The 144,179-nt window shown below is 40.2% G+C and overlaps 2 protein-coding genes and 2 pseudogenes across 2 annotated transcripts; all 4 read left to right on the top strand.

Moving 5' to 3' along the window:
- The first annotated feature begins 70,308 nt into the window (after positions 1 to 70,308).
- Positions 70,309 to 82,355, top strand: PSMA1 (proteasome 20S subunit alpha 1). Its single transcript, XM_066253847.1, has 10 exons — positions 70,309 to 70,411; positions 71,932 to 71,976; positions 72,208 to 72,309; positions 72,429 to 72,532; positions 75,086 to 75,174; positions 75,773 to 75,843; positions 75,961 to 76,090; positions 77,211 to 77,290; positions 80,890 to 81,000; positions 81,986 to 82,355. The coding sequence occupies exons 1-10, from the start codon at positions 70,409 to 70,411 to the stop codon at positions 82,040 to 82,042; spliced, it is 792 nt and encodes a 263-aa protein (XP_066109944.1). The 5' UTR covers positions 70,309 to 70,408; the 3' UTR covers positions 82,043 to 82,355.
- A 5,907-nt stretch (positions 82,356 to 88,262) lies between these two features.
- On the top strand, positions 88,263 to 142,386 carry COPB1 (COPI coat complex subunit beta 1). The gene is made up of 22 exons (XM_066251013.1): positions 88,263 to 88,397; positions 89,163 to 89,311; positions 94,624 to 94,853; positions 95,604 to 95,773; positions 97,304 to 97,418; positions 98,951 to 99,043; positions 101,504 to 101,641; positions 104,991 to 105,110; positions 107,009 to 107,116; positions 107,200 to 107,346; positions 108,609 to 108,754; positions 111,209 to 111,305; positions 113,521 to 113,681; positions 119,445 to 119,565; positions 122,946 to 123,173; positions 123,975 to 124,154; positions 127,644 to 127,788; positions 136,023 to 136,142; positions 139,488 to 139,633; positions 140,243 to 140,332; positions 141,427 to 141,582; positions 142,041 to 142,386. The coding sequence occupies exons 2-22, from the start codon at positions 89,221 to 89,223 to the stop codon at positions 142,098 to 142,100; spliced, it is 2,862 nt and encodes a 953-aa protein (XP_066107110.1). The 5' UTR covers positions 88,263 to 88,397; positions 89,163 to 89,220; the 3' UTR covers positions 142,101 to 142,386.
- On the top strand, positions 113,941 to 115,481 carry LOC136325301 (NEDD4-binding protein 1-like; annotated as a pseudogene).
- Positions 116,873 to 117,704, top strand: LOC136325160 (NEDD4-binding protein 1-like; annotated as a pseudogene).
- Positions 142,387 to 144,179: the final 1,793 nt, after the last annotated feature.

Genomic DNA, 144,179 nt, shown 5'->3' with positions numbered 1-144,179 from the left:
ACTACGAGATTTAGGAAGTGCTGCATGAGGGAAAGAGGCTGAAGAAAGTGAGTACCCAGGGGGGCTAAACATCAGAAGGGTTGTATAGAAAGTTTCATTTGCGGAGTTCAAATCTTTTTTCTTTTATTTGGGGTGACATGGATAGTTTTTATTTTGAAAATGGCTTGATTGATATATAAAAAAAATTACAACCAAAAGAATGTCAGAGTAGAGAAAATTGTATTACTTTACACATCAGTACTAGTGTTCCTAGTAGGGGAGAATTAACTGCCTGAGAAGAAAGATTTTGATAACTGCTAAAATCCAAAAGTGTGAGAGTGGAAATCCCTTCTGCATGAAAAGGAAGATGGATTTGCAGTATCCAGCCATAGGGAATGGATGAAGTTAGGGTAGAGAAAGGAGAAGGGAGAGGAATTACGCAAGATGATAGTGGACTGAGCACCATACAGTGAAATAGTAACCCCCTTAAAAAAGTCTAATAAAGCCCAGCAAATTACAAATGCTTATTGAGCAGGTTATTTATCTTCTCCGTGCCTCAGTTTCCTCATCTGTAAAGACAGCAGTAATGCTACCTACCACTTTGTAATACCCACAGATTTTTTTGGTGGGAGTAACTTGTGAAAGGGCTGAGTTTTCCAGCTCTTGGGAAAACTTAGGTTGGTCAGGGGTAAATTAGGACATACACCTCTGAAGATTCCCCCAAAGCTGGGGAACGCTTTGTGTAGAATCAGATAGTTGAGGCAATCTCACTGAGTTCTTACTAGTCTGGAGGCCTCAGCTTTCATCTGGGTTACAGCAGAAAAGGAAACAAAACAGAAAATGACCCATGGGTCCTGCTACCAGAACTCCCTGACCCTTAGGCTGGCTGCATGAACTTCTACCCACTCGTGGGCCTCTCTGCTAGTCTATCTGGTCTCCGGGGCAGGTCTGCCTGACGTCCTGTCTTGTCATCTCCTGAGTGACCTGGTAAGCTCTTATCACTCCCCCAGGGGTGTCACAAGAAAGTATGTAGATGATAAGAGAGAGCAGTCTGCATGTGCGTGATTAAGAATCTGATTTGTCCTTGAGGGAGGTCACATTATGCCAGGCAGGACCATAGGCAAAAATAGGGCCCAGGAAGTAGGAACAGCTTTGGGAAACCGGGGTGCAGAGTTCCCCAGAGCAGTTGGGATATAATTGAGACAGAGGGGAAAGAGCAAATGCGTTCCAGGAGCATATGTCAGCAATTGAGCCTTCAAAGCCAACTCTGCTTTAAGTCCAAGGAACAAGGAATACTCAAAAATGAAAGAAGCGGCACAGTGTCAGAAGCAGGTAAATGCAGGAACAGGGCAGAAGACAAGGTCAAGGCAGGATTTCAACTCGCTGTGCTAGGTTACTTGGGGCTCCCTCTCCTCAATGGGAGTTAGAGGGTGGGGAAAATAACATATACTCTGTACATTGAAACATACCGTTTTTTGTGTATGCAGTAAAATACACATAACATAAAATTTGCTATTTTAGGTCCTGGCGGGTTGGCTCAGCGGTAGAGTGTCGGCCTGGCGTGCGGGGGACCCGGGTTCGATTCCCGGCCAGGGCACATAGGAGAAGCGCCCATTTGCTTCTCCACCCCCCCCCTCCTTCCTCTCTGTCTCTCTCTTCCCCTCCCGCAGCCAAGGCTCCATTGGAGCAGAGATGGCCCGGGCGCTGGGGATGGCTCCTTGGCCTCTGCCCCAGGCGCTAGAGTGGCTCTGGTCGCGGCAGAGTGACGCCCCGGAGGGGCAGAGCATCGCCCCCTGGTGGGCGTGCTGGGTGGATCCCGGTCGGGCGCATGTGGGAGTCTGTCTGTCTCTCCCCGTTTCCAGCTTCAGAAAAATAAATTTAAAAAAAACAAAGAAAAAAAAAAACAGCCTCTCCATAAGGTAAACTGCTTAGAAACTGCTAACACTAATAAACAGTCATTTAAAAAAAAAATTGCTATTTTAAACTGTACAGCTCAGTGGCATTAAGTACATCCACACTGTAGTACAACATCACCACCATCCACCTCCAGATCATTTTATCATCCCAACTGAAGCTCTGGGACCTTTAAACAACTCCTTATTTCTCCCTCCCACCAGCCCCTGGTAACCACTGTTCTACTTTCTGTTTCTATGAATTTGACTATTCTAGGTCCCTCATAGAAGTGGAAGCATACAATACTTGTCCTTTTATGTCTGGGTCATGAATCATCGCTTTTTAATATCCCCTCAAGTTTCCTAAGGAACATGTCAGAGTTTCCCCATCTCATGTCTCTACTAAGGTTTTTTGTGTTTTTTTTTTTTAAGTTTTCTTCTGTAATGAAATGACTTTGGAAACAATGTATATTTCCATGACACCAATACTACAGGGTTTGGACTCACAGTAAAGTACACAGAATTACATCCGTAATCAATGTGAATGTCAACATTTTAAGCAGTAATTTCGGTTACGTGGCAAACAAAATCAAGAAAGAAACCCTCAAACAAAAGAGACCCATAGCTTCAGACAAGGCAGATGAGATCCCAGGAGAGCTTATGAGAACAGCTGCTGCTTCGGCAAAGGGTTTCTGGCTGAGACCCACAATTCTGGGCCCCATTAAGTACTGTAGAGCCCTCACCAGTTCTAGCCTCAGGACAAGATAACACTGTTGCAGATTGGTCTGCACACAGCTCTGGACCCAGCTCAGATCAGAGAGGGGTGCGGGTGAACACCTTACACCCTTGGGGCAGTGCAGCTGGAGGACTTGGGTGGCAGGTGACAAGGGCTCCTCTCCCACTTTCTCTCTTCCGGGGAGGTGGCTGCAGTGGCGGCGGCAGCCATAGGGACAGAGGTGGAAGGAGTGGGGCCGCTACTAGGTCTTTAAATAAACCAGCCACCTGCCCTTTACCCACCACTGGTTCTGATTCTCCCCTTGAGAATCGACAGGAAGAGGAGTCACTTTCTCCCTTTCCGTTACTCCCGCTGGCGTGGCCAGTTTACCTCCTCCGTTCCCCAACCTTGATCACCACAACCAACGAACGTAGCTCTGTTTATTCATACCACAGCCCTCTCTAGACCCCAAATGGAATGAAATTACCCCTCGGAACAGTGAAAGCTTTTTTAAAAATGTTAGATAATCTGGCATCTAAACAAATACATTTAGATTCAAATGGATGACTGTGAAGCCCTTCTAATTAACAGTCTGGGGCTGGACTCACCCTGACACCACCTAGAGTGGATGGAGATGCCCTTCCACTGCCCACCACCACCCCACTCACTCTGCTCTTCCAGCACCAGGCCTCTGTCCTCCTCCTAGGATTAGGGCCTACTTCATCATCCCCTCTCTGTTTGTGGGGTTCCAATCATTAGTTCCTATGGATCTTTTTACCATTTCTCTTAGCAGGCCTAAGAGTCTTTATGCACATCAGACCTAGCAGCTGCTGTGATGTCCCAGAACTCTGAAGGTGATATGCAGTTGAGTCTCACCATGACTCTTGTAACCCATGAGTTTTATTTTTGAAAGAGATAAGGGAGGGGCAAGTTGGAGACTGTACTCACATGATCAGACATGATTGGGGGGCTCTGCTGAAAGGCTGTTGCCAACACAGAAGGTCAGAAGCGATCAGTTTCCTGGTCTGAAGATGAACAGTAAGAAAGAGGAAAGCACGTGGGGTTTGGCAAAAATCAGAGTTTAGATCCTGACTCCTTCATCTACTAAGTGGGTAACCTTGGCAAATGATCTACTCTAGTTAAGACACAGTTTTCTCGCCTGACCTGTGGTGGCGCAGTGGATAAAACGTCGACCTGGAAATGCTGAGGTCGCCGGTTCAAAACCCTGGGCTTGCCTGGTCAAGGCACATATGGGAGTTGATGCTTCCAGCTCCTCCCCCCTTCTCTCTCTCTCTGTCTCTCTCTCTCCCTCTCTCTGTCCTCTCTAAAAATGAAAAAAAAAAAAAAAAAGACACAGTTTTCTCATTTGCAAAACTGGAATAATATAGTGATATGTACGGTATATCAATTTGCATTAGTATTGACTATCAGAAACAGAAACACGATGTACGTGGTTTAAACAACATAGTTTATTTTTCTCTCATATCAAAGCCCTGAGGTAGAAAATCCAGAGCTGCTCCACAATGTCCTTAGGGACTCAGGCTCAGGTCACTGTTCTTCATTTCTCCCGTGTAGCCCTCACCTTCATGGTCCAAGAATGGGACGAGGGTGGCAAACATCACATCTGGGTTCCAAGAAGCAAGATGGAGGAAGAAATTAAGAGGCACAGGGCATGAACCATGTGTCTTTTGAGGAAAATTGCCACGAGCTGTCATACAACACTTCTGCTTGTATCACCTTGTCAAGAACTTGGTCACATAAGCATACTTAGCTGCAAGAGAGCATGGGGAATTCCAGACAGCCTTGAACACAGCTAAAAATTGGGAATCCTATTACCATGGAAGAAGAGGAAGGTGAATTTGAGGGGAAATTTTAAAACCCTGCTACATAGGCGCAGTGGATAGAGCGTGGGACTGGGATGCAGATGACCCAGGTTCGAGACCCCAAGGTCACCAGCTTGAGCGTGGACTCACCTGGTTTGAGCAAAATCCCACCAGCTTGAACCCAAGGTGGCTGGCTCCAGCAAGATGGGTCACTCGGTCTGCTGAAGGCCTGCAGTCAAGGCACATATGAAAAAGCAATCAATGAACAACTAAGGTGTTGCAACGCACAATGAAAAACTAATGATTGATGCTTCTCATCTCTCTCCGTTCCTGCCTGTCTGTCCCTGTCTATCCCTCTCTCTGACTCACTCTCTGTCTCTGTAAAAAATAAATAAATAAATAAATAAAACCCTGCTACATAAATTACTTATTGTAAAAGTTAAAATATGGTCCATCAATAAATGTTGGCTATTTTTAATATTCTTCTTTGAGGGATTCCTAAGAAGTAACTCAGGAAAGCAGGGATGAGAGTGTCTCCCAATGAAGAGATCTGTCTTTCATTTTACTCTCTCTTACTGCTAAGATAGTGACTCAACCAGAGTTTGTAACTTCTGGGGTATTGGCTCAAAATTTTCAAAGTTATCTCCTTTACAAATTTATTTCTTTTTATTTTTTATTGATTGATTGATTTTAGAAAGAGAGAAACATTAATTTGTTGTTCCATTTATCTATGTATTCATTGGTTGTTTCCTTTAAGTGCCCTGACCGGTGATCAAATCCACAACCTTGGCAGATCAGGACGATGCTCCAACTAACTAAGCTACAGCCTGGGTCTTTCCTTTATAAATTTAAATAAGTGATACTTTAATGGGACTCTGCTTGATTTGTGAGTATCATATTTACTCACTATGAACCAATCAGTGTCATGTCAAGATAGACTCTCAGAAGGGAGTCTTCAAGGTAGTTTTCTCATAAGCTCTGTGTATGTTGTCACACACCCCACTCACTATCACTGTGAAGCTTTCCTTTTCTGTAGCAACTTCTACTGTCTAGCACCATGCCCAGCATAAATCTGACCTCTGCCATCAACTTACATTCTGTTGCAATGCAGACTAGTGTCTGAAGAACCTTGCTTCTTTATCTTAATAATGCCTGCATCGCCTGACCAGGTGGTGGTATAGTGGATGGAGCATTGGACTGGGATGTGGAAGACCCAAGTTTGAAACCCCAAGGTCACAAGCTTGAGCACGGGCTCATCTGGTTTGAGCAAGGCTCACCAGCTTGAACCCAAGGTCTCTGGCTTGAGCAAAGGGTCACTTGATCTGCTGTAGCCCCCCTCCCACCCCGGTCAAGGCACATATGAGAAAGTAATCAATGAACAACTGAGGAGCTGCAGGGAAGAATTGATGCTTCTCATCTCTCTCCCTTTCTGCTTGTTTATCCTTATCTGTCCTTCTCTCTGTCTCTCTCTGTCTCTGTCAAAAAAAAAAATGCCTGCATCACTCACAAGACAAGAAGATCTCTTTCATTCTAGAGAGCTCCGTCCCTCCCAAAGCCTCTGGTGCACATTCAGTGAAAACTAAGGCACTGGAAAAATTGATAAATTAATTGGGAACAACTAGACAGACTTCCCAGAACCACAGGGCCGTGGCAGTCAGATTCTAGTCTAACAGTGTATGGTCAGTATCTGCAGCCACCATCACAGCCGTCTGGCCCATGCAGATTCACATTTGATTCGGACAAATGGTAATGAAACAACAGAGCCAAGAACTGGTGGGCCATTACATTTAATCATAGCTCACACCCGGCAGGCAAGAAATACACACAGTGGGAAAATACTTCCTTTTCCATTCAGGGCTCCCAAAGCCACTGACTTATCCGAGTTTCCTAAAATTAAAGGTTTCTACCTCACCAGCCTTATTTACCTCTGTTCTCCAACTCCTTCTCTGCACAAACTGGCTTCTTTTTCAGTACTCCACCATCTTGGCTGCTTCTCCTCTCCTCCACATGGCCTTTCTCTGCTCTCCTCCAGCATGGGCTCCTCTGCTCCATTTTATAGGGTAAAAATCAAAACCTTTAATCCAATATACAAACAAGGAAGTCTCTGATACAAAATCACTTATCTGAGGCATAAATGGAATTCCTCATGAGAGTGCACCACCCCACATCATGTAACAGTCAAGGGTGTGGGGAAAAGCTTATTTTTGAAAACATCTTAGTATTAAAAGGGCAGGAAAGACTTAGTCTTAAAACTAAGCCTTAGGCTATAACAACCCTGCTTGCCTACAGCCTGTCCCCCACATCCAATGCAAACTATAAGCAAGCAAATATATATATGATATATTTATATATATCATATTTACAAACTTATTTGACCAACAAATGGCCTTCAAAAGACTTGTTTAACAGAACAACACCCCATCTTTTTTTTATTGAAATATTACATTGCATCCCAATATGTTAAAACTCATAAGAGCAGAGCTGATGTGACGAGATGGCTTGCCTCTTACTAAGCACCTTCACTGTGGGTGAGGAGCCACTGGGTACTTGCATGGAAGTCTAGGGCTCACGCTGTTGTAATGTGCCAAATAACTGTAGAACTTAGTATTGGCAATGCCATTTTAAAGAGAAAAAGAATGCAGAAGCTTTCTGGCTTGCAAGGACGACTGGGTCATTTAGTTTTAACTGTAGAATAAAGGTTATCTGAAGAACTTCCTTTCCCTTTCAACCAGAGTTAAAATTTACATACCCTACACTGATTTTAACTCTTCCTCCCTTCTGGGGATCCTGAGAGTAACATATACCTCTAGACAAAGGAATGGGAGGTAGACACTAGAAAATTTGTGAATATGTAAAACATCACTATTGTGTTGCCTTATAGGTTTTCTTTTTTGGTTTTTTTTTGTTTGTTTGTTTGTTTTTGTATTTTTCCGAAGCTGGAAACGGGGAGGCAGTCAGACAGACTCCTGCATGCGCCCGACAAGGATCGACCCGGCACGCCCACCAGGGGGCGATGCTCTGCCCATCTTGGGGCGTTGCTCTGCAGCAATCAAAGCCATTCTAGTGCCTGAGGCAGAGGCCACAGAGCCATCCTCAGCGAACGGGCAAACTTTGCTCCAGTAGAGCCTTGGCTGCAGGAGGGAAAGAGAGAGACAGAGAGGAAGGAGAGGGGAAGGGTGGAGAAGCAGATGGGCGCTTCGCCTGTGTGCCCTGGCCAGGAATCGAACCTGGGACTCCTGCACGCCAGGCCGACGCTCTACCACTGAGCCAACTGGCCAGGGCCTGCCTTATAGGTTTTAATACGTAGGAATGTTTTTATAAATCCTATAGACAAATGTTATAAGCTTGTTAATGATTGATTATTGTTCCCCTTTCCTTTTCTTCTCCCCACTTGTATGTGATCAAGTCTATATAACTAGCTGCTAGGCTATTTCACGGCAGGCACGATTTGGGTCAGCTAAACCCCATATCAGTCATATGCAGCCGGCTCAATAAACCTCCTCCTAAAAATTCTTCTGGTGTTGAGATTTACAAGTTCTTTATAAATTTTGGTTATTAACCCCTTATCAGATGTACTGTCAAATATGTTCTCCCATTGTGTAGTTTGTCTTTTTATTCTGTTCTAATGGTCTTTGGCTGTGCAAAAGCTTTTTAGTTTGATATAGTCCCATTTGTTTATCCTGTCTTTTATTTCACTTGCCCGTGGAGATAAATCAGCAAGTATATCGCTGAGAGAGATGTTGGAGAGCTTACTACCTATGTTTTCTTCTAAGATGCTTATGGTTTCACGGCTTACATTTAAGTCTTTTATCCATTTTGAGTTTATTTTTGTGAATGGTGTAAGTTGGTGGTCTAGTTTCATTTTTTTGCAGGTAGCTGTCCAATTTTCCCAACACCATTTATTAAAGAGGCTGTCTATGGCAGCATTGTTCACAGTAGCGAAGATCTGGAAACAGCCCAAGTGTCCGTCAGAGGATGAGTGGATTAAAAAGCTTTGGTACATATATACTATGGAATACTACTCAGCCATAAGAAATGATGACATCGGATCATTTACAATAACATGGATGGACCTTGATAACATTATATGGAGTGAAATAAGTAAATCAGAAAGAACTAAGAACTACATGAACCCATACATAGATGGGACATAAAAATGAGACTCAGAGACATGGACAAGAGTGTGATAACAGAGGGTAGGGTGGAAGGGTGGGGAGGGGGCCAGGAAGGAGAGAGAGGGGGTGGGGGAAAGGGAGGGGCACAAAGAAAACCAGATAGAAGGTGACAGAGGACAATTAGACTTTGGGTGAGGGGTATGCAACATAATCAAATATCAAAATAACCTGGAGATATTTTCTCGGAACATATGTACCCTGATTTATCAATGTCACTGCATTAAAATTAATAAAAATAAGAAAAAGAAAACAATTCTTCTGTATCCTGCTTTGGTGTTTCTACGTAAACCAGACAGAACGCTACTTTACAACAATGCCACTAATCTCAGTTTGAACATCTTTATTAGGTTCCACTTTCTTGTTTTAAGAGCTAGCCAGATGAAGAAGAAAGAAAAAAGTTTTGAAATCACACAGACGTCAATTGTTGAGATCTTACTAGCTACTTGACCCTTGGGCCTCAATTTCTCAATTTCCTCATTTGTAAAATGGAGATGATAAAAGCTGCTTTCCTGCGTTGTAATGAGAATTAAAATGAATTTACAAATACAAAGTTGAAAGCACAGAGCAGCTTCTCAATAAATGTTAGCTTTCTTCTTTTTTTGCCTTTCCTTAAAGTAAATGATGACATCTAATGCACCTTTAACAGATGTTTAACATCTTTTTCCCACCACACTGACCACTGTATGTGTAGATATGTGTGCCTTTATGCATGTGTCTAAGTAGGTATGAGTGTGCCTTTATGCATCTAAAAAAATACAGGTCACCTCTGGGTAGTTTTACAAACTTGCAGCTAATGGTTTTGTGTAAACTGTCCTTAGGCATTAATCGAATTAATGCAAGTACTACCAGATAAGGCTGTGATATAGAATGGATAGGCTTCTTATCTTTAAAAATACTCTTTAAAGAAAAGTTGCGCCTGACCAGGTGGTGGCCCAGTGGATAGAGCGTCGGACTGGGACTCGGAAGTTTGAAACCTGAGGTCGCCAGCTTGAGAACAGGCTCATCTGGTTTGAGCAAGGCTCACTAGCTTGGGCCCAAGGTCACTGGCTTTAGCAAGGGGTCTCTCTGTCTGCTGTAGCCCCCTAGTCAAGGCACATATAAGAAAGCAATCAATGAACAACTAAGGTGCTGCAACAAAAAATTGATGCTTCTCATCTCTCTCCCCTCCTGTCTGTCTGTCCCAATCTGTTCCTCTCTCTGTCTCTCTCTGTCCCTGTCACACACACACAAAAAAAGTTGCATCTATTGGCCTGGCTACCACAATAAAAAATCTGAATATTGTTGGAGAAATAAAGGATAGTTTCTCCTCCCCACCAGTTGGGCAGAGCAGCCAGAGCATGCTCATGGTCATTGTAAGACACTGTGAGTCACTTCATATAAAGGTCAAGTGAGGGGAGGGAACCATTCAGGCCAGGCACCAGCTCCTCAGGCATGGGATTCATGAACATCACAAACAGGATGGCTCAGGCTCGGTATCTGAATGGATTTACTAGTTTTGGTCCTAATAGTAGAATCAGAGAGAAGGGCACAATTGATCATGGCTGTTGAAGGCAGAACAGTGCCCCTGAAGATATCCACATCTTAATCCCTTGAACCTATGAATATATTATAATACATAGCAAAGGGTAATTATGGAATTATGGCAAGTGTTGCAAATGGAAATAAAGTTGCTGATCAGCTGATCTTAAAGATGATCCTGAATTATTCACAGGTGCATCCAATGTAATCACAAGGATCCTTAAATATGGAAAGGTCAGAAGGAAATGTGATGATGGAAGCAGAGGTTGAAGTAACCCAATGTGAGAACTCTACCTGCCATTGCTGGCTTAGAGGTGGAAGGGGGCTATGAGCTGAGACATGCAGGTGGCCTGTGGAGGCTAGAAAAGGGAAAGAAACAGACTGTCACCTCCAGAGCCCCTAGAAAGGAATACAGCTCTGCTGACACCTTGATTTTAGCCCAGTGAGACCCTTTTTGGTTTTCTGACCTCCAGGACTCTAAGATAATAAATGTGTGTTGTTTAAGGCACTAAGGTTGTGATAATTTGTTATGGCAGCATTAGAAAACAAAGACAAAGGGAGATGGGCAAACCCTGGGTCATTACATGGACAGCGGTGGTGGTGGGGAGTGTGCATCAGTGAGCCCAGTTGTGGGAAACAAAATATCACAGAGGCTGGAGAGGTAAAGCCAGAAGTGTCAAGGCTTTCAGTAGCCCAAGAGTCATCTTTCTGGCATATTGGTTCATTTCTTTGTGAAGTTGGAGACGGCTGCTCCTGCAAGCCTGCAGAGGTAGGGCAGCAGGAAATATGGGCAAACTTTCCCAAAGTAAGTCTCTCATGTTTTTCCTGCTCAGTCATCCTACGATCTTGGGAACAAATGGTCTCCAAAGCCCCCACAGTAGCCTCTGCTGGGGAATCCCAAAGGCTTCCTGACACTTGTGCCATAGTAAGCATACTTCACAAGAACTTTACAGGTTTTATTTCTTTTAACCATCATGACCTATCAGGTACATACTACTATTATCTGCATCTTATTGATAAAAGAACTAAACTCTAGAGTGCTTCAGAAGCCTGCCCCAAATCAGAGCTAGTGTTGGGCAGATGTTAAAGATGGCGCTGCCCACATGGAGGCTCATCACCCAGGTGATGTTAATGTGTGTTGGGGGCAGGCTGTGGGCAGGCAGGATCCTTGTAGCCTGGGGCTTGGTTTTGGGACTAAGCCTTTCCCACCCTTTTTGATGTGGGGTGGTACAATCTCATCATGTCTCAGATAAGTGACTTTATATTGGAGACTTCCCTATTTTGTATATTGGATTGGAGGTTTTGATTTCTGCACTATAAAATGGGAGCAGAACGGGAGCTTGCTCTCTTGGTTCCTGAGATTATCATTAGAGGAGAGAGCAGAGAGGAGAGCAGAGAAAGGCCACATGGAGGAGGCCAGGAAAAGCAGCCAAGATGGTGGAGTGTTGAGTGAGAAGCCAGTTTGTACAGAGTTTGTGCAGGGAGAAGGAAGGAAATGGGGAACAGAGGTGAATGAGACTGATGAGCTAGAAACCTTTGATTCTAGGAAACTTGGATAAGTCAGTGGCTTTGTGAGCACTGAATGTGAGTGGGTTTTGGAGCCCAGTGTGTGTTTTTACTTGCCCACTGGGTGCAAGCTAGGATTAAAGATGATGGCCCACCAGTTTTTGGCTCCGTTGTTTCTTTACCGACTGTCCAAATCCAATGCGAACCTGCATGGGCCAGGCTGCTGTGACGGTGGCCACGGCAACTGCCTTTACAGCTAACAAAGGGTAAACCCAGTTCAATAGTACTTCAAAGCCCATGCCCTTAGGTACTTGATCACTGAGTCCCAGTGCCTGAGGTACTACGTTCCTTCCCCAGAACTAGCTGCATATTGAGACGCTCGGCTTCCTGTAGTTCTCCCAACATCAGAGCAGAGATCATGAGTGAAAATCATTTGCAGTAATATAATAACCAACATGGGCCTGACCAGGCGGTGGCACAGTGGATAGAGCGTCGGACTGGGATGCGGAAGGACCCAGGTTCGAGACCCCGGGGTTGCCAGCTTGAGCGCGGGCTCATCTGGCTTGAGCAAAAAGCTCACTAGCATGGACCCAAGGTCACTGGCTCGAGTGGGGGGTTACTCAGTCTGCTGAAGGCCCGCGGTCATGTTATATATGAGAAAGCAATCAATGAACAACTAAGGTGTCGCAACGAGAAACTGATGATTGATGCTTCTCATCTCTCTCCGTTCCTGTCTGTCTGTCCCTATCTATCCTTCTATCTTACTCTCCCTCTGTCCCTGTAAAAAAATTCAAAATAAAAAAATATAATATGTTATAATAACCAACATGGTTCAGAAATCTAACAACATTCTTTCAATCCTAATGCCCATGCTATATTATATTAGCCCACTAAGTGAAATTTCCTCCTTTGGCTCCTCTCCAAATATATCCATCTCTTCCTGGTCTAACTTCCCATCCCCTCTTTCCTATTTCCTCTCAAACCCCATTTGCCATGACTGATCGAGAAGAAAAGAAGGGGGGAAGAGATAGGGCAGAGGAAGAGGAATTGGGCTGGGCAGAAGGAGGAGTAAGAGTCCCAAAGCCTACATGAGAATGGGCAGCAATGGTGCCCAGCAGGTCTGGGAGATAAAGGCTGGGGTTCAGAGCCAGACCAGCTCCCAGCTCAAGCAGCATTATCTTCTGCCGACTCTTCCCTGTACGCTTTCATCCCACTCCTGCTTGGGATCCCGCCCATCTTACCAGAGGTAAAGAGGTAAGCCGTGGTGGGAGAGAACATAAATGGAAACGAAGGAAAGAGGCAGAAAGATTCAGTAGAACACTGCTCCAATTCAGTGTCATTTTCTCCCTGAGGAAGGTAGGTGTCAACAAACATCACTGAGCACCAACTCTATGCCCAAAACAGTGTTCTAGGTGCAGGCATTTCAGAGATAAACAAGGAAGCTGTTTCCATCAAAATGAACCTTTCAGGAGCAAAAGTCTTATTTAAAGGAATCTAGGAAGACTTTGCAAAACAGAGTCAGCCAGACACTCAGAGCTACCTATGGGTCTAGGCTTTGAAACAGACTGATAGGTTTGCTTAAACCATGAAGTTCCTTAAACCTAGGAACACAGATCCTTCAAGCCTATGCTTAATCTTATAGGGACAGAGGTCATCACACAAGGAAGATAAAAGTCTCATTTAGACGCCATCTCTGATGGACTGATAGTGATTGTGTGCGGTCCTGTGTTGAGAAGGATTGTGAAACCTCATCTGGTCACAAGCAGGAAAGGGGGCTGTGATAGATTAGCAATATCTGTCACATATATTTAAGGGATGAGTGATGGCAAATGTGCTACACATTCCTATCCCAGCTCTAATGTAGATTATCTTACATCTTTCCCAGTGGTTTCACACCTGTTCGTTTTCCAGCAAGGCAACCAGTCCTAGGGAAGGCAGCATTCTGCAGTAGAAAGTGTCCTGGCAGCTGAACAGAGGAACTTGTTTTCTGTTCTGAAACGTGGTATGGTGGGATGGAATGAGCACACTTTGTCCAAAATCGGAGACGTGGCTTCAGAGCTGGGCACTCCACTCTTCCACAGATTGTCTGATCCTACACGTGTTACAGTTGATTCTTGCATTTCATGATAGTTATGCTTGATAAAGTTTCTGTGAATAAGCAAATACCTATTGTTTCAGGGGAAATATATGGTTAGGTTCCTGCAAACCTCTGGTTATAATATTTTTGTCAACTAATCAATACATAACTTCATTGTATGTGTGTTTCTGTTTAAAGACACCTTATTAATATATGTCGCATGTGAAAGTCTATCTCCTCTCCTCTTACTTAAAAGTAACACAAATATGTATGTTGTTGATTCATTAACATTGACCTCACAGCCAACAGCACTATAGCTTATGCCTGAATGATGCTCATCTAACATGCATATTTTCTCTACAAGGTACATCAGCCTTCTTGTGAGTAGAAATAATAGCACTTTGACATTATGATTGCAGGTCTTAAACAATGAAGTCACCAACAAAATGCACAAGAACATGATATTAGATAGACTTCAAAGGGGAAACTTTTTCACAGTATAAGAGGTGAAATAAGAAGACAAAGTGTTGCCTTGTTTATCTCAGCTAGGAACATGCTTGTTGGACAACTCAATTTTCCCACCATTCTGCATGTGTCTGTGAATGACCAGGCAAGAGCCAGTATTGATTAAAGGTAATAACTATATAAATTTTAGTAAGTAGGCAAATTTGCAAATACAGAATTCATGAATAATGAGGAGGAACTGTACTTACCGTCTATCCGTGAACCTCAGTTATGGTACCTCCTGGACCCTATCAATTAAATGAGAAAAGGAATGTATAATGCTTCACCCGATTCGTTGGGTACTTTATCTGCCATGCTCAATCCTGATAGAAAAGCAAATACCAAGATATTTCCAAATTTCCAGCCAAATGTACTAGCTTGATCCCTAGAGCATAAATGAAAAAAACTGCTCACACTAACTCAAGGAGAAAAGGAGGTATTTTGAACCAATTCCAAAGGCAATCTCCTGGGGCACTACAGCCCAGGGGTCAGCACCGCCAGGCCACACTGGAATGGGAGGGAAACAGGAAGGTGAGAAGCTGTTCCCTCTCTTGCATGGCTGCATCATCTGCCATCCCTGCGTCTCTCTAAGCGACTGCTACACTTTCCTGCTTCTCTCGGCAGACAGATTGCCTCTGCTTTCTCTGGCTTGCTCACACTCTCGTCATTTTGACTCATACATGATTCTGGCTACGACGGTGCTGGTTGCAGCCTGACTCCTCATGGCTGCTGCACACCTGTGGTCTGTGCCTGTCTAGCACCTTTCTCCCACTTCTGGTGACAGAGGAGCCGCCTGCACGTCTGGCTCCAGGGTTGACCTGTGACCCAGGCCTGGCCATCGACTCTCTCTCTCTCTCCCTCTCCTGAGAATGTAATGCTTTCTTACTCATCCTCTATCGCTACTGTCATTACTCTGTATATCTTTTGGCTGCCTCATGGCTTTTGTTTGCTCTAGAGCTCTTGTATATCCATGGTTTCTGCTTACTTGTGAAGTCTGAATGCTGCTTTCTCTCCATGTCTTGCCGCTACTCCCACTGATTATTCTTTCCCTTGTCTCTTCAGTTCTGATTCCTGAAAGAAAAAAAAGTCATTGGCACAGTTCATTGCCATTTAATTTGAGCAAAACTTTCATGCCAGGATACCCTACAGGCTAATGTCCAGCCTATTAATCAGTTGCTCCTAGGTCAGTGCCTGACATTGTCCAACAAGCTGTGGGCAGGGTTGTAGGAAATAAAAGGTATGCATATGGTATTAAATGTGCTCACCTATGTTTAATGATTTAGCTCAAGCTGGTTATCTAGACATTTATCTTTTACTAATACCCCAAGTGTAATCTATGAAGAAATCCTATTCGCTCTCCTCTCAAAATATATTTAGAATGTAATCACTTCTCACTATTCCCACTGCTACCACTGTGCTCCAAACCACTGCCTCTGAGTTGCTATAGGGCCAGTAGCCATGGCCACCATCACAGTCGCCTGGCCCATACAGGTTCGCATTAGATTCGGACAGACGGTAATGAAACAATAGAGCCAAGAACTGGTGGGCCATTACCTTTAATCCTAGCTTGCACCCAGTGGGCAAATAATACACACAGTGGGAAAACACTTCCCTTTCCATTCAGGGCTCCCAAAGCCACTGATTTATGTGAGTTTCCTAGAATCAAAGGTTTCTAGCTCACTAGCCTTATTCACCTCTGTTCCCCATCTCCTTCTCTCTGCACAAACTGCACAAACTGGCTTCTCCTTCAGCATTCTGCCACCTTGGCTGCTTCTCCTCTACTTTACGTGGCCTTTCTCTGCTCTCCTACAGCATGGGCTCTTCCTAGAACATAATCACTCTTCCCCGGAACAACGTGATCTCTCTTCCTTTTAAAACCTTTTGGCACGAAAGCCCTCCCCAAACACATATTGACATCATCACGCCCATCCCAAGCAAGAAGGGCAATTAATATTATCACCTGGGTGACAGGCTTCCAAGTGGGCAGCACCATCTTTAACAAAGTGAGCATAATATATTTTATCTGCCCAACAGTGGCATTACTGCAGCAGGCTGCTAAGAGGTCACCTGCTGCTAGGCTTAGTCTATTCGTAGCATAGCAGCTAGAGCGATTCTTTTAACACCTGAATTAGGTTATGTTGTCCCTTTGTTTCACATGCTGCAATGGCTCCCATGTCACTCAAAGCAAGAGCCAAAGAACTTGCCTCCATTATTCTCTGTCCTATTGTTACCATTTTCATCCTTGCTCACTCCATTCCAACCACACAAACTCCTTGCTTTTCCTTAGATATTCTAGGCATGCTCACCACAGGACCTTTGCTCTAGCTGCCCCATCTGACTGAAGCCCACTTCTAATAGATTCTAGCTTGACTAACTCCTTTAGATTTTTACTCAAATCTCACCTCCCAGACCTGCCTGACCAAACTATTCATACTGCAACTGTAGTATTAAATGCAATATAGTAATATGGGAAGGTGCCAGAGAACTGTAAAACTTAGTAATGGCAACGCATTTTTTTATTTTTATTTATTTATTTATTTATTTGTATTTTTCTGAAGCTAGAAACGGGGAGAGACAGTCAGACAGACTCCCGCATGCGCCCAACTGGGATCCACCCAGCACGCCCACCAGGGGGCGACACTCTGCCCACCAGGGGGCGATGCTCTGCCCCTCCAGGGCGTCGCTCTGCCACAACCAGAGCCACTCTAGCACCTGGGGCAGAGGCCAAGGAGCCATCCCCAGCGCCCGGCCCATCTTTGCTCCAATGGAGCCTTGCTGCAGGAGGGGAAGAGAGAGACAGAGAGGAAGGAGAGGGGGAGGAGTGGAGAAGCAGATGGGCGCTTCTCCTGTGTGCCCTGGCCAGGAATCGAACCTGGGACTTCTGCACGCCAGGCTGACGTTCTACCACTGAGCCAACCGACCAGGGCCCGGCAAAGCCATTTAAAAGAAGAAAAGTCAGGCTTTCTGTCCTGTCCTTTCTTTGGAAAATGGAGGAAAAAGGATATAGAAAGCTCCTGACTTACAAGGACGACTAGGGTCATTTGGTTTTATTTCTTTGGGGTTTTTTAAAATAAATTTTTTAATACTTTATTCAATTTTTTTTTCAGGGGGAGTAAGAGGGAGGGGGGGGAGGAGCAGGAAGCATCAACTCCCATATGTGCCTTGACCAGGCAAGCCCAGGATTTCAAACCAGCGACCTCAGTGTTCCAGGTCAACGCTTCATCTACACCAGGGGTCCCCAAATTACGGCCCGCGGGCCACATGCGGCCCCCTGAGGCCATTTATCCGGCCCCTGCCGCACTTCTGGAAGGGGCACCTCTTTCATTGGTGGTCAGTGAGAGGAGCATAGTTCCCATTGAAATACTGGTCAGTTTGTTGATTTAAATTTACTTGTTCTTTATTTTAAATATTGTATTTGTTCCCGTTTTGTTTTTTTTACTTTAAAATAAGATATGTGCAGTGTGCATAGGGATTTGTTCATAGTTTTTTTTATAGTCCGGCCCTCCAATGGTCTGAGGGACAGTGAACTGGCCCCCTGTGTAAAAAGTTTGGGGACCCCTGATCTACACTGCGCCACCACAGGTCAGACTAGGGTCATTTGTTTTTAAGTTCTCTAAAAGGATTAAGGTTATCTGAAGAACTCCCTTTCCCTTTCAATAAGAGGCAAAATTTACATACCACCCTACACTGATTTTGGCTCTCCCTCCCTTCCTGGAATCCTGAGATTAATGTGTACCTCTAGGCAAAGGAGGAGAGAAAGATACTAAAAGGTTTATGAATATCTTTGAAAGTTTTAACATTTTTAGTAAATCCCCTAGACAAATGTTATAATCTTGTTAAATGATTGTGTCATAATGTCATGGTCCCCCCAACCTATATGTAGTCAAAGGGTATATAACCAGCCTCTGAAATATACTCGGGGCTGCATGATTTGAGTCTGAAGAATCCCCCCTGTATGCCACCGGCTTAATCAATAAAACTCAAAATTCATTTTTGGACTTGGTGTCTTTACGTAAACCCGCTTTTCAGAATCTGAGGTACGGTACTTTACAACAGTAAATACTGTAGTTCCCCAGATAACTCCACACCCTCCTTTCTCCATAAAATCTTAAAATATTTTAATTTTAATTGTTTATTTTTATTGATTTTAGAGAGAGAGAGAATCATCAATTTGTTGTTCCAGTTATTTATGCATTCGTTGGTTGATTCTTGTATTTGACCTGGCGAGGGATCGAACCCACAACCTTGGTGTTTCCAGATGATGCTTGTTGGACAGATAAAATATATTATGCTCACTTTGTTAAAAATGACGCTGCCCATGTGGAAGCCCATTGCCAAGGTGATGGTATCGGTTGCCCTTTTTGCTTGGGATGGGCATGATTATATTAATGTGTGTTGGGGCGGGCTGTGGGCAGGCAGATCCTTGTAGCCTGGGGCTTGGTTTTGAGACTAAGCTTTTCCCACCCTTTTTGATGTGGGGTGGTGCACTCTCATGAGGAATCCCATTATGCCTCAGATAAGTGACTTTGTATCAGAGACTTCCTTGTTTGTATATTGGATTAAAGGTTTTGGTTTTTACACTATAAAGTGGGGCAGACCAGGAGCTTGCTCTCTCTTGGTTCCTGAGATTAGCATTAAAGAGGAAAGCAGAGAAAGGCCATGTGGAGGAGAGGAGAGGTAGCCAGGATGGCAGAGTGCTGAAGGAGAAGCCAGTTTGTGCAGAGAGAAGGAGATGGGAAATAGAGGTAAATAAGGCTGGTGAGGTAGATACCTTTGATTCTAGGAAACTCAAATAAGTCAGTAGCTTTGTGAGCACTGAATGAGTGGGTTTTGGAGCCCAGTGTGTGTTTTTACTTGCCCGCTGAGTGCAAGCTAGGATTAAAGGTGATGGCTCACCAGTTTTTGGCTCCATTATTTCATTACCGTTTGTCCAAATCTAATGCAAACCTGCATTGGCCAGGCAGCTCTGATGGTGGCTGTGGTTACTGGCTTTACAATGCTCTAACCAACTGAGATAACCATCCAGGGCTTGAGAGAAATTTTTCCATTAAACTTTTCATTTTCACATACTTGTTGTAAGGCCAGTAGCCATGGCCACCATCACATCCGCCTGGCCCATGCAGGTTCACATTTGATTTGGACAGATGGTAATAAAACAACGAAGCTGAGAACTGGTGAGCCATTATCTTTATCCTATCTTGCGGCCTTGGTGGAGGCCACAGAGCCATCCTCAGCGCCTGGGCCAACTTTGCTCCAATGGAGCCTTGGCTGTGGAAGGGGAAAAGAGAGATAGAAAGAAAGGAGAGGGGGAAGGGTGGAGAAGCAGATGGGTGCTTATCCTGTGTGCCCTGGGTGGGAATTCAACCCAGGACTTCCACACGCTGGCCAATGCTCTACCACTCAGCCAACCGGCCAGGGCTTCCTGTGCTGCCCTTTTATAACCTATCCACCTTCCTCCCATTCTCACCTTCCATCCAATCTGTTCCTCTGACACTCATCAATTTGTTCTCCATTTCCATAATTTTGTCATTTCAAGAATGTTCTATGAATTGGATCATACAATATATACTTTCTTGGCTTTTTTCACTTATCATAGACTCTGGAGATTGCTCCAGATTGCACAAGTACCAATAATATTGTTCTTTTTCCTTTTTAATTGTTGAAAGGGCCTTGGAATGGATATACCTGATTTGTTTAACCATTCACCTACTGAATACATCTGAGTTGTTTTCAGCTTTTGGCTGTTACAAATAAAGCTGCTACAAACATTCATTTACAGATTTTTATGTGAAAATAAGTCTTCATTACTCTGAGATAAACGCCCATGAGTGCAATTGCTGGGCTGTATGGTGGTTACATGTTTAGATTTTTAGGAAACTACTAGAGTGGCTGTACCAGTTTACAGTCCCGCCCACAGTGCGTGAGTGATCTGCTTTCTCTGCATCTTCCCCAGCATTTGGTGTTATTTTTTGTTTTAGGCATTCTGAGAGGCATGTAGTGAATTTCCTTAATAGTTACAGTGCTAGTCAAATGATTTATTTCATATTGGGTGAATTGTGTTAGTGTTTTTCCAGGAATTGGTTCATTTCATTTAAGTTGTCAGATTTCTATGTGTTGAGTATGCCTTTCAAATTCATTGATTTCTGCTCCTATCTTTGTTATTTCCTTCCTTTTGTTTTGGGTTGATTTTGCTTTTTTTCTAGCTTCTTGACTGGGAGCTTAGATGATTAATTTGAGATGTTTTCCTTTTTGTATATGTGCACTTAGTGCTATAAATTTCTCAAAAATAGATGTTTTATATTGCATAGAAAAGCCTTAATGGACCTGCCATATTTATAGCTCCCTACCAAGGAATGCAGTTCACTCAGCAAATAATTATGGAGTGCTTGGGTCAGGCATTGTTCTAAATCCACTGTATACATCAAGGAACAGAAGAAACAAAGACCTATATTTCTGTGGAACTTACATTCTAGCAGAGAAGACAGGAAGTCACTAAGAGCATAATGTATAAAGTATGTTAGAAAGTGATTAATGCAGGAACAAAAAGTAGTACAGGGTAAGAGGGAATGGACATCTGGGGACATCTGGTGTGGAGTCCCCTGATCAACACATAGCTGCTTCACTTTAGTTGTTCATTGCTTGTCATATGTGCCTTGACCGGGCAAGCCCAGGGCTCTGAACCAGTAACCTCAGTATTCCAGGTTGATGCTTTATCCATTGCCCCACCAGAGGCCAGGCTTATGGGATATATTTAATTATAGCTATTTGTGGGGAAGAAGAGAGAAATACTTTATTAAATTTAATTATTGATTGTAAAACTGCATCTCAATTTCAGAAATGTTAGAATGTGGAGAGGTACATCTTAGAAATTACAAAGTGTATTCATGTGCCTGTTTATTTGTATAATTATACAGATCAGACATAGGACCCATTTGAAAGAAAAGGCACTAAAATAACAGTAGTCATCTCCAAATGGTTGGATTTTTTTAAATTTTAGCTTATGTGCATTCTCTCTTTTTTCTATAGTGAACATATATTACTTGTGTAATTTTCAAAGCACACCATATTTTTAAGACATTATTTAACCTAGCCCTTAATCTAGTGCTTGAAAACCTGCAACCCATCTGCAAATAATTAGTCACTTCAGTATTTCATATCATAGAAACAATATCTTGTAAAGCAGCCTACGCAACTCTGACTATTAGAAGTAAGAGTCGCTGAAAGCAAAGGTCTGTACTCCCCATGCCTTCATGGGTTTAAGCACATGGATTTGGTCTCAGCACAGCTCAATTAACTTGGCTTATTCGTAAAGGAAAATGGTAAAGGTACACCACCCGCATGGCTCACACAGGTCAGGATTACTCAAACACTGCACACAAGAGACACAAATATGTGAAAGCAAACAGGCAACACAAATCCATCTCTGCTAAGCACCTCTTCCCACCCTAGACAACGCCTTGTTTCCTCAAGTGGTCAGCAGGAAACATAAACAATTTTAAAAGTTATTGCAATAGGCCCTGGCTGGCTAGCTCAGCGGTAGCGCATTGGCCCTACATGTGGAAGTCCTGGGTTCGATTCTCAGCTAGGGCACACAGGAGAAGCACCCATCTGCTTCTCCACCCTTCACCCTCTCTTTTCTCTCTATCTCTCTCTTCCCTTCCCACAGCCAAGGATCCACTGGAGCAGAGTTAGCCTGGGTGCTGAGGATGTCTCCATGGCCTCTGCCTCAGGCACTAGAATGGCTCCGGTTGCAGTGGAGCAATGCTCCATATGGACTGAGTATCGCCCCCTGGTGGGTGTGCTGGGTGGATCTCGGTTGGGCACAAGCAGGAGTCTGTCTCTGCCTCCCCACTTCTCACTTCAGAAAAATACAAAAAAAAATGTTGTTGTAATGAACACCCAGGAGCAAAGTGCAAAAAGCAATCAAATCACAACCAAGATCCCAAACCCCCATTAAATATTTTTAAATCAACCTAACAAGAACTATAAAGAAATATCCAAAACCTTAATAATACAGTAAGAGGGAATTATACCACATGGAGAATCATTCCTGCTCATAACTAGAAACACTAAACAAATGATATGGTAACACTTCCTGTTCACAGATTCAATGCAATACTAACTAACAGGGCATTAAGCATTTTATAAATACAAAACACAAAATAATTGTGCAATGCACTGAAAAGAAGCATACAAAAATGATATTTGCCCTGGCTGGGTAGCTCAGTTAGTTAGAGCATAGTCCTGATACTCCAGGGTTGCAGGTTCGATCCTGACTTAAGGCAGATACAGTAATCAACCAATGAACGCACAGATAAGTGAAGCAACAAACTGATGTTTCTCTCTTTCTAGGATCAGTAAATGGAGGGGAAAAAATGATGGTGTTATAGGAGGAAAAAAGATAATGTTGCAAAATTTACCTTTCCTGGATTTAAACATACTGTGCTATCACATACAGCAGCAATGATCAAAACTCTTGGGCAGTTCACCTCCTGATTGAAAGGGTTGTTCTGAGTCAGCATAGTGAAGGAAAATGCAGGGAATGAGACCTGGGCTAAAGACTAACCAGAGGCAATGAATGTTTTGGGAGGGCTTTTTTATTTGCAAGAGAGAGACCTCCTTCACATTAGCTCAAGAAAGAGGGGGGTTATTTTAAGACTATAACAAGCAATTTCACCTCATCTAAGGGTAGAAATAAGGATTAGCTGGACCTCAGTGCACTAAAACTGTGAACCAGTGCAACTCTCTCCTTAACTTGAACACTTCCTAGCGCCTCCCCTCCACCCCCGTGGTCTGAGTACTAGTTGGGTGACACGTCATCCCACTTCCCATTCAGTCCCAGAAGCGGTGGCGGCTCTGCAGGATGTTGGTACCACCTCTTCACTTTTGTTCTCCCCATCTTAGAGGCCGTAACTGGTTTTCCTAGCTTCTCCTTTTATGCTTTTCCAGCTTTCCAACGGTAACAAATTCCCTGAATTAAATCCTGTCTGTATAACACGGTGGTTTCTCTTTTCCTGATTGGACACCAATCGCACTTGCCAGCTCCAATGTTGACCTGTCATTGTTTGTTTGTTTTGTTTTGTCTGAGCCAGAGTGCAATAATCACCAGTTGTTTCTCTTATGGGCAGATATCTACCTCTGGTTCCAAAAACCATCCCCAGGGCATGGCTATTTTGAGCAGATGGTCTGTCTGCCCAATCATTCTGGCACAGCTGAGAATAGGACAAAAGCTGATAGATTGGGTGGGTAGATGGTATGGGGTTGAGGAGGATTGACAATTGAGGAAGGACTACAAAGAGATTTGAGCAGAGGTACCCAAACACGCAAAGAGCAAAGTCTGCTAACAGAAATTCAGAAAGAAATCAATGACTGGTTGTCAGTGTGGTAACCAATAAAGTCCAAAGCCAAAGGCAGGTACAACTACAGTCACAGGAAGTAGATTTCAGGACTGAAACAAACTGGAACAGGGGAAGTGGACAGTTCAGAAATGTCAGGAGAAACTATGCAGAGACGTGTTTACACGGAGTGCTGGGTAGTGTTAATTATAGTCACATAAAAAGGGACTTGGGAACAACTGCAGTGTATCCAGATTTGCTGCTAATGTGGCATATTCCCCAAACTGCCCTTTCTATTTCTTTTCTTAATAATTGTCTCCTATTACATGATTAATATTTTTGTTTTTTTCACTTTATTTGAAGTTTCTCCCTTTGTAAGAGATGAAGTGGTATGTGTTAATTGTAATGTAACATATATTATAATTTATAGTTAAGTGACAAGAAAAAATATGAAGTTCATCTATAATCTAGCCATCCAAGGTTAACCTTCCAGACCTTTTTTTATATCACCAAATTCACATGAATATATTGATGGTCACATGGATATAGTATTTTATTTTATTTTTAAAGATTTTATTTATTGATTTTAGAGAGAGGAAGGTGGGGGGAGGAGCAGGTAGCATCAACTTGTAGTAGTTGCTTCTCATAGTAGTTCCTTCTTGTATGTGCCTTGATCAGGCAAGCCTGGGTTTCAAACCGGTGCCCACAGCATTCTAGTTTGACACTTTATTCACTGTGCCACCATTGGTCAGGCTGATATATTATTTTAAAGCCAAAATTACTTTACCTCTTAACGGTGAAATAAGAGGTAAGAGTCTTTAAATACTACATTTCTTTAAAAAGTAGACTAATTAGCTCTGGCTGGTTGGCTCAGTGGATAGAGTGTCAGCCTGGCATGTGGATGTCCCAGTCTCAATCCCTGGTCAGGGCACACATGAGAAGCAACTATCTACTTCTCTTCTCCTCCCTCTTCCCCTTCTCTCTCGCTTCCCCTCTTGCAGCCAGTGGCTCAACTAGTTTAAGCACTGGCCCAGGTGTTAAGGATAGCTTGGTTGGTCCGAGTGTCAGCTTCTGACGGGGGTTGCCAGGTTGATCCCAGTCCAGGTACACGTGGGAGTCTGTCTCACTATCTCTCCTCCTCTCATTTAAAACAAAACAAAACAAAACAAAGCTAATCTCATTAAATAAATCAGAAATTTCAGAAATAAATTCTAATCAACACAATAAGTTAATACATAAAAATATAGTGAAATGAACAAAAATAAATTTCTGTTGAACAATATAGAAGAAACTGGTTATCATTTAAAACAGTGGTAGTCAACCTGGTCCCTACTGCCCACTAGTGGGCATTCTAGCTTTCATGGTGGGCGGTAGCAGAGCAACCAAAGTATAAATAAAAAGATAGATTTAACTATAGTAAGTTGTTTTATAAAGATTTATTCTGCCAAACTTAGCGTAAATCTGACATAAAGTTCTTGGTAAGTAATTATTATTATATGCTTTAACTTGCTGTAACTCTGCTTTATAAATTTTGCAAAGTAAAGTTACTTCCCTACTTTATAAATCACCATTACTGTGGAACCAGTGGGCGGTTAGAAAATTTTACTAATAACAGAGATACAAAAGAGTGCGGTAGGTATAAAAAGGTTGACTACCCCTGATTTAAAAGAATGTAAATATATTACCATATTTTATACCATATGCCAGAATAGATCCAAAGGATAATAAAGGTCAGACTCCTTTGCCTCAAGGAAAGGCATCTCTGAAGGGTCTTCTCAGTCCGGAGCTCCCCATAAGAGACTTTGTTGCAACTGCATCACTTGAATCCTTTCTCTGTTCAACCTGCCCCTAGAGACTGACACTGAGCCCCTAGTACTGCACCATTCTTCCAGGAGACCAACCAGCCACTTGATGGCAAGTTATACTGGAAGGGACAAGGATTTTTTTTTTTACTAGAATAAATATGTATTTTGGGTATGGGGTTTGCTTTTCCTACCTTCCAGGCCTCCACCAGCACCACTATCTGAGGGCATGTAGAGTGTTTGAGCCACCACATGGTGTCCCATATAATATTTTTATTGAACCTAGGAATCAATTTCATAACAGAGTAGGTGCAACAGTGGCACATGACCATGGGATCCACTCTTCCTATTTCACACCACACTGCATGGAAGCCACCAGCTTGACAAGTGGTGAAATGGCCTTTTTTTGGGTTTTTTTTTTGTATTTTTTCGAAGTTAGAAGCGGGGAGGCAGTCAGACAGACTCCCACATGCGCCCAACTGGGATCCACCCAGCATGCCCACCAGGGGATGATGCTCTGCCTATCTGGGGTGTTGCTCTGTTGCAACCAGAGCCATTCTAGTTCCTGAGGCAAAGGTCATAGAGCTGTCCTCAGCACCCGGGCCAACTTTGCTCCAGTGGAGCCTTGGCTGCGGGAGGGGAAGAGAGAGACAGAGAGGAAGGAGAAGGGGAAGGGTGGAAAAGCAGATGGGCACTTCTCCTGTGTGCCCTGACCGGGAATCGAACCTGGGACTTCCACACACCAGGATGACACTCTACCGCTGAGCCAACCGGCCAGGGCTGTGAAATGGCCTTTTGAAGGTACAGCTGAGCTTGTCCCACTTTGGAGGTGATACTGTGCAATAACATCTTTCAAGATGCAGCATACACTGTAAATTAACAATTATTATATGAACCCATCTTCTCAAAAAGTATAAAATACATGGTTCTGGAATCCAAAGGAAGCAAGAAAGTAGGAATGACCCTGGGCCTTGCTTACCATCACTCACCTTGACCCACTTGTGGTATTTATGCTTCTTGTCCCAACTCTGGACTCTGTGGGTTTAGAAGAGCTGGTGATTGACTGGGTCGTTCCTTGCCCAGTTTGTTAGTAAATGGAGCTGCTACAGCCTGAGACAACCATGGTGGACAGAGGCCCACCAGGTGAGCCACCTAGACAGCAGAGTCATGGGTGAAGAAACAAATATGGGTTGTAGAGCAGGGAGACAATGAGCATCAATTACAACCTTCAGACCAGGAGCAGTACTGGGGTCTGTAGTTTGCCCCACTGTTTCCCTAGAAAAAAAGAGACCAACCAGGATCTGAGAGGAGCTATTCCTAGAACTTCTTATATAAAGTACTGGATCCAGTGAAAAGAGTAGGTTATAATGGATGCCATGGTGTGTCTCTCAGATCCTCCATTTTGGATTGAGGCAATCATTCCCTCAGCTGCTAGGGATACTGGCAGCACATGGCACTCAGATGAGTCTCTCTTCTGATATCGTCCTCAGTTGAAGAGAGTCACCTTGCCCAAGCTGATAGGCAGCCTACATCTAATGACTAGTCCTTGCCCAGGTATAAAGGCCCAGCCTTCATTGCTCTCATCCCTCTTTTCCCACAGGATTGGCTGAGAGACCTTTGCTGTGACCACATTGCATTCAATTCCTCCTTCTATCTAATCCTACTTCCTTCGCTCCTCTTCTGTTATCAAATCCCTGGGCACTTCCAGTAAACTTCCTGTATGCAAATATCCATCTCAGCATCGGTTTCTGGGGGACTCTGTATGGAACAGTTACATTAGGGTGTTTTTTGTTTGTTTTTTGGTTGGTTGGTTAGTTGGTTAGTTTTACATAAGGCTTTGTGTGACTATCATGTAGATCAGGGGTCAGGAACCTGTGGCTCTTTTGATGCCTGCATCTGGCTCGCAGACAAATCTTTAATAAAAATAAAAATAATATTAAAAATATAAAATATTCTCATGTATTATAATCCATTCATTTCCTACCGCTCATGTTCATGGTTGCGGGTGGCTGGAGCCAATCACAGCTGTCCTCTGGGACAACACCAAATTTTTATTGGATAATGTGTAACGTACATGGGTTGTTGTATGGCCTCATGGAATTACATTTTAAAATATGTGGCGTTCATGGCTCTCTCAGCCAGAAAGCTTCCCGACCTCTGATGTAGATACTAAGAATCCCTGAGTCATCTATGTCTGGGAAGCTCATTTACCTCACCAGCAACATTGATACTATCTCTTCTCCTTTTGTAGACTGTTTTTCTGGGATGCCCTTGCATGCTGCTGAACCAGAAGCAGCCAGGAAGCCTTTCAGTTCTGCATCTATATAATAGCCATTTCCTTTCTTCTTCAGCTCTCTAGCTGTCATGCCCTAGATATCTACCCCATCTTTCCAGAAAGCCACTGGTCCCACTAGCTGTCACTTGCCTTCCTCCACCCCCAGTCAAATAAGTTCCAGATGCCAAGAGAGTTATGGGAATCTCTCCAGTGTCTCCAGGAGGAGGGGAACTTAAATTTCCCTGGCTAGCAGTCACCATCTTTTTTCTCTATTTCTTTCCTTTGCCCCCATTGCTTATCTTTTTTTTTTTTTTTTTTTTTGTATTTTTCTGAAGTTGGAAACGGGGAGGCAGTCAGACAGACTCCCGCATGCACCCGACCGGGATCCACCTGGCATGCCCACCAGGGGGCGATGCTCTGCCCATCTAGAGCGTTGCTCTGTTGCAACCAGAGCCAGTCTAGCGCCTGAGGCAGAGGCCACAGAGCCATCCTCAGCGCCCGGGCCAACTTTGCTCCAATGGAGCCTTGGTTGCGGGAGGGGAAGAGAGAGACAGAGAGGAAGAAGAGGGGGAGGGGTGGAGAAGCAGATGGGCACTTCTCCTGTGTGCCCTGGCCAGGAATTGAACCCGGGACTCCTGCACGCCAGGCTGGCACTCTACCACTGAGCCAACCGGCCCGGGGCCCCTTATCTTTCATGATCAGTGTTAAGTCACTTCCTGACTCCACTGTGTCTTTTTTAAAAATTGATTTTAGAGAAAGAGAGACAGAGAAAGAAAGATATCAATTTGTTGTTCCATCCATCCATGCTTCCATTTGGTTGATTCTTGTATGTGCCCTGACTGGGAATCAAATCCACAATCTTGGCATATCAGGGTAATGCTCTAACCAAGTGTTTTTTAACCACTGGTCTAACCAACACTGCTCAAATCAATTGGGCTACCTGGCCAGGGCTTCTACTGTATCTTTAAGTTCCTCTGCCCACTAGGATTTCAACACCTTTTTATAGTAAATCTCTGTGTTACACTTTCAATTTTATTGTTGTTGTTGTTGTGTTATAATACTTTAAATTGCTGGATGACAAAGCTATAAATGGGAACTACACTCCATTCTTTCCTATCTTTCATAAATACCAACTCTGAGTCTTCTCTTAAGTGAAACTAAGCTATATCTACCATTATTTAAGGTTATTAAATGTGATATTAGGCACATAACCATTCCTTTTTGAAACCTCTCTAGGGGCCAAAGTTGGCGGCAGACTGCTGCTCTGGCTGAGCCTTGCAGCACATCCGACAGCAGCAACAACCCAGAGCTCATGCCCTTGGATGGAGAGTATATTAACAGCATTCCGTTTGTGTAGGAAGGCCTCCAAGTTTTGTTAAGGTCGACTATATTTATTGTAGTTAAGTGAAATATCCTGAACCAGTAGATTTCTATTGACCAGCCGGTTGTTAAAAGCCAACTGGACAGAGTGGCTGGAAACCACAACCCAGCCCATTCTCCAGGGGCTCCTTTAAGAGAGTGGGCCTCCCTGGAGATGTTTTCTCTGAACATATGTACTCTGATTTATTAATGTCACCCAATTAAAATTAATAATAATAAAAAAGAGCGGGCCCTCTTGTGCACTTACTTCTAAATCAAGACCCACATAAAATCGGACCTTCTCCATCCTCATATTGTTGTTCACCTTAGTCCTGAAGCCTGGAAACACTTCTCAAAATCTTTCTACAAGCTCCAGGCTTCTGACCTTGTACAGTAATTCTTTCTCCCGTATATAGCCTTGCTTCTTCTTTAGGGCATAGCTTGGGGTCAGCAGAGGGAACTACTACTCCTCTTCAGCACACTTCTCAAAGTATAGTCATTTCACATAGAGAAATATGTATAGAAAGAGGACAAAGATTGAGACTTTAATATGATTACTCTTCCGGTTGTGGAAGCCTTTCTTGTTTTTCTCTCATCTTTTAGATAAGACCATAGGCACCATTTCTCTGACTTCGACATCAAACTTTTGTTTTGATCCTGAGTCAGGATTCAGGCTGGGACACATCAATGAAAGCTGAAAGCAGGAAGATAAATTATACCCTAGAACCTTGGAAAACTCTGAAATTAGTGGCACCAGATGCCTTTGAAAATGGGAGGATGGGTGGAAAGAAAAGTTTGTTTGAAAGTCCTTTTAATGACTAGTTAAGTCCCAAGATCTTCTTCCCAAAATAGTACAGTCAAGTGACTACCCTTCCACCACCCTAGAAGGGGCCAGGAAGTTTATTCTCTTGAGAAACTGGGTCAAAGGATCTGGGTGTGATGCACTAGGCACAGCTGAAGACAGGGGGATTATATGGAAGTCTCTAGAAGGAATGATGATCTCCCCTCACTCCCAGCCTCAAGCCCCTTCTTTCTGAAAAGCTCCCAGAAGCCAGGTTTATAAACTCCCATGCAAAAGAATTTATCTGAATGATCAGCTTAAGAGAAAAGATCTTCAAATAATGACGTTTGGCGGTCCCTCCCCCCAAAAGACATGTGGCACTGCTGTGAGGCACCAACAGTCAATAATAACTGCCCATTCACAGGGAGCAGTTAAGTGCCTCGCTCTTAAATACAGACAGACAGATAGTTATGAAAAGTCATTAATGTGAACAGCAAACACAAAGATTTTGGAGGGAGATGAATATGTAGAAAACAGAAAAAAACCTTCTAAAACTAAAATGAATGTCTTAAAAGAGATAAGAGATTGCGTCCACACAACAAGAAATGGATGCCATTGAAAAGCAAAGCAAAACAAAAACTAAGGACAGGAGGAAGGGACAAGCAGAGAACCAGAAAAAAACTTTAGAACATAAAAATATAATAGCAGAAATCTAAAAAGGCAATAGAAGAGTTCGAAGACAAAGTTTAAATTTCCCTCAGGGAAAAGGAAAAAATAAGAAAAAAATTAGATCAGTTCAAGTGATCCAGCAACTGAATCAAGAGTTCTAAAAAGAGTGAGCAGAATAAATCAAGGGGAGGGAATTACTAAAATAAGAATGTGCATTATAATTTCTCAAAACTGAAGAAAATGAGTTTTCAGATTGAAGGGGTTATTGTGTCGAGGCTCGTTCTGCACATTGGATCAAAAAAGGACCCTATTCTAAGATGTATTATCATGACATTTCAGAATGTTAGGAAGAAAAGAGGATCTCAAAACCTTCCAGGAAGGAGAGAACACACTAACAAACCTGGAGCCCCATGGGGGGTACTAGTGTCAAACTTCTTAGGGGCAACATGGGAAGCAATGCTGTTAAAATTCTGAGGGAAACTTATTTCTAACCTACATTTCTAGACCCTATCATCCAAGTGCTACTAAAATAAAGACATGTTTACACACATTGGGTCTCAAAAATATTTACCTTTCAAGAACTTTTTCTCAAGAAGCTATTGCAGGATAACCTCCATCAAACCAAATGAGTAAACCAAGAAAAAAATATAAGGTTTAGGAAACAGAAGCTCCAACAAAAGAAAGATGCAAAAGGAAGTCTCAAAATAATGAAAAAAGGAAGTGTCAGGATGATTGCTGGACCACTGGCCTAGCAAGCAACAAGTCCAGACTGGCTCTCGACACTAAAAGGCTCCCGGATGACATCCAGAGAGACATCTGTGAAAAAACAAACAAAACTGATAGAGAGATTTATAATTCTGTCAGAGGACTTGGCTGAAATTAGTGATTGCTGTATGGAAACTGAAGTTTAAAAAAGACAATTATTAACCTAATGGAAAACAAAATGGTTATGTAAGATACAAAGTGAACAGTAAGCAGCTCACCTGGGAATAATATTTCCATAGGTACAACAATGTAAACACCGAAAACAAGTTTAACCAAAATTGCAGTATCATTAAAATGGGAGGATGATTAGTGGTGAAGGGTGTGTAGAGGGTGGTATAAAAAAAATTGAAATTTTATCCCCAGGAAAGGAAATCAAGAAGTAATACCTAAACAGAAAAGTCAAGGGGAAAAGCCCTGACCCGACAACTCGATTGGTTTGAGTGTCATCCCAACATGCAAAGGTAGTGGGTTTCATCCCGGTTAGGCACATACAGAAACAGATCGATGTTTCTGTCTGTCTCTATCCCTTCCTCTCTCTCTAAGATAAAAAAATCAAAACTAAAACAAATAAATCTATTTTTAAAAAGTCAAGGGAGAAAATAAAGAACAGAATAAACCCCAGACCAAACAGCTAAAATATATGAACCTAGTTGTCTCTGTAGAGCAGAAATCAGCTGGGAAGAGGGGGCAAAGGGACTACCATTTCATCTTGTTGTTGATGTTAAAAGCCTTGTATTTGGCTTTTTATACTATGTGCTTGTATATTTTTTTTTAAAAAAAGACTAAAGTAAAAAGAAGTGAGTTAGAGGAAATGGGGGAGAAGAGAAAATTAAGGTAGAAAAAAGGCAGAAGTAATATTAGATGCGGTGTACATCATTGCTAAAGATAGGCTGAAAATTTGGTACTGAGTTTTTTAGCAGCCAGCACAAAGTGGGAAATGTAATCATTTATACAGTTTCACAATGTCCAAGAGATAAAAACAAACCACTTATTCAGGAGAAATATAGCTATTCCTGGTACTGAGATCTGAGAGACATTTTTCTCATCTCTCCTCCTAAAGAGGACACCAGGTGACATAGTCAACCACAGCCTCATCAACTTGCCTACAGTAAATGAAATAATGTCTCATAGAGCTCTTTCTTATCATGTCTCTCAATGTTGATTAATGGTGAAATGCCAATATAGAGTCCAGTAAAAGCAATTCTGTTAGAAGAGAGAAATCTGTTCACTTTGGAGAGGCCATAATGCATAGTGGCTATTGTGTGGGACTGAACTACAAATCTCTCTCAAGAAAGTTACTTAATGACTCTGCACTCAGTTTTCTCATCTATAAATTGGGCCTAAATAATATTATCTCATAGGACTTTGTAAGGATTAAATGAGTGTAAGCATATGAAGCACTAAATACAAGGCCTGGCAAGTATAAGCAGTCAAAAATAAAGATTGCTACTATTTGGAGAAATGCTTTTTAAAAAAATGTGCAGAATACCATAAACAAAACAGTGTGGTATCGGTGAAGGGATAGATACATAGATTAATGGAATAGTGGAGGGAAATAGCCCCACATAAGTATGGCAAGCTGATTTTTGACAAAAATGCAAAAACAGTTCAATGGAAGGATGGTCTTTTTAACAAATGGTGCTAGAATAATTGCATACCCATAAGCAAAGAAATGAGCTTCAACCTAAACTTCACACCTTATATTAACTCAAAATGGATCATAGACTTAAATGTAAAGTTTCAAACTATAAAACTTTTAGAGAAAACAAAGGAAAAAATCTTTGGAACCTAGGGCTAGCTGAAGAGTTCTTAACTGTCACACCCAAAGCATAATCCATTAGAGAAAGACTGATAAATTGGACTTCATCAAACTTAAAAACTTTTGCTCTGCAAAAGATCCTTCAAGAGATTGAAAAGACGAGAAACATATTGGGAGAAAGTGTTAGCAAACCGAAAAGTACTTTACAAAGTATTGCAAACCAAACACTGTAAAGGACCATTCAAAAAAAATTTGCTCAAAAATCAACAGTAAGAAACAATCCAATTATAAAACGGGCAAAAGACATAAAGAGACATTTCTATAAGTATGATATACAGATGGCAATTAGAAATATATTCAACAGCAGGGAAATGCAAACTAAAAACTGTAATGAGATAGCCCTAAAAACCATTGAGAAATGCTAAAATAAAACATTGTGAGCCTGACCAGACAATGGGCAGTGGATAAAGTGTTGGACTGGAACAAAGAGGACTCAGGCTCGAAACCCTGAGGTTGGTAGCTTGAGCGCGGGTTCATTCGGCTTGAGCACAGGCTCAATAGCTTGAGTGCAGGGTCACCGGCTTGAGCATGGGATCATAGACATGACCCCATGGTCACTGGCTTGAGCCCAAAGGTCGCTGACTGGAGCAAGGGGTCACATGCTTGACTGGAGCCCCGCCCCCCACCCAGTCAAGGTACATATGAGAAAGCAATCAATAAACAACTAAGGTGCCGCAATGAAGACTTGGTGCTTCTCATCTCTCTCCCTTCCTACCACCCCCCTCAAAAAAAAGAAAAAGAATGTTATGTCTTCTTAATACAATGTTCCCTTTTCATTACGAAATGTCCATCTTTGTCTTTGGTTGCCTTTGTTGTCTTGAAATCAGCATTGTCAGATACGAGTATGGCTACACCTGCTTTTCTTTGGATATTATATGCTTGAATCGTTTTCCAACCTTTTATTTTGAATCTACTTTTGTCCTTTCAGCTTAGATGTGTCTCTTGAAGACAGTATATGGTTGTGTTTTGGTTTTTGATCCAATCTGCTACTCTGTGCCTCTTTATTGGTGAGTTCAATCCATTTATGTTTAGGGTAATTATTGACACTTGAGAATTTCCTATAGCCATTTTGTTTATTTTGTTTTGTTTTGTTTTTGTTTTTTGGGTTTTTTTTTTTTTGTATTTTTCTGAAGCTGGAAACGGGGAGAGACAGTCGGATAGACTCCCGCATGCGCCCGACCGGGATCCACCAGGGACGATGCTCTGCCCACCAGGAGGCAATGCTCTGCCCCTCCGGGGCATCGCTCTGCCGCGACCAAAGCCACTCTAGCGCCTGGGGCAGAGGCCAAGGAGCCATCCCCAGCGCCTGGGCCATCTTCACTCCAATGGAGCCTCGGCTGTGGGAGGGGAAGAGAGAGACAGAGAGGAAGGAGGGAGGGGTGGAGAAGCAAATGGGCGCTTCTCCTATGTGCCCTGGCTGGGAATCGAACCCGGGTCCCCCGCATGCCAGGCCAATGCTCTACTGCTGAGCCAACCGGCCAGCTCCTCTTATAGCCATTTTATGTTTTGTTTTCTGGTAGTTCTGTGTTTTGTTTGGTTCTTCTCTTTTTTGTTTCCGTCATTTGTTTTTGTTTGATGATGTTCCATACTTCTTTCTACAGTTTCTTTTTTTTTTTTCAATTTTTTTTTTTTTGTATTTTTGTATTTTTCTGAAGCTGGAAACAGGGAGAGGCAGACAGATTCCCGCATGCGCAAGACCGGGATCCACCCGGCACGCCCACCAGGGGCGATGCTCTGCCCACCAGGGGGCGATGCTCTGCCCCTCCGGGCGTCGCTCTGCCGTGACCAGAGCCACTCCAGCACCTGGGGCAGAGGCCAAGGAGCCATCCCCAGCGCCCGGGCCATCTTTGCTCCAATGGAGCCTTGGCTGCAGGAGGGGAAGAGAGAGACAGAGAGGAAGGAGGGGGCGGGGGGTGGAGAAGCAAATGGGCGCTTCTCCTATGTGCCCTGGCCGGGAATCGAACCCGGGTCCCCCACAAGCCAGGCCGACGCTCTACCGCTGAGCCAACTGGCCAGGGCTCTTCTTCTTCTTTTTTTTTTTTTTTAAGCTCTGTATTTCAGTAGTGGCTTTTTTGTGGGTGTTTACCATTAGGTTAAGAAAAAAATGTTCATAGGTACAAGAGTCCTTTGTCTTATGAGTGCTCCTGCACTCCATCTCCTTTGCTACTGCAGATTTTTATCCTCTCCCATCTATGTTATTTTTATTAGATTATTCTTGTTTGTATTGTGGGCTTGTTGGAGCTTTTACTTGTAGTTTTGATTTGTTTTGTTCTTTGTGTCTAGTCGAATAACCCTCTTGAGAATTTCCTGCAGTGGGAGCTTTCTGGTGATAAATTCCCTCAGCTTCTGTATGTCTGACAAGACTTTTATTTCTCTTCATATTTGAAGTATAACTTGGCTGGATATAGTATTCTTGGCTGGTAATTCCTCTTTCAGTACTTTGAGTGTTTGGGTCCACTCTCTTCTGGCTTGTAGTTTCTGCTGAGAAGTCTGATGAAAACCTAATGGGCTTTCTTTTATATGTTATGTTCTTTTCCCTAACTGTCTTGAGGATTCTTTCTTTGTTATTGATTTTTGACAATTTTATTACAATGTACCTTGGAGAAGGTCTGCTTGAGTTGCAGTATCTTGGCATTCTGTTTGCTCCTTGGATTCAAGGCTTTAACTCATTCCATAGGTTTGGGAAATTCTTATCAATTATTTTTTTGTGTAGGCTCTCCATTCCTTTCTCCCTCTCTTCTTCTTCTGATATAACCGTTATTCTTATATTGCTCTTTCTGGTGGAGTCAGACAATTCTTGTAAAGCTCTCTCTCTTTCTCTTTTTTAATTAAGTCTCTCTCCTCTTCTCTCTATAAAATCATTAGTTGCCTGTCTTTGATGTCACTGATTATTTCCTCTATCTGGTTTGTTCCATTAGCTAAACTTGCTACCGCAGTCTTCAATTCATATATTGAATTCTTCATCTCTGTTTTTAAAGTTTCAATTTCCTTGGTGATGTATTCGTTTTGTTTATTAATTTGTTTTCTGAGCTCATTAAGTTGTCTATTGATGTTCTCTCAGATCTCGTTGAGTATTTTTGGAACTTCAATTTTGAATTATCTATCATTTAGTTCCAAGGTTTCCATGTGATTGAGACATTTTTCTGGAGATTTTTCATTTTCTTTCTGAACTATGTCTCTGTCTCGTGTAACTGTGATATTCAATTTCATCATCCTTGATGGCATTTGAGAGTGGTATTTTAAGAACCCTAACAAAACAAAAAGCAACTAAAAATTGAAATATTAAAAAAATACAATAAAAATATAAAAATTTTAAAATTTATGACAAGTAAAAAAGAAAAACCACTGGAAAAAAGATCAAAAGCAAACAAAAAGAATCAAAAATAAAACACCCACAAAAAATAAGAATAAAAAATATAAAAATGAAACAAAATGAAATTCAAAAATAAAAAAGAGAAAAAAAAGAATTAGAAAAGAAAAAGGGAAAAAGGGAGGAAAAGGAAAAATAAATTTCCGTTTTGAGAGGTTGTTTCCAGTAGCTGTCGCTGTATTAGAACTCTTAGCTCTGTGAGGTTCCTGGGCTGTCTGCTGAGATGCTGCTGTTGCCATGATGTAGGTGGGGCTGCAGTCACACTGGTGGGTGGGTCGTGTTGTGCGGGCTTTCTGGCTTCGGCCTTACCGCTTTGGCTCTAGCAATGGCGATCTCAGGCTTCCAGGCACTCCTCCTCACGTCTCAACAGAACTGGGGACCGCACATGGAGCACCTCTGTTCTTCGGGGGAGAGAGTGGCTCTGGAGAGCTAGATGTGGGGTTTGTCTCTGCCACTCTCGATACCACGAGGTGAGAGAGGCAGGATCTGGTAGACTGAGGAGCCACACTTCAGCTTTAGAGAGTGTGGGCTGCAGGCAGACCATGGGAACGCTGGCAGTGACCCCATGCTCTGGCAGCTTTGGTTTATCTCCCCCAATGCCCCTCCATCTCACCACTCCTCCCAGAAGAAGGAGACCCAGTCACTCTGAATTTCCCTCTCTATACCCCACAGACAAAATCCAGAGAGCCCCAGCTTCCCTCCTCCCCATAGTCCAGCAGAGAAAAAAAACCCAGTCACTCCAGGTTTGTCTCCTGTCCTCTCCAAAGCCCACCATGAATATGTTTTATCTTCCTCCCCCCTTTTTACCCCATCCCACCTTTTCTCCATTCAGTGCATAGATCTTTCAGGCCTGCCTGCAAGCCCAGCTGGGGTTCCGTTTCTGCACTATAGTTTTTCAGTTTGTTGAAATTTCAAGGGGAGAGAGCAGGAGAATCTCTTATGCCGCCATTACTCTGACATCATCTACTCTCAACTCTTTCTTTATAGATTGTATAAAACGATACTTTAAACATTTGCGGTGTTGATAGAGATTGTAGAAACTCATCTTTCAAAACAGGGTGAAGGCACAGAGGAGTTTGTGTGTGGAGGAGGTGGTTATGGCAGGCACCCACTGTGTCAAGAAGGAAGTAGCATATTTGCAAGAGTCATCATAGAATGGCACTTTTTTTTGTTTGTTTGTTTTCTGAAGCTGGAAACGGGGAGAGACAGACAGACTCCCGCATGCGCCCGACCGGGATCCACCCGGCATGCCCACCAATGGGCGATGCTCTGCCCACCAGAGGGCAATGCTCTGCCCCTCCAGGGCGTCGCTCTGTTGCAACCAGAGCCACTCTAGCGCCTGGGTCAAAGGCCAGGAGCCATCCCCAGCGCCCGGGCCATCTTTGCTCCAATGGAGCCTCAGCTGCGGGAGGGGAAGAGAGAGACAGAGAGGAAGGAGAGGGGGAGGGGTGGAGAAGCAGATGGGTGCTTCTCCTGTGTGCTCTGGGTGGGAATTCAACCCAGGACTTCCACACACCGGCCAACGCTCTACCACTCAGCCAACCGGCCAGGGCCTAGAATGGCACTTTTTACCATAGACCAATCTCTGGTCCTCAGCTCTTCAGGTTCAAAAACCTGATTTTCTTGCAGAATGAGCCTGGATTCCCATCAATTGAGTTCACAAGAGTGATGTGCTATGCACAACAATCTCAGCCACACTCAGGTGTGCAAGAAAAGCCAAGTTTCTATCTGTTCTTTAACTTACTCTAAACTCCAAACCCCCATCCTATCAGCTGGAGGGGGTTAAAAATCAACCTAGTTAATTATTTGCAAAGGCACTGTTTGTCTGGTTACTTCCCAGACACCCACTGGTGTAGTCTGAAGGATATGGTTACCAAGTAGGTCACCAAGAATGGTGACTGTGGCTTTTGTGATGCATGGGATTCAGAAGTCTTCAATGCTATGATCCAGCTTTCTTAAACATGCCAAGTAGCCATTTCCCTCTGAAGTCTTGCATTTTCTCAGACTCTGATATCTCCCTGGCCCTGGCCTCAGAGCAACTCCTAAAGAAGCCTCTTACTTCTCTAAGACCCTTTCTCTCCCAGCTCTCTAGGATACCGAGCATCAGCTTAGCTTTTCCAGAAGGTGAAGGAAAACCACTAACTTGAAGCCATTTTTTGTCCTCTACTTTTTGGGCTGCTTTGGGAATTATGAGACCTCCCTCCCTTTTAAAATATAGAGAAGAGAAAAATATAGGGAGAATAAAAGAAAACCAATGTTTTAACAAATCATTCTGCTGGAACTGCATCGAGCCAGAAAAGCCACTTTATTAACTTGGAATAAATGATGACTGCCACAACAGGTCACAGCCCATTGTTCCCTCCTAATTAGACTCTTGTTTAGTAAGTCTGAAATCAAACCAGGAGCATTAGAATTATTCAATATTTAAAGACATCAGGCTGTCATAGTCTATTGTATGAATTCCACAATAGGGACAGACACTCATGTCATGCTACAGGAGCTGGAAACACCAGATGTCCATTGGCTGTAATCCTCTGAATGTCCACTTTGAGAATGACTGTAGGGTTGCAATATTCACAGGCATTTGGCTGGGATTCTCTCTCCCAAAACACTTGGATGAACACTACCAATGTTTATCCTAAACACTGTCTTTTTTCTTTTCTTTTCTCTCTCTCTCTTTTTTTTTTTTTTTTTGACAGAAACAGAGAGAAAGAGTCAGAGAGAGGGACAAGCAGGAAGAGAGAGAGATGAGAAGCATCAATTATTCATTGCAGCCTGACCTGGCAGTGGTGCAGTGGATAGAGCATCAGACTGGGGTGCGGAGGACCCAGGTTTGAGACCCTGAGGTCGCCAGCTTGAGTGTGGGCTCATCTGGTTTGAGCAAAGCTTACCAACTTGGACCCAAGGTCGCTGGCTTGAGCAAGGGGTCACTAGGTCTGCTGTGCCCCCCCCCCGTCAAGGCACATATGAGAAAGCAATCAATGAACAACTAAGGTGTAGCAATGAAAAACTAATGATTGATGCTTCTCATCTCTCTGTTCCTGTCTGTCTGTCCCTATCTATTCTTCTCTCTCTGACTCTCTTTCTGTCTCTGTAAAAAATATATATATATTCATTGCAGCTCCTTAGTTGTTCATTTATTGCTTTTTCACATGTGCCTTGATGGGGGGTGGCTACAGCAGAGCAAGTGACCCCTTGCTCAAGCAAGAGACCTTGGGGTCAAGCCAGCAACCTTGGGCTTCAAGCCAGCAACCTTTGGGCTCAAGCCAGAGACCCCATGCTCAAGCTAGTGAGCCTGTCCTCAAGCCAGTGACCTCAGGGTTTCGAACCTGGGTCCTCCACATCCCAGTTTGATGCTCTATTCACTGTGCCACCACCTGGTCAAGCAACACTGTTCTTTTTCTTTGCTTTTACAACTGACTACCTTTTCCATCAAATAACAGGCTAGTCCTGCTGGCCTAGGATTCATGTCCCTTCTGGATGATCTTGCATAGATCTGTTCCAATCAATTACATAGGAACTTTAAATTTGGCCTCTCAACAAGCCATATAATTTTTTTGTTCTTAAGTTAGCTTTCCTGTACCTTCCACACCCTGATAATGTTATATATAACACAAACTCCATTAGAAGATCTTCAATGTGGGACTCTAAACACCAAGAGCATCCTAACAAAGATATTATCTTAATTTAAAAGTAATTATAGCCTGACCAGGCGGTGGCGCAGTTGATAGAGCATCAGACTGGGATGCAGAGGACCCAGGTTCGAGACCCCGAGGTCGCCAGCTTGAGCACGGGCTCATCTGATTTGAGCAAAAGTTCACCAGCTTGAACCCAAGGTCGCTGGCTCCAGCAAGGGGTCACTCGGTCTGCTGAAGGCCCGCGGTCAAGGCACATATGAGAAAGCAATCAATGAACAACTAAGGTGTTGCAACGCGCAATGAAAAACTAATGATTAATGCTTCTCATCTCTCTTCGTTCCTGTCTGTCCCTGTCTATCCCTCTCTCTGTCTCTGTAAAAAATTAAAAAAAATTTTTTTAAGTAATTATACATTTTTTTAAATTATCTTCTTCATTTAAAAAAAAAGGTTTTAAGACTCTATTCATTTTAGAGAGGAGAAAGAGATAGGTAGAGAGGGAGAAAGAGAGAAAGGGGAGGATCAGAGTATCAATTCTCACATATGCCTTGACCAGGTAAGCCCTGGGTTTCAAACCAGCGACTTCAGCGTTCCAAGTTGACACTGTATCCACTGTGCCACCACAGGTCAGGCCAAAAGAAGTTATACATTTTAGATATTATATCATTATAACCATTAAAAAAACAGTTAATTGTTAAACGGAGCATGCTTGATAATGGGTAAAATCTGCTGAATGCAAATGATCCAATAATAATGTCCTTGAAGTCTGATTTTTAGGTGTCGAGTGTGTGTTGTTCAGTATTGAGTGGTCTCACTGCAAAAATTCTTGAGTCTTTGTTTTGGTGCATAACAGTATCTCTTTTGGATTATTGTATGTATGTTTTGTTATCTAAACCATAGGCAAATCAATAATCTAGTCGAAGACAGGCAAGTCCATGACATTTTCTTCCCTCTCTCTGTAGAGAAATAATGAATGTTCTAATGAAAGTATATATTACACTGCGGAACAAAATTTTTGTTGCATCCCCAAAAACACTTGTTCTTACCTAAAAGTGTGCTGATCTCAAATCTGACATTAGTTTTTCTCTGTAAGCTACAGTTGTCTTGCAATTCAAGATTTTAGGTTTTCATCTTATTGTAAATTTTTCAACATTTAGTTTAACATAATGAAGTAGAATGTCTTCTTGGGCATCATCTTTGTGAAAATATAATAATTTATATAATGCAGCAAATACACTAATACACTAAAAGATATAATTGTATCAGAATTTGTCTACAATTTCAAAATAGAACATATTAAAACACTTATTTTAATCATAAAATTGCACAAAAGTTATTTAAATTCTATTCAGGCAAAAATTTGTGTTTGTAGCTCTTGCATTTGTGTACTTGTTGAGGACAATCTCGTTTGATGCTCCAGCAGTAGTCTGCTCACTAACAGCTCCAAGATTTTCGAGAAACTTATCAAGGTGACTGTTAGGAAGTGAATCTTAATGCTCATGTTACATCCAATGTCTTGGAAAGCCAACAGCATCTTTTGAACCAGAAATTCATAGTTTTCTGCTTTTTTGTTGCCAAGGAAGTTCTTTGTAACTGCCACAAAAGACTGCCATGCTGCTTTCTCCTCCTTATTCATCTTCCTGGCAAATTCTTCGTCACATATGAGGGTTCGAATTTGAGGTCCATCGAATACACCTGCTTTTATCTTCTCGAAAGACAAGGCAGGAAAAGCAGAAATAATGTGTTGAAAGCATTCACGTTCTCTATTCAAAGCCTGAACAAACTGCTTCATTAAGCCAAGTTTGATGTGAAGTGGGGGGAAAATGATCCCGTCTCAATTAACTACAGGTTCATTCACAATATTTTGCATTCCTTCTTCCAGAGCTTCATGTTTCAGCCACTCCTTCTGTGTCCAGTGTTTCTCCCGAGCTCGGCTGTCCCACAAACACAGAAAGCAATGCTTCATGAAACCTCTCTATTGTCCTAGCAGGAAATTTACCATTTTAAGATTAGAACATTAGAATATTCACACAAATGATCCAGTTATGCTCCTCATACTTCAGGAAGTCGAGGACAATTTTTATGTCATTATAATCTTCTCGCAGATGAGTTGAATAACCAATTGGAACCACTGCATAAACATTACCATTGTGTAGAACAGGGGTCCCCAAACTAGGGCCCGCGGGCCACATGCGGCCCCCTTAGGCCATTTACCCGGCCTCCGCTGCACTTCTGGAAGGGTACCTCTTTCATTGGTGGTCAGTGAGAGGAGCATAGTTCCCATTGAAATATTGATCAGGCCCTGGCCGGTTGGCTCAGCGGTAGAGCGTCGGCCTAGCGTGCGGAGGACCCGGGTTCGATTCCCGGCCAGGGCACACAGGAGAAGCGCCCATTTGCTTCTCCACCCCTCCGCCGCGCTTTCCTCTCTGTCTCTCTTCCCCTCCCGCAGCCAAGGCTCCATTGGAGCAAAGATGGCCCGGGCGCTGGGCATGGCTCTGTGGCCTCTGCCTCAGGCGCTAGAGTGGCTCTGGTCGCAACATGGCGACGCCCAGGATGGGCAGAGCATCGCCCCCTGGTGGGCAGAGCATCGCCCCTGGTGGGCGTGCCGGGTGGATCCCGGTCGGGCGCATGCGGGAGTCTGTCTGACTGTCTCTCCCTGTTTCCAGCTTCAGAAAAAAAAAAAAAAAAAAAGAAATATTGATCAGTTTGTTGATTTAAATTTACTTGTTCTTTATTTTAAATATTGTATTTGTTCCCGTTTTGTTTTTTTACTTTAAAATAAGATATGTGCAGTGTGCATAGGAATTTGTTCATAGTTTTTTTTATAGTCCGGCCCTCCAACGGTCTGAGGGACAGTGAACTGGCCCCCTGTGTAAAATGTTTGGGGACCCCTGGTGTAGAAGAACACATTTCAGACTCCGTTTAGAGCTGTCAAGAAATAGCCGCCATTCTGTTGGACTGTAAATGGTAACACCTAGCTGGCTGAGAAGACTACTGATATCATGACAGTAAACAAAGTGTTTGTCGTTGGAACAAAAATTTGTTCACGCTTCCTAAAATGGGATACGTTAGCTGACCGCTGAAGTACATTCTTTTCTTGAAGCCTGGAGGCTAATAACTCAGCTGCTTTCTTTGATAGGCCCAAATCTTTTTTTTTTTTTTTTTTTTTTTTTTTTTTTCTGAAGCTTGAAACGGGGAGACAGTCAGACAGACTCCCGCATGCGCCCAACCGGGATCCACTTGGCACGCCCACCAGGGGGCGATGCTCTGCCCCCCCCCCCAGGGCGTCGCTCTGTTGTGACCAGAGCCACTCTAGCGCCTGGGGCAGAGGCCAAGGAGCCATCCCCAGTGCCCAGGCCATCTTTGCTCCAATGGAGCCTCACTGTGGGAGGGGAAGAGAGAGACAGGGAGGAAGGAGAGGGGGAAGGGTGGAGAAGCAGATGGGCGCTTCTCCTGTGTGCCCTGGCCGGGAATCGAACCCTGGACTTCTGCACGCCAGGCCGACACTCTACCACTGAGCCAACCAGCCAGGGCCTGGCCCAAATCTCTTACTAAGTAATTCCATTTGGGTTGGCTAAACTGCTGAGGGGTTAATGACTGCTTGGCATCAGAAGAAGAACCTTCAGATTCTACAACCATTTCCTCATGCATCTTATCAAAATATACTTGATCAGCATGTTCACTTTCTTTATTCTTAGAAGAAATAAAACCTTTGAAAACTGGAACCGGGTGTGTCTCAGAGTATGGGATAGGTCGTATTGCTGAAGAAATATTAGGATATGTGATCATATGCTGTTTTTTCAGATATTTTTTATCAGATAATAATTTTTTTACATTTAAAAACAACTACAATTATGTAAAAGTGATGTTTGTAAAACATTAATTGCCTTGTGGTTATGTTCAATCCAAGAGTCATTGCCCTTTAACTCCAAATTAAAAACCAATGCATGCCATTAACTGTAACAAAAAATTTTAAATTGCATAAAAACTAAAGCATGCACCAAAAAATGGATTTCAGATTTGGAATCAGTGATGCAGAAATATATAGAAACAGTGCTAAAACCTCATGCAACAGAAAATGAAAAAAAAAATTGTTCCCCAGTGTTATACTCTGAATTTACAAAGTGCTTAAAATCAATCTTTATGGTAATTCCTCATCTGTACATCTAAGTATACATCGAGAATTATTATCCAATTTTCTGTTCTATAGGAGAATAAGAATATAATTAATAATAGCAATAGTAATAATAATAATAATGGATTTCAGGGTTCATTTTTCCCATAAAAAGTTTAACAAGTTACATGGCAAAAAGAATAAAACTCAGACTGAGCCTGCTCTCTGAAACTTTATTTAGTAACTTTGTATTTTCTAGTATCTTCTGTTTACTTTTTTCTCTTTTCAATCTTCTTTTTTTTCTCCAGTTTTCTTTAAATAGCACAAGCAGGGTACTCATTATTACTGTTGAGATCTTCCCAATCTTAATCAATTCATTACATCCAATAAAGCCAGAAAAAAAAAATACCCCAGCCAATTGGTCTCATGAATGATTCTGTAATAGCTTTATCTATCAAGATAAATGGATATGCAGGAGTTTTTAGGGTTTCTGAAGTAATTCCAGTATAATTTTAGGACAGTATATGAGATTATAAATTTTGGCCTGACCTGTGAGGGCACAGTGGAAATAGCATTGACCTGGAACGCTGAGGTCGCTGGTTCGAAACCCAGGGCTTGCCCGGTCAAGGCACATATGAGAGCTAATGCTTCCTGCTCCTCCCCCCTTCTCTCTCTCACCTCTCTCTCCTCTCTAAAATGAATGAAGTCTTTAAAAATGTACTAAAATGCAAAACATTTCCTTAAAAAAAGAGAAAATAAGTTTTTTATTTTTAAGTTCACTTCAACTGGTTTAGGTAAAATTTAACATAATGTTTCTATCAAGTTGTGCTCTTTTATTTTTAAGTTCACTTCAACTGGTTTGGGTAAAATTTAACATAATGTTTCTATCAAGTTGTGCTCTTTTATTTTGATATGATTACTTAACTATATATGAAACACATGAATGTTTATGAAATACATGAATATATTTACTTTGAGCTTTGCTTTCCTCAAACTCATGCATAACAACCCCTTTTTATTTATGTAAACTCGAAATAATAATAAGCTAGTTGTGTTCAGCTCTGTCCTTTGAGATGAGGAGATGCAGTCCTAACCCTGAGGGCAGTCAGATGGACTCCATTGCCTTTCAGCATGATTACAAGTAATGACTGGGCTCAGATTCTGTTCAGGTGTCCATTTTGCCCCATTTTTGTTAGATATAGAACACTAGGCATTAGAAGATTAGGCTGAGTAGAGTTAACATGTTTTGTTTTGCTAAGACAAAAAAGATCTAGTCCCACATATTATTATTACCTACTGATGATCCATTCTATTGCAATTGAAACATCAGGACAGGATGTGTTCATGTCCTCATTGCTCTGGCCAGAGCTCTGGCTTTGTGCACACTCCATGGTACTCATTTGGCCAGGAGGGTCCAGGCTGCAGGGAGAGCTGCCTACTTAGTTTGCCATGTTGTATGAGGTGGCAAGCACATCTCTTTAGGTTTGGTATCCATTGCAGGATATTATAAAATCAGATTACTGTCCATAATGGGGCTCACTCTAAGAGGCCAGAGGGAGATTTAGAAGCCTTTCAGCCCACTTATCAAAATGCTTACAGTTCCCATTTCATTGCTGATGAAACAATAATAAATACCAAGCAAAGGAAGTTAATCCACATCCGGAGGATTTTATTAAGTTAAACAATAAAAGTCGTGTACATCCCAGGCAATGAGTTTCATATTAAAATTCATAGCAACCCATAGGCACATTTCACCAAAAGCCATAATATATATTGTAATATATTGTTTTCACTACTGACTCTAACATGAGTCTAACTGGAAAACAAACAGTAATTGCATAATTGCAAACATCAGGGTTTGGATGTTTTGTTGTTTTTTTTTTAATCAGTATTTTTCTTTTAGCAACATAACAGAGCTATGACCAATAAGAATCTATCATTATATATAATATTGTCAACAGAGCAATATCAAGGCATTTTTACACTGAAACTTTACATTTTATAGCAAGCATATTCTAAAGAAATTTTTTTATTTGATCTTTTGACCAGGATAGACAGGGTACGAGGGAAAGTAGGTTAAAATAAACTTACTACACTGTTGAGAAAAGACAATATATTTCTTGTATTTAGTATTTTTAAGCTTTGTTTCATATTTAGAGATTTTAGAAATTTATTTGTAGTTCATAATGTGAATTTATTTGTTTTTGTTACATATGTTATATATGCCTATCCATATGATATATGTATCTATATGATATATATACCCTGTGGTATGCTGATAAGCCAACACTTCAAAATATAAAGTTCTGACTTGCCAATTTCCATACCATAGATACTCCCAAACTACTGGTATGATGCCAGTGAATGTGGAATTGGGAAGAGGCATGCACATTTGGTTCTTGTGAGCCAGTACAAATGAGCTCCAACACCACTGTGTATTACATGTGAGCTGCATGTATATGTATGTGTATGTGTGTATGCATGCACATGCATATAAAAATGTGTACACACACAACATGAGGAGGGCTATGGAGTAGTAAGGAAGACCCAAGCCAGTGCCTACCTTAAAATCTCACCTCTCCCATTCACTAGTTATTTGACCCTGAACAAATCATTTAACTTTTATGTGCCTCAGTTTCCTCTTTTGTCTAATGAACATAATAATAGTACAAAGTTTGTTGTAAAGATTAAATAAATTAACATATGTAAAGGGTTAATGACAGTAACAGATAGTGCTATATAAACATCAGTTTACATAATAATCAATCAGGATCTTGCCCACCAGTAGCAGCTAGTGCTCCACCTCCATCTCTTTCTCCACTCCCCAACCTCTGTCCCATCATTCCCTTCCTTTCATTTGTAGGTTCAGGTTAGCATTGTCGGGATTAAGTGCAGTTACAATCAGAATCAGCATGTCTTGAGATCTGAGGCTGGAGCTGTCCTGTTATTTAGCCTCAGATCAGTTGTTCCGAGGATAAATTTTTCTGTTTCTTTTTTTTTTTTTTTTTAATTTTTTTTTTATTTATTCATTTTTTTTAGAGAGAGGAGAGGGAGAGACAGAGAGAGAGAAGGGGGGAGGAGCTGGAAGCATCAACTCCCATATGTGCCTTGACCAGGCAAGCCCAGGGTTTCGAACTGGCGACCTCAGCATTTCCAGGTCGATGCTTTATCCACTGTGCCACCACAGGTCAGGCCAAATTTTTCTGTTTCTAGTTGATAAATTTGTTGTGATTTTGGGGAGATCTGTCTGACGCGCTGCTCACGGCGCCATTTCCGTGACGTCACTCCCAGATCAGTTGTTTTACCTGCTTGCCCCTGTCTGTCAGTACCTAGAGTGTTTTATGGATGATGGCGGTGGTGGGATGGGGCAGGGGTGACGTAGGAAGGTAGTTGAGGTCAAAATCCCCTTTTCTTTAAAAACCCCCAGACAAGCAATTCTCAGGTTCCTCTCTTTTTAGCACTGACTCAACCTAGAGGTTTACGTAAAACTCATTCTTTTCTGTCTAATCCCCTTTGTTAAGAGAGAAAGAAAAAGAGTAGGATCAGAGAACTAGACTGTGTCAAGAGGGTAGATTTGAAACCAATTTCCTCACTAATTCTCTGATGGAACCCGCCGCCTCCTGTATCCGTGAATTTGGAAGGTAAAAATTTACATCATTATTTTCACTGACCCCTAATTGATATTTAGCATTTCCTTCAGGCTCTCTGCAACCTCTGCCTTATCTGTCACCTCCTCCTATTTGTAGGTTTAAATTGGTCATGTAGTCCTTCAATTATGAATACAGAGAAGAAACCAGAGTATTAGCAGCACTTAAGAGTTTTCATCAATAAAAACCAGACATTTTCCTGTTGCTTTTACATTTTTTGCTTTTATCTCAAAATACCATATTTACACATTACTGCTTCATAATTATGGTGGCTAGTTAATAGACTTGCTGCAAAAACTTATAATTTAACATGTTAATAAAAAAGCACATGTTTGTTTTTAATATTCTGATAACTATATTTCAATCAAATTGGTTTCCTTTGGACTCTTATTTATTTTTTAAACATCTTTGTTGAGATATAATTCATATAAACATAAAACTTACCAATTTAAAGTATACAATTTAATATAGTCATAGAATTATGCAACCATCACTACAATCTAAGTTTAAAAGATTTTCATCACCACAAAAAAATAAAAAACATACTCATAAGCAGTCACTTCTTACCATCTCCCCTCCCGACCCAGCCAGCCCTAGACACCCACTAGTCTACTTTCTGTTTTCATAGATTTGCCTATTCTAGACCTTTCATGTAAATGGAATCATACTATAAGTAGTCTTTTCTGACCGGCTTCTTCTTTTTCTTCTTCATCTTCTTTTTTTTTTTTTTTTTTTTTTTTTTTGAGAGAGAGAGAGTGGGAAGGAGAAAGAGACATGGAGCTGTTCCTGTATGTGCCTTGACTGGGGATTTGAACTGGCAACCTACGTGCTCTGGGATGACCCTCCAACCAACTGAGCTATCCAGCCAGGGCTTAATTTTTATTGATTTTTAGAAAAACAGAGAGAGGACACAGAGAGGAAGGGAGAGAGATGGGAGGGGGAAAGGAAGCATTCATTTGTTGTTCCACTCAGTTGTGCATTCTTTTGTGGCTTCCCAGATGTGCCTATCTGGGGATTGAACCTACAATCTTGTAGTTTTGGGACAATGCTCTTAACGAACTGAGTTAACTGGCCAGAGTCTAATTTTAGCATAAAGTTTTTGAGGTTCATCCATGTCATACCAGATGTCAGGACTTCATTTCTTTTTATTGACAAATAATATTCCATTGTATGAATATACTATATTTTGTTTATTCATGTTGATTTACATTTGTTTCCACTTTTCAACTATGAACATTTATGCACAAGTTTGCATGTGAATGTATGTTATTATTTCTAATGAGTTTATACCTAGGAGTGGAATTGCTGGGTCATATGGTAACGCCATGCTTAACCTCTTGTAGAAATGCCAGACTGGCCTGACCTGTGGTGGCACAGTAGGTAAAGCATTTGACCTGGAATGCTGAGATCACTGGTCCAAAACCCTGGGCATGCCCAGCCAAGGCATATATGGTAAACAACTGCTATGAGTTGATGCTTCCTGCTCCTCCCATCCCTGTTTTCTCTCTCTCCTCTCTTTAAAAATCAATAAAAAATAAAAAAAAGAAATACAAAAAAAAAATCAATAAATAAAATACTTTTTTTAGAGAGTGAGAGAGAGCAGACAGTCAGACAGGGACCAACAGATAAGAAGGGAGAGAGGTAAGAACATCAACTCATAGTTGCAGCACCTTAGTTGTTTGTTGGTTGCTTTCTCATATGTGCCTGGACCGAGGGGCTCCAGCCAAGCCAGTGACTTGTTGCTCAAGCGAGAGACCTTGGGCTTCAGCCAATGATCTTGGGCTTCAAGTCAGTGACCTATGGGCTCATGCCAGTGACCATGGGGTCATGTCTATAATCCCACGCTCAAGCCAGCGACCCTGCGCTCAAGCTGGTGAGCCTGAGCTCAAGCCGGTAAACTCAGGATTTTGAACCTGATTCCTCAGCGTCCCATGCTGACACTCTATTTCCTGTGCCACCACCTAGTCAAGCAATAAATAAAATCTTTTAAAAAAAAGGAAAGAAAGAAGAAAAAATCAGACTGTTTTCCAAAGTTCTTGCATCATTTTATATTACCACCAGCAGTATTTGAGGATTGCAATTCTTCAATATCCTCTCAACTCTTATTGTTGTGTGTCTTTTTGATTAAAGCCATACTAGTGGGTATGAAGTGGTATCTTACTGTGGTTTTGATTTCTGTTTCCCTAATGGCTAATAATGTTGAACATTTTTTTTCATGTTGTTATGGGCCATTTGTATATCTTTTTTGGAGAAACGTCTATTCAGCTCCTTTGCCCGTTCCTTAATTGGGTTGTTCATCTTTTTAACTATTAAGCTGTAAGAGTTTTTTATATAATACCATACTCTAGATACAAGTCCTTTATCAGATGTATAATTTGCAAGTATTTTATCCCATTCTGTGGGTTACCTTTTCATCAACTTGATGGTATTAGTTGCAGCACAGAAGTTTTTAATGTTGACGTAGAACAATTTTTTTCTTTGTGATTCATGCTTTTAATGGCATACCTAAGAAATTGTCACCTAAGTGAAGACTGTACAACCCTGGGAATATACCAAAAACTATTAAATTATACGCTTTAAATGAGTGGATTATATGTGAATTAATCTCAATAAAACTGTTTTTTTAAAAAGTCCAAACAGCAGAAGAGAGAAAAACCCAGACCTTGGTATTATTGTTTGATCACCTCAATACATGAACCAAAAATCCCCTTAATTGTTTAGAAATACAAAATAAAAATTATATTCTAAAATTAGGTTATGGTGATGGTTATACAACTCTGTAAATATACTAAAAACCATTGAATTATATATTATAAATGAATGAAGTTTATGGTACAATATATGAATTATAGTTCAATAAAGCTATTTTTATAATGACAAGAGAAACCACTACCTAAACTATAGTCATAAATATTCACTCTTAGTTTTCTTCTAATTATTGTATCATTTTAGCTCTTACATTTAGATTTTAGTGCATTTTGAGTTAATTTCTGTATGTGGTATAAAGGAGGGGGTCCAAATTCATGCAATTTATTTTATGCTCTTAAAAATAGTATTCTCAGAGGGAATCCATAGGCTTCACGAGAAAAGAGAAATCTTTGCTGTAGAAATTGGACTATATACCCTTACTTTTCTGGACTTCAGTTTCTTCCCCTATAAAAAATATGGGTCAGACTGAAATGGGAAGTCCCTTCCACTTCAGTGGTGCCCTTGACTGTTGCAGACATTATGAATGGACAGTGATGACTCTTTTCTGAAGAAAATGCCTCATATCTATTACCCAAGCTGCCTCTGAGGTCTTTGTTTTGTTTTTTAAGGAAGCCATTGTCTGGTAATCAGGGGAGGGCTCAGCCAGAGCTCTGTAAAGTGTTTAGGCGGTAGAGGCGACACAATAGGGGAAGGAAATGTTTTCTACTGAAAAGCAGTCAATTGCCTTCAACAAGTTGCTAACAAAATGGAAAAAGATTTTTTTTCTGGTTTCACCTGAATGACAGTTTTTGGAAGGTAAATAGAGTGAGCTAGATGAAAGGGTGACAGACACACCCCAAATGAGAGAAGGGGTTGTTTGTACCAAGTTCGGAGGAGGATAGATGCCAAGCATGTGAATGAGCCATCACTCAAGTCATCAAAGGGAAACAAAAATCAGGAAAATCTTTACTTTTATCATTTAAAAGGTACTTTTACAATTTTACAATTGATATTTCATATTATTTATTTTTTCTTAAGTTTTAAATATGGTATGAAGCATCTTAAATATATACTGCTTGAGTCTCTTCCAAAATTAAATGATTATGAGATAAAGTAATTGCATTTTGAAAGGCTTTAGCATCAAATTCTATAAGCTATTTGATCATTGTATGCATTGTAATTTCCCCTGGAATCTATTTCTATACAGAAAAACAACTGAATAATAATTATGAAAAGAAAACAAAGTAAAATATGCCATTAAATATGAAGTTTTAAAAAGACCATGGAATAGTCTCCTGAGGTTTGTAAGGTATCTAAACTGATGCATAGAACAAGCTAAGTTCTCTATGTTTTGTAAATTTTGCATGCCATATGTTGACATCCTTTTAAATTAAGAGTAACACTCTTTTATCAATACAAAGCGGCGAGGTCCTTATGGGCTCAAAAACTAGAACTTCCACTTTTCTTCTCCCCAGCACCTTTCCTCAGGCTTTTCCTCTTCCAAGAAGCACCCACATTGGGGGAAGAAGAGTATGAGCAGAAAAGCAGGGTCAGAGCTCGAGAGCCCTGCCAGTATTAGTCAAAGGTCAGCAGGGTAGGGACTGTCTGTGAGAATAAGGAAGCTGAATTACTCTTGAGCCAGCTGAACTGGATGGCAGCCAATCTCTGTCTCCTTCCTGGGCCAGAGTGGAGCTCCCAACGGTTCTGAGGGGCCCTGCATAAAGTCAAAGTGCTCTGTAGAAATAGGGCCTAGTTTCACCTTTTTACGTGAGCAGATCAAACCAGGTTTTAGCAGGGGGTCAAGGGACAGAGGACAGAGAGGACCAAACTGGTAGCATATTTGCCGAGTCAGAAACTTACAGGCTTATTTGGAAAGACTGAAACTAAATAAAGACCTCTTATTAACATAGCACAACAGTTGTGAAATCTGGTCAAAGGGTTTTATGCAAGGATGCCCTTAAATATATATATATATATATATATATATATATATATATATATATATATATCTCGCTTCTCGGCCTTTTGGCTAAGATCAAGTGTAAATATATATATATATATATACACACACACACACACACACACACACACACACACACTCTCCTGGTGATAGAAAAAAGCAGAGAAATACACCACATTTTAATTAAGGGAAAAAACTATTGTTTTTTAAAAATTCATAACATTTCTCACACCAGCAATATTCTTTTTACACTAAAACATGAGGGAGGCACTCCCGAGTCTTTTCCCCTCCTCCAAATGAAAGGGGAAATAAAATTCTTCTCACAGAAATAAAAATGCACATTTTTAAAAGTGCATTAAGCCAACATTAGATGACTTATTCTAAAATAATCATCCTCTTTAATTGAGCTTTTCTTCAGGTCTTTTAAAAATAAGTTGACATCCAACTTTATGTGTTAGTTCCTTCTTTGCTTTCATAAATGTTTTCTCATATATACTTTCTGGCAGAAGTAGTATTTTACTGTTCTGTAAAAATCCAATTGCAATTCATTAGATATCAGTTATTAGTATGGTAATATTCATAATAAGGTAATATTAATAAGGTAATAAGTTATAAGTAAGGTAATGTGTAAAACTGATAGAGACATGTATGTACAGAAATGATAAATATTTCACTCTTCCTGCATTTATGATCTCAGCCTATTTTCTGAAATGTGCATTGAGATGTGTGTGTTTTTAAAATTTTTATTTATTGATTGATTTTAGAGAGAGAGGAAGGGAGAGAAAGAGAGACAGAAACATAGATTCGTTCCTGTATGTGCCCTGACTGGAGATTGAACTAGCAACCTCTGTGTTTCCAGGTGATGCTCAAACCAACCAAGCTATCTGGCCAGGGCAAGCTGCATGTTTTTCACAAAAGAAAAACTCCTAAGGACTGGGCCTGAGACAACACAGCTGGATGGGGAGTCCCAATTTTCATCATACTAGTTGCAAGGAGAAAAGGTCATGGCACAGAAGAAGACAACCTTGAGCATTTGTGGGCCAGGAAAATGCAGAGAAGCAAGTGGTGAAGCTAAAACCAGGGGAGTAAAGATTTGAACAGAGCTAGGCAAGTAGAGAAGGTCAAGGTAAGGGTTTCAGTTCTGAAGCCACAAACCTGAAGCCGGTGCCAGGGGGCCCCTTTTATGTTGGCTGCTGAGAGAGTTTCTGCTGCTTGGAGTAGCCACCTGGCACTCCAGGCTACACACTGCAAATCAACAGATATATCAGAATTACTTTTATTCTCTCTGTTATATACTTTCTTTTCATCTCAGTGCTACATGATTTTTTATCCTTTCATTCTTCCTTCTATGGGTCCCTCTTTTTTAGTTCCATTCTTTACAGCTCTAAGTTCCTTTGCATATTTTGTTTTGTTTTCTTTAGGGGCTCTGTAAAACCTAGCACTCTTGCAGTTGTTGTTTTTTTTATTCCTTTGTTCATGTAGACTGATATGGAAACCAGGACTTCACGTTAGCTTGGATTTCTCAGGTCTCTAATCCACCCCGAGGAAAGTGGAATAGCAACAGGTATAATAATCATAATTAAAAATAACAGTGAGCACAGAACTAAGAAATGAGATTCAAAAATAAGAAGGAAAGTGACAAAGAGTCATAGGCTTTCATCTGAAAATATCTATTCTAGCCAACTGAGAAGCATCATTGCAAATCAGTTAATAACATTTCTCTATATGGAAAAAAAGCAAAGCCATAGGGAAGTTTTGCCTTCAAGTGTAGAGTTTGCTTTGTGTATTACCTTTTGGTGAAATTCCCACATACAATCCAACCTTTGAAACCCCTAGATGAAAACAATGCTGCCACTGGTAAGATTTCCAACAGCACTTTTAAAACATAGAGTACATTTGTTTTTCTGGCATAACTCCTTCAGAGAGGTTCTCACTTAATTCCACACATGATCATTTTATATCTTCCATATGCATTCTCTTTTGCTGAACCTAGATCTTGTCAATGAGCTACTTTAAAAAATACTTTTTGAAATAACCCACACCCTAAACAGCAGTTCTGCTGTGTGTATACAAACGCTCTGGAAAGGCACAAGTCAGGTATTGGGTGTAGGCACAGGACAAACCGCATGGTCTGCCTTGGCAGCCGGGTCCTCACCTGCAAGCTGCCCACACACACTCCCTTCCAAACGGTGCTCCTCTGATGCCAATTGGCTGCCTGAGCTACTTGGGGAGGGAGTCTTCGGGAGGGGAGCGGAGAGGTGGTGTGGATAAATATTTTATAAACTAAACTTCCAGTTTAAGTCTTGATTTACCTTTTCAACCAAATTCACATGATAAGTCCCATCTTTTCTTAAACATCTTGAACAGGGAAGAGTGAAAGGGGAATGGAAGCTGGTGTAGCTTGGGGCTGTCATCCAAGGCCAGCCCGAGAAGGCAGCAGGAAGGGTTTGGTTCTGGCTGGGCTACAGACAGGCCATCTGGATACAGAGGAGGCCTAGAATGCCAGAAACAGCTTTTCTTTTTGGTGTTAGGCTTCATTAAGTTCAGCCTGAGGAAAGTCTTTTCGGTTTAAGATCCAAACTGAGAGTCTTCTTTGAACAGGGATTCTGATATTTTGAACTTTATATAAAACAAATACTCATTACATACATTCTTTTGGTAAATAAAGTCACAAATTATGTGTAGTATTTTAATAATTTTGCTAGGGATATATCTGGATTTGTTCTTTGTCTGGAAAAAAAATTGTTTTTCTGTTGTGCCACCCTGTGATTCTTGTGAAGAATTATTTTTATTGTTTTTCCTATAGTTCACTTGAAAGAGCAATTTCACCACAATGAAGTCACTTTGTAAATCTTTAAAAGTACTTTCTTCATTTTTGTTTTATATTTTATTATATTATATTATATTCGAAATAATGTTAGTGTGGGCCAGTTGTAATTCCTTTTACAGGAAATCCTTCTTTACTAAAATTGAAAAAAAAACTGCAGGGAAATTATAGCAACTTCCTACTCTATATCACTCATGAACATACACTCTGTTTGGAAACCACCCTCTTTAAAAGATATGATCTATTCTTCTCTAGCTATAGCAGCTTGTGTTATATTTGTATGTGTTATTCTTAACAATTAAAGGAAAAGGTGAATGTAAATTCACTCAAGCAAAACAAAGTAGGAAAGAGAATATTATCCTTAAGAGAATTCTTACCTCAAGGAAGAGAAAATGCACGTATCTTTCTGGGTGGGGAAGAAGGGGAGGGGGATTTTTTTTTTCTCTTTTACTCTCTAAGTCACTAATTGCCACCTAGCAGCAGAAAAGAGAATTGCACACTTAACTACAGACTTCAATTCTAGAAACATAGGTTTTATAGGGCACATTACTTTTATTATGATCAATATCTAAGAAATTATTAGCCTGCGGGTAAACTAGGGGTTGAGTTTTTTATCCTCTCTTGTCATGGGAAAAGAAAAAAAAACACAACAAATGAAAAATTTCCTTATTTATAAGCATACTCTTTCTATCAAAAAATGTCGCCTGACCTGTGGTGGCGCAGTGGATAAAGCATCGACCTGGAAATGCTGAGGTCGCCGGTTCAAAACCCTGGGCTTGCCTGGTCAAGGCGCATATGGGAGTTGATGCTTCCAGCTCCTCCTCCCTTCTCTCTCTCTGTCTCTCTCTTCTCTTTCTCTGTCTCTCTCTCTCCACTCTAAAAATGAATAAATAAAAGTTAAAAATAAAAGAACAGAGGGATTCTATCTTTAATTTGGAACGAGAATACAGATAAAGAACCAAATTGCAAGAAATAAAGTTTATAATAGAAAAAAAGAAAGAAAAAAAAAATGTCTTGTTCTTTTGTTTTGTTTCTCTGTGGTTACCCTTGCCGCCTCAGCAATAGGCCAAAGGAAAAGAAATTCTGAAGCCACTCTGACACTAAAAAAATGCTGGCTTTGGCCCTGGAAAGGAAGAATCGCCTGTTTTTAACACAGAAATCAGTTTCCCAAAGCTCAGGGTGGATTTCTATACAAATTAGATCAGAATATATTTTATTTTGCTAGGACAAAAAAGGTCATTATTTTGAAAATTAGAAGACATCTTTTTATAAAGGATTAAATTATTTACAGACCAAATGATTATTCAAATGTGTTAAAGAAGGGTGTCCCTATTTCTAACTTTACCATCATGTTTTTATTTTTGTAACAAGTATCCATACCAAATGCCAACATTTAAAAGAAAAGTAAGTCTCTATTATTCTGTTTCATAGATCTTGGCAGCTAAATAAAAGTAAAAATTTTCAAGAGGTTGAAGCAAAATTAAATATTTAGAAGGACTTCAAAAGTTAACAAGTTAAGCCCTGGCCGGTTGGCTCAGCGGTAGAGCATCGGCCTAGCGTGCGGAGGACCCGGGTTCGATTCCTGGCCAGGGCACACAGGAGAAGCGCCCATTTGCTTCTCCACCCCTCCGCCGCACCTTCCTCTCTGTCTCTCTCTTCCCCTCCCACAGCCAAGGCTCCATTGGAGCAAAAAATGGCCCGGGCGCTGGGGATGGCTCTGTGGCCTCTGCCTCAGGCGCTAGAGTGGCTCTGGTCGCAACATGGCAATGCCCAGGATGGGCAGAGCATCGCCCCCTGGTGGGCAGAGCGTCGCCCCTGGTGGGCGTGCCGGGTGGATCCCGGTCGGGCGCATGCGGGAGTCTGTCTGACTGTCTCTCCCTGTTTCCAGCTTCAGAAAAATGAAAATAAAAATTAAAAAAAATAAAAAAATAAAAAGTTAACAAGTTAAAAAAGAAGGTTCTAGGTTAAAAAGTGTAATTAATTTAAGATACCAAATGGGCAGGGGAGTAGGCTCATTGTATATTTCTAGATTAAAACTTTTTATCTAGATAAATATTAGGCATCACTACTGTATTGATTATATCAGTTATCAATCACTTAGTTTGTTATCACTAAGGCAGCTGGAAACATTTTGCAAGACAAAACTGGTTTTAAAAATAATAACAGTCCTGGCTGTTGGCTTAGTGGATAGAGCACTGGCCCTGCAAAGGGATGTCCCAGATTTAATTCCTGGTCAGGGTATATGGGAGAAGCAACCATCTGCTTCTCCCCTCCCCCCTTCTTTCCCTCTTCCCCTCCCACAGTGAGTGGCTTAATTGGTTCAAGTGTAGCCCCAGGCACTGAGGATAGCTCCCTTGGAGCAAGTGCATCAGCCTCAGGCACTAAAAATAGCTCGGTACTCAAGCACTGGCTTCAAACGGGGTTACCAGGTGGATCACAGTCAGGGCACATGCGGGAGTCTGCCTCACTATCTCCCCACTTCTCACTTAAATAATAATAATAATAATAATAATAATAATAATAAGTATTGAGTACAGGGGGTCATCAGGTCTCTACATATTACATCTCAACATATGACAATTTCGACATATGACATTTTGAGTTTGCAATGCTCATTCCAATAAAAACTTTAAAAAATTGATACGTGTTTCGTCTTATGCCATTAGTGTCTTACAGAACACATGGGTGAAGTAGTTCCAGACTAGCCTGAAACAATTCTTTTAAGAAGGTAGAGAGGCCTGCACCAGATCCTGTACCTTCTATGTCAGCTGCTTCTTAAGATGAAACACCTGTAGTACACATAGAATCATCTCCAGCATCTCCTGCATGTTCCTTAGGCAATCCTGATTCACCTGACCCAGTATCTCTAACACCTTCTGCAGGTTCTCCTGCCTCTCCAGCTTCCTCCTCCCAATAGGTCACTCTCTCCCATCTTGCAATGCCCCTTCGTGTGTGCAAACCAACACAAGAATAAAGGTAAGTTCCAGTCTACCTGAATCATTACCAGCTAGAAGCAGCGGTCATTGGGACTTGGACATGAGCTGCAAAGTATAAAATGGTGACAACTCCAGTGCCATGCGGACTTTTCCTGGATGTGGACTTTTCCTGGTCTCCTGCTCCCTGTGACAGCTCCTAACAGACTGAACTGTGGTTGGGTTGCATCTTTCAGGGATTTGGCATGGTGATGGGGCCAACTTGGACTTAGTGAACATGTTAAGGACACTACTCTTTTTTTTTTTTTTTTTTTTTTGTATTTTTCTGAAGCTGGAAACGGGGAGAGACAGTCAGACTCCCGCATGCGCCCAACCAGGATCCACCCGGCACGCCCACCAGGGGGCGATGTTCTGCCCTCCGGGGCGTCACTGTGTTGCAACCAGAGCCACTCTAGTGCCTGGGGCAGAGGCCAAGGAGCCATCCCCAGCGCCCGGGCCATCTCTGCTCCAATGGAGCCTCGCTGCGGGAGGGGAAGAGAGAGACAGAGAGGAAGGAGAGGGGGAGGGGTGGAGAAGCAGATGGGCGCTTCTCCTGTGTGCCCTGGCCGAGAATGGAACCCGGGACCTCTGCACGCCAGGCCGACGCTCTACCATTGAGCCAACTGGCCAGGGCCAAGGACACTACTCTTTTATGGATTCTTGCTGTATTGGCCAAGAGTTTGCTTAAAGGCTTTTAATCACTGTAAAAAAAAATAGAAGACTGGATAAAGAAGATGAGGCACATATACACCATGGTATACTATTCAGCTAGAAGAAATGATGACATCGGATCACTTACAGCAGAATGGTGGAATCTTGATAACCTTATGCGGAGTGAAATAAGTGAATCAGAAAAAAACAAGAACTGCAGGATTCCATACATTGGTGGGACATAAAAGCGAGACTAAGAGACATGGACAGGAGTGTGGTGTTTACGGGAGGTGGGGGGAGGGAAGGAGGGAGAGGGGGAGGGGGAGGGGTACAAAGAAAACTGGATAGAGGGTGACGGAAGACGATCTCTCTTTGGGTGATGGGTATGCAACAGAACTAAATGACAAGATAACCTGGAAATGTTTTCTTTGAATATATGTACCCTGATTTATTGATGTCACCCATTAAAATAAAATTTTATTTATATAAAAAAAAAATGCCTGACCTGTGGTGGTGCAGTGGATAAAGCGTCGACCTGGAAATGCTGAGGTCGCCGGTTCGAAACCCTGGGCTTGCCTGGTCAAGGCACATATGGGAGTTGATGCTTCCAGCTCCTCCCCGCTGTCTCTCTCTCTTCTCTCTATCTTTCTCTCCCTCTCTCTCTCCTCTCTAAAATGAATAAATAAAAATAAATAAATAAATAAATGTATCTGCTAAAACAAAAAACAAAAAAAAAGAATAAAGGTAAGGAATTTTTTGTCATTCTTTTTGTTTGTACAGTACAGTGTACAGTACAGTATGTTTATGTCCTTTTCCTTTTTCTGTGGCTTAGTTGTGTTTTTATGTTCTAGATTATGATTATAGAACAGTGTTAGGGTTGGAAAGTGAATCAGGCTAGGGTATGTTTTGACTTAAACACCAAAATTCAGGTTACATCACTGTTGTGGAACGGAACTATTGCATAACCCAAGAACCTCCTTTATTTACCATGTGCCAGGCAGTGTGCTAAGCACTTTAAATGAACATTTCACTGAGTTGTCTGACCAAGTGGTGGTGCAGTGGATAGAACATCAGACTGGGACACGAAGAACCCAGGTTTGCAACCCCGAGGTCGCTGGCTTGAGCGCAGGCTCATCTGGCTTGAGCATGGGCTCGCCAGCTTGAGCGTGGGGTTGCTGGTTTGAGTATGGGATCATAGACATGACCCCATGGTTGCTGGCCTGAGCCCAAAGGTTGCTGGCTTGAAGCTCAAGGTCACTACCTTGAGTCCAAGTTCTCTGGCTTGAGCAAGGGGTCCCCTGCTCTGCTGTAGCTCCCCCAGTCAAAGCACATATGGGAAAGCAATCATTGAACAACTAAGGTGCCACAACTAAGAATTGATGCTTCTCATCTCTCTCTCTTCCTGTCTGCCTGTCCCTAGTTTTCCCTCTCTCTGACTCTCTCTAGGTCTCTGTCAAAAAAAGAAAGAAAACAATTGTAAAAGATTCTAGCCAATATTATCTCTATCTTATAGGTATACACTGCAACAAAACAAAGGTTCAGAGAGGTGAAATCAGTTATTAGGTCTCAGAGCTCATAAGTAACTAAACTTAAATACAAACCCAGTTCTGTCTTAATTCTGAAGTCCCTAGTGATCAATTCTTGGGACTCTTCTTCTTCTTCTTTTAATTTAGTGAGAGGAGGGGAGGCAGAAACAGGTTCCTGGATGCGCCCTAGTCGGAAAGCCCACTAGGGGGCAATGCTCTACCCATCTAGGGCATTGCTCCATTGCAACTGGGGCCATTTTTTGTAGCACCTGAAGCGGAGACCATGGAGCCATCCTCAGCACCTGGGGCCAGCTCGCTTTAGTTGGGCCATGGCTGTAGGAGAGTAGGAGAAGAGACAGAGAAAGAGAAAGAAGCAAGAGAGGGCAGGGTGGAGAGGCAGATGGGTGGTTCTCCTGTGTGTCCTGACCAGGAATCAAATCCGGGACATCCACATGAAGGGCTAATGCTCTACCACTGAGCCAAAGAGCCAGGGCCAATTTTGGAACTCTTTTCTCTCTAGTCTAGTCTAGTCTCATGAATCTAAATAACTTCTTTACAGTGATGACCTTCAATCTGAACCTCTCCACTGAACACCAGCTCATATGCCAACTAATTACTTCGTATCTCCATTAGGATGTCTAATAGACAACCCAAACTAGAAATATATAAAAACCATATTTATCTTTCCCCCAAAACGTGCTCTTTTTATCTCTCCTTTGTCACAGTTCATTGAAACTCCACTCTTCCATTTCCTCAGGCCAAAAAATGTTAGTCATTTTGACACTTTTTTCTATTACATGTCACATACAACCCATTATGGAAGTACTATTGGTTCTGCCTTCAAAATATATCCACAATCCAACTACTTCCTACCATCTTACCATTATAACTCTGGCTCAAGTCATTGTCATCTCTCACTTAGATTACCATAATTGCCTTGATCTTGTTAGCATATTTGGCTCCAAACAATCTGTTCTCAACACAAGGGTCAAGATAATCCTTTAAAAATATCAGTCATGACACTTCTCGTTTCCAAACCCTCTAATGCAGGGGTAGTCAACCTTTTTATACCTACGATCCACTTTTGTATCTCTGTTAGTACTAAAATTTTCTAACCGCCCACCGGTTCCACAGTAATGATGATTTATAAAGTAGGGAAGTAACATAACTTTACAAAATTTATAAAGCAGAATTACAGCAAGTTAAAGCATATAATAATAATTACTTACCAAGTACTTTATGTCATATTTACGCTAAGTTTGGCAGAATAAATCTTTATAAAACAACTTACTATAGTTAAATCTATCTTTTTATTTATATTATACTTTGGTTGCTCCGCTACTGCCTACCATGATGCTCCGCTACTGCCTACCATGAAAGCTGGAATGCCCACTCATAGGTGGTAGGGACCAGGTTGACTACCACTGCTCTAGTGACTTTCTATCTCATCCAGAGTCACAGTCTTTACAGTGACCTAAGTGCCCTATCCTGTTGGTCGGCAAACTGTGGCTCACGAGTCACATGCGGCTCTTTGGCCCCTTGAGTGTGGCTCTTCCACAAAATACCACGTGCGGGCGCTACCTCGATAAGGAATGTACCTACCTATATAGTTTAAGTTTAAAAAATTTGGCTCTCGGCCCTGGTTGGTTGGCTCAGTGGTAGAGCGTCAGCCTGGCGTGTAGAAGTCCCGGGTTCGATTCCCGGCCAGGGCACACAGGAGAAGCGCCCATTTGCTTCTCCACCCCTCCCCCTCTCCTTCCTCTCTGTCTCTCTCTTCCCCTCCCGCAGCCAAGGCTCCATTGGAGCAAAGATGGCCCAGGCGCTGGAGATGGCTCCTTGGCCTCTGCCCCAGGCGCTAGAGTGGCTCTGGTCACGGCAGAGCGATGCCCTGGAGGGGCAGAGCATCGCCCCCTGGTGGGCGTGCCGGGTGGATCCCCGTCGGGCGCATGCGGGAGTCTGTCTGATTGTCTCTCCCGGTTTCTAGCTTCAGGAAAAAAAAAAAAAAAAAAAAAAAAAAATTTGGCTCTCAAAAGAAATTTCAATCGTTTGTACTGTTGATATTTGGCTCTGTTGACTAATGAGTTTGCCGACCACTGCATACTATCTGCAACCCCCATCTCATTTCCTCTCTGATTTCATCCCATAATAATCTTCATTGGAAATTTCTATATGTTTTGTTTACTGGGGTATTCTCAGCATCTCAGTACTAATGCTTGGCATATAATAAGGTGATTAACTAATATTTGTTGAATAAATTAGAATGATCTGATTCCAAAGCCTATCCTTTTCATGATACCCCTCTATACATATATTGGTGGTTCTGAGTTGAATGTGGTTGGCTGGACTCTTCAGAGTAGCCTTATATCAAAGCTCCACTTGTGGACCAACAGATGAGACATTTGGACTCCTGGGGTTTTAATGTCTTTCACTCCTTTAAGTTGAGTTGGCCAAGGGTGCACCCTGATTCTTATCCTGTAGTAGCAAAATTGATCAATAAGGGTATTTTGTAGAAAGCATAGGCCAGAAAAGCAGCACTCCTGTAATTTAAATGTCATTGTTAGTTACCTCTGGATTTTAAAAAAATAAATAAAAATAAATTCTAATAGGAGCCAAGTTAAACTTTTCACATGGACATGTAATATTCATTTACTCAACATTCTGTAACAATTGCTTAATTTCTGGAAAAATATTTCTAAACAACTGAACTATGCCAATAGCTTTTGTACAGGACTCTCTTTTGGTCACATACACTGAGAGAGGGTAATTATACAGTTTAGATACAACTCTAAATTATTATTCTTCCAAATTATGTCTGTTAATTCTAATCTGCTCTATTCCAAGCTTTAGGCATTACCATTAGGGAACATTAGCTTTTGAATAACTAGTTAAAAAAATAACAATAATAAGGTAGGAGTGGATACAGGCAAGGCTAGCTTTAGAGTAAGCTATCTAAAGGCTATCAAATGTTAGTTAAGTAAATTATGGTACACTCATATAATGGAATACCTTACCGTTATGCAGACATTTTAAAGCATGTGACATGAAGAAATGCTTGTGGTATAATGTTTAAATAAAAAAGTAGGATAAAAATAAGCATATATAATTTGATACAAATTTTTGTGGCAGTTTATTTATTTATTTATTTGTATTTTTTTTTTTTTTTTTTTTTTTGCATTTTTCTGAAGCTGGAAACAGGGAGAGACAGTCAGACAGACTCCCGCATGCGCCCGACCGGGATCCACCCGGCACACCCACCAGGGGCGACGCTCTGCCCACCAGGGGGCGATGCTCTGCCCATCCTGGGCGTCGCCATGTTGCGACCCTCCTGGGTGTCGCCATGTTGAGACCAGAGCCACTCTAGCGCCTGGGGCAGAGGCCACAGAGCCATCCCCAGCGCCCGGGCCATCTTTGCTCCAATGGAGCCTTGGCTGCGGGAGGGGAAGAGAGAGACAGAGAGGAAGGCACGGCGGAGGGGTGGAGAAGCAAATGGGCGCTTCTCCTATGTGCCCTGGCCGGGAATCGAACCCGGGTCCTCCGCACGCTAGGCTGACGCTCTACCGCTGAGCCAACCGGCCAGGGCCATGTGGCAGTTTATTTTGTTGAGATACTAATTCTATGTGTTTTCCTATTCCCCTGTCCCTTAATCCTGTTCAAATGGGTATCTAGACCTCAGATTTTTATAAGGCAAAAATCAAAAGCTGCACAGAGACAAAATAAGCTCTCACTGTCTTTTGAAATAAGAAGGGGGGTGGTAAGGAGAAAGGAATGCTTTTGAGGGTGAGTCAGAGAGAGATTCCTCAAGATTTCAGAGTCTGTAGCCTGTTTGTTGAGTGAACAGCTAAGACTCCCATCTTGCTCTGTGACAGAGCCGAGGATGGTGGCACAACCCCGAAGAGGAAGGCTGCACCTGGCTGCAGGGGCTGCCAGAATCACTACCGTGATTACAGATTCTTGAGTTACAAGGATGGTAAAGGAATATTGTAGTCATTAGACCTAAAGGAAAGAAGACATAAAAAGGAATTTCAAAAATAAATCAATGTGGGCCCTGGCCGGTTGGCTCAGTGGTAGAGCGTCGGCCTGGCGTGCAGAGGTCCCGGGTTCCATTCTCGGCCAGGGCACACAGGAGAAGCGCCCATCTGCTTCTCCACCCCTCCCCCTCTCCTTCCTCTCTGTCTCTCTCTTCCCCTCCCGCAGCCGAGGCTCCATTGGAGCAGAGATGGCCCGGGCACTGGGGATGGCTCCTTGGTCTCTGCCCCAGGTGCTAGAGTGGCTCTGGTCGCAACAGAGCGACGCCCCGGAGGGGCAGAGCATCGCCCCCTGGTGGGCAGAGCGTCGCCCCCTGATGGGCGTGCGGGGTGGATCCCGGTCGGGCGCATGCGGGAGTCTGTCTGACTGTCTCTCCCCGTTTCCAGCTTCAGAAAAATACAAAAATAAATAAATAAATAAATGTGTATAGATGACCAAATAATTTGAAGTAATTCCAGGTACTCCCACAATACTTATGGTCCAGAAACTTTGTACAATTCTAGATAGAGAGGATACGCTCAATAATAATTGCAGTTGAATGTCTACCAGCAAGGCAGGATGGTAACTCAGGATTAGATTCAAGCTGATCTAAAGAAATGCAGTATTCCTTTGTGTGGAATAAGAGTCTCGCCCACAATATGCATCTGCACATACAGACAATGTATTACATATTATAAATATTAAAATATATATTTTAAAGATAATTTCCCTCCATTTTTTTGAAAGATATTGTTGTAGGAGAAAAAAATCACTAAAATTTTAACTGTGATGTTTTTTCTACTTAGTGGATGACAGGGGATTATTCTTCCTGTGCATTTGAAATAATTTAAAATATATAAATATGTTTTCCTTTTATAACTGAAAACAAAAGACCAACTGCAAACTAACCTCTTTCTTATATAACTGAGCAGTTAGAAAACAGAAGAGGGCATACTTCATAATCTTAGGTTCTACTTTTCAGTTGTTTTAGATCTATTATATTGTTCCTAGAAGTATAATATACACTAAACTAGATAACAGATTTTTTCTCATATTGGAAAAAAAGGTATTGTATACCTCCTGCACCCTGTAAAAATTTTAAATATTATTGTAATAGTCAGGGTACCAGCAAGAAACAGATGGCACATTCAAAAGGGGCAACTGAAAGGAGTATAATCAGAATGTGGGCAGGGAAACAGCAAGAGATGACACAGTACCGCTGCTAACTTGGCACCAACACAAAGGGAGAAGGGGTAACAAACAATCCATCTCCTACAGCCTTTTGATCTCCTGCTAATACCTTCCATAAACTGAGTTCAGTCAGAAGCCAGAGAGGAAGGGACCTAGCTGCTATAATCCATAAAGGGTGAAGTAGATACATTGGGGAACAGAGAATATCCAGCATGGTGACATCAAAGTGCAAGCAATTCTATGATTTTACTATAAGTATTTCCAAAGTTAAAGATTTCTATTGGAAGAGTACTGGAAACACAAAGTTTTGGACATTAGTCGTTGCTACTATGCAATATATAGATAAGAACATTTATTATAGTATTTTTACAATAGCAGAGACTTGGAAATAATCTAATTGTTTATCAATAATTAAGTAAATTAATGTATTTCCACACAAAGGAATACTAGTCATCTGCTGAAAATAATATAGATCATTAGTTATGGATATGAAAAGATGGCCATAACTTTTTTTTTTTTTTTACAGAGACAGAGAGAGAGATAGATAGGGACAGACAGACAGGAACAGAGAGAGATGAGAAGCATCAATCATTAGTTTCTTGTTGCAACAACTTAGTTGTTCATTGATAGCTTTCTCATATGTGCCTTGACCGAGGGCCTTCAGCAGACCGAGTAACCCTTGCTCGAGCCAGCGACCTTGGGTCCAAGCTGGTGAGCTTTGCTCAAACCAGATGAGCCCGCACTCAAGCTGGCGACCTCCAGGTCTCGAACCTGGGTCCTTCCGCATCCCAGTTCGACACTCTATTCACTGTGCCACCACCTGGTCAGGCAGATGGCCATAACTTTTTAAGTGTAGTATTCATTCAATAATATTTATTAACACTTAGTACCATATTTCCCCCTGTATAAGATGCACCCTTTTCCCCCGAAAAAATTTGGGATCTAAAAACAAGTGTGTCTTATACAGTGGTTACAGAATTTATTTTTTTTATTTGCCTTTCCTGCTTTTTCATGCTTGTTTTTGCACTCGTTGAAGACAGTGATTCGTCATCAGACACAGATGAGGACAAGCTAATGGATGGGAGTTTTGACAGTGATGAGGAGCTGTATGACTTTTATGATGAATAAAACTTGAGTTTAATAACTTTATGTAATACATTTTCTTTCAAATTTCGGGCCCCCTAATTAAGGTGCGTCTTATACATGGGAGAGTCTTACATATGGGAAATATGGTATGTGCTAGGCATTGTGCTAGGTGCTGGAGAAACAAAACAGAATACTCTGTTAATTTAAGCCTGCTAATTTAATCCACTAACTTAACAGTGATTTTACAAAATAACTAGTATTGTTGAATTTAAGGCAGAGGGCACTCATATATTACTTTCAGAAAATAAAAACATTTCTGGAAAGCAAGTTAGCACTTTTTATCAAAAGTCTTTAAAATATCCATTTCATTTAACCCTGCAATTTACTTCTTATAAATTTATTCTAAGGAAGGGAACACAGATGTATACAAAAAAATTGTATCAATCAGGTCATAAAAGAGTTGCTTCAGAGAAGGGGTATCTAATTATTAAAAAATAGGGACTTGGGGATATAAAATATATGTTCATAAGGCAGAATACTAGGGAGCTGTGTTTAATCTGAAAAAATGTTTAACTTGGAAAAATGTCTAAAATATAATTGTGAAAGGGTTTAAAAAGAGTGATACTAAATTGTCCTGAACTTGAGCAAATCACTTAAGTGATCTGAATCTGTTACTTCATATGCAAACTCAGATCCTGAATAATCCATTCAACTCTTACCTGAGTCTAGGTACTCATCCTTTCTTCACTACAAAGAAATAAGTCATCTTTGGCAGTTGGTAGGTGTTAGGTTGGCAACTGTTTGCAGAGCTGTCCTAAACTATTTCATCTGGGGATTAAAAGAGACTTTCAAAAGAGAAAATATGTATTTCAGAAGAAAATGTCCTAATAGTGAAACTAAGAGACATTAATAAGAGTGTGGTGGTTACGGGGGGGGGGGGAATGGGAGAGGGATAGAGGGTGAGGAGGGGCACAAAGAAAACAAGATAGAAGGTGACAGAGGACAATCTGACTTTGGGTGGTGGGTATGCAACATAATTGAATGACAAGATAACCTGGACTTGTTATCTTTGAATATATGTATCCTGATTTATTGATGTCACCCCATTAAAAAAAAATTATTAATTTAAAAAAAAAAAACAGGTAAACTGATGATGTACAAAATACTCTAGGCTAAAATTAAAGCCATATGAAACTCGGGAAAAAAAAAAAAAAGAAGAAGAAAATGTCCATTTTTTTCCTCAGTGCCTAATCAATCAGGCATCATGGTTGCCTTTGAGGACACAGAAAGACATGAATGCACTTAAAGAGTTCAAATTCTGGTGGGAGAAAACCAATAATAATGATGTGGAGTGATCAATGACAACAGAGCCTTGATGGATGTGTTCTCCTTTTGGACCCTGTTGGTCAAATAAGTTTGTAAACATGATATATATGTTTGCTCGCTTGTGACTTATAATGGGTATGGGGGACAGGCTATAAGCAGGCCAGGTTGTTGTAGCCTGAGGTTTGGTTTTGGGACTAAGCTTTTCCCCACACCCTTGACTGATTGTATGATCTGGGTGGTGCACTCTCATGAGAAATCCAATTATGCCTTGGATAAGTGACTTTGTATTGGAGACTTCCTTGTTTGTATATTGGATTAAGGGATTTTGGTTTTCTACACTATAAAGTGGGACAGACCAGGAGCTCAGACACACAGTTCCTGCTATCACAATTGCAGGGGCTCCCCTGATCCCTTGCCCTTCATGGGAAGAGCTGGTTTTCTGCTTTTCCCTTGTCTTCTTTTGTGGTTTGCCTGTCTTGGTGAGACACCAATAAATAGGATGGCCCCCCATCCTCTGACTCTGCCATTTCTTTATCGCCTGCCCGAATCCAATGGGAACCTGCATGTGAATGGTCATGATGACGGCTCCTGGCCTTACAGACCCCAATGTAGAAAGAAAAGTATGTTGTAAACAAACAACATACTCGAGTAAGAGTATGGTTGACACACAGCAGAGGGACCATTCTTTTGTGGCTTTTCGTGTGGCAGTCTTGCTCTTCTCAATCACGCAAAACCCCAAATCTCTGTGGATGTTTAATAAGAGGTTGAGCTGCACACTCCACCACTCCTAGTCGCAGCTGCCTTCTCCAGGGATTTCAGGTGTGCCCAGTTGGACCAGTGAGAAACTGGAGGGTATCTGCAACACACAGGTAAATCAGAAGATACAGGAACTAATGTTGTAAAGTGCCCAATCCTCAATTCCACGGGTTTTCGTAGAGACACCAAATCCAGATGAGTTTTGAAGAGTTTTATTAAAGGAGGAAATTTATTAAATATGCCAGCCGCATATAGTGTACACGAGGCAGCAGTACCAAATTGTGTGTGTCATTAATATTCTAGGGGCTGGTTATAAACCCTTAATTATACATGGGCAGGGGAAAAGCCTGACATCCCGGCACAAGCTTATAACCTTTGTTTTCACCTATACAGGTTTGGGAAAAGGATGAATTGGGGGGATGGGACACAATGCATTATTAGCAAGTTTATAACATTTGTCTATAGGATTCATAAAAAACATTTCTACAGCCCTGGCCAGTTGGCTCAGTGGTAGAGCGTCGGCCTGGCGTGCGGGGGACCCGGGTTTGATTCCCGGCCAGGGCACATAGGAGAAGCGCCCATTTGCTTCTCCACCCCCCTCCCCTCCTTCCTCTCTGTCTCTCTCTTCCCCTCCCGCAGCCAAGGCTCCATTGGAGCAAGGATGGCCCGGGCGCTGGGGATGGCTCCTTGGCCTCTGCCCCAGGCGCTAGAGTGGCTCTGGTCATGGCAGAGCGACACCCTGGAGGGGCAGAGCATCGCCCCCTGGTGGGCAGAGCGTCGCCCCTGGTGGGCTTGCCGGGTGGATCCGGGTCGGGCGCATGCGGGAGTCTGTCTGACTGTCTCTCCCCGTTTCCAGCTTCAGAAGAATACACACACACACACACACACAAACATTTCTACACATTAAAACTTACAATGTAACATAATAGTAAAAATGTCACTCTACATATTAAAAGATATTCCTATATTTTCTAGTGTTCACCTGACATTTCTTTGTTCAGAGATATATATATTAACTACAAACTTTCTGGAGGGGAGGGGTAGTTTCCATGGGGACAAAATGCCTGTAAATGGTCCATCAATATAAGAAAAGGTTTAATTTAATCTTTTCTCTTCCTGCTCCTGGCTAGCTATTCACTGGCTTCCTCACCGGTGTTGGGGGAGGTCAGGGAATCTAAATCTCCTTCCCCTCTGCATTCACACTACCATGCCATCGGCCACCCTAAACTGGTGTCAATCTCACAAGTACAAAAATCACATTCACAAAATATCTCTGCACGCCTAGCTCAAATTAATAAAATGTTCTTTAAGCTTCCTAAAATATCAATATTAATTATGTAGCCTTTGGTACCCCACAACACTACAACTTGGTAAGTAGCCGCCCCAGAGCTCTCAGGGTCCGCGGAGCATTCCTGGCCCAGGGTTTCCCGCCAATCTCTGTCCCACCTTTTCCTGAGGCCCCGCCCACTTCTGCGCGGCGGAGGGCTGGAAGGACGGGGAAGCAGCGGAAGCCTATCGATATCTCTGGAATAGACTTCTCTGCCCTGCGCCTCTGCCGGCGCAATCCCCCAGACTTCCGTGTAGATCGCCGAGCGGTAGTTTCGGCCGCACTCCTCGATCCGCTGCTAGCTCTACAGAAGGCGACAGCCGCGTTGGAACCATGGTGCGTTGAATTGCAAACCGAAGCAGGGTTGGGGTAGAGGTCGGCCGACTGGCGGATGACGAGCAGCGTCCCCTGTCCTCCTTAGGGCGGCCCAGGGCCACGGGGCTTGGAGACCGTAGGTTCGGGCAGTGATTCAGCATCTCCGGCCTGGCCCTTTCTCCGGGATGTTTCACTTTCTGCCAGGCCTTAGACACTAACTCACTCTTCCGTGAACTAACCGCGTTCGCCACTCCACTTCTCTTTCAGTGTATCAGATTCCGAGCACTACTGTGCTCTGTGTGGGAGGAGAGGGAGAAGAAAATTGGGCTTGACTTGGTGGCCTCCCTGTGCTGCCCTTGCGGACTTCACCCCACAGTTTGGGTTTCTGGACCGCACGCATTTATTTTCCTGCTGGGTCCATCTCATTTCCCTTTTCCCTTGAATTTGACCCGAAAAGTCCCTTTTCGGTCGCTTTGTCCAGTCACGTAGTCTTACAGAGGAATAAACCACGGCTGAGAGGAGAAGCGATGTTATCAGGATTACAACGCAGGTCTCAGGGCTTCCACTACTCGGCATTCTCACCTCCGCGATGATTCTCCCAAGTACTGTTCTGGCAGATTTGCTTTAATATCGTAATTAAAGCAGTAATTGTTCTGTCGCTATAGCTATCTGTGTCCACCTTTAACTACCTGAGGACATTTTTGTGTTTATTCATTCAATATGAATGTGTGTACAAGGCGCTGTTTTACATGTAGTGATGGTTCAAAGATAAATCAGACATGTCCCTGATCATAATATAAGGAAGAAAGGGATATGCAGGTAAAGAACTGGTGGGAGCGTGTGTTGTAAGAATTTTGGAAGAAAAGGTGGAGGAACTTCAAGAGACAAACATTTGAGCTAGTTTTTAAAAAAGGGATGCTTTTGCCCTGGTGAAGTAGATCAGTTGGTAGAACATCCTCTTGATAGCCAATGTTGCTGGTTTGATCCTGGTCCAGGCACATACAAGAATCAACCAATAAATGCATAAATAAGTGAAATAACAAATCAGTGTTTCTCTAAAAAAAAATAAAATTAAAAAGGAATGCATTTGACTAGTAGGGCATGGTATAAAGGAAGTGCGCAAGCAAAGACAGGAAATCAAGTTGACACTGAATGAACTTAAGTAATTGACTGACCCCAAAAAGGAGTACTATGACCGTTGGTAGAATTGGAAGTTGGGAAGATAGGTCCCATCTATACTGCTCACAAAAATTAGGGAATATTTTATCACTTCATATTCATTTTGAAATATCCCTTAATTTTTGTGAGCAGTTTATATAGATCTGCTTCCTCCCTCCCCCCACTAGCTCATGGTATATGTAGAATTAGCTTACAAGGGTGTACGTATAGTAGTAACCTCTTACAACGCTGTTGTATTAACAGCATTGTGTTATTGTTGAATGGGAACAAATGGGAAAACATTTTTTTTAATGATACAGCTAATTAAGAGTTGGGATCTGTAATATTATTATACAAATAGGTCTTTTTTCTTTTACTTTCAGTTTCGCAACCAGTATGACAATGATGTCACTGTTTGGAGCCCTCAGGTAAAATAAGGTTTTATTCTATTTCTGTGAACTGGCTTTTGGTGCTTGCAGTATGTTTACATACTTAGGAGCATATAGGTTGTGAGAAAATGGATTAGAATCACTGTAGACATTCCTGGAACCTAAATTCATCATTAATTTTCCTGGTTTAAAAAATTTGAGATTTGAATATGCTCACCTGAGATTTGGGAACTCTAATTTTAAATTTATAAGATTTCTTTTTTTCTTTAGGGCAGGATTCATCAAATTGAGTATGCAATGGAAGCTGTCAAACAAGGTTCAGCCACAGTTGGTCTGAAATCAAAAACCCATGCAGTGTTGGTTGCATTGAAGGTAAGTAAAGTAGTAAGTGTATCTCCCTTCTTTAATAAAAGAACTATCAAACATAAGTTTCATTGTATAGATAATAAAATTGTAAACTTGTTTTTATGTCTTGTAATGTCTCTATTTAGAGAGCACAGTCAGAGCTTGCAGCTCATCAGAAAAAAATTCTCCATGTTGACAACCATATTGGTATCTCCATTGCGGGACTTACTGCTGATGCTAGACTGTTGTGGTGAGTATAAACATGAAAAGTGAAAAAAAAATTCCTTTGGGTTTATATTTGATTTAATTTCTAGAAAAGATCCAGATAAAATATGTTCTCTACCAGAGTGTTTATAAGTTAAGATAGTGAATATGTTAGTGCCCTGGTCAGCAAACTGTGGCTTGCGAGCCACATGCAGCTCTTTGGCCCCTGAGTGTGGCTCTTCCACAAAATACCACGTGCGGGTGCTACCTCGATAAGGAAAGTACCTACCTATATAGTTTAAGTTTAAAAAATTTGGTTCTCAAAAGACATTTCAATAATTGTACTGTTGATATTTGGCTTTGTTGATTAATGAGTTTGCCGACCACTGCCTTAGTGGATTTGGGCTCATATTAAGTATTCCATTTCTTGATTCCTATAATAGTAACATATCTAATTAAGCATGCTAATACTTTTGAGAAATCACTGAATAATGTGATACTGTACTTGTTAACTCAGTGTATGTTGTTGGGGACAATGTTCAGTCTAAGAAGAGCTTGACAACTTTTGTCTGGTTTCTAAGAAATAGCAAAGCTATACTTGATTTCTTTAATACACCAGAATTTATTAAGCATTTATTTTTTTCAGAGCTTAATTCTGGATACAGACATACATAAATACAAAGGTTATTCAGACATAGTTCTTGTCTTCTAGAATCTAAAAATCTAGTAGTGTATTTATAATACAAGGTAGAAAGTGGAGAGTAATAGGCCCTGGCCGGTTGGCTCAGTGGTAGAGCGTTGGTCTGGCATGTGGCTGTCCCAGGTTTAATTGCTGATCAGAGCACACAGGAGAAGCGACTATCTGCTTCTCCACTCCTCCCCTTCCCCCTTCTCTCTCTCTTTCTCTCTCTCCTGCTCCCCCCCTCCCCTCCTCTCACAGCCATGGCTCTGTTGGTTCAAGCATATCGGCCCTGGGCACAGAGGATGGCTCTGTGAAGCCTCCACCTCAGGCGCTAGAAATAGCGGTTGCCAGCATGGCCCAGATGGGCGGAGCATCAACAGCAGACGGGTTGGCAGGTAGATCCCAGTCAGGGCATATGCAGGAGTCTGTCTCTATCTCCCCTCCTCTCACTTGGAAAAAGAAGAAGAAAAGAAGAAGTAGAAAGTAATAGATAGATTTCTGTGGGCGTCCAGATGAGAGATTATTTCTAATTTAGAGGTGTTCTGTAAATGAAGAGCCAGGACTTTGCAGTCATGCAGATTGAGTTTATTCCCACCTTTATCACTTAGTATCTGAGATTGGGCTAGTTATTAGAACTCTGGATTTTTTTTAGTATTATTTTTTCAAGGTTGTTGTTAAATAGCTAATATTTAGAGCCTTTAACAGTGCCTTCAGGTAATATGTGAGTGTATGTATTGGGTTTGTATGTATTGGGTTAGGGGGATTAATAAGCCAAAACTAATCTCTTTATGTCTGTGACTTAATTAGAGAAGAAAGAGTATAACCACTGAGGGGAATAGTAATGCTAATGTTTAAAAATTTCAAGATATCTAGTGAACCTCTGCTTTCTTAGGTCAGCAGTATAGTGACAGCATTATTGATATGTCACTCTTGAAATGTAAAATATATCGCACTGTCAAACATTTTATTAACCCAGTCTATCTAAAAAATTGTCATGTCAACATATAATCAATATAAAAACTATTGAGACATTTTAAGCTTTTTTATACTAAGTCTTTGAGATTTCATGTGTATTTTTCACTTAATGATACATCTCAATATTTAGACTAGACACTTTTTAGGTGCTTAGTCACATGTGATTAGTACCTACAATATCAGAGCATTGCAGTTTTAGACAGCCTTGGGAAGTGGACTTAAATAAAAGTGGTAAACAGTTTGGTTCCTACAATCAACATTTAATCATCAGATGTGACATACACATAAATTGGACAAAGCTATGCAGAAGAAATGCAGGTATCTGTTTATCCTCTTGGGTTTAATCATTAGGCATGAATTCCCTTTTCTCCAGTGTCAGACTTGTTTGAATCTTGTCAAGTTTATCAATGAGATTCAATAGTCTTGAGTTCAGTATCTCCACTAGAGTACTACTTATTGATAGAAGCAGCATTCATTGGCAAGAACATGTAGCAATGGTCGTAGTATGGATTCTTTTTCCTGCAATTGCTCTCTTGGGGAAATTTTAGTCAGCTCTCAAGAAAAAAACCAGAGTAGTTACTCTTTTTGCAGGCTGAAGACCTAGAATTCAAGACAATCTTGTTGATAGTGAGAAGGATAAAAGAAAGAATGCTCTTTATTGGTGGTATCTCTTGCTCAGCCTTTATTCTGTAAAGTGCTGTGAGACAAAGGTTTTCTAAAGGAATATTAATTTTTAAAAAAATCATGTGACCTCCCCTTACTCCCTCCCCCACCTCAGAGTTTGGTACAAAAATGCATCCTTCTACATCTTCCTGGTTCCTTATATGAATGTAATCCATGTAACTGTCTGAAAAAAAGCAAAAAGAAGTCAAACTACCTTATTTAGATTTGAAAAACTGTGATTTGAAATTACTAATTACAACTTTCTTGTTTCTGTTTCAGTAATTTTATGCGCCAGGAGTGTTTGGATTCCAGATTTGTATTTGACCGACCTCTTCCTGTGTCTCGTCTTGTAGCTCTAATTGGAAGCAGTATCCTTTTTCTGTTAACATTTTGAACATGAACTTAAAAGGATTTTGATACTTAATTTTATGTTAATAGGAATGTGGTAATATAAACATAGGTAAGATTTGGGAAGAAGCTTAGTTACTTTTCAATAAAAGAATGTTTAAAATTTAGGTGGAGAGTTGTAACTTTTATCATGGAAGAAGGGGTTCTAAGATAAGGAATTGGTTTGCTCTTTCATCAGCCCTCATTAGCAATGGCTATTTTGCAGACATAGATAAGTTCAATTTTAGGAAAACGAACCACACATCACTTTTAGAAGAGATTTAAAGTTTTTTATTGGTGGTTCTAGATGTCCCAAAATTTTTTTGACTGCTTATATCCAAAACAAATGAGGTTCTCTGCATGGGAGGAAAACATTTTGTTAGCACTGATTCTTGGGTTTGGTGGATACTGAAATATTTTTTAATATTAGATCAAAGAACTGCTCTGTTTTATTTTTTTTCTTCCTATGGTGGATTATGCAACTATTAAGAAATAAAAGCTCTTTGTTAATAGTGTTTAATTTGAAAATAAAGATAATACTTTATTCCTGGTTAGAACAGGCTCTTTAACTAATTCAAGAGACCCAGATACCAACCCAAAGATACGGTCGAAGACCATATGGTGTTGGGCTGCTTATTGCTGGTTATGATGTAAGTTCATAGAATGTTTTTTATAATAATGGTTTTTTAAAGCTGACTACAAATTTTCCAATTTTTAGTTCAACCAAAGTCAAGAATTAAGTACTTGTTTGTTTTTCCTATTTGTAGGATATGGGTCCTCATATTTTCCAAACGTGTCCATCTGCTAACTATTTTGACTGCAGAGCTATGTCCATTGGAGCCCGTTCTCAATCAGCTCGTACTTACTTAGAGAGACATATGTCTGAATTTATGGAGTGTAAGTGATTTTTTTTTTTGCCCCCTCTAGACTTTATATCGTGAATTAGCACAGTATCCTAAATGAAGAAAAAACTACAAGTTACAGGAAGAGTTTTTAAAAAAATTAAGCCCATGAAGTGTTTATTATCTCTGTTACACATGCTAGTTTTCACCCTTTCTAACTACCACAGTAGTTTAATTCACAGTAGACTTTTTCAAATACAAATATGTGTCCCCCACCTTGAAGACTCTTGATTTTATTGATTCAAAGTGTGCCCCAGACAGAGCTGAGAAACACTATAGTAGCTACTGTTTAAACCTCAGTGTTCTGTGATTCTATTCCTACTTTTAGCCACACAGACATTTCTGCATTAAGTAGTCCATAAACAAGTAAAAACTAAGTATAACTTGGGAAAAAAGGTAAAAGATATAAGATGTGATGATAAGGCAGGTTTTCAAGTGCTCTGCTTTTGCAAGGGCTATGGATTTTAACATACTTTTAAAATCATTTATTGAGGTGATGATGTGGATTTTCTTCCCCTTTCATTCTACTGTGGTGTATTGCACTCACTGACTTGGAATGTTAAACCCTTTGCATTCCTGGGAGAAATCCCTCTTAGTCATCTTGTATAATATAAATGATATGTTTAAATGTTTATATAAACATAAATGTTCCTGGATTCAGTTTGCTGGTATTTTGTTGAGGTTTTTTTGTGTCTATATTCATAAGTCAAATTGACCTATAGTTTTTTCTTGAAATGCCTCTGTCTAGTTTTTGTATGAGAGTAATACTGGCCACATAAAAAGGGCTGGAGACTCCTTTTATAAAGGGCGAAGACAGTGACTAGCATTCCATAGAATACATTTCACAAAACTTTGAACTTTATCATTTGTGAGTCAGGATTTTGATTTAACTTAGCATAAGGAAAAGTCAAATTTAGTAACAAAAATCATGTATCCTCTTAATAAATAAAACAATAAGCAACGTTATTATTAGATTATACGGCTAAACATTTAAACTTTTGTTTGTTTTTATTGTGACGTGTTTAGTATGTGACTAACACTATGATTTCAGTGTACATATCCAACAAATATGCCAAGTATGTAGATGGAAATAATTGTTCATTTATTATATATAGGCAATTTGAATGAATTGGTTAAGCATGGTCTCCGTGCTTTAAGAGAGACACTTCCTGCAGAACAGGACCTAACTACAAAGGTAAATATGTTTCTCAGTTGTAAATATTAACATTACAGTTTAATTATTTATTGCATAAATGTAAGTAATACTGAGTGTATGCTTATAGTCTTTAATTTAAGAGATGGTTACCTTGGTTCATTCTTTCTCTTGAAGCTATTCACTAAGTTATCTGATTTTGAAATGATTTTTGAACCTTTTTTTTTTAGTATAAAACCACTTGGTTTGATATAAAATGTTCTTTATTTCTTCATCAGAGAGGAGTGTCTTCATATTATTATTTCAGTTAACAGATATACTTACATATTAAGCACCTACCACATGCAGGCACTAAGCATCGAGAATATAGTGAACACAGTAAACATCTTGTCCTTTGTGATACATATATCGAAGTGGGGGCAGATAGAGAATGTACGCATAAGTAAATTATGTAGTATACTAGATATCGATAAGTGCTGTAGAAACAAAACAGGTTAAGAGGCGAGTGACCAATTGAATGTAGGAAGGCGATATGGTGGGTATAATTTAAAATAGGATTCAAGGATGGCCTCACTCAGAGAAGAATCTGGGCCCTGGCTGGTTGGCTCAGTAATAGAGTGTCCACCTGGCATGTGGAAGTACCAGGTTTGATTCCCAGTCAGGGCACACATGAGAAGCGACCATCTGCTTCTCCAGCCCCGCCCTTCTCTCCTCTCACCCCCACAGCCATGGCTTGAATGGTTTCAGCAAAGTTGGCCCTGGGCACTGAGGATGGTTTATTGGCCTCATCTCAGGCTCTAAAAAAAAAATAGCTTGGTTGCCAAGCAATGGAGCAGTAGCCCCAGATGGGCACAGTGTGGCCTGGGTAGAGGCTTGCTGGGTGTATCCTGATTGGGCACATGCAGGAGTCTGTCTCTCTGCCTCCTTGCCTCTCACATAATAAAGAAAAAAAAAGAAAGTGGATTTTGAGGAAAAGATCTAAAGGGGGTTAGTGAATAAGCCATATAGTTAACTAGAGCAAGATTATTCCAGGGAATGCAAGTGCAAGGACTTTGGATCCAGAATGTTTCTATAATTTGAGGCATGGAGGTAGTAGTGTTGAAGTTAGTAATCAAGAAGAAAAGAGCCTGATGAGGCAGTGGCGCAGTGGATACATCAGACTGGGATGCAGAGGACCCAGGTTCAAAACCCCGAGGTCACCAGCATGAGCACAGGCTCACCAGCTTGAGCATAGGGTCAATGGTTTGAGCCCAAGGTTGCTAGTCTGAGCTCTGCTGTAGCCCTCCAATCAAGGCACATATGAGAAAGCAATGAATGAACAACTGAGGTCCCGCAGTGAAGAATTGATGCTTCTCATCGCCCTTCCTGTCTGTCTGTTTCTATCTGTCCCTATCTCTGTCTCTGTCACAAAAAAGGAAAGTCAGAGAAGAGATGGAGTCCAGATGGTGTATGCCATATAAACCATTGTAGGTACTTTGGATTTTACTCTGAGTGGGCTGTTAGAGTTTGAGCAGAAGGATACCATGATTTGATTTAGTTTTTAAAAGAGTCACTCTGGTTGCCATTTTGAGTGATTATAGTAGAAGCATGGGTTGAAATAGTTTTAAGACTGTTAACAGTAATTCGGGTGAGAGATTGTGGTGGATTAGAGCAGAGTTGGAGATGATGAGAAAGGGTTCAGTTCTGGGTATATTTTGAAATTAAAGCCAAAAATGTTTGCTAGTAATTTGGTTGTGAGAATGTGAAGGGGGCAGATGTCTTCAAAGTTTTTGGCCTGATAAACAAAAGAGATTTATCATTTGCTGAGATGAATAAGATAGTGGGAGGAATAGGTTTTGAGAAAGAAGTTGTGAAAGAAAGTCAGGGAGTAATTTTAGGACATAGAACATTTGAAATGCCTCTTGTTTGTCCACTTAATGATATAGAGTAAGCACTTATCACATAAACACCCCATGGAGTTTGGTGGAGAATGGTCTAGCCTAGAGTCACAAATTTTGGCATCATCATATAGAAAATGGCTTTCAGAGACTGGACTGGATGAGATTGTTAAAGGAATTGAATGGTTAGACAGGAGGTTTGAAGACTGGGCAAGAACATTCTACCCTTTAGAGATTGGGTAGTGAGGAGGTATTACCAAAAAGGACAGAGAAAGATGGCCAGGGAAGAGGTAGGAGGAAAACTTGGAAAATAAGGCATCCTTAAAAGCAAATGAAGAAACTATTTCAAGGAGGAGAAAATAAAAACTTGTTAATAGATCAAGGAAGATGTAGATTGGGAATTGGCCATTAGATTGTAGTGTGTCCCTGTGGACTTGAGTAGACAATCTTAATGGAATGGTGGGGCAAGAGCTTGATAGGAATGGGATCGGGAGAGAATGGGAGAAGAGGAATTGGTGGACAGCTCTTTGAAGGATATTTTCTGTTGTGGGTCTAGAGAAATGGGGTGGTAGCTGGAAGAGAAAAAATAGAGGATTGTTACTTTGGTTTTTATAAAGTGGGAAATACTACAGCATGTCTGCTCCATGACAATAAACCAGTATAAGAGAAAACATATATGTAGGAGAAATATGAGAAAACCTGTCAATTTCTTTGAACAGGAAACAGTTGGAAAGGTAGGTCTTACAGGATAATTGGTTGATTCATTCACAGTAACAGGCAAGGAGAAAGTGCATGGGGATACAGATACAGGAAAGAGTGGAGACTGGGAGCTTGTAAATGTTCTCTTCTCATATAATAAAGAAAAAAAAAAGAAAGTGGATTTTGAGGAAAAGATCTAAAGGGGGTGAGTGAATAAGCCATACTAGAGCAAGATTTTGCTTTTATTTTCTCAGTGAAATAGCAGGGTTTTCAACTGCAAGGAGAATGGTCCAGGAGAAGGGAGATTGAATGATATAGGAACCTGGGATACAGTGCAGGAACCATTAAGGGCTTTCTTGAAGTTAATAATCATTAATTAAAATGAGATCCATCAGCATTTTGTTATAGTGGTTGGATAGTTATATATATGTGAAAACTTTATAGCCTGCATAATCTTTTCTAAACAAATTTTCCTGTTATAAAAATAATATTCTTTTTTAAAAATTAGGATAATACATTAAAACATTTTAAATTTGTTTAAAATACTTAAAATGCCATCCTTCCAAGATGACTTTCTTTTACAAGTTGGCTATTTAGTTGACTGTTGACATTTATAATTTGGAAAAGTTTGCTCAGGTACCTGGTTCCTGATTCCATATTTTTACTGAAACATAGAAAATGAACTATATTTTTATGCCTAAAATTTTCACTAAAATTTTAATTTTACAGGAGCTATTTTGCCCTGGTTAGCATTCAGTGAACATTTTAAGTACAGTACTGCCCTGTAATTTTTCCATGTAGAGCATAGTTGTGAGTGGCTTGTTCCCTCACACTTATCTGCAGCACTTTCCTGTTGTCAGCCAATTTGCAAATTTTCTAGATGACATAGACCTTAGGGCTTATTCATGATTATCAAAAGTGAGTATTTAAATCTGCAAATTACAAGGGCTTACTAGTTAAGTCTTTTTCAAGTGCTATATAAATTTTTATTCTGCTTTTCTTCCCCTCAATATTTATCATGTGATTTTCAACCTTTTTTCTCTTTACCTTTTTTCCCCCCCTCAGAATGTTTCCATTGGAATTGTTGGTAAAGACTTGGAGTTTACAATTTATGATGATGATGATGTGTCTCCATTCCTGGAAGGTCTTGAAGAAAGGCCACAGAGAAAGGCACAGGTATATAACTAATCATAACACAAGAGGCTTTGATTTTATGGTAAACTGCTGTTCCTACCACAACTGTAAAAATCTACCATTTTTGTCTTCTAACTATTGAGATAAGCTCATAATTCAAATAGCAGTAGGAAAACTAGGCTGAGTAACGTAAAATACTGATTGGGCAGTGATCTCTGTAAACACAAAAAGTGTTGATTATATTTGATACTTCTCACAATTCTGTGGGTTGACTGAGGCTCAGCTAAGATGGTTATTTTGCTGGTCTCACTTCAGTCTCTAAAGCACTACAGTCAGTTGAGGGGTAGGGCTAGAACATCCAACATGGCTTTACTCACATGTGCTCTTCAGTCACACTTTCTAGGTATCTTAGAGGGGTAATTAGAAGACTGGGACCTCTGCTAGGATGACTAGGTGTCTGTCTTGTAGTCTTAAGGCCTCTCTTTCACAAGGGTCTCTAACGGGGTAGCAGCTCAGAGCTTGCAAAAGTTCAAAAGCTCAGAAATGAAAGCTGTCAGGCATTCTTAAGGCTGAGGCCCAGGACTAGCACAGCATCGCTTTGGCACATCTCATTGGCTAAAACAAGTCATAGGGACAGCCAGGAGTCCACAGAAGTGGGAATAAGAAAAAACTCACTGGGACCAGTTTTGAAAACTAAGGTGGCTCTTCACAAATACTGAGAAAGGATCAAAAAGTGTTGGTGAATATCAGGTTAAATAGTGGTCTTTTATATTGAGTATTTAGAATATACATTTACTATTTATAAATGCTTATATGATATCTGTGTGATTGGAAATAAGGTATCCTGTACAGGAATTTGTTCTACAGCATGAATTTCTTTTCAATTTGGAAGGGATATTGTTGGTTTTTGGAGGAGCAAGATTTGCATTTTTTAAACTGCTGTTGGAAGGCCTTTTATTCTTGAGGAAGACAAAATATGATAAACTGGTGTAATATTGCACTTTTTTTTTTTTCTTCCTTTCTTAAGCCTGCACAGCCTGCTGATGAACCTGCGGAAAAGGCTGATGAACCTATGGAGCATTAAGGGTTACCCCCCAGTCTATGTGTGTTATCAACTGTGTAAGAATGCAGGAACACGTGCTGATGACACTGATCTACACTTTGAACTAACAGCTGCAGTGGTGGAGTGGTTTGTTTTAGGAGTCAGTCCAGACGTGAGTTTTTTCCAAGCAACTTCACTCAAACCATATAATGGGATGCATTTTTCTTTGAGAGGGTCTGTATAATCATTTTCTAGAAAGTATAGTTATCTGTACCAATGTTTTTATATGAAGAACATAGTGTCTTTGTGGTTTTAAAGACAACTGTGAAATAAAATTGTTTCATCTGCTGGTGTATTGGGTTTTTGTTTTCTAAGTATGTTCAGCTAGGATGTGAGGGTGATCTGGCTGCAACATCTGTCATCCCATTGATCGCCAGGGTTGATTTGGCTGATCTGGCTGGCTGGGCAGGTGTCCCCTTCCTCACCACTCCTTTTGTGTTCCTCCCAAAGCTGCATGCTCCAAGAGAACAACCTTCCCCAATACAGGAGAGGACAGTTCTTTGGTCAAGGGTATATGAGTAGCTGTGCTCTTCTACTAGAACCTCCAAATAAGTTTTCAAGTATCTTCAACTATATAAATAGTAGTATAAGATTACAACTGGTCATTTGCAAAATTTGTCACATAAACTTGCTTATTTTTAGTGGTGGGAAAAAAATAATACCTCTTATCTATCACAGCCTTATACCAATTTCCCAATGTATGGACTGGGCTGCAGGAGAATTCATGGAGATTTGATTCAAAATATTAATTTATGAATGGTTTTTCTTTCAACCAGCAGATGGCAATAGTGATAGCTCTGGTCTCATCCTAGGGAACTTTTGCAAAAATAACAAAAGGGAAAATTTTAATCTGAAACTGTCATTTCCACTTACCTTGCCCAGCCACACTCTGTCATAATGTTTAGGCTGCCTTCTATTATTCCTGTGAGTTGTGTACCAAGATAGGGCAGAACAGTTCTTATCTTAGATCATGCAGAGTGAACTTAGAGGAAATATAATTTGAAAAACCAAACCAATCAAAAGTTTTGCTGCTAAGAAGCCTAGAGGGGTTATTTTCTAAGATTTATATCTTTCTGGAGAGGAGCAGTTAGTTCCCTTGTAGATAGAGAGCTTGGTTGGACCCAACTTTGCTGATTAGGTATTATTGGTTTGGGGCAAGTTATTAAGCCCTATTTTAAGGAAATACTTTGGAGAATTATACTGCTTAAAAAAATTAGGAGATATTTTATCACTTCACATTTATTTTGAAATATCCCTTAATTTTTGTGAGCAGTATATTTATTTTGAAGGTTAAATCAGAGAATTTATATAAAAATACTATGTATACTAAAAAATTCATAGTGTTTAATTTTTTTTCAGGTACCCCAAAACTTTAAAAGCGTTAATAGGTTTAAACCTCTGACTTCTTGAGTAGAGAGTGATTAAGAGAAACTGGCAACTTTGTTGAGAGAAAGACCTCTAAGTACAGGAACACATGAGATGTCAGTCTCCACTCTGAGTCTCCCTCAAGAGTCTGCCATTTGAGCTTGGGATGAAGGCCACAAGTAGGATGTGGCCATTTAACCAACAGTGGAGTTGCATAAAGTATGTGTGACTTTCACAAACAATATAAAACTGAATAAGAGGGAGTCCTCCCACTTGCCTTCAGATTTAATGGGTATATACTCTAGTGGAGGGAGAATAAGTGGGAAATTTCATAATCTATTCTGTTTTTAGGCAGGTCTCTTCCCATGTGCCTTTCCTGGCCTGAGCCTTTTTCTTTATTAAGTGGCTATTGTTTAAAAATTATGTACGTGTGCCTCACTTTTGTACGCTGTTCCCTAAATATAAATCAATTACTTGGCTGACACTCAGCTGGTGGGGGGAGACTGATCTATACTGTGCTTTGGGGGCAATTTTAGTAATATTTTTCAGTGTGTGGTTTTTAGTCTTAAACCCGGACTTTAAAATTTTCCCAAGGTCGCTGGCTTGAGCAAGGAATCACTGGCTCAGATGGAGTCCCCTGGTCAAGGCACATGAGAAAGCAATCAGTAAACAACTGACTAAAATGCTGCAACTATAAGTTGATGTTTCTCATCTCTCTCCTTTACTGTCTCTGTATCTCTTGCTTAAAAAAAAAAAAAGCAGTAAAGTAGATGACAGGATTCAGGTTCTAGTCCCAGCTTTTTCAGTGTTTAGCCATTTTGCATTTTAGCGTAAGTCCCTTTTTTCTAGGCTTTGATTTCCTAGACTTTAAATTTTTATGATTCTTGGTATGTGACAAGGTCCTTGCTCTCTATCACTTAAAAATCATTCAAGCCTGACCAGGCGGTGGCGCAGTGGATAGAGCGTCGTACTGGGATATGGAGGACCCAGGTTCAAGACCCCAAGGTCGCCAGCATGAGTGCGGGTTCATCTGGTTTGAGCAAAGCTCTCCAGCTTGGACCCAAGGTCACGGGTTTGAGCAAGAGGTTACTTGGTCTGCTGTAGCCCCACGGTCAAGGCACATATGAGAAAGCAATCAATGAACAACTAAAGTGCCACAACAAAAAATTGATGATTCTCATCTCTTTCCCTTCCTGTCTGTCCCTATCTATCCTTCTCTTTGACTCTCTGTCTCTGTCAAAAAAATAAATAAAAATTTAAAAAAATCATTTAAAATGATGTGATTACATGTTAGAGTAAAATAAGTCCCAAAACAAAAGTGCATGTTATAAACATCAGGAAGAATCAGGGTATATAAGGTTCTGACATATGCTCAACAAGCTCTGTATTTAAGAATATACAACAAAATGTATATACTGCCTATGACAATTTTAACTGCAGACCTTAAACGAAGTTTTATAGAACATTGCAGATTTTTTTTGCCTTTTATCAAATTTAATAGTTTACTTAATAACTTGGTCACAGTATGCCTCCTTTTTTTTTTTTTTTTTTTTGTATTTTTCCAAAGTTAGAAGTGGGAGGCAGTCAGACTTCTGCATGCGCTCGACTGGGATCCACCCGGCATGCCCACTAGGGGGCGATGCTCCATTGCAACTGGAGCCATTCTAGCCCCTGAGGCAGAGGCCATGAAGCCATCCTCAGCACCCGGCCCAACTTTGGTCCAGTGGAGCCTTGGCTGTGGGAGGGGAAGAGAGAGATAGAAAGAAAGGAGAAGGGGAAGGGTGGAGAAGCAGATGGGTGCTTCTCCTGTGTGCCCTGGCCAGGAATTGAACCTGGGACTTCCACACACCAGGCTGATGCTCTACTGCTGAGCCAACCGGCCAGGTCCAGTAAGGCTTATTTTATTCTGTAATACAGTGGATCCTCCAAGACAACCAAAGTGGGTGAACTAGGAAAGGGCTTCCAGATCCCCAACCTGCTGAGCTTTCTTAATGCTGTCTAGTTTTTATGCTTTTGGGGGCTTTATTTCATGCCAACAGATTGTTATCTCTTGATAGGTATTTGTAAAAATTATGTGTTAAAAATGAATACACAGGTCTGAGTTGTGGTGGTGCAGTGGGTAAAGCATTTATCTGGAATGCTGAGGTTGCCGGTTCGAAACCCTGGGCTTGCCTGGTCAAGGGAGTTGATGCTTCCTGATCCTCCCTCCTTTTCTTTCACTCCCCCCCCCAAAATGAATAAAATCTTTTTAAAAAAATGAATCCACAGAAATGGAACAACCTGCTTGCTGTACACACATTTTGAGTTGATCTCGGAATTATGCTGAGTGAAAAAAAAGCCTATCTCAAAAGGTTATAGTGTCTGATTTATTTAGAATACATCTTCGAAATGACAATTATTGAAAGGTAAACAGGTTAGTAGTTGCCAGGGGTTACAGAGGGAGGTGGCTGTAACTATAAAATGAGGGGAATGGTCTGTGAAATAGAATTGTACCTTATCATGATATGGTGATCACACGAATCTAAACATGGTAGCTAAATACATGTACACAAAAGAATGTAAAACTGGTGAAATGTGAGAAGTGAATCTATCAATATCAATTTTCTGGGTTTGCTATTTTACTATATACAAGTTATTACCATGGAAAGACACTAGATACAAAATATTGTATATGGGATTTCTATTTATGTCACTACAATTAAAACAGTTTTTAAAAAATGAATGCACAGCCTGACCAAATGGTGGTGCAGTGGGTAGAGCGTTGGTCTGGGATGTGGAGGACCCAGGTTCGAGACCCCTGAGGTTGCCAGCTTGAGTGCGGGCTCATCTGGTTTGAGCAAGGCTCACCAGCTTGAGCCCAAAGTCGCTGGCTGGAGCAAGGGGTCACTTGGTCTGCTGTAGCCCCCCCCCCATCAAGGCACATATGAGAAATCAATCAATCAACAACTAAGGAACCACAACAGAGAATTGATGTTTCTAATCTCTCTCCCCTTCTGTCTGTCCCTCTCACTGTCTCTGCCAGAAAAAAAAAAGAATGCACAGATTTTAGCACTGAATGTTCTATAGACACATGGCCTTTGTGATATACACTGCTCAGAAAAATTGGGATATTTTGGCCCTGGCCGGTTGGCTCAGTGGTAGAGCGTCGGCCTGGCGTGCAGAAGTCCCGGGTTCGATTTCCGGCCAGGGCACACAGGAGAAGCGCCCATCTGCTTCTCCACCCCTCCCCCTCTCCTTCCTCTCTGTCTCTTCCCCTCCCGCAGCGAGGCTCCATTGGAGCAAAGATGGCCCGGGCGCTGGGGATGGCTCCTTGGCCTCTGCCCCAGGCGCTAGAGTGGCTCTGGTCGCAACAGAGCGAACCCCCAGAGGGGCAGAGCATCGCCCCCTGGTGGGCGTGCCGGGTGGATCCCGGTCGGGCGCATGCGGGAGTCTGACTGTCTCTCCCCGTTTCCAGCTTCAGAAAAAAAAAAAAAGGGATATTTCAATATGAAGCGATAATATATCCCCTAATTTTTGTGAGCAGTATATTTTGGGTGCTCAAGGACCTTAATTTTTGTTTGAAGGTCCAAAAAGAGGCAATCTCAAAATAGCTGGATTCTAGAGAGATAAGGCACTGTGTTCTACCTCCCTAACGGAGGGTAACCCGTCAGTAAGGACAGGTTCTGTCAGACCTCTTTGTTTTCACAATATTTTGTTTAAGGCTTCAGAGAGTGTGTGTGTGTGTGTGTGTGTGTTTTGTATTTTTCTGAAGCTGGAAACGGGGAGAGACAGTCAGACAGACTTCCGCATGCGCCCAACGAGATCCACCCGGCACGCCCACCAGGGGACGACGCTCTGCCCCTCCGGGGGGTCGCTCTGTTGCGACCAGAGCCACTCCAGCGCTGGGGCAGAGGCCAAGGAGCCATCCCCAGCGCCCAGGCCATCTTTTGCTCCAATGGAGTCTCGCTGCGGGAGGGGAAGAGAGACAGAGAGGAAGGAGAGGGGGACTGGTGGAGAAGCAGATGGGCGCTTCTCCTGTGTGCCCTGGCCGGGAATCGAACCCAGGACTTCTGCACGCCAGGCTGACGCTCTACCACTGAGCAAACCGGCCAGGGCCAAGGCTTCAGTTTTTTAAACAATAATTGGCCAGAAAACCCTTTTTTGAGAGGGGTGGGAATACAGAACCTCAAATGGGCAAAACCAAAGATTCTATGCCTGACCGTAGCTGTAAAAATTAGGTCTTTGGAGATAAGTAAAATCCTTTGAAACAGTGACTGTTTTAATGTATAAAATCTCCCTTTATGCATAAAAAGTTTATAATTTGCTGGGAGTTAAGAAGGATCATGAACGGGACCGTTACAATAACAAAAAAGACCAGAAATCACAGGAGAGCGCCTTTGATGTGAAGCTGCAAAGGCAGAGATTCGGATTACTGCAAATGTTAAGAACTGATATGGATCTCCGTATGATCTAGTGTACCTTATTGGAAGGACTGAAGTTACTTACCCAAAGAGTATTTACTTATTTTCCCAGTTTATTAGTGGGTAAACTAGGAAAGCGCTTCCAGCTCCCAATCTTGTGCTCTTTTCCACTGGACCACACAGCCCTCTACAATGTGTATCCCCTCCCTGCAAACTTTCTCCCCTTGGCTGTTTTAATTCCTGGAATAAGAAGCAATTTCTAAATAGTGTTTAAATGACCACAGCGGTTAATCAAGGCACGCAGGAAAAACACGAGTATTTCCAGTCCTTCCCGTGGCCTAAGCCAACCACGGACGAAGAAAAAGATAAAGGTATACTTGCAGCGCGCAGCCGCAGGACGGAGAAGGCATGTCCTCTCTGAGTTGCCGTAGGTGCTAGATGGCTGTAGCTTCGGTCGTCCCCCCCCACCCCTTCCACGTCAGCCCTGGACGGCGGAGCCGTGGCTGCTGCTGGGGGTTGGAGCCGGCGTAGACGGTCCCGCAGTTACCCCAGTTGCTGACCCTCGGTGCCAGGTAGTGGGCGACAAGTCCCCAATCCCAAAGGCGTGGCGGTTTGGGCAGAGTCGAAGAAACTGGCTGTCTAGCGGGGAGAGGCGGAAGGGGGAGCGACTAGGCCGCTGGCGTCCAGGCCTGGCGAAGTGGAGCAAGGGGTCAGGGAAGCTCTGGGCAGGCGTTCCGTCCCGGCCGGCGCCCTGGCCAGGGGTCTCCTCCCTCCCAGACGCCCCACGTTACTGCAAGCCGGGGCTTGCTCTGCAGGAAGAAAGGGGCAGCGAAGGGGCGTGGAGTGCGGCGCACGGAGAGAGGGACCCACGTACGCAGAGTCTGGTCCCACCGTTAAACGCCGTAATACACTGTAAGGTTTTAGCAGAGTAATCGTACAGGGTCTCTTTAACTCCAGCAGTTCAGATTGTTTGCTATGTTAAATCCCTTCGATAGCCGGGTGGGGTGGGGCCTGGCGTCTGTCACAGTGTGGTGGGCCTTCATTCTGCAGAACAGCATTCTAAACGCTGGGCCGGGTTGTAGAGTGGGAGATAATATACCTTAGGTCGAAACTGACAAGTGTGTGTGTGTGTGTGTGTGTGTGTGTGTGTGTGTGTGTGTTTTAATTAGATTCTATTTCTGTGGGACATAATATAGATTGACGTAACCCCTGTAATATTTCAAAATGCATGCTAAACTGAATGAACTTTAGACGGTAAAGATCGCGGTAGTTAGTGCTTGTGTTTTTGTTTTATTGGTTTTTTACTTGTACTGATGTCTTTGTATTTCTTTTTCTAGGTTTTTTGGCATCTAGTATCCGTAAATCTTGTATCAAGGGTTGGTTATCACCGGAACCATGACGGCTGCTGAGAACGTGTGCTATACGTTAATTAACGTGCCAATGGATTCAGAACCACCATCTGAAATTAGTTTAAAAAATGATTTAGGTAAACTTTGATAATATTTTGAAAATGAATGGAAATAAAAAGCTCATTTATATTTCAATTTTCGTTATAATTAGGAATGCTTAATTTTTGTCTTTTTTCCCCCTACAATCTGTTCCTTAGAACTTTCGTCTTGTTAAAAATCAAAACTTGTCACCCGTAGATTTGCTATATTGGTTTTTGGAAATACAGTATCTCAGTTCAGCTTAGCAAAGCTAAAGTAAAAGTAATAATTTAGTTGTTAGATATTCCTAAAAGGAACGTAATGGCTTGTGTAATTTAAATGTGTTACGCTTAAATATCGCTGACAATTCTCTGTAGGTAGCAGGTTGAGATAATGTGTATTTGAATGTCTTAGTTCCAAAGTGCATTTAACTTCATATTACTTAGCTTGTAAAATGAAAAGAACTTTATCCTTTGGGTTCACCACCTGTTGAACAACTGAAGTCAATACTGGAATACACATGTATTTTCTGGAAAAATGTAAGCTTTTTATTTTTAAAGCATTTATGCAAAGGAGAAAGCAAGAAATATCTTTCTGAATTTTAGAAGTGCATATTGTGTCTTTTTGTGAGTGATTCTGTTAAAAAAAAATTTAAGCTGTGGCCAGCTAGCTCAGTTGGTTAGAGCATCATCCTGAAGTGCAGAGGTTGCTGGATTGATGCCCGGTCAGGGCACATACAGGAATTGATCAGTGTACCTGTCTTGCTCTCTTTTTATTAAACACTGTAATATACTGTAAGGTTTTAGCAGAGTAATCATGTACAGGGTCTCTTAACTCCAGCAGTTCAGATTGTTTGCTATGTTAAATCCCTTCGATAGCTGAGTTGGGTGGAGCCGGGCAACTGTCACAGTGTGGTGGGCCTTCATTCTGCAGTACAGCATTCTAAACCCTGGGTGGGCTTGTAGAGTGGGAGATAATATACCTTTCTCTCTAAAATTAATAAAATAAATATTAAAGAAAAAATATTTTAAAGTAATGTACATTCCAAAATAATGAATTGTTTAAATTGAATTACAAAAATAAGTTTAACCTAAACTGGTAACTACTGTTTAAAATAGAGTAGACTGAACACTATGCCTTAGATCTTGAAAGTATCTTTTAGAAGATAGTTTGCAGTTTGAAAGGAGACAATATTTTACTTATGTATTCCCACCTTATGATAAGTAATAATGGGCCCTGGCCGGTTGGCTCAGCGGTAGAGCGTCGGCCTAGCGTGCGGAGGACCCCGGCAGAGCTTCGCCCCACGGTGGGCGTGCCCGGTGGATCCCGGTCCGGCGCATGCGGGAGTCTGACTGTCTCTCCCTGTTTCCAGCTTCAGAAAAATGCAAAAACAAAACAAACAAAAAAAAAAAGCAAAAAAAAAAAAAAGTAATAATGGAATAACGCCTCATTTTAGTTTACTTACTAGATTTCTGTTGAGATTTTTTTTTCCACTGATTGATTTTAGAGAGGAAGGGAGAGAAAGAGAAAGAAGGAAGTGTTCATTTGTTGTTTCACTTAGTTGTGCATTCATTGGTTTCTTCTCATATTTATCCTGAGCAGGGATGGAACCTGCAACCTGGTGTTTCTGGACAATGCTCTACCAACTGAGCTAAACTGCCCAGGCAAGGCCTATTTTTAGAGAAGGAAAAAGAAACCCTCTTTTATGGCATTTAAATTGATACCCTTGTATTAAAAAGCCAAAAAAATACATATTTACATAGTAGAATGGAATTCAAAATAATGAATAACTACTGTTAAAAATAGAATAGACCCCCAAAATATTATTTTTAGACTCCTAAAATACTTAAGATAGTAGCTGGGAAGATAAAGAACAAAACTTGTTCTTAATTGTAAGCAATACCCTTTTTTTTTCTTAAGTGAGAGAGGAACAAAGGAAGGGAGAGAGATGAGAAGCATCAGTTCTACATTGTGGTACCTTAGTTGTTCATTGTTTTCTTTCTTATATGTGCCTTGATGGAGGTGGTGGTGGGGGCTTCAGCCAAGGCAGTGACTCCTTGCTCAAGCCAGTGACCTTGGGCTTCAGGCTAGCAACCATGGGTCATATCTGTGATCATTGTTCAAGCTGGTGAGCCTGCACTCAGGCCAGTGACTTGGGATTTCAAGCCTGGGTCCTCAGTGTCCCAGGTCGATACCCTATCCATTGTGCCACTGCCTGATCAGGTGCAATACCCTTTCTTAATTACTGCTGCCTAAACTACCCTTTTCTAACCAATAAATAGTCTAAAATATTATATATATATTTTTGACTTTGTCTTAAAAAGTTTATAAGTAGTTTCCAATGTGAGTAACAAATACTTTTTTTTTGTTTATTGAAATACTAAGTTTCTTTATCTACACTTTTCTGTACCTTTAATCACTGGATATGATGACAGTACCTTCCCTGGAGTATGAACCACTTAGTATATTCTGGTGAATTTGAATTGATAGTTCAAATTTTCCATATTTTTGGTAATGTGCATAAAGGGACAGAGTTTTGAAAATTTTGAAGTGGATAAAGGCATCCCTCACCTCATTTTGAATTGTTAGAATAAATGGTGTTGGGGAGCCTTCAAATATAAATAGTGTAGATTTTTTACAAGTTTGCCATTAAACTTTTAAAACTTAACCTATAATCTCTCCCTCTCTCTCTCTCTTTCCCCCAGAAAAAAAAATTTCAAAAAATAAATAAAACTTAACCTGTAGTTACAAGTGGTGTTTTATCCTGCTAACCTTTTAGGATATGCTAATTTGTGAAATGTAGACAAAACTGGGACAGAAGAAGCCATCAGCATTATAGTGATACAGTTTTATGCCGCTTCAGAAAACAAACAGATTAGGGAAAAAAAATTTTATACTCCTTTATACTATCAAACAGATTAGGGGAAAAAAAAATTTTATACTCCTTTATACTATCAAACAGATTAGGGGAAAAAATTTTTTTTTAATTCAGAAACAAAGCTTTGGGACAAAGGGAGGAAAACCTGTATTGGCTTAGTGAATACAGTTTTAGCCACTTAGAACTTTACCTAGTCTGTCTTATTTTCGTGGTTATAGGTATTAGCTACTGCCATCTCTCCTGATACCTTCTTTTTATCATCTTCACAGTCTTAACTGAAAATTTGCCCAGATTGATACTCCATCGTTTCACATTTATTTATTTATTTATTTATTTTTTTGTATTTTTCTGAAGCTGGAAACGGGGAGAGACAGTTAGACTCCCGCATGCGCCCAACCGGGATCCACCGGCACGCCCACCAGGGGCAATGCTCTGCCCACCAGGGGGTGAAGCTCTGCCCCTCCAGGGAGTCGCTCTGTCGAGACCAGAGCCACTCCAGCGCCTGGGGCAGAGGCCAAGGAGCCATCCCCAGTGCCCCTGGCCATCTTTGCTCCAATGGAGCTTCGGCTGCAGGAGGGGAAGAGAGACAGAGAGGAAGGAGAGGGGGAGGGGTGGAGAAGCAGATGGGCGCTTCTCCTGTGTGCCCTGGCCGGGAATCGAACCCGGGACTTCTGCACGCCAGGCCGATGCACTACCACTGAGCCCACTGGCCAGGGCCTCGCATTTATTTCTTGATTTGATATGGTACACAGCAATTTTTCATATGGAGCAGGAGATATAATACTCTGAAGCAGAGAGATTGCATGGGAAGTTATTTAATTTTAAACAAAAATACCCTTATGGGATAAATTCAGCAATAACCCCTCGCTCTGTATTCAGTTCAAATACCTGAGAACATTCTCTGTCCTGCAACATGTTAAAATATACTAAGCAAGGAATAGATAATTAACCTTTGGGGGCTAGAATGAACTTTTGATTTACCTAGAACAATTATTCTGAGGTTTAAATCCTTTTTATAACTACAGACTGCTCATTCATAGTCTCTTCTTAACAACAGCAAAGAACTCTTTTATTTAATAGCCACTTTGCTCTAATTATTATTTTTTTTAAGATTTTAATCATTCTAGAGGGGGAGGGAGAGAGAGAGAGAAAGAGAAAGAAGGGGGGAGGAACAGGAAGCATCAACTCTCATTGTGCCTTGACTGGGCAAGCCCAGGTTTTTGAACCAGCAACCTCAGCATTCCAGGTCGATGCTTTATCCACTGCGCCACCACAGGTCAGACTCCTCTTTGCTATGATAATTGGAAATTTATTTCTAGTTCTGTTTTTTTCCTCACGATAATTCTTAAGATTATTAAAAACTTGTCATTCTTCTTTGTCCTTTCTTCTAGATACTTGTTTATTTTTATGATCAAAACAACTGTAGTGGTATTGTGCTTGTCTCTTATATTTCTGCATTTGAATTTTGGATTTGAAAGATTTTTGAATACCACAAGTTCATCAATATTTAGGGTGCTTGTCTCATATTTTTGCCTTTGAATTTTGGATCCAAAAGATTTACTGTAAATTCTTTAGTAGTCAATGATATTGATGTGAAGTTATGGATTGTTTTGCATAAAATACTTCATAGTGCATTTTAAAAAAAATTATTTTAGTGAGAGAAGAAGGGAGAGAGAGACTGAGACAGGAACATTGATCTGTTTCTATCTGTGCCCTGACCAGGAATTAAATCAGCAACTTCTGCACTTCAGGCTGATGCTCCAACTAACTGAGCTATCTGGCCAGGGCTATAGTGCATATTTTTAAAGCTAATTAAGAGTAAACAAACATCTTATCTTAAATATGTTATCCTTAATTCTAAACAGTGGCTGGTAATCTAGTACATTTAAATTTTTTTCAATTTTTTAGGTAATTTCTTAAAGATTTTAAAGTTTTATAGCCTATAGGAATATTATGGGATCTTGAAATTAACTTAGTTTTTGGTCCCAGTCTTTTTGAGTTTGAGGATCTTCCTAATGTTGAAAACATGCCACTTACCCTCACCCCCACTACCTAGCTGCCCTTGATAGTGGTTATAACTTCAGTTGAGAAAATATATACTGACCGAAAGCTATTTTGAACTCAGAAGCACTTAATAGCATTTATTTACATTTTGAAAAATAGCTGGATGTATGTTTGAGACATACATTCTTTAGTATACCTGTAAATTTATGGTCCCTGAATTAATTTTATTGGTTAGGGACCAGAGATCTAATCCAGTGCCTTCACATTATATGTAAAGAATCATGAGGTTCACAGATAAATCACTCATGTAAAGTCATAGCTTGTTTATGGCATGACCAGGTTGAGCACCCTTGCTACTTGGGTTAGTGCCTTTATTACCATTGCTGCTGATGAAGTGAGAAAATGTTTTATTTTGTTAATTGTTTTAAAAATTATCTGAGAAATTTTCTTTTGAAATAATTATGCTTTATTTAAAAATTTTCAAATCAGAAAAAGGAGATGTGAAGTCAAAGACTGAAGCTTTGAAGAAAGTCATCATTATGATTCTGAATGGTGAAAAGCTTCCTGGACTTCTTATGACCATCATTCGTTTTGTGCTACCTCTTCAGGATCACACCATCAAAAAATTACTTCTGGTTTTTTGGGAAATTGTTCCTAAAACCACTCCAGATGGGAGACTTTTACATGAAATGATCCTTGTATGTGATGCATATAGAAAGGTAAAGCAAACTGTAATTATCTATAAATATTGCTTTGATTTTAGATAGTTGTAAAATTGGTGGCAGGAGCTTTTTTCTTAAGAGAGAGAGACACACAGAAAGGAAGAAGATATGAGAAGCATCAATTCTTAGTTGCAGCACTTTAGTTGCTCATTGATTGCCTTCTCATATGTGCCTTGACCTGGGGGCTACAGCAGAGCAAGTAACCCCTTGCTTGAGCCAGCGACCTTGGGCTTCAAGTCAGCGACCTTTGGGCTCAAGCCAGTGACCATGTGGTCATGTTTATGATCCCGCACTCAAGCCAGATGAGCTCGCACTTAAGTCTGTGACCTTGGGGTTTCGAACCCGGGTCCTCAGTGTCCCAGGCTAGCACTGTATCCACTGCACCACCACCTGTTCAGGCAGGGACTTTGTTTTAATTTTTAAAATTAAGTCTTGGATTAAGAGGTAACTTTAATTATTATGAACTGAAGTTGTAAAGAATGATTGTAAAAAGTTTTATTTTTACTTTTTCCAGACATTTTTCATGCATTTTTATGTTAATAAAAAACAATGACATAGAATATAAGACATTGATATAATAAATTAAAATTGCTTTATTCAACAGGAATCTGAAGAAAATTATCTGATAATCTAGGTCCTTCTCCTTAAACCTACTTTCTGATTTTTTTGTCGTAAAACTTTGCATTAAAAAATTTTTTTTGGTAAAAGGCTAGACCTTAACATTTCCTATTTAAAATTTTATATTAGGATCTTCAGCATCCTAATGAATTTATTCGAGGATCTACTCTTCGTTTTCTTTGCAAATTGAAGGAAGCAGAATTGCTAGAACCTTTAATGCCAGCTATTCGTGCTTGTTTGGAGCATCGTCACAGCTATGTTAGAAGAAATGCTGTTTTGGCCATCTATACCATCTATAGGTAAATAAAGACACTCTTTTGGCCTAGTTCTGTGTGGACAATTCTGTCCTTTAGACTAGATGTTCCAAGTGGTTCCTTATCAATTATATGTAGCTTGCAGGTGTGTTTTGTTTTACCTACACAAGGGTTTTTCCTTATTAAGTTGTCAGTTTGAAAAGTCAGAAAATCTAGGAACACTGGATCCAGTTTTCTGCATGACAATAATCAGCTGAAATTCATTGACAGTAGCTCCCTTTAACCAGGTTGTTCACTTTCCAGTTTATGACGGTGCCTATTGTTTGCAGTTGTATTACTTCAGCACTCTGAATTAATTTATCAATTTAGCCCATACAGGCTTTAAGGTTTTGAGTTCTGACAATTTAGAATTCTCTTTTTGTGGAATGTGGATCTTTTTATACTTAGAGGCCTTAAGGAGGGAACTTTTTTAATAGGACGGGTTATAATTCTCAACTAATTCTTGTTCTTAGAAAGCTGAGGAGTTTAACAATTCAAAGAACCAGTTAGATGAAGTTAGAATGCTTGGTTTTTACAATCACTGGTGTCAATCCATTTAGAAGTAGGATGTAATTATTATAAATACCTTTGTACTTTAATAGTTGATTGTTATAATTTCATAGTTCTCTGTTATATTATGTTGGTTATCTAATACTGTTATATTAGATTTTGTTACCTGTTAAGGAATTAGTATTGTGGTTAGTAACATAAGTGGTGTTGTAGTTAATATTGTAGATTTCCTTGAACGCTACCATACAGACTACACAAATTTTAGTATCTAAACAAAAGAACATGCACAAAAATTATGCCATTTATAAGACAATTGGAAATTTGAACACTGTCTATATAATATTTAGGAGTTGTTACATCTTTAAGAAATAATAAAGGTCTTATGATTAGTTTAAAGAAGTATCTTTGTTTTAGAGAACATACCAATATATTTACAAAAGAAATAATAAGTGGTTTGGGATTTGCTTCAAAATAATATGAGAGGAAAGGAAATGTGGAGGGGTATCGCTGAAACCGGAATGGCTATGAATTAATAATTCTTGAAAGTAGGTGATGGTTTTTAGTAAGCAGGTGTTCATTATTCTATAGACTAGAAATTCTTAAAAATTTCCCAAATAAGAAGTTGGTAATTAAATAAGTAAATAAATACAGTGCATGCTTAGTAAAATTCAAGGGACAATTTTTTTTCTCTGATAATTCTCAAGGATCTTTTCAGTACCTTGATGTCATGAGCATTGATATTACATTCCTAAAGTGTATGAAAGACAATTATTTGAGATAGTCCGTTGATAGATAGCATGTTGAATGAATTAACATTTTCTGTATTGAACTAGAAAAGTATAATTTAATAACTTAATAGATTCCTACCCACAATTTTCTACTTGATTTAAAGTTTTAAAAAGCAAAACAGTTGATGCTATTATAAAGTTTGATAAAGATTGATTTTGGTAGTGGCCAGAGAGTTACTAAAATAAAATAACAAAGTACGATTTTATTAAACATGGATGTTACCTCTTTTATTTCAAGAAATTTTGAACATCTTATACCTGATGCTCCTGAACTGATACATGATTTTCTGGTGAATGAGAAGGATGCAAGTTGCAAAAGGAATGCATTTATGATGCTAATTCATGCAGATCAGGTGATGTACTTTTTGAAAAAAAAATACTTTTATGACTATTTAAATGACAATTAAAAGCATTATATAGGCCTGATCAAGTTTTTAGTCAGTAATTTTGTTTATAGTACATGATTTATATACTTTTAGATTTTTGAACTTGATTTGTATAAAAATAGTGTTTTTTCTTTTTTGTATTTTTCTGAAGTGAAAAGCAAGGAGACAGATTCCTACATGCACCTGACTGGGATCCACCCAGCATGCCCACCAGGGGGCGATGCTCTGCCCATCTGGGCCATTGCTGTTGCAACCTGAGCCATTCTAGTGCCTGAGGCGGAGGCCATGAAGCCATCCTCAGTGCCCGGGCCAACTTTGCTCCAATGGAGCCTTGGCTGCGGGAGGGGAAGAGAGAGATAGAGAGAAAGGAGAGGGGGAAGGGTAGAGAAGCAGATGTGTGCTTCTCCTGTGTCCCCTGGCTGGGAATCAAACCCAGGACTTCCATAGTGTTTTTTCTTCATCCTTCTCTGGAATATTGCTCATATATATATATTATATATAATATATATATATATATTTGTTTTCAAAGTAAACATTGGTGATGTATTTAAATAACCACTTCATAGGTTTTCTGGATTGAAATTATGGCTATATTCTGTAGCCCTCTACTTTGGGGCTTTGATGCCTGTTTTTTCTTCTCTTGGTATAGATCTAAAATTGTTTAGTAAAGAAAAAGAGTAGCTTTGTATAGGTTTACCCTGAGCCATGTCTCCAAAGAAGGGTGGCCTTCAATGTAGATATGGGTTTTTTACTAGTCTCTTTAAATTTCATAAGTGAATATCAGCTCTACATTCAGCTCTGCTGGAGGTTAGCAGTGACTGCACACCATGGTAGCATCTAATCTTGGAATTTTTGCTATCTAGTATTTATCAAAATGTGGGAAATAATGTACATGAAAATTGAAAAAAAATGGAGTCTGTTTATTCCTCTGAAATCTAGATGCAGCCATTTTATCTTTGTAAACAAGATTATAAGTTACTTATTTAGGTCACAGTGTTTTGTCATCTTGTAGAGTTGGTTTTAGTGATCTCAGTTTTGGTATTACCTACATAAAGAGACCTAATCAGAAATAGTTCAATAAAATTTGTTGATACTTTTGTTGTAGAGATGTTTGTTGAGGCCATTGTTCTCTATATCACAATGCTCGGTGTATGAGAATCAATGAGATTTTTCTTCACAGTCTCCAAAGTAGGAAGAACTGTTTCCTGATTGTATCGATTCCCTGAATCCTGTTCCCTGGTTACATAGTGTTTTTCTCCGTGGATTAGCTGCTAGAAAACTCAGGCCTCAGATTTGTGACCCATTTCTACAACATATATTTGACTTTATGGCTTATATATTTGTGCTAACCTTCATTTTTTTCCTTTTGGTTAATTTTTATTTGCCTTCTTTTTCCTCATTTGTATTCTATTTAATTGTGTACATTTTTATAAGTTGCATTAAGTCCTTTTATTGAATGAGGTGGAGTTTGATAAATGTATTCTTTTTTTTTTTTTTAGGATCGAGCTTTGGATTACCTAAGTACTTGTATTGACCAAGTTCAGACATTTGGAGACATTCTTCAATTGGTTATTGTTGAGCTAATTTATAAGGTAAGGCTAGACTATGATGGGTAAAATAAACTTGAATCATTTAAGATAAGGTTAAATAGTCATTCTGGGAAGCTGTTTAATTGCTAGGATAAAACCTTTTAATAGGAATATTTTATAGCATGGCCTGTTTTAAATAATTTTTTTAAACTTTTTTCTCTGGTTTATTGTATTTTTCAAGTACTTGCATTCATTCTTTCTAAACCTCTGTAAAGAATTCCATAAAAACTGCCTGGCCTGTGGTGGTGCAGTGGATAAAGTGTAGACCTGGAAAGCTGAGGTCGCTGGTTTGAAACCCTGGGCTTGCCTGGTCAAGGCACATATGGGAGTTGATGCTTCCTGGTCCTCCCCCCTTCTCTCTTTTCCTTCTCTCTCTTTCTTTTCTCTCTAAAATGATTAAAATCTTTTAAAAAATTCCATAAAAACTCATGGCTTGGGCCCTGGCCGGTTGGCTCAGTGGTAGAGCGTCGGCCTGGAGTGTAGAAGTCCCGGATTCGATTCCCGGCCAGGGCACACAGGAGAAGCGCACATCTGCTTCTCCACCCCTTCCCCTCTCCTTCCTCTCTATCTCTCTCTTCCCCTCCCACAGCCGAGGCTCCATTGGAGCAAAGATGGCCCGGGCGCTGGGGATGGCTCCTTGGCCTCTGCCCCAGGCGCTAGAGTGGCTCTGGTCGCAACAGAGTGATGCCCCGGAGGGGCAGAGCATCGCCCCCTGGTGGGCGTGCCAGATGGATCCCGGTCAGGCGCATGCAGGAGTCTGTCTGACTGTCTCTCCCCGTTTCCAGCTTCAGAAAAATACAAAAAACAAACAAACAAACTCATGGCTTGACTCAATGCAGCTGCATTTCAGAAATTGTTATATGCCACTCAGTCACTGAAAAGGTTATGAATAAGGTTTGGAATGAAATTTAAGATCTTTTCTTAAGTATATACCAAACTGCTTTAGAAATCTAAAAACAAGAAAAGCCATAAATACTTTTTATGTTCTCCATTTGTAAAAGAGAAGAGAGACTAAATATGTTTCTATGACATTGTAGGCCACTGACTAATGGAAATCTAAAACTAGATAAGAAATTTGGTTTTAAAATGAAGTACTTTATTGACAACACTTTAATTTTATATGTGTTTTGAAAGAAGTGATTATATCTTAATGCTCTGATTAAGTAAAACATGCAATAATATGTATTTTTGCTATTGATACCATTGGAGGCCAACATAATACATGGTAAGAATGACTTTTATCCACATCCCATTATTAAATAGGATGATGTAGATAAAAAAATACTCATAGTAAACACTACTAACTTATTATAGCCATCTTTGCTTCTGAAGGAAAGAGGCCCCTTTTAACACAATACCAGTCATATGAAATTAGCTAATTTAAGATGAAACCAGAACTGTAAATATATACTTTCTTTTCACTGATATGTATAGTTTAAGGATGCCTCTGAGGTTCTCAAAAAGGGGCTCTCTGCTACCCATTGACTTCTTTGTCTTACTAGTAGGATCAAGGTTATAGTAGGAGGGAATAGTTTTTGAGTCATAATGGAGTAATAGAGATTTGACTGGATACAGTTTTGAATAATTAACATAAATACTAACTTAAAAGAAAAAAATAAGTGATATTTTTTTCACAGATAAAGGCATGCATTAAGGTGCATTTAGAACAGGATAGAAAGTTTTAGTTGTCTCCCCAATATCAAATATAGTCACAAATAATTAGCAATACTTTAAAAAGAGGTTATCTTTCTTGCTTTAAGAACTGCTACTTTCCTTTTATCAGCTATTAAAATTTATATAATCCATCATGTTTCCCTTTTTGACATGATACCCAGAATAAAAATTTAGGGCCAAATGTAATATCCCATTATAGTACCCATGTTAGTGTACTTGATTAAGGTATTGTTGTCCTTGCTTTTGTCCTTTACATTTCCTCTTTCTACTTCACTTGTATATATCAGTATTCACTTGTATATAGTATGCATCTTTTATTATAAGTAATCTGAGAACCTCTTGTGAAGGAGTAAAAATAGAAATTATTATTGAATGGATAAATGAATGAGTAGCTGCAATGATTTTTGAAGTAAAACCTGTTTCTGAAATTACCAGTGTTGGGTCACAATGTCTCATCCTCTGTGGGTTGGCATCTTTAGATGTTTTTATAAGACTATTCTTAGCTTTCAAGTTAAGAAAACTAGCATCTCATAAACTGACATCTATTTTAAAAAATGTATTTGATGGGTGCTAAACTTATCGGGGCACTCACTTTGTAAATTATGCAAATGTTTAACCCCTGTGCTGTACGCCTGAAAGTAATATAATATTGACCGTCAACTAAATTGAAAAATAAAAAAAATGAAATAATAAATCATAAAAGGTATAAAAATAAATAAATAAATAAAATATTTATTTAAAAGCAGGTGTTCATAAAGTTAGTTGAAATCTAAATGTTGTCTTCTCCAGGTCTGTCATGCTAATCCATCAGAAAGGGCTCGATTTATTCGCTGCATCTATAACTTATTACAGTCATCTAGCCCTGCCGTAAAATATGAAGCCGCTGGGACCTTAGTGACACTCTCTAGTGCACCTACTGCAATCAAGGTACTTCTTATTTCTTGTGGTACCTGGTAGATGATAGATACTCTTTCTTATCATGTTTGATTTAGCGACATTGCAATTTACTACATGGTTACATAGCATTACATGGCATGGAGATAACAGCTATAAATTTCATAAAAACAGGGTGAGGTGAAGGGTGTAAAGAGGGACATATATGGAAAATTTTTGACTGGGTGATGGGTAAACAACATAATCAACAGTTCAAATACTATAGAAATGTTTACTTGAAACCTATATACTCTTATTCATCAATGTCACCCTGTTAAGTTTAATTATCTAAATAAAAAATTTTTTTAATTCCATGAATTTATTTGATTCCTTACAGTCTGACTTTCCTTCTTTTCTTCCTTCCTCCTTTCAAACAGATATACATTGAGAGAAAGAGAGACAGAGAATACCAATATTTCTAGTTTTAGGAGAATGATTCTGGTATTTTAAGATCTCTCCTCAGCCCTGGCTCGGTGACTTGGTTGTCCTGACACACCAAGGTTGTGGGTTTAATCCCTGGTAGGTTGGGACACAAACAAGAATCAACTAATGAATACATAAGTGGTGGAACAACAAATCGATGTTCTCTTTCCCACTTTTCCCCCCCTCTGTCAAATGAATGAATTAAAAAAAAAAATTTAAATCACATTTCTTAAAACAAAAAACGATCTCTCCCCATAGTTTATGTAAGAACCTTTATCTGAGGGAATGAATTCTGGATTCTAAGTGATGGATCCAGAAATGGTTCCAGTAAGTATTTTCAATAATGGAATATTACCTTTCTCTTCTTTAGTTCATTAAGACTGCCTGACCAGGCTGTGGCACAGTGAATAGAGTGTTGGACTGGGACACAGAAGACCCAGGTCCGAAATTCCAAGGTCACCTGCTTGAGCGCAGTCTCATCGGGCTTGAGCACAGGCTCACCAGCTTGAGCATGGGGTCACCGGCTTGAGCGGCTTGAGCGTGGGATCATAGACATAACCCCATGGTCGCTGGCTTGAGCCCAAAGCTCACTAGCTTAACAAAGGATCACTCGTTCTGCTGTAGCCACCCCCCCCCCCCCCCCCCCCCCCCCGTCAATGCACATATGAGAAAGCAGTCAATGAACAACTAAGGTGCCACAACAAAGAATTTGATGCTTCTCATCTCTCTCCCTTCCTGTCTGTCCATCCCTATCTGTCCCTCTCTCTGTCTATGAGAAACCCCTACTATATTCAGAGAATGAATTGTTCTAGAAAGCCAGATTGTATAAATAGGAGAATTTAATGCTAAATACACCAATACTTTAAATTTTGAAAAACTTTTTATATTGAAATAATTTTAAACTTACAGAAAAGGTGCAAAAATAGGACAAAGATCCCATTACCCTTCATCTAGCTCAGCGGTTCTCAACCTGTAGGTCGCGACCCGCGGGGGTGGAACGACCAAAACACAGGGGTTGCCTAAAGCCATCGGAAAATACATGATGGCTTTAGGCGACCCCTGTGTTTTAGTCGTTGGACCCCTGCCGGGGTCGCGACCCACAGGTTGAGAACCGCTGATCTAGCTTTCCATAATGTTCATAATGATAGTATAATTATCCAAAACAAGAAATTGCAATTGGAACAATATTGTTAACTAAACTATAGACTGTATTCAAATTTCACCAGTGTCCCCACTGTTGCCCTTTTTCTTTCCCAGGATCCAGTCTGGGTTCCCACATTAGACTTGTCATTGTTAGTCTCCTCCAATTAGTGATAGTTCCTCAACCTTTTCTTGTTTTTCATGATCTTAACACTTGTGAAGAGTATTGAGTCAGTTTGTAAAATACCCCTCCATTTAGGTCTGTCTGATGTTTTCTCATAATTATGTTGAGGTTATGTATTTGGGGGAAGACGACCACAGAAGTGATGCTCCCTTCTCAGTGTATCATAAAGGAGTACATGATGTTGGTATTACTGGTGATCTTAACCTTGATGAATTGGTTAAAGTGGTGTCTGCCAGATTTCTCCACTATTTAATTATGATTTTTTCCTTTTGTAATCAGTAAATATGGGAAGATATTTTGAAGCTGTGCAAATATTCTTTTTCTTCTCAAACTTGCACCAGCTAATTTTAGCATGTCTGTGGATCTTTTCTACAGTAGTTATTACTGGGTATTTTAATGGTGATATTCTATTTCTCTCATTTTTACATTACTCATTGGGGCTCTTCTGCAAGGAAGAGCTGTCCCTTCCTCCCTCTTCCTTTTTTTTGTTCTTTAATGTCAGTAAGGATATTTTATTGTATGGATTATAATCCAATATTACTGTCATTTATTTTGTTGATCAAATTGTTCCAGGTCATTGGGAGTTATTTCTGGTTTGCTTCTTTGTCCTGTGCTTTTTTTGTTAAGTGAGTTGTTTTTTTGTTTTTTTTTTTTAATTTATTCATTGATTTTAGTGAGAAGGAAGGAGAAACAGAAACATTAATCTTTCCCTATAGGTGCCCTCACCAGGGATCAAACCCACAACCTTCGTATTTCTGAACAGTGCTCTAACCAGCTGAGATATCTGGCCAGGACTGTTATCTGCTTTTAGTAACTCAGGGTTATCTTAATATTCTTTTTTTTTAAAGCTCGAGAGAGAGAAACAGGAAGGGAGAGAGATGAGAAGCATCAGCTCGTAGTTGCGGCTTTTTAGTTGTTCATTGATTGCTGATTGCTTCTCATATGTGCCTTGATGGGGGGCTCCAGCTGGTCCATGACCTTGGGCTTCAAGTCAGTAACATTTAGGCTCAAGCCAGTGATCATGGGATCATGTCGATGATCCTACACTCAGGCTGTCAACCCTGCACTAAAACTGGTGAACCTGTGCTTGAGCTGGATGAGCCCACGCTCAAGATGGCAGCCTCGGGGTTTTGAACCTGGGCCCTCAGCATCCCAGGTCGATGCTCTATCCACTGCACCAGTACCAGTCAGGCATTACTTTAATATTCTTGATTTTTCTGCACTATAATGCAAGTGTGTTAGACTTTGCACCTAAAGTAAAAGATGCTCAGTCGTTTACATTTTGGAATTGTTATCTGCTTTTTTCTGCCTTATTCCTTAATATCAGTCCTTAATTTTTTACTATTAATAAGTATTTCTGCCAGGTGCAGTCCCTTTACATCCTTTTACTTTCTGATGCTTCTAATCTTTTGTAAACTAGAAAAATAATGAGATTTGTTAGAATTTAGGGACTAAAGGGTCATATTCCTCTGGAAAAAATGCATAAACTTTTAGTGCAGGAGTAGTGAATATATTTTAGCTCTTGGTTTTTTTTCTTACTCTGTCTATGTTTAAGATAGGTTGTGTTCTTAAATGTATTTCTTTTTTTTTACAAAGGCTGCTGCTCAGTGTTATATTGATTTAATTATTAAGGAGAGTGACAACAATGTAAAGCTCATAGTTCTGGATCGATTGATAGAATTAAAAGAGCATCCTGCTCATGAACGAGTCCTACAGGTAAATGTTATTTGAAAGAGAAATCCTAAATAAAATCTTTTTCAAATTGAGATAATTCCCAAGCCTTGCCCTCTTTGTTAGCTTAAATCAGGGGTTCCCAAACTTTTTACACAGGGGGCCAGTTCACTTTCTTTCAGACCATTGGAGGGTGGGACTATAAAAAAAACTATGAACAAATCCCTATGCACACTGCACATATCTTATTTTAAAGTAAAAAAACAAAATGGGAACAAATATAATATTTAAAACAAAGAACAAGTAAATTTAAATCAACAAACTGACCAGTATTTCAATGGGAACTACGAGCCTGCTTTTGGCTAATGAGATGGTCAATGTCCGGTTCCATATTTGTAACTGCTAGCCGTAACAAGTGATATGGTGTGCTTCTGGAGCTGTGACGCCTGCGTCCCGCGTCGCCGGAAGTAGTACTGTACGTGAGCGATGCTGCGCTTTGCGGAGCCACCACATACAGTACTCCAGGAGCACAGTATCCTCTCACTGACCACCAAAGAAAGAGGTGCCCCTTCCGGAAGTGCAGTGGGGGCCGGATAAATGGCCTCAGGGGGCCGCATGTGGCCTGCGGGGCTGTAGTTTGGGGACCCCTGGCTTAAATGCTTGGAAATTGGGCAGTTTAAATTTTGCTCAACTAAGGTATAGCTCTTAAATCACTGTCACCTTTTAGGGTGTTATCTTTTATCTTCTGTGTGCTGTACTTGGTATTCCTAGCGATAGAAGTATATTTGTTTTGATTTTATTGCAATTGACATTTCTTGGAAAATAATTGTACCAACTGATTGAGAATAAAAGATGATTAGAGTCTAGAAAATTATCAGCATACTTATGTAATCTGTGAAACTAATGATTATTATAAATATAAAGCCCCAGGACAGCTAAATTTAATGCTGATCCTGGAGCAGAGTAAAAAAAAATTTCTATGAAGGACATTCTTAGAAAAATTGGAGAAATATGAATATAGACTATATATTAGGTAATATTATTAGTATCAATGATAATTTCTTTCAATTTGATAATTGTGATTATATAAGAAATTCTTATTTTTGGGAGGTATGTACTAATATGTTTAGGAGTAGAGAGAATATGATAAAAGCATATGTTGGCAAAAAATAAAAAAACGAAAAAAACTGGTGAATATAAGTGAAGGTTATACAGTAGTTTATTCCTAGACTTTTTAAAAAGTTTTTTATCAGTGAAAATTTTTAAATACAATTTTAAAGAAATAAAATCATTTGTAAGTTAACCTTGCTATGTTTTTAAATATTTATCTGCCATAAATTTTTTGCATATGCATCTTTAAAATAATACATTTTTCTACTGAGCCAAAATAACATCACATTTAACAAAATCAGTAACAAATTCTTTATATTATCTACTACCAACTCCAAACTCAGATTTTCCCAGAGTTCTCCCATGTGCCTTTTTTGTTTTGTTTTGTCCAGTTTATGGCCACATATCATATATGGTTATGTCCCTTAAGTCTCTTACTTGACCAGTTTCTTTTTTCCATGATCTGACTTGAAGAGACCAGACCAATTTTACTGTAAGGTGTCCCTCCTCTAGGTGTGTCCAGTTACTTTCTGGTAGTGTCATTTAACTTGTCCCTCACAATTCTGTGTTTCCTCTAAACTATGTGTTTGATCTGAAGCTTGATAAAGTCAGAGTAAATATTTTCAGTTTGAATGCATCATGTATGATATTGTATACTTCATATTGCATTATATCAGGAGGCCAAAAAAACTTGGTTTTTCCACCACTAGTGATTTTATTATTGATCGAAGAATTAAGGTGATGATGGATAGAACTTGCATTTGTCAGTTAAGATTTTCTTCTTGTGACCTGAAAATGCTGGTGTTAATTGTCGATTTTTTGTTCCTTTTAAGGATCTGGTTATGGACATCCTAAGAGTATTGAGCACACCAGACTTAGAAGTACGCAAGAAAACTCTGCAGTTAGCACTGGATCTTGTCTCTTCTAGAAATGTTGAAGAGGTGAAACAAAACTCTGACAGCAGTTTGTAAGCTATCAAGTCAAACGTATTGTAATTCTCACTTACTTTTACTTTGTTCTATAGCTGGTTATTGTCCTGAAGAAGGAAGTGATTAAAACAAATAATGTGTCTGAGCATGAAGATACTGACAAATATAGACAACTCCTTGTGCGAACATTGCATTCCTGTTCTGTCCGATTTCCAGATATGGCTGCAAATGTTATTCCTGTGGTATGTAATTCTGATTACCTTAGTTTCAAAATTCTCTAAAACAATTTTTAAAATTCTAGTTATTCAACAGTTAAGTGCTGGAAATCTCAATTGTCTGGAATTATTAAATCTCATGGTCAGAAGGAATCTCTGTGTTCACTCTTTTTTTAAATTTATTGATTTTAAAGAGAGGAAGGGAGGGAGGAGAAGAGAAAGAGAGAGAAACATCAATTTGTTGTTCCACTTATTGATGCATTCATTGTTTAATTCTTATATATGCCCTGGCCGGGGATCAAACCTGCAACCTTGGCTTATCAGGACAACACTCTAACTAGCTGAACTACCTGGCGAGGGCTTTATGTTCTCTCTCAGACTCGGAGGAATAAGTATTTTGATTTGTTTCTCTTCATCTTCATACAAAAAAAATGAAAAAGAAAAAAAACTAGTGACAAAAATACCTCCACATATTATAATTGATGTTTGTTATAGTTACCTAAAGTAAAATTATTCTGTGTATATGTATATATATCATTCAGTAGGGCAAATAAGTATTTCTTTTCTTTAGAAAAGAGGAGGGGGGATGTGAGGCAGATTCCCACATGCTCCCTGACAAGGATCCACCCAGTAACCCCATATGGGGCCAATGTTCAAATACTGAGCTATCTTTAGTGCCTGAAGCCATTGTGCTCCAATGGAGTTATCCTCAGTGCTGGAGGCCATGCTCAAACCAATTGAGCCACTGGCTGTGGGAGGGGAAGAGGGAAAGAAGGAGAAGGGAGAAGCAGATGGTTGCTTCTCCTGTGTGCCTGGACTGGGAATTGAACCCGGGATGTTTGTATGCCAGGCTGATGCTCTATCCACTGAACTGCTGGCCAGGGCCTAGTATTTCTTACAAATTGTTTTACCTCTTAAAGTTGAAGAATTTAGTTACAGGAAAAATTCACATACCTAGACTATCTTGTTTTTTGTCACTGTCAGATATATGAGGTATGTTATTATAATTTGAAATTTTGCCATTGAGCTCTGAATTATTTTTCTAAAATTATTTTAGTTACAACTTTAGAGGACCCAATTTATTTTGAGTGTGGATTCCTAGCTTCTGTTGTATAGTGATTTTTGTAATAAACTTTACTGCACATAAAACTGAAAAGTAAAAATTGTAACTAAAATTGTAACTTTGTTTATATTTTGTTATGCATATGAAAATTATTAACTATATGCTTTGTAAATCTAATTTACTTAAACCTTAAGTTTAAATTGTTATCCTCTTTTTTTTCTTTTAGTTAATGGAATTTCTCAGTGACAGTAATGAAGCAGCAGCTGCTGATGTCTTGGAGTTTGTTCGTGAAGCCATTCAGCGCTTTTATAACCTAAGAATGCTTATTGTTGAGAAGATGCTTGAAGTCTTTCATGCTATTAAATCTGTCAAGTAGGTTTAAGATGTGTTTAAATGTAACATCAAGTAAGCATTTTAGCAGTATCTGTCTTTAAGGGCCAGTTGATATAAAATATAAGAGAGGAAGGATGACTCAAGACAGTCAAGACAAAATAAGAATGACTATAAATATTACTTTATTCCAATCCTTGGTTGATCTGTAATCTGTGGGCAGATTTTTTTATAGTTTTAGCTAGATTTCTTTATCCTGATTTTCTCTAAAACATTGTGAATCCTAAAGTGCTAAGAACATATTTTTTAAAGCTATCACTTTTTGGGACCTGGCTCAGTGGATAGAGTGTCAGGCTGGCGTATAGACATCCTGGGTTTGATTTTTAGTGGGAGCACACAGGAGAAGCAACCATTTGTTTCTCTCCTCCTCCCTCTCCCCCTTCTCTCCATCTCCTTATCCCGTTTCTCTCACTGTCCCCCTTCTAACCTTCTACCCCTGTAGCAGCCAATGACTCAGTTGATTCCAGAGTGGCCCAAGCACTGAGGATAGCTCCATTGGAGCACATTAGCTTCAGGTGCTAAAAACAGCTTAGTATTTGAGCACTGGCCCCAGATGGGGTTGCCAGGTGGATCCTGGTTGGGGTATATATGAGATTCTGCCTCATTCCCTCCTCTCACCTAAAAAATAAATACATTAATTAATTAATTAAATGAAGGTATCACTTTTTGGATATCATTATTTATATTCCCATTTATCATTTATTGAATTGAAGGATTACAAATGCAACTTAATTTTGACATATATTTTCCTTCGAATAGCCTTTACTAATAAGAAAGGACTTTATTATTCAAATCTTGTTTCATTTAAAGCATCTGATGGATGGACTATTATACACTTGCATTATATCTGCCTATGTAGAAGTTGTCTTTTTGAGTAAAAAATATATTGATATTTATGAAACTGAGATTTACTTCCTTTGTGAGAAAAAGATCATGTCAAAGCTTTACTTTTGGTAACCCTGATCGCTTAGATCTTCAGTTTCTAGAATTTTCTGAAAAGTGAACAATGAAAATCTTAGGGAAAAGAGACGAAAGACTTTATTTAGTTTAACATTTTTAACTAAAAAATTGTTGCTTTCTCTTTACTTTTTCTTGTTGTTAATGTTATTGATCGTTTTGCCCTTCCTCCTTGTTTATTGTTCTGGTTAGGATCCTGCCTATTTTCAGTGACTACAAATAAAAAGCAGTTTTTAGCCTGACCTGTGGTGGCACAGTCAAAAGAGTATTGACCTGGGATGCTGAAGTCTCAGGTTTAAAACCCCAAGATTGCTGGCTTGAGTGTGGGCTCATCCGGTTGAGCACAGGGTCACCAGCTTGAGCATGGAATAATCAGCATGGTTCCATGGTCCCTGGCTTGAGCCCAGAGGGTCACTACCTTTATACTGGCTTGGCTGGAGCCCTCCTGTCAAGGCACATATGAGAAGCAATCAATTAACAACTGAAGTGCTGCAACTACAAATTGATGCTTCTCATCTCTCTCATTTCCTGTCTCTCTTTCTCTCTTTCTCCCTCTCTCTTGCTTAAAGAAAAAAAAAGACCCTGGCCAGTTGGCTCAGTGGTAGAGTGTCAGCCAGGCATGTGGCTGTCCCAGGTTTGATTCCCAGTCAGGGCACACAGGAGACACTTCTCCACTCCTCTGTTTCTCCCTTCTCTCACTCTCTCTTTCTTCCTTCCTTCTTTCCTTCCTTCCTTCTTCCCTTCCTCCCTTCCTCCCTTCCTCCCTTCTTCCCTTCCTCCCTTCCTCCCTTCCTCCCTTCTTCCCTTCCTCCCTTCCTCCCTTCCTCCCTTCCTCCCTTCCTTCTCCCTTTCTCTCTTTCTCTCTTTCTTTTCCCCTCTTGTAGCCTTGGCTTGATTTGTTCGAGTGCTTCAGCCCTGGGCACTGAGGATGGCTCCATGGAGCCTCCTTCTCAGACACTAAAATTAGCTCAGTTGTTAGCATGGCCCTAGATGGGCAGAGCATCAGCCCCAGATGGGAGTTGCTGGGTGGATCCTGGTCAGGGTGCGTGTGGGAGTCTGTCTTTCTACCTTCCCTTCCCTCACTTGGAAAAAGAAGGAGGGGGAAGGTATTTTTTACATTGAAATAATAAATATTTGTACTAGTAAGTGATAAGATAAACTTTTATCTTAACTCTGTCCTAGATGGAAGATCACACCTCTCTGGGAAACAGTTTGGTATTTTATTTTAACTATTGGGTTACCAGTTTTAAAATTTCCTAATAATGATGGACAAGAGCATTTATTTTCCTTTTAATGCTTGTGATTTCTGGAAGAATTAAAGAAACTTAATATCCTTGTTAATTTCTTAAAATGTCATGCATAATTCCTTAGAACTGTAGAATATTGTTTTGACTTGAGCTTAAATTTGCCAAAAAAAATTGCTACAAGATTTGTTGACAAATCAGTGTTTCAGTACTTGTACATGTATTCTTTTCTTAGGATTTATCGAGGAGCATTATGGATCCTGGGAGAATACTGTAGTACAAAGGAAGATATTCAGAGTGTGATGACTGAGGTCCGAAGGTCCCTGGGGGAGGTATGTTGACTTGAGTAGTAAATGCTACTTTATATGGTGATTTTTACTTTAGTACATCTGACTTTTGATTTTGCCTTTTTTTTTTTTTTACATCTGACTTTTATGTGGTGATTTGTTTTCATGGTTTTAACTGAGCTATGAAGAACACTGAGAAATGTATTTTAATTACCCAGATAATTAAGCCTTAAGAGCTGTGGGAAATTTGGGGGTTTCCCTCCTCTGCGCTTATTATTTTGTATTTATTATTATCCTTCTAGGCAAGATTTTATTTGACCAGGATGTTCTGTGTTTTAAAAAAGACTTGCAAAACTTTTCTTTATTCTATGTGTTCTAAAAGAAGAATGCAAATATTATAAGAACAAGATTGGCTGACCAGGCGGTGGCTCAGTGGATAGAGCGTTGGACTGGGATGCGGAGAACCCAGGTTCGAGACCCCAACGTCGCCAGCTTGAGTGTGGGCTCATCTGGTTTGAGCAAAGCTCACCAGCTTGGACCCAAGGTCGCTGGCTCGAGCAAGGGTTACTCGGTCTGCTGAAGGCCCGTGGTCAAGGCACATATGAGAAAGCAATCAATGAACAACTAAGGTGTCGCAATGAAAAATTGATGATTGATGCTTCTCATCTCTCTCCATTCCTGCCTGTCTGTCCCTATCTATCCCTCTCTGACTCTCTCTCTCTGTCTCTGTAAAAAAAAAAAAAAAAAAGAACAAGACTGACTTTGCAGTATTTATGTATGACAACTGGCAATATTTCCCTATTCAAACTACTGTATGAGAGAATAGAAAGAACAGTGCTTTTTAGGATACCTGAGTTCCAGTCTTGCTTCTGCCAATAATTAGCTCTGGGACCTTGGATATAAGTTCCTTAACCTGACTGGGCATTGGGTCTTTTTATTTATAAAATAAAGGAATTGTTAAATAATGATTTGACATGCTTAGAGTTCTCAAATTAGAGTATAGACTGGTATTGAGGAATACGTGCATAGTAGCCTTTTTATTTTTTAAGTAGTTGATGAAGTTATTTTGTACAAATAAGTCAGATTTATTTCATTTTAGGAAGATGAGGGCTTTCTTGTTTAGGAAAGGGATGGAGAAGAAATATGAGTATCTGTTTTATCTTAGTCACTGTCCTAAGCATTTTCTTACTAAGTAACTTTTATGGAAAGATTTTTTTTTAATTATTTTTTAATTTTTTAGTCAGAGGAGGGCTGGCAAAGAGACAGGCTCTATAGCATGTACCCAGACTGAGATCCACCCAGCAAGCCCACCAGGGGGCAATGCTCTGCCCATTTGGTGCCATCGCTATGTTGCTCAGCAACCAAGCCATTTTTGTTTAGCACCTGAGGTGGAGACTATGGAGCCATCCTCAGCGCCCAAGCCCAGCTCACTTGAACCAATTGAGCCATGGCTGCAGGAGGGGAAAAGAGAGAGAAAGAAAGGGGAAAGGGATGGTGGAAAAGCAGATGATCATTTCCCCTGTGTGCACTGACCAGGAATCTAACCTGGGACATCCACCCATGGGGCTGATGCTGAGCCAACCAGCCAAGGTATGTGTGGAAAGAATTGAGATTTGTATTTAACAGATTAAGAAACTGAAGCTCAACATAGTTTAATTAATTTGCCCAAAACCATACAAGTAAGCCCCCAAAGCCTGTGCTCTTCTCACTATGTTATCATGGGTAGGAAAGAAAATTTAAAGTTCCAAGTTCTAGGCTATAGCTGGTTGGCTCACTGGTAGAGAGCATTGGCACGGCGTGTGGATGTCCCATGTTTGATTCCTGGTCAGGGCACACAGGAGAAGCGAACATCTGCTTATCCACCCCTCCCCCTTCTTTCTCTCTCTCTCTCTCTCTATCTCTCTCTTTTCGCCTCCCTTAGCCATGGCTCGATTGGCTGGAGAGAGTTGGCCTCGGGCACTGAGGTTGGTTCCACGGCCTCTGCCTCAGGTGCTAACAAAATGGCTCTGGTTGCAACAGAGCAACAGCCTCATGGTCAGAACATCACCCCCAGTGGGCTTGCTGAGTGGATCTGGGTCAGCCCATGTGGGAGTCTGTCTCTGCCTCCCCTCCTCTCACTAAAATAAAAAAATATAAAAAATTCCGAGTTCCAAATATCTCCTTGGGGAAATGCCTTCTCTATAGAATTGATTGAATATTTAAATATGATTTTGGTACTATTGATATCATTACTAAATTGACATTTCCAATTGATTTTTAGATCCCAATTGTAGAGTCAGAAATAAAGAAAGAAGCTGGTGAATTAAAACCTGAAGAAGAAATAACTGTGGGGCCAGTTCAGAAATTGGTAACTGAGATGGGCACCTATGCAACTCAGAGTGCCCTTAGCAGTTCTAGACCCACCAAGAAAGAGGAGGAAAGGTAATTTGCAACTGTACTTGTGCTCAGCCAGCTATACTTTCTTTATTCTTGTATATAAAAGAGTCAAGTGATTCATTTCTCTTGCCACAATGAAAATATTTGCTATCTAAGATACTTGAAAGAAGGTGGTGACGGGCCCAACCCTGGGTAAAGGCCACAATGGGATGAAGGGCTTCCCTGCCCACATTTGCCTGGTAGCTGTAGTCAGGATGGTGTATCTGTGCCCTGTAGGCCAGTGGCAAGGTGTCCCAGAAGGTTGATGCTGGACATTGAGACCCTGTTGAGTGTGAGCCAAGCGGTGCTCAGCACGCTGAAGGCGAGGAACCGCTGCCCTGTGCATCTGGCTACAGCTCTGTGGGGCACAAAAAATCAAAATTGTTTTATCTGGAAACTAAGGACAATAGTAATGAAGCAGATGTCAAGCAATATTGTAAAGGGATCTGTGAACCTGAACTAGAAGAAAGAATGTTATCCCAAGGCCATGCACTGCATTTTTGGAGGGATGCAGACCCTGTTTTTGAAGAGCTTGATTCAGGACACCTGTGCCAACCTCTGCATTATGGACATTGGTCTTCTTGGCACCTGAGGAAATGCAGAAGCTATGGTCATGGCTAGGAGTCACATTCAGTAGTTTGTAAAGTTCTTTGGGAGTAATGAGAACCTAGTCAAAAGAATCTGAGGTGAAAAGGGGATTTAAGTAATTTGTTGAAGCTCATGTAGACAATTATACAATGGACTTGTTGATCTTGTTCACTTCCTTGAAAAAAGAACTATTGACACTCAAAGTGAGAAGAATCTGTTTGAAACAGGAGATGATAATGTTATTGAAATCAGATTCTAAACAGTTTACAGAGTGCTGCTACAGGACTGAATATTTTTGGAGACAAAATAGTTAGTGGAAGAGACAAGAAATAAAGCTGGGGATCCTGTTTCCGAGCTTACAAAACAAAAAGAGACGGCCTGACCAGGCTGGTGGCGCAGTGGATAGAGCATTGGACTGGGATACAGAAGACCCAGGTTTGAGACCCCCGAGGTCGCCAGCTTGAGCGCGGGCTCATCTGGTTTGAGCAAAGCTCACCAGCTTGGACCCAAGGTCGCTGGCTTAAGCAAGGGATCACTCGGTCTGCTGTAGCCCCACGGTCAAGACACATATGAGAAAGCGATCAACAACTAAGGTGTCGCAACGAAAAACTTATGATTGATGCTTCTCATTTCTCTCCGTTCCTGTCTGTCTGTCCCTCCCTATCTGTCCCTCTCTGTCTCTGTAAAAAAATAAAACAAAAAGATACAATCTTTTCTACTTCAAAAGATGTACTTTTTGTTGCAATAAATGGTCTAATCCCAGATGAAGAGGCATTTTGCAAAGGCAGGATTTGTCACAAAGGGAGATTTTCTGATTCTGAAGAAAGACCTACCAAGAAACAGTTTTCTTTGGAAAATGTTCAAGAGAGAGAGCTTTTTTACATGATGGTAAGACATTCGCTAGAAATACAATCTTTGACCTATCTGATTTGTCTACTGATCCTAAAATTTAAGTCCAGATGTCAAAGACACTACTGAGGAAATGGAACACAACATCCTCATAAACATTTTTAAAACCATGGCTACTCCCAAGAAATTGCTGAAAAGGTCATTAGGGAGTATGGGTCATCTTCTGAATCGTCATTGCTCTTAGAGGAAATTGAAAAAGAAAATAAGAGACTTCAAGAAGACAATTTTCACCTGGTACTAATATACAGTGTGTCCATAAAGTCATGGTGCACTTTTGACCAGTCACAGGAAAGCAACAAAAGACGATAGAAATGTGAAATCTGCACCAAATAAAAGGAAAACTCTCCCAGTTTCATACCTATTCAGTGCAGTTCAATGTGGATTCACGCACAGATTTTTTAGGGCTCCTTAGGTAGCTATCCCATATAGCCACTACAGACTCGTCACTGACTGATGGCCTACCAGAACGGGGTTTCTCCACCAAACTGCCGGTTTCCTTCAACTGCTTATCCCACCGAGTAATGTTATTCCTATGTGGTGGCGCTTCATTATAAACGCGCTGATATTCACGTTGCATTCTGGTCACGGATTCAAATTTAGCAAGCCACAGAACACACTGAACTTTCCTCTATACCATCCACATCTCGACTGGCATGGCTGTGGGCTGCTCCACTGTATACACGGTGTTACATCATCATCTGCACATGCGCACATGCCACATCATCCTACAGAAACTGGGAGGGTTTTCCTTTTATTTGGTGCAGATTTCACATTTCTATTGTCTTTTGTTGCTTTCCTGTGACCGGTCAAAAGTGCACCATGACTTTACGGACACACTGTATATCCAGAGACCAACAGAACCAAACATAAAGGTGTTTGTAGCACCATAAACAAGTTTACAATGTTCTACTCCAAAGAAAAACTCAAGCATGGCAAAAAGTCCTCAGTTACCATTCAAAGTAAAATGAAAACCATGTATCTCAAATTGCAATATTAATGTTTTCAGAACAGTATTAATAGAACAGAAACAAGAAAGAAACCTGGAGTTGAGATCAGAACTACGCTATTCTCATGGACTTTGAAACTGATAGCCACCTAGCCAGGCGGTGGTGCAGTGGATGGAGCGTCGGGCTGGGATGCAGAGGACCCAGGTTCCAGACCCCGAGGTTGCCAGCTTGAGCGCGGGCTCATCTGGTTTGAGAAAAGGCTTGCTAGCTTGGACCCAGGGTCGCTGGCTCGAGCCCGGTGTTACTCGGTCTGTTGGGGGCCCGCGGTTGGGGCACGTGTGAGAGGGCAATCAATGAACAGCTAGAGTGTCGCAACGATAGGCTGGTGATTGATGCTTCTTATCTCTCTTCCGTTCCTGTCTGTCCCTCTCTCTGACTCTCTGTCTCTGTAAAAAAAAAAAAAAAAAAAAAAAAAAGAAAGAAACTGATAGCCTTTCACCTTCTATTGCCCCTTCTAAGTCCCAAAGAAGTCAGTTTTGTTTCAAGAGAAGCTTAATGTCACCAGCTCAGAATTCCAGTTTTTCCTGAGGAAGGTTTGCAGCAGCAAAGGGAACCCTGGGTTCCAAATAATTGCATGTCTGCCTCTGGAAACCATTCAAGATGTAGTAGCTCTCCTCAGTCTAAGCCCAGTCATGACCCCCCCTCCATTCTCCACCAGTGCTGCTGCCCCTGATATAACCTTCTGTTGTTGATATGTGGTTGGCAGGACCTTCTGATCACATTGATTCCTCAATTACAGAGGTTCAAAGATTTCAAGATACACTGAATGTACCCTACAAACTGGAATTAAAATTCAAACCAGGGAGAGCTGATTAAAGCACATTGTGAAAGACGGGAGCAATAAGTTCTTTTCCTGTCATGGAGTCACAACTGCGGTTGAATATTTCTGGAAGATTGTAACAGAAGCATCACTGTATTTGTCCCACAGTGGAGAGCAATACACGATCCTAACATCACAGAGCAGCGCTTCCCTTTTTTTAATCTTTTTTTTATTGAATTAATTGGGGTAACATTGGTTAATAAAATTATACAGCTTTAGGTACACAGTTCTACAATACATCATCTGTATATTGCATTGTGTGTTCACCACACCAAGTCCAGTCTCCCTCCATCACCATCTATTCCCTTTACCATCCACCACCTCCCCCAACCTCTTTCACTTCTGCAACCCCCACACTGTTTGTCTGTTTTTATTCTTTGCTTAATCCCCTTGCCTTTTTCACCCAGCTTCCCCACCCCCTTCCTCTGCCAGGTGTTCCTCTAGAACAGCACTTCTTAACCCAAATCTGGGAGCTCACAGTAGTATCTTTACCGCTTAGAGGGGTCTTTGGAGAAAGAATTGTTTCTCATGACAAGTTTCTGTTCTACTTAGCAGACAAAACTGGTGGCATGATTGCAACAAATGATAATTTAAGAGAATTTGTAACTGAGTCTCTTTCAGAGAGAAATTATTACAAAAAGGTTGCTCCAGTATACCTTTGTGGGGGATGTACAGTGTGTCCGTAAAGTCTTGGTGCACTTTTGACCGGTTACAGGAAAGCAACAAAAGACAATAGAAATGTGAAATCTGCACCAAATAAAAGGAAAACCCCAGTTTCTGTGGGATGATGTGGCAGCATATGCGCATGCGCAGATGATGACGTAACACCGTGTATACAGCGGAGCAGCCCACAGCCATGCCAGTTGAGATGTGGATGGTACAGAGGAAAGTTCAGTGTGTTCTGTGGCTCGCTAAATTCAAATCCATGACCTAAATGCAATGTGAATATCGGCTCATTTATAACGAAGCACCACCACATAGGAATAACATTACTCGGTGGGATAAGCAGTTGAAGGAAACCGGCAGTTTGGTGGAGAAACCCCGTTCTGGTAGGCCATCAGTCAGTGACGAACGAGTCTGTAGTGGCTATACGGGATAGCTACCTAAGGAGCCCTAAAAAATCTGTGCGTGAGCCCACATCGAACTGCACTGAAGAGGCATGAAACTGGGAGAGTTTTCCTTTTATTTGGTGCAGATTTCACATTTCTATCGTCTTTTGTTGCTTTCCTGTGACTGGTCAAAAGTGCACCATGACTTTACAGACACACTGTATAAATTATGCTGCTATTACAGATTTAACATTTTCTGTAAAAGGAAAGTCTACATTTTCTGCCTGCTTAGAACTGTTTAATAATTATCCGAGTGTGTTAACATTTTCCTGTTTTTTTTAAACTATTTTCCCTAAAACTGAAAATATTGACAAATGGGTGTTATTAGCTTTTCTCAATTAAAAAACAAAAACTACTTTCTTAGTAAAAGCAAGAACTCTTAAAGCATTAAAAAAAAAGATACCTAAGTTTCTTCTCTCAGAAATTGTGTTGATGATTTTAATCCTCTGTTCCTTGTGTTTTCATTGAAATAACTGTGTTCTGTTTAAGCTAAAATTATTTTACTCATATAGAAAATGCTAAGTTGAGGTAACTTTGATGTTATTGGAGTTTTGTTGTCTTTTAAGAAAAATTTTAGAAGATTTTTGCACTTGTAACTGATGTAATAAAATTTTGATGATTTCCTCATTTTACTTTCCAATTTTATAGTAAAGATAATTAAAACAATGCCTAAAATTTTAATGATTGCTTATTGCATGCTGGCCATTGTGCTATGTAGTTTACTTCATTTAATCTTCACAGCAACCCATTTAAGGATATTATTGTCCCACTCTGTATAAGAGGAATTTGAGGCTTGAAGAAGTCTGTAACTTAACCCAAAGGGACACAATAAATAAATACTGTAGATAAGCTGGGATTTCAGTGTAGCTCATTGGCTCCAGTACTTACACCCTTCACCATTTTCTCTTTATATTCAGTTGATTCTTGTATCATTTGAGGATAGGTTTTAAATCTATTTTTTTTTTCCTTTTTTATCCTGAGAGCTAAAGAAGGACCTAGTTGAGATCCTTTTCACTGAAGGGTGGCATAAGAGTGTCAAATAGCCTTACTTGAATCATTTATGCAAAGGCTGCATGCTGCTTAAGAAGCTGGTGGGTTTTAGTTCTGGCCTGGTAGCTCAGTTGGTCAGAGTGTTGTCTCAGTACGCCAAGGTTGTAGGTTCAATCCTCAGAGTACGTACAAGAATCAGCCAGTGAATACATGAATAAGTGGAACAAATTGATGTTTCTCTCTCTTTCTCTTTCTCCTTTCCTATCTAAAATCAATCAAAATTTTTTAAAAATACTTAAAAGAAAAAGAAGTTGGTGGGTTTCATTTTCTTCAAATTGCTTTGTAGACCTCCCCTAAGAGGATTCCTTCTGGACGGAGATTTCTTTGTTGCTGCCTCTCTTGCCACAACTCTGACCAAGATTGCCTTGCGCTATGTAGCATTGGTTCCAGAGAAGAAAAAGCAAAATGTAAGTTCATTTATTCTGCATTTGCCCAACAAGTGAATGTTGTATGCCTACTATATGCATTGAACTATGAGGGCCCGAAAGTGAATGCTAAAGTTTCTGTCATGAAAGAGCTGATGGTTTAATGAGGGAAATGGACACAGTAATATAATGATCAATATAATGGACAAAGTAATTCTATAATAGTACCTTTTGATTAGTCCAGTAAAAGAGATACAAGGTTTTATGAAGTCATTTCTGTTTGCTAAGATTAGTCAAGGCTCATTGAGAGATAAGCATCTCTCCAGCATCTTCATCCAGTCAGTCATTGCCTATTCTATCCCAGAAATGTTTCTTAAATGTATTCTCTTTTCTACAATTCATAACCTTCATCATATCCTCTGACCATTCTATGTGCTCATTTAAGATAATATACTCCCATTCCTTCCATCCCCTACTCTATCTTTTGTGCTTTTGTTTTACATTTTATTTCTACATGTCCTATTATCTACCCTATGATGCATTGTTGTTATTATTATTACTACTTTTCTTTTCCAAGTGAGAGGAAGGGAGATAGGGAGACAAGACTCCTGCATGTGCCCCAACTGGGATCCACCTGGCAACCCTCATCTGGGGCCGATGCTCTGCCCACATGGGGCCATGCTGGTAACAGAATTATTTTTAGTGCCTGAGGCAGAGGTTCCACAAGCTATCCTCAGTGCCTAAGGCCAACACACTCGAATCAATTGAGCCATAGCTGCCGGAGGGGAAGAGAGGTGGGAAGGGGCAGGAGTGGGATCAGTAAATGGTCACTTCTCCTGTGTGCTCTGAGTGGGAATTGAATCTGGGACATCCACATGCCGGGCCAACGCTCTATTTATTTATGTTTGAAAGAGAGAGAGACAGAGGGACAGACAGTGACAGACAGGAAGAGGGAGAGATGAGAAACATCAATTCTTCATTACAGCATCTTAATTGTTCATTGATTGCTTTCTCATATGTGCCTTGACCAGGGTGGGGTGGGAAGCTCCAGCCAAGCCAAGTAACCCCTTGTTCAAGCCAGTGACCTTGGGCTTTAAGCCAGCAACCTTTGGGCTCAAACCAGCGACCATGGGGTCATATCTATGATCCCACACTCAAGCCGGCGACCTTGCGCTCAAGCTGGATGAGTCTGCATTCAAACTAACAACCTTGGGTTTCAAACCTGGGTCCTCTGCTTCCCAGATCAATGCTCTATCTACTGCACCACTGCCTGGGCAGGCTAAATTATGCTTTTTAAAAGTTTCTAAGATACTGTGTCTTGGTCCAATTCTGTGTCAGGGAAAGGCTGCTTCAGTTCTGCAGTTTGGGAGAGCATTTGCTAACATCTATTTGAGAGAACCATGTTTCTGATAATATCTGGTTTATGAGTTTGCTGCATTTGGTACAAAGCAGGTGGAAGTTTGGTTATCATCACTCTAGTTTTCCTTCATTTATGCCTTTTCCATTGCTCTTCATTTTTTTGTGTAGACTGAGTCTCTCTGGTATCAAATACATTTTGCCTAAAGAATTTATTTCAGCTTGATCAGGGTTTAGAGTTTTTATCAAATTGGGGATATTTTCAGCTATATTTCTTCATCTATTTTTTTCTGTTCTTTTCTCTCCTTCTGGTAACAGTATCCAGGCTCAGAGGATTATTACTCTTAGTCTTTTGGTTCTTTCTCAAGGCCTGTAGTACTTTGTTCATGTATGTGTACAAATGGAATATTTAGCCAAAGATAATTTGGCAGTGACAGAGCATGTGTCAGGATAACACTACATAAGACTAAAAATGTACTTTGGATTCACTTTGTAGAAGACCACAAATAGCAGGCTAAGTCATACAACTTCAACTGAAGGCCCAGGGAAGTCATTGAAGGAATTCACATGTGGAGTGAAAAGACTGATGTACAATAAGGATTAAGATAGCAGCAGCAGGTGATCACAGTGTTACCAGCAATGGGACAACCTGACGTTATGTACCTCCTGACACAATCCAAAAGAAATACAAAACATCACCTATCTGGCATCTAACCAAAAGTGGGGGCATTCTGTAAAACAACTGGGCTGGGCTCTTTTAAAAAATGTCATTGTGGCCTTGGCTGTTTGGCTCAGTGGTAGACTGTCAACCCGGGGTGTGAAGTCCCGGGTTTGATTTCTGGTTGGCACACAGGAAAAGCGATCATCTGCTTTCCCACCCCTTCCTCCATTTTCTCTGTTTCTTTCTCTCTCTCCCCTTCCCACAGCCATGGCTCAATCTATTTAAGCATGTCAGTCCTTGGTGCTAAGGATGGCTCCCTTAAGTCTCCACCTCAGGTGCTAAAAATAGCTTGGTTGGGGGGGATGGGTGGATCCCAGCAGGGTTGCATGTAGGGGTCTGTCTCTGTATCTCCTCTACTCTCACTTTAAAAAAAAAAAGTCAAAAAGTCATTGTGATGGAAAATTATACGAAAAGCTGGTCTAGATTAAAAAGGAATAACAGCCAAATAAAATGCATGAAGCTGATCCTGGATTTAAAAAAGCAATGAAAAGATCTTGTGAGAATTAGGAAGATTTATATAGATTTAGAGTATGTAGTAGATACATTTGGGGATTGTTACATTTCTCAGATGAGAAAATGGTATTGCAGTTATATAGAAAGCTGTTCTGATTCTTAAGAGAAATATGCTAAGGTACTTAGGAGGTGAAAAAAATATATGAATATAAGTAAAATAAGGAAGCAAGTATGGCAATGTTATTTGTGAAATTATCATTCTTTTAACTTCTCTATAGTTAGAATTTTTTAAAAGATAGCATTGACATGTGAAGGGGTTAGAGTAAGGCAAAACAGTTAAAAAGCCATTGCCATTTTTCAGTTGAGGTGTGTTTTTTTTTTGGTTTTTTTTTTTTGAGACAGAGGCAGAGAGAGGGGGACAGATAGGGACAGACAGGCAGGAAGGGAGAGAGATGAGAAGCATCAATTCTTTGGTGTAGCACTTTTGTTGTTCATTGATTGCTCATATTCTCATATGTGCCTTGACCAGAGGGCAGGGGGCTGCAGCTGAGCCAGTGACCCCTTGCTCAAGCCAGCAACCCTGCGCTCAAGCTGGCGACCATGGGATTTCGAACCTGGGTCCTCCTCTGCATCCCAGGATGACACTCTATATACACTGTGCCACTGCTGGTCAGGCCATTTGAGGCTTAATGAAAGCTTTAGATGATGGCAGCTAGCATAGAAAGGAAGGGGTAGGATGCAAAAAAGATGGAGATAAAATCTAAAAGATTTGAAATCTTACTCTAGTGAAATGAAAATTACTTTTATTTCTTAGATTGTGAATTATAATAAAGTGACATTACTGCAATTGCAGAATTATGTCAGTAAATAATCTATTTCTCTACTTCTGTAGTCTTTTGTCGCTGAGGCTATGTTGCTCATGGCCACTATCCTTCATTTGGGAAAATCATCTCTTCCTAAGAAGCCAATTACAGATGATGATGTAGATCGAATTTCCCTGTGCCTCAAGGTCTTGACTGAATGTTCTCCTTTAATGAATGACATTTTCAATAAGGAATGCAGACAGTCCCTATCTCAAATGTTATCTGCTAAACTCGAAGAGGAAAAATTATCCCAAAAGGTAAGGTGTATATGATAAAGTCATAAAAGTGCTTTGTGGATTTTTTTTTCTTTTTTTAAGATTTTATTTATTGATTTTAGAGAGAGGAGAGAGAGAGAAGGAAGGAGAAGGAATGGGAAGCATCAATTCATAGTAGTTGCATCTCATATTGTTGTATTGGAACAGCAAGAAACAGACGTTTTGCCACATAGTTAAGTAGACAAATTAAGGAGTCTTGATTGAAAGCCAGCAATCGCAGGGAGACCTAAGTCATTCAAATCATGCGGCCCTAAACACAGTTTGGGGCTAGCTTTTAAAGACAGAATTACACACTGATTGGGGAATGGGGAGGAGGGGAAGCATAGCAGTGAAACAAGCTAAATGTTTATCTATAAGATTAATTCAGGGAGAAACATTCTGGGAACATCTGCAACCTTGCAGAACTATTCCAAGGCCACAGCCTGGGAAACCAGCCTCAAGGCCAGAGGTAGGGATTCTTTTAGAAAAAAGTGTAAGTTCTGCTGAACGTCTCTTTGTTTTAGAGAAATTAAATTCTGCTAAAAGTTACTTATGCTAAGAGACTTTCTTTTCTACATTTCAGTATGTGCCTTCACTGGGCAAGCCCAGGGTTTCAAACCAGCAACCTCAGCATTCCAGGTCGAAGCATTATGCACTGTGCCACCACAGATCAGGCAGTGTTTTGTGGCTTTTAAAAATATTTTTTTTCAGTTTTCATATGTGAGTGCTGTCCATATTAAAGGCCTACAAAAAGCTGTCTTTCTTTCCATATTAAAGAGACATGTGTTTGTTTTTTCAACACAGAAAGAATCTGAAAAGAGGAATGTGACAGTACAACCTGATGACCCCATTTCCTTCATGCAACTAACTGCTAAGAATGAAATGAACTGCAAGGAGGATCAGTTTCAGCTGAGTTTGCTGGCAGCAATGGGTAACACACAGAGGAAAGAGGCAGCGGATCCCCTAGCGTCTAAACTTAACAAGGTAACAAAATGTCAAATACACTGATAAGTTAATTAAATTGGCTACTTTAGAAAGTAATAATCAAGAACTTGTTGATCTCCCTGTTTTTTAAAAGAAAAGTAACAAATTATGTAGCATCAAATTTTGTCAAGTCACCCTGATCGATAGGTTTGTTAACATGATTGAAACTCAGAAGCTGGTAAAGTGCTTTACTATGCCATAGTACTGTAAGTACAGTAGGTGATTTTATAACTAGTTCCAGTTGTATGTGAAATCACAAGTGTAATACACAGAGTTGGGGGATCCTTAGAGGCTAACTAAAGCCTTTAAAAGCCAGGGCTCTGGCCTCCTCCCCCAGCACCCCCTCCCCCAGCACCCTACCTTCAGCTTTTCCTTTGTCCTGCTGCTTAAAACAGGGCAACTATACTTTTATATTCTTAATATATTGAGTTCCACATAAGATTTTATTAGGAAAACTATCCTATACCCAAAATATATAAATTTACAAGTCATTTATCTTTTAACCTTTATCTGTTAGACCAGTGATTTTCAACCTTTTCTGAGCCGCGGCACATTTTTTACATTTACAAAATCCTGGGGTACACCACCTACCAAAGTGACACAAAATGATACTCTAACACAGTACATATTATACATATAGTTAATAATATAGTTTCTAAATGTATTTATACTCACTTAGTGTGAAACCTGGGCCTGTTTCGATGAACACAAAAGGGATATCCTGGCAGGAATGGTAGAAAGACACACACGAAGCTCTTCCTCAACAGTTCTCAGTCTCTCTGTGTTTTTAGTTTTTATCACAGTCAAGCTTGAGAAGCTCAGCTCACATAGATATGTGGTGAAAACGGGAGCAATGTCAAAATAGCTTTGTTGGCCAGAATGGGGAACTCCTTGGCAACAGATAACCAAAAACTGTCCAAAGGAAGATCAGCAAACTTTAGCTTTAAAGTTAGATAACATTGTGATGCATTGTGTATCACCCTCTGCGGGGGCCTCTTTTAAAAAGAAAAAGGTCAAATATCTATATATACCATCAGGATAGACATAACCAGCTGAGGCTGAGGCTTCATCTAGTGGTGGCAACATTTACCTCCAGTCCTGACCAGGATTAGAAATCAGAACCATGAGGAGGAGTAGCAGCTTCAACTACTCACCACCGCTCAGCAGCCTGAGCGGGGACCTTCCTGGGTGTGGATGAGAGTCGGCCTACTATTGGTTCATCGCTAGTGGTCGGGATGAATCCTAGAAGGTGATTGGTCAGTGAGCATTCCCTGTGCCTCCACTCTTCCAGTCACTGATAGCTGGAGGGATTGTGAGAGGAATGTTTATGTTCGGATGGAGGCGGCTGGCGGCAGACCAGATAAATAGCCTTCGCAGGCCGCATCTGGTACGCGGGCCGTAGTTTGGGGACCCATGTTTAATTTCCCCACGGCACACCTGACCATGTCTCGCGGCACACTGGTTGAAAAACACTGTGTTAGACAAATAAACAGTCTCAAACTGATTTTGTTGTGCAAGATAAGGTTAGTTGCAGAATTGGAACTACTAGAACACTTTATCTCCATTCATATTGGTAATTGATCTCAACAATATTTCAGTTACAAATTTTTATTTTAAAAAATTGTGTAAGATTTACATAACATCAAATTTACCCTCTTACATATTTTTAACTGTACAGTTCAGTGATGTTAAGTACATTCATATTATTGTGCCACCGTCACCACCATTTATCCCCAGAACTTGTTTCATCTTGCCAAACTGAAGCTCTCTATACCCATTAAATAATTACTTCCCATTCCCTCTCCCCTCAGCCACTGGCAACCATTCTACTTTCTATCTCTGAATTTGACTGCTCCAGGTACCTTACATTAGTGGAATCATACAATATTTGTCCTTCTGTGAATGGCTAATTTCACTTAGCCTAGTGTCTTCAAGATGCATCCATACTGTAGCATGTGTCAGAATGTTCTTTTTAAGGCTGAGTCACATTCCATTGTGAATATATACATTTTGTTTGTCCATTCATCTATCAGTGGACACTTGGGTTGCTTTCACCTTACTGGCTATTTTGAATAATGCTGCTATGGACATGAACTTACAAATACCTGTTCAAGGTATTCTTTCATTTCTTTTGAGTTATAACCAGAGTGGAATTGCTGAATCATATAGTAATTCTGCTTTAATTTTCTGAGGAACTGTGATACTGTTTTATATAGCAGCTGAACTATTTTATATTCTAATCCTTAGTACACAAGGGTTCTCCACATCCTTGTCAACATTTTTCTTATTTTTTAATAGCAGCCATCTATTGGTATCTAACTGTGGTTTTGATTTGCATTTCCTAATGATTAGTGATATTTGGCTTTTTTAAATGTGCTTATTGGCCATTTGTATATCTTCTTTGGAGAAATGTCTATTCATGTTCTTTGCTCATTTTTTAATCTGGTTATTTATTTTTGTGTTGACTATGGGAGTTCTTGTTTGTTTTTTTTTCTTTTTCATTTTTCTGAAGCTGGAAACCGGGAGAGACAGTCAGACAGACTCCCGCATGCGCCCGACCGGGATCCACCCGGCACGCCCACCAGGGGCGACGCTCTGCCCACCAGGGGGCGATGCTCTGCCCATCCTGGGTGTCGCCATGTTGCGACCAGAGCCACTCTAGCGCCTGGGGCAGAGGCCACAGAGCCATCCCCAGCGCCCAGGCCTTCTTTGCTCCAATGGAGCCTCGGCTGCGGGAGGGGAAGAGAGAGACAGAGAGGAAAGTGCGGCGGAGGGGTGGAGAAGCAAATGGGCGCTTCTCCTGTGTGCCCTGGCCGGGAATCGAATGGGAGTTCTTTATATATACTCTGGATGCAAGTCCCTTATCAGATATATGACTTGCATTTATTTTTCTTCCATTCTATGTTGCCTTTCATGCTGTTAATAGTGCCCTTGATGTAGTCTGATTTATCTTTTTTTTATTTTATTTTGTTGTCTATGTTTTTGGTGACAAGACATCTTAAAAGTGCTATGTTTGGCATTTTTTTTTAATTTGGGGAAAAACATTTAAATTTTATCTTCATGGAATTAGAAGCAATTTTTGCTATATAATTTATTTAGTTAGTTCCTGAGCTTCAGTAGCAGGAACTTCCACATGATCTGAATTATATTGGGTTCTTGAGTTTGGGAGAACAGTTGGTGAGTTCAGATGCTAAGGGATTTAACTGAAATATAACCAAATCTATTTCCCAAGTTGGATGTTTAATGTATTTAGTAGACATATTTAATGTCTTTCTACTACTGAGATATAAACTCTAGGACCTGTTATTTCTAATATTCCCATTTTGACAACATGTCTACATTACAAACAATTTTATTATACCTGTTTCAAAATGACCTGTCTAATCTAAGCACATCTGTTAATTACCTACCAGACTTAGTCATTTGGCTAGGCTATATTTGGCTAAATTGTCTCAGTCATTTGATTATCGCTTTACTTTTGTTTGACAGGTCACCCAGTTGACAGGCTTCTCAGATCCTGTGTATGCAGAAGCTTATGTTCATGTCAACCAGTATGATATAGTTCTCGATGTACTTGTTGTGAACCAAACCAGCGATACTTTACAGAACTGCACATTAGAGTTAGCAACTCTAGGTAAGAAAATTTACCATAAAGAAAGATATTTATAGTAAATCTTCTTGACAGATTATTAAAGGACGTGAACTAGTTTTAGTATAAGAATTCCCTTGAGCTCTTTTTAACATTTTGAATCAACGCTTAGTATTACATTTCATCTTAATCTTCTTTAACTCTGGTTTTCTGAACCTCTGCTACTTTCTCATCCTTATGCTGTTGGTGCATTTAAATAGGTGAATTCACTGAATGCAATAGCATATATAAGTTTTTCTAGCTATAAATAGAAGCTGTTTAAGTTACAAATTTACCAAGTAGCTTACTTAGTTAAACTTCTAATTCTCTTAGTACAGAACTAGGTATTTTCTGAGTTTATAAGCAGTACCTACCACAAGTGACTGGTCATATATCATTATCAAATTTAGCAATGTGAGGTATGTTTTGCTTTTCTTATTAAAGACACATCAATCAGACTTTGTCTACTTCTATATATGGCTTTGAAGTTGGTAAATACAAACTGTATACAGGAACAGTGCAGTGCCACTAGGGAATTCCATATGGCTTAAACAAGAGTTCAAGGACTTTAAGATACCAAGGGAAAATATACTGCCCTCAGTATAGCTTGATGTCTGTATAAAGAATCTGCTTGTAAGAATTTACATCTTTCTACAGTTTTAACTTTTTCTGTAATAGAGTATATGCTTTATGACTTAATCTTTTTGAGAAGTTTGTATTCATTTATTGAAATGAATTGATATGCCCAAAGTACCCTTTCTCACATGTGAATTAAACATAGAATTATTCTGAGAAGCCTAATACCTTTTAAAAGAAAATGTGCATATTGATATGAATAATAAGCTGTTATGATTTTTATTTTGTCATAATTTTTTTAATATCTTAAATAATTTTTTTTCAGGTATTAATATTTTATTCATTGATATTTTAAAACTCTTTCTTAAAACATCTAGTTTTGCGTACCTCTTTTATTGTTCTTATTTAAGTATTAAATGCATGAAATAATAAATTACCTTTTGGTATATCATTTTTTTATACTTAAAACTGTCATTGGGCCAGAGAACCAGTTGTTTTTTTTAATTGATTTTAATTTGTTGTATTTACATAGTTACAAGTGTACCCCGAATATATCTCCCTCACTCCCCCACCGCGTGTTCTCCTTGATACCCACTTTTCCCCCTGCCCCCACTGCCTTCCCCCTTGCTCCATGATTTTACTATCCTGCCCTCTTATCTCTGTATGATATGTATATACTTTCACTAATGTCTTTCCATTCTTTGAACCCCTCCTCTCATCCCCTTTCCCTCTGACCGCTTTCTCTCTGGACTCTTTAACCCCTTCTCTGCCTCTCTTCCATTCCTCAGTTCACATTGTTGATTGGATTCCTCATATGAGTGAGGTCATATGATATTTTTATTTCTCTGCCTGGCTTATTTTGCTTAATAGATTCCAGGTCCATCCATATTGTTGCAAAGGGTAAGATTTTCTTCTTTTTCACGGCTGTGTAGTATTCCATTGTGTATATGTACCAGAGCTTTTTAATCCACTCATCTACTGATGGACACTAAGGCTGTTTCCAGATATTGGTTATTGTAAACAATGCTGCAGTAAACATGGGGGTGCATTTCTTCTTTTGAATCAGTGGTTTGTTATTTTTAGGATATATTCCTAGAAGTGCGATAGCTGGGTCAAAAGGCAGTTCAGTTTTTAATTTTTTGAGAAATCTCCATATTGTTTTCCACAGTGGTTGCACCAGTCTGCATTCCCACCAGCAGTGCAGGAGGGTTCCCTTTTCTCCACACCCTTGCCAGCACTTGTTATGTGTTGTTTTGTTAATGATTGCTATTCCGACAGGTGTGAGGTGGTATCTCATTGTGGTTTTAATTTGCATTTCTCTAATGATTAGTGATGTTGAACATTTTTTCATATGCCCATTGGCCATCTGTATGTCCTCTTTGGAGAATTGTCTATTTAGTTCTTTTGCCCAATTTTTGATTGGATTGTTTACTTACCTGGTGTTGAGTTTTACAAGTTCTTTATAGATTTGGGTTATTAACCCCTTTCAGACGTGTTGGCAAATATGTTCTCCCATTATGTGGTTTATCTTTTTATTTTGTACATGTTGTCTTTAGCTGTGCAAAAGCTTTTTAGTTTGATAGAGTCCCATTTGTTCATCCTGCCCTTTATTTCACTTGCCCATGGAATTAAATCAGCAAATATATTGCTGCGAGAGATGTCGGAGACCTTACTGCCTATGTTTCTTCCAAGATGATCATGGTTTCACGACTTACATTCAGGTCTTTTGAGTTTATTTTTGTGAATGGTGTAAGTTGGTGGTCTAGTTTCATTTCTTTGCATGTATTTGTCCAATTTTCCCAGCACCATTTGTTAAAGAGACTGTCTTTACTCCATTGTATGCTCTTACCTCCTTTGTCAAATATCAATTGGCCATACAGGTTTGGGTTTATTTCTGGATTCTCTGGTCTATTCCATTTATCTGAATGCCTGTTCTTATGCCAGTACCAGGCTGTTTTGAGTACAATGGCCTTGTAGTATAACTTGAAATCAGGAAGTGTGATACCTCCCACTTTATTTTTCTTTTTTAAGATTGCTGAGGCTATTTATGTTCTTTTTTGGTTCCATATAAATTTTTGGAATATGTGTTCTATATCTTTGAAGTGTGACATTGGTATTTTAATAGGAATTGCATTGAATTTATATATTGCTTTGGGTAGTATAGACATTTTAATGATATTTATTCTTCCTATCCATGAGGACATATATGCTTCCACTTGTTTGTATCTTCCTTGATTTCTTTTATTATTGTTTTATAATTTTCCAAGTACAGGTCTTTAACATCCTTGGTTAAATTTACTCCTAGGTACTTTATTTTTTTGGTTGCAATAGTGAAGGGAATTGTTTCCTTAATTTCTCTTTCAGACAGTTCATTGTTGATGTATATAAATGCCACTGATCTCTGAATATTGATTTTATATCCTGCCATCTTGCTGAATTCATTTATCAGTTCCAGTAGCTTTTTGACTTGAGACTTTAGGGTTTTCTATGTACAGTATTAAGTCATCAGCAAATAATGAAAGTTTTCTTCTTCTTTTCCCATTTGGATGCTTTTTATTTCTTTTTGTCTGATTGCTGTAGTTAGGACTTCCAGAACTATGTGGAATAAGAGTGGTGAAAGGGGACACCCCTGCCTTGTTCCTGTTCTTAAGGGGATTGATTTTAATTTTTGCTCATTGAGTATGATTTTGGCTGTGGATTTGTTATAGATGGATGGCCTTTATAATGTTGAGGTATGTTCCCTGTATTCTCACTTTGCTGAGTTTTGATCATAAAAGGGTGGTGGATTTTATCAAATGCTTTTTCTGCATCTATTGATATTATCATGTGATTTTTCTCCTTCCTTTTGTTTATGTGATGAATCACATTGATTGATTTGCGAATATTGTACCAGCCTTGCCTCCCCAGAATAAATCCCACTTGATCATGATGTATGATTTTTTCATGTATTGCTAGATCTGATTTGCTAATATTCTGTTGAGAATTTTAGCATCTAAGTCCATCAAGGATATTGGCCTATAGTTTTCTTTGTAGTGTCTTTGCCTGGTTTTGGAATGAAGATTATATTCGCCTCATAGAAGGAGTTTGGAAGTTTTCCCTCCTCTTGAATTTTTTGAAATAGCTTGAGAGGGATAGGAGTTAGTTCTTCTTTGAATATTAGGTAAAATTTGCTTGTGAAGCCATCAGGCCCAGGATTTTTGTTTGTTGGGAGTTTTTTGATAACTGTTTCCATCTCTTTTGTTGTAATTGGTCTATTTACATTTTCTGATTCTTCCAGATTGATTTTTGAATGATTTTATGTTTCAAGGAATTTATCCATTTCATCAAGGTTGTCCCATTTTTGGACATACAGTTCTTCATAGTATTTTCTTACAATCCTTTGAATTTCTACTATGTCAGTTGTTACTGCTCCACTGTCATTTCTAATTTTATTTATTTGAGCCCTCTTTCTTTTTTTCTTGGTGAGTCTGGTTAAAGGTTCATCAATTTTGTTTATCTTTTCAAAGAACCAGCTCTTGGTTTCATTGATCTTCTGTATTGGTTTTTTTTTTTTGCCTCTATCTCATTTATTTACACTCTGACCTTTATTATTTTCTTCCTTCTACTTCCTCTGGGCTTTACTTGTTCTTTTTCTAGTTGTTTTAGGTGTAGGGTTAGGTTGTTAATTTGAGCTTTTTCTTCTTCTTTTTTTTTTTTTTTACAGGAACAGAGAGAGAGTCAGAGAGAGGGATAGATAGGGACAGACAGACAGGAACGAAGAGAGAAGAGAAGCATCAATTATCAGTTTTTCGTTGCAACACCTTAGTTGTTCATTGATTGCTTTCTCATATGTGCCTTGACCGTGGGCCTTCAGCAGACTGAGTAACCCCTTGCTGGAGCCAGCGACCTTGGGTCCAAGCTGGAGAGCTTTTTTTTTTTTTTTCTTTTGCTCAAGCCAGATGAGCCCTCACTCAAGCTGGCGACATTGGGGTCTCGAACCTAGGTCCTCTGCATCCCAGTCTGACGCTCTATCCACTGCACCACCGCCTGGTCAGGCTTTCTTGCTTCTTAATGTATACCTGTAATGCTATGAACTTCCCTCTCAGGACTACTTTTGCTGTGTCTCATAAATTTTGAGTTGTTGTTTGTTCATTTTCATTTGTTTTGAGGAAGTTTTTGATTTCTTCCTTGATCTCATTGTTAACCCATTCATTATTTAATAGCATGCTATTTAGTTTCCAAGTGTTTGAATGTTTTTCAGTTTTTCTATTGTAATTGATTTCTACTTTCATGCTGTTATGATCAGAGAAGATGCTTGATATGATTTCAGTCTTCTTAAGTTTATTAAGACTTGTTTTGTGTCCTAATATGTGGTCTGTCCTAGAGAATGTACCATGAGCGCTTGAAAAGAATGAATATTCTGCTGCTTTGGGGTGAAAGGTTCTGAAGATATATACTAAATCCAGTTGATCTAGTGTGTCATTTAAGGCCACTGTTTCTTTGTTAATTTTCTGTCTGGAGGCTCTATCCACTGGTGTTAGGGGGGTATTAAAATTTCCTACTATTATAGTATTGCTGTTGATCTCACCCTTTTTGTCCATCAAAATCTGTTTTATATATTTAGGTGCTCCTATATTAGAAGCATATATATTTATAATACTTATATCTTCCTCTTGTAATGCTCCTTGTATCATTATGTAGTGACTTTCTTTATCTCTTACGATAACTTTTGTTTTAAAGTTTATTTTGTCAGATATTAGTATTGGTACCCCAGCTTTTTTTTCCTTTCCGTTTGCATGAAATATTTTTTTCCATCCCTTTACTCTCAGTCTATGTGTATCTTATGTTCTGAGGTGGGTCTCTTGTAGACAGCGTATGTACGGGTCCTGTTTTCTTATCCTGTGTCTTTTGATTGGAGCATTGAATCCATTTACATTTAAGGTTATTACTGATATGAAGTTGTTTATTGCCATTTTATTCTTTAAATCTATAATCCTTTTTCTCTTTCTTTTTTCCTTTGCTCTTTTTACAGCAAGCCCCTTAACATTTCCTGCAGTATTGGTTTGGTTGTAATGAATTCCTTGAGGTTTTTTTTGGTCTGGGAAGTTTTTTATTTCTCCTTCAGTTTTAACTGATAATCTTGCTGGATAAAGAAATCTTGGTCGTAGGCTCTTGTTTTGCAATACTTTGAATATTTCTTGCCATTCCCTTCTGGCCTCAAGTGTTTCTGTTAAAAAGTTGGATGTCATCCTTATGGGGGCTCCTCTATAGGTAATTGACTTCTTTTCTCTTGCTGCTTTTATTATTTTTTCTTTATCTCTTAACTTTGGTATTTTAATTATGATGTGTCTTGATGTAGGCCTCGTTGGCTTTCTCTTTACCGGAACTCTCTGTGCTTCTTGATCTTATGTGACTTTTTCCTTTATCAATTTAGGAAAGTTTTCAGCTATAATTTCTTCAAACAGGTTCTCTATCCCTTGTCTTTCTCTTCTCCTTCAGGAACCCCTATGATGCGGATGTTATTTCTCTTCATATTTCACAGAGTTCTCTTACAGGTTCCTCAGACTTTTTGAGCCTCTTTTCTTTTTGCTGCTATTCTGTTTTTATTTATCTTGTCCTCTAATTCACTTATTTGATCCTCTGCTTAATTCAGCCTACTGTTGATTCCTTCTAGTTTAGTCTTCATTTCTGATATTGTAATTGTCATTTTTGATTGATTCTTTTTTATGATTTCAGTGTCCTTTTTGATGCTTGCAGTTTCCTTATTTAGGTGCTCATTAAGTCCATCCATTGTAGCTTGAGATCCTTAAGCATCCTAACAACCATTATTTTAAACTCTGCATCTGGTTATTTGGTTACTTCCATCTCGTTCAGTTCTTTTTCTGGGGATTTTTCTTGTTGATTCATATGGATTACATTTCTCGTGTGCAGTTTGCAAGCTTGTTGGGGTTGTGGATCTGAGCTTGGTATATGGAATGCAGCCTCTCCTCCAGGGCGTCATCCCTCAGCCTCTGCTGACTACTCGGATTTTAATTCTCCTTAAGAAGTAGATCTACTTAAAAGTCTTCATTTCCCTGCTGTTTGTTTGCTGAGCCCAGCAGGGAATTTCTGTGTTTAGGACCGGGGGGTGGAGGGGTGTTTAGTAGAGGGTGTATCTTGCTTTTTGGCGCCAGTTGAAACTCTGTCCAGGAATGCGGTGGGTGTGACCTTTGAGACCAGAAGGTGTGATCTGCCCAGTTACTCTCCGGGGGCTGGGCACGTTCTCTGTATCATAAGGGGGAGGTGTAGCTCAGGTCTCCCCAGAAACCTGAGTCACTGCCCTTCCCCTCTACTTCTTCCTCTTTGAATGGCCTTTTGTGTTGATAGGAGCTAGAGAGCTTTTTGGAGGTAGGTCAACTGGCGCCATGCTAGGCTTGTGCTGGACAGAGGGAGTGACCCTCCCCCAGCTATGGCCACCTAGGCATTGGAGAATGACTCAGCTAAGGTATTCTTCTCCCCGTCACAGTTGGTGTCCCCGTGCCTCAATCTCCACTCTCCTCATGCAAAACCAGTCCTTTCAGCCCTCCTCACCCCCGGAGGCCCAGGCAAGTGGCTGTGAGCGATATTTTTTGCGCTGGCCCTTTAAGGCTGCAACTTCTTCATCAGCCGTTTTCCACAGACAGAAATCCCGCTCTTCTCCCCACTCAATGCTGCCAGGCTGTCTCCTCTAGTCTCTGGGTTTCTAGGCTGGGGTTTCGGTCCTGGGACTGAGGACTCCCACCTCTCAAGGTCTCTCTCCCTGCAATGAGAATCCCACTGGACCCTCAGCCACCTCTCATTCCTGGGAGCAGGGGAGTCCCCTTGTGTCCCCGCACTTCCTACCAGGCTCAGTGTGGTTTCTTCTGTGCTCCTTAGTTTTCGAGTACTGTTCTTTTAGTCCAGAGTTGGTTTTTCACAATGATTGTTCGTAAGTTAATTTGTTATCTAGTTTGGTCCCGTGAGGTGGCAGTTTGAATATCTGCCTTCTCCACTGCCATCTTGAAATTGAATCTGTCCTCATAATATATATTTTTTTGTTGTTGTTGTTTTTTACAGAGACAGAGAGAGAGTCAGAGAGAGGGATAGACGGGGACAGACAGACAGGAATGGAGAGATGAGAAGCATCAATCATTAGTTTTTCGTTGCGCGTTGCAACACTTTAGTTGTTCATTGATTGCTCTCTCATATGTGCCTTGACCGCGGGCCTTCAGTAGACCGAGTAACCCCTTGCTCGAGCCAGCAACCTTGGGTTCAAGCTGGTGAGCTTTTGCTCAAACCAGATGAGCCCACGCTCAAGCTGGCGACCTCGGGGTCTCGAACCTGGGTCCTCTGCATCCCAGTCCGACGCTCTATCCACTGTGCCACCGCCTGGTCAGGCTGTCCTCATAATATTTTAATCATACCATTCTATTTTTTCATACTTTGCTAGAAATTATTAAGCAGCATACATTTTTTTAAATTCTTATATATTGATTTTAGAGAGAGAAAGAGGGAGTGGGGGGGGCATGTGCCCTTATTGGGGATGGAACCCACAACCTTTTCATATCAGGATGATGCTCTAATCAACTGAGCTATCTGGCCAGGGCTAAACTGTGTATATTTTAAGGTCTTATAATTTGAGAGGTTTATGTATATGTCTTTTTAACTCTGTCTAAATTGTTTTTCAGGGGATCTGAAACTTGTGGAAAAGCCATCTCCTTTGACTCTTGCTCCTCATGATTTTGCAAATATTAAAGCTAATGTCAAAGTAGCATCAACAGAAAATGGAATAATATTTGGTAACATAGGTAAGGAATTATTTTACAACATATGATATTTGATATTTTTTATTAAATAGTTTCTTTAATGAGTAGCTGTGTGACATTTCTGAGGACAGAACCTGAATCCATTCATGCATTCATTTATGAAGCACCTGCTGATGTACTAAGCTCTGAGCTATGTTTTGCATATAAGGAAATGAATCAGCAGAGTTGCTGTCCTCAAGAAACTGTCAAGCAAAGGAGGAGGTAATAAATATACAATTACAATGCTATGTGATAAGGGCTAGTTTATGTACTATGTGCTTTGGGGTCTTGGGGGAAAATGCTAGTAGTATGGAAGGCTTTGAAAGGTCAAGGGTATATTATCAAAGGATAACATTTGAATTCAGTCTAAAACTTTGCATAGGCATTTTTGTCAAGCCACCAAGGAACTAGCTTCTACAAAGGCATTCAGTCAATAAATTTTTTTAAGCTATTTCTGTGGTAGGTTTGGCCGTGTCCTGGTAAGGAACACAAGATCTATGTCCTTGCCTTATAGTTGAATAAAGGAAAACAGATATGTAAAATAGATATGTGCAATACATAGTGACAACTGTTATGAAAGAAGCCTGGGGGAGTCTGTAGTAGTTAGGTCACTTTTCTCAAAACTGGAGGGCAGCCTGACCAGGTGGTGGCGCAGTGGATAGAGCATCGGACTGGGATACAGAAGACTCAGGTTCGAGACCCCAAGGTCGCCAGCTTGAGCGCAGGCTCATCTGGCTTGAGCAAAAAGCTCACCAGCTTGGACCCAAGGTCACTGGCTCCAGCAAGGAGTTACTCGGTCGGCTGAAGGCCCGCAGTCAAGGCACATATGAGAAAGCAATCAATGAACAACTAAGGTGTCGCAAGGAAAAACTGATGATTGGTGCTTTTCTTCTCTCCGTTTCTTGTCTGTCTGTCCCTATCTATCCCTCTCTCTGTGTCCTGGTAAAAAAAACACACACACAAAAAAACTGGAGGGCAAATGTTAGAATAGACTTTGTGGAAGAGCTAATTTTCAAGTGGAATTTTAAAAGATCAGTAAGTGTTCTACAGATGCACAGGGATTCAGCTGGAACAAAGGCCAGTATATACTTGAAGTTTAGGATGGAGGGTGGTGGTAGAAAATTGAGTTTAGGAATGTTAGTGGGAGCTATATTTTTCTTGTCATGCTAAGGGTTTCATACTTTATCCTGTATATAAATGGGGAGCCATTAAGGAATAAGTAGTGAGTTACATGCTTAAATATTTCTGTGAAAGCACTACAGAAGACCGAGTAGAAGAGGCAGGACTAGTAGGCTATTGTAGTAGCATAGGTAAGACATGACAGAGCTTGAGCCAACTCATTAGTGGTTGGGATGGAGAGAAGGGCTAAATGTAATAGATACTAGGGAAACAGCATGCCCAGGACTTGGTTACTGATTGAAGATGAGGTGGTTAAAGTAACCCTCCATTTATTTATTTATTTATTTATTTTTATTTCTTGAGTTTTCAAAGAGATTTTTATTGTATACATGGAGGGTAACATTCTGCTTAAAAATCCAAGAGGCATTTTTCAAAGATAACACTAAAAGGAAGGGAAGAGATACAAATGAGGAAAGACTACCAAGAGGCTCAGGGATAACTTATACTCCAATTTCTTCATTGGGTTTATGTTTATGTCAGTCACTAAAACAGGGACTCTAGGAGGAAAGAACAAATTTGAGAGAGAGAGAGTAAGTTAAATCTTGAGCAAGTTGAGTAATAAAGTGTCTGAACGTATCCATGAACAGTTTGATATGAGTCTAGAACTTGAACCAGAGGTAAATATTTGTTTAAAGGCCATAGAAATAGAAGAAATCACCCAGAGGGCTGTAAAAATGAGAGGAGAGGAGATTTGAAAACCAAAACCAAGAGAACAGCTATATTAAAAGTCTGGTTAAAGGAGGAGAAGCCCACAAAAGAATCTAAAGTATGGTAAGAGAAGTAAGGAAAAATTTTCAAGAAGTGTCTGAAGCTGCAAAAGATCAAGAAATGCAGTCTAAAAGAAGATCTTTTGGGTTTGGTGATCAAAGATATTAAAACATTTCTTGTCCATGTTTTTGGACAATGGTTATGAGTTGAAGACTAAATAGGAAATGGAGAAATACAGTGGATGTAAATTATTCGGAATGTACAACCTTGGTTTTGATAAGAATGAGAAAGGGCAGTAGCCATAATAGAAATCAAGGGTGAGGGGAGATTTATTTATTTTAAGATGAGCGATCCCTAGCCTGACCAGGCGGTGGCGCAGTGGATAGAGCGTCGGACTGGGATGCGGAGGACCCAGGTTCAAGACCCCGAGGTCGCCAGCTTGAGCGTAGGTTCATCTGGTTTGAGCAAAGCTCACCAGCTTGGACCCAAGGTCACTGGCTTGAGCAAGGGGTTACTCGGTCTGCTGAAGGCCCACGGTCAAGGCACGTATGAGAAAGCAATCACTGAACAACTAAGGTGTCGCAATGAAAAACCTGATGATTGATGCTTCTCATCTCTCTCCGTTCCTGTCTGTCCCTATCTATCCCTCTCTGACTCTCTCTGTCTCTGTAAAAAAAAAAAAAAAAAGATGAGAGATCCTTGAATGTGTTTATAGGCTGATTATAAGGGAACAAAGGCAGTAGAGAATAGATGGTAAAGACATAGAGTGAAAGAGGTAATGATTGATGTGGAGAGGTTTTGAACCAAATTAGAGATCACAGATGGCAGGAAGTATTAACCTTGAAGAGAATAGGCAGCACTTCTTTGATATAAAAGGTAAGGAGGTGAGAGTGGATTCAGAGAAAGATACATTAATTTTTGAAGTGAGGATGAAAATTAAAGGAACTTAATTTTGGTAATCTCAGTTTTCTCTGAAAGTAGATAAGGATGAGGCTAGAAAGAGAAAAGGAAAGCTCCAATTAGATTTTAACTTTCTACTATGAAAGTGATAGAAGCATATAATCTTGTATTATTAACTACTATGATTCAGCAATATTCATTCAAAAATATAAGTTAAGCCCCTGCTCTGGAAACACTACTACTTGTGTACTCTCTGGTGTGCCTAACACAGAGCAACTGAGTTTGAATCCTGGCTCCCACCACTTACTAATTATGTGACCTTGAGCAACTTAGATAGCTTCTCTTTGTCCTTGTTTCCTCGTCTGGAAAATAATACTATAATATAGGATTGATGTGAATATTAAACAGGTAATATTTGTAAAGCATTTAGAATAGAGCAATGTATAATAAGCATTATATAAATATTTGCTAATACCACAATTATTATTTGGAAATAGTAAAACATTTTAAATTAAAATTTGCCTCTGGTAATTGGGGATCACTTTATGTATGTATTTGCAGTTTATGATGTCTCTGGAGCAGCAAGTGACAGAAATTGTGTGGTCCTCAGTGATATTCACATTGACATCATGGACTATATCCAGCCTGCAACCTGCACTGATGCTGAATTCCGTCAGATGTGGGCCGAATTTGAATGGGAAAACAAGGTTAGTACTTGGGAGATTTGCTTAAACGCCTTGTCTTTGTTTCTATTTAGCTAGTGTTTGAAGGATTCTCCTATAAAATTAATCCCATTAAAAAGTGTCAGGTGTGAAAAGTAAAGCCTTTCAATATCTATTCTTGCAAATTAGCCTTACTTGAAAGTCATCCGAGTTAGTTTGGTAAGTTACTGTTGTAAATCAGTGAGAGTAGCAGTTCCATAATTAATCTGATTGACACTATAAACAATATTTCATTTTTTGTATGTATAAATAATTATCATTGAATATAGTGTCCATAAAGGCTGTGCAAAGTCAGTGGCTTACCGCGTAACTTTCTTTGAAACTTGATTTTTATTTGAAATATTTTGTATGCTGTTTGTTGATCTTCTTTGAAGTAATCTATTTCTGAAAGTTCTGATACCGTAATCTTACAGTTTGTTGGATTTTATAGAGTTATTTCTTTTTTCCTGTCTATCTTCCCCTCTAAATACTTGGGAAAAGGGTCTTATAATACATATGAGTGATGTTACTCAACCCCAAGATACAAAATTCACAACTTTCTCATTGTAAGAATTATAATCTCTTTGACTTTTTTTTTTTTTTTACTCTGTACAGGTGACGGTTAACACAAATATAATTGATTTAAATGACTATTTACAACACATATTAAAGTCAACCAACATGAAATGCCTCACTCCAGAGAAGGTATGATTTGACTGACACCTTCTGAAATTCAACAGAGAGTAGTATGGTAGATTCCTGACTTTCTTACAGTACCATTCTGGATAAACTATAAGAAGTTATCCCATAGAATATATGAATCTGCTTACTTTTCTCTACTGGAATATATCAGCCACTTGTTCCTACTGCAGTGACACAATTGAGTAGTCAAATTAGTTTTTCTTTTCAGTTTTCTCCCTTTCAGCTAGGGGCTTATTCCAAAATTGTTTCTGATACTCAATTAGAAAAAGTTCATGCCTGACCTGTGGTGGCACAGTGGATAAAGCGTCAACCTGGAAACACTGAGGTTGTCGGTTCAAAACCCTGGCTTGCCTGGTCAAGGCACATATGGGAGTTGATGCTTCCTGCTTCTCCCCCTTCTCTCTCTCTCTCTCTCTCTCTTTCTCTCTCTCTCCCCCCCTAAAATGAATAAATAAATAAATAAAAATTAAAAAATTAAAATTAAAAAAAAGAAAAAAGAAAAAGTTCATCATGTCTTTCTTTGGCTCTGCTTGTGGGTTAGAACGTATCTGCTTAAATATAGAATTGTTGATATAGTTGACTGCTAAGTTTGTATATGTATGGAAAAAGACTAGAAGGAAATAAAATGAAGCTGAGGCTCAAAAAGTTTTTGCTAATGTTATAATATTAATTTTATCAGTAAAAAAATGTCTGCTGCCAGACAAGTATGTTTTAATTTATATGTTACTGAGTCCAACAGATAGTCAAACAAATACTATATGCCCAGAATTCTGTGAGCTATTGGATATACAGTAAGTCTCTTCCTTCATGGAGCTTAAGGTCTAATGCAGAAGGCAAACAACTGTAAGTAAACAGAGAGTACTATAAATACAAATTGGGATAAGTGCTGTTTCTTTAAAGGCAGGTTTATGTAGATCTGGTAAAATTTACTGTTTATGTGTGTAGTTCCATGAGTTTTAACAGATTCATACAGTCACGTAATCACCACCACATGATAAGTACTGTTTTAAATGATAATTTATCTATGCTCTTTGGACTTGCTTATGTGTAAATTCTCTAGTATCTAAAGTACTGAATTTACCACAAATTTTTTCCAGGCACTTTCTGGTTACTGTGGCTTTATGGCGGCCAACCTCTATGCTCGTTCCATATTTGGAGAAGACGCACTTGCGAATGTCAGCATTGAGAAGCCTATTCAACAAGGACCAGAGGCCCCTGTAACTGGCCACATAAGAATTCGTGCAAAGAGCCAGGTAACAATTGCTTTTTTTGAGATCATATCTGAATTGAACAAAGGGAGGAAGAATTTAAGTCTTTCTTATTTCTATATGTAGTATCCTCTCTCATACTAGTGTTTTGTGCATTAGGTGCATATATATGTATAATAAATGTATTCTCTGAATAAAAATACAGCTTATTAAAATGGCTCACCTTTTGGGCCTTTCATTCTGGATATTTGCTTAATACCAGATTTCTTCCCATGGGGTATTTGTAAAATGGGTTCTTTAGAGCTTTTTGAAATCCAGCCTATAAATCTAGTAATTGTAAATCTAGCACTAAAAGTACTTAACCAAGTGAGGTTTTGGTGAGTCTGTTCATCCTTGGTTTTATTGTTAAATATAGTGTTATTGAAAAGGGGGCTTGGTTAAGATATAACCTATTGGTTTTATATAGTTTTAATAACTATAAACATTTTCATTCTTGTTTACAGGGAATGGCCTTAAGTCTTGGAGATAAAATCAACTTGTCTCAGAAGAAAAATAGTATATAAGAATAAACAAAATGTTCTTGCAGCTTTACAGTTAAAATTTAGGTATGGGCTTACTGGACTCAAGCATCTTTTGTACTCTTTTATGCTTTATGTTATATAGGATCTGAGTTCATGCTGAGTGCATTCCAGCCAATAATTTATAGCCTTTCCCTTAAATCAAGATTGAGTTTAAAATTACAGTTTGCCTTTTGTCTTAACAGTTCTGAATGCTGTCTTCAAAGTATATAATGTTTCTCACATGTACCAAGACCATTTTCATAGTACAATAAACAGATCTATTCCTAAATCTTTTTGTTATTTTATAAATAAATGTATAATTACATAATTTTAGTTATGTAGCAGTGGATTTCTTTTAGGTGGGCTATAGAGAGATCTATTATAAATTTATATTACTTTGAGTTGTGTATATATGAACTTCATTAAGAGAATTTACAGCCTGACCAGGCGGTGGCGCAGTGGATAGAACGTCGGACTGGGACACAGAGGACCCCAGGTTCGAAACCCCAAGGTCACTGGCTTGAGCACAGACTCATCAGCTTGAGTGTGGGGTCGCTGGCTTGAGCCCAAAGGTCACTGGCTTGAGCCTAAGGTCGCTGGCTTGAGCCCAAAGGTCACTTGGCTTGAGCCTAAGGTCACTGGCTTGAGCAAGGAGTCACTTGCTTTGCTGTAACCCCCCAGTCAAGGCACATATGAAAAGCAATCAATGAACAACTAAGGAGACTAAGGTGCCACATTGAAGAATTGATGCTTCTCTCTCTCCCTTCCTATCTGTCTGTCCCCATTTGTCCCTCTCTCTTATCTCTGTCACCAAAAAAAAAAAAAAAAAAATTACAAACCCAGTGAGTGATGTGAAGTGAGACAGGTCTTGATTTACTTGATTGATTTTTTACTTATTTAATAATCCAACATTTAATATCTCTAAAAATGCCTTATTTTATTATAAAGGACTCAGGAAGTTAGCTCCAGGAAAAAAGTATCAAATAACTTGAGAAAACAGGCCCATCTTCAATTTTTAAAAGTATTATGAACCCTGACTGAAATAAACATATTATTCTAATTATCCTGAATTGTAGTGAAAAATAACTAACCCAGAATAGATTTTATTTCTTCACATTTAGCTTTGGGTGCTCATTTATATTTATTAGGCATGAAATTGGTTCCATCCGGTTACTGAAGCTGCACTGGGAGAGTTCAACTCCTCTTGTTTTCATTTTACACCAGGCTGGGCACCGTCAACCCTAGTGTGATTCCAAAAGCTTTTCTGAGCCGAATTCCCTGAAGGCTGCTGGTGCTGACCTAGCTATTGCCTTCCTTGGGGATGATTGAGGGAGTCTGATGTTTTAGCTGGGGCTGAACATTGAACTGTTGTACTTTGTCTTCCAGTTAGGCTTCAGGCTACATTCACGATGAGTCCATAGATAAGGTCTGTGAAAGAGTGAAAGCAGCATCTCCTATTTCAGCACTTGAGTGAGAATGGAATGATTTATTTGAATTGTGAAGGAGATTGATATCTTGTATGATGTCATAAACTTTGAAGCCACTTGCTTGTTAAATCAGAAAGAACCAGAGGATTACCAAGCATTTGAGATTCGAGAGGATTGAAATCTCAAAGCAAGGTCAGTGGCTACTCAATGAAAGATATTTGGAATGCAGAAATAGAGTGTCATTTTGATTCATTGAGTCAAGGTCTCGAGATCTGTGATGAAAGCAGAGAAACTGATGCAACTTTTGTTTGGACTATTCCCAAAGTACGTTCCATTGAGCATTAACTTTCTTGATGTCATTAGATCTCCTGGGAGAAGGAGGATTCCATAGTCAAATAAGTTTGGGAAGAGCTTTATATTGTCCTGTACTGGGGATTCATCATGCACATTAGCATACTGAAAATTCTGAGAGGTCTTTCAGTAAAGAAAGATTAGTTTGGTTTAACCCATCATATCTTAATCTTACTTGACCAGGGAATTCATTTTTCATGGAACACCTATTGACAATATGTAGGATAGGAAAAGTGAGTTATCATGTTAAAGATTTTGGTTTTGTGGTCATAATCAACCAGTATTGCATTTAAGATCTCAAGAA

Source organism: Saccopteryx bilineata, chromosome 1, assembly GCF_036850765.1.
Source record: "Saccopteryx bilineata isolate mSacBil1 chromosome 1, mSacBil1_pri_phased_curated, whole genome shotgun sequence".
In the NCBI taxonomy this organism is placed as follows: domain Eukaryota; kingdom Metazoa; phylum Chordata; class Mammalia; order Chiroptera; family Emballonuridae; genus Saccopteryx; species Saccopteryx bilineata.
Note: the sequence above shows the minus strand (reverse complement) of the source record. Positions and strands in the feature narration are given on the sequence as shown.

Excerpts from the sequence above, each read along its gene's own strand:
- PSMA1 (XM_066253847.1), top strand. Across the intron at positions 75,175-75,772 it reads TGTAGCTCTAATTGGAAGCA|AGACCCAGATACCAACCCAA; the intron begins GTATCCTTTTTC and ends AACTAATTCAAG. Across the intron at positions 81,001-81,985 it reads GGCCACAGAGAAAGGCACAG|CCTGCACAGCCTGCTGATGA; the intron begins GTATATAACTAA and ends TCCTTTCTTAAG.
- COPB1 (XM_066251013.1), top strand. The coding sequence starts at position 89,221 with ATGACGGCTGCTGAGAACGTGTGCTATACGTTAATTAACGTGCCAATG. Across the intron at positions 94,854-95,603 it reads TATGTGATGCATATAGAAAG|GATCTTCAGCATCCTAATGA; the intron begins GTAAAGCAAACT and ends ATTTTATATTAG. Across the intron at positions 127,789-136,022 it reads ATTAGAGTTAGCAACTCTAG|GGGATCTGAAACTTGTGGAA; the intron begins GTAAGAAAATTT and ends ATTGTTTTTCAG.